We start from the raw sequence: 115,446 nt of genomic DNA, 5'->3' as shown, positions 1-115,446 counted from the left end.
TGGTCTTCACTTTTTCCAGTTAATTGAAAATAGATAAAAAAAAAAAAAAAAGCACCACAGGGCACATACTGAATACAAAGATGGATAATGTGATAGCTCCTTTAAAGTGAAACCAAAACAATTGGAGCCCCTCCTACTGAGTAATTGCAGTAAAAGCTATACAACCAGAGGATAAATTACTGGAATTGTGTTTGGAGTTCCTCAGAGCTCCATACTGGGCACATTTTTTTTTTCCTTAATGCAATTTCTGATGTTTGTTATTGGAAGGCAGCCATCCAACCTCTGTTGTACAGCTACACTCTACTTCACACTGACCCTATGATCCACTTCATAACAACTTCTTTTGAAAGTGCACCGAGGATGTAATATATGGGAGGGCAAAAACCTATTATCAGCTAAACCAGAGTAAATCTGAGGTCTGAACTTGGCCCTGCATACAACTTTTCATTCACAGTCATGGATCTCAGGACCCTGTGGTTGAATTTATTTTCACATTTTAACAACACTGTCTATCAAGTGTGCACTATATACTATGAACCTGTGTAACAGGTCAAAATATAACCCCCATCCAGACTATGCCCTGGATCACAGTGGCCAGGGCCCCAGGTTTAATTTGACCTGGGCCTAAATATCCCCAGGCCAGAATATACTGCAATTACATCAGGAGTAATGATGCTTTATTTAAGAAAGTTTTGTGTCCTTTAGTTTTTATTCAAAATTAAACTTTCACAAATATTAATACATAATGATCATTTGTGATTAGACAATAGAGTGATTCCTCTTTTGACATATCTGTAAATTTATACAGAAAGAAAAAAATAATCAGAAGAAAAAAAAAAGTATAACTGAAAAAAGTAAGCCATAGACCAATTTTTACAACAAAAACCACAATGAGGCATACAGCAGAACCAGATTAAACAAAAAGATGTGAGTTAAGGGGAGATACGATATAACATTTATACCCATGGGTAAAAAAGGGACCTGTTAAACCGGCATGACTTAACTGTGGTTTTTGTACGTCATCTCCCCACTGCTGACACAGAAATAAAAGCCAAAACTCCCCAGAAAAACTAATGATTCAGCCACGCTGATAACTGTGATTGGAAATGAACAGCAGTGCTTGTACTTTTTACAGCTGTACAAATGAGACTCCCACCATGAGACCAGAGTCAAACATCAAGTCATGTTAGAAACCCCCCAGATCTGCAACAGGTCACTGATATCTTTGATCTCAGTGAATAGAAATATTCTTATTACTTTCTCATTGCTCCCGAGAACAGGCTGAAATATTTGCATCTATGGGGAATGGTTTCAAATAAATCAGCACTATCCTATGTAAACAAACTTAACTTACAAGTTATGAAAATTACTTTTTCAACAATGTGATGTTTTAATGACCTGCCAAGAAAGTGAATATGTGATATATCTTTGAGCAAACTCTGGTACAGTGCATCAAATAACAATATTTACGTACAATATTGGACATGGTCCCTTTACAAATAAATAAATAAATATAAAACAATGTCTGAAAGTTGTAAATGAATGCAGACCAATGGGCTAGCAAACCTCAAACTAAAATGATGCAAACGAGACAGATTAATATAATTGATAATGTCTGTAAAAGACTAAAAAGAATCCTCGGTCACTTCACGAGTTGTGATTTTCTTCCATACAATGAGCGGGGTTACTACTCCGATCCAACTGGTGCCGTACTCTTTTCATTCCTTTCCGACTCTTTTTAGCAGAGCTAGTCCGCGGACTGAAGTGACCCGCCGCGGTGTTGGACGTGTTTGTATCACGACTGACTCCGCCCATCTACAATAATGTCGGCGTACGCCAGAGATAGTTATAAGTGTGTGCCTACAGCCTGTGGTGTGTGCTAAAACTATAGTACGTCACAGGACATCGGGGAAGAGCCAATGAGAATGCCGTTTTGGACAGGGGCAGAGCTAATTGACAGAAGAAGCAGCCAATTAATCAAGGGTTCGCCATAGCATTCTAACCAATCAGAGAGTATATGCCAAAAAAACACCTCCCCTTGTTCAGCACCCAAAGTCGAAGGATAGCTCTGGCCTTTGAATTGAAGAAAGTGCTAGATTTGTCACCGTTGTATAATATAACCATTTCTCAGTGTCCATATTTGTTTTGGAACGGTCGGAATTGTCTTTATTGAATGTGAGAGACAGAACTGGCGTCAAACATGCGTAAAAATCAACGCTTTCCAAGCAGGGAACCGCCGAGAAAGGAATTATCGCCGTTCTTCTGAGGCCAATTGCGATTATTTTTGTCAAATAAGGAAACATAACACAGCTAGCAGGCTAACGTTAGCCCCGTAGATAGCTAGGTTGCCGACATATCTTCACTCGAAAGCAGAATCCAGCAGATAATCAAGATTGGATCTACATTCGCAGCGGCAGGAAAACGTAAGTAGCATGCTAACGTCATTAGCTTTAGTTTGACAAGCTGGGAAAATGCGCTGGCTCCAACCACAGCTAACTGTTAACGTTAGCTCACATCAACACGGTAGCAATGAAGGCCTTTGCGAAGAGACACCAGTGTTGAGAGGAAAGGAGTTAAGCATGTGCTCACTGGATTGGTATTCAACATAGAAACGCATTTCCAAAAAGAGTCATGCAAAATTAATTGTGTTGTGCAATTACGTTAGCGTTCAAACAAACCGGAGACGGGATAACACCAGAGCCTTCGTGTGAAGTGCCAGAGTAACAAGGCAACCGTTTTTGTTAGGTAAGGCAATAGTTGTGAAGCACATTTGAATTACACTAATGTTAACAGTGTAACGACACGTTGGCCTCCAGTGCTTAGGCTGGAGCTAATCCAACAATGTATGGGCTACACAAGCTCTAACTAGCTAATGACAGCTTAGCAGACTCAATGAAATGGGTGTTAATGGTTCGCTTTATAATGCTGGTTTGCAGATAGAGGTATGATATGTTAAACATGAACTCGTCATCACACTGTTGATTCAATAAATACTTGAGTGTACTGTCCAGTAGTGGTCAAGTGTCAAATAATGCATAAGAATTACAATTACTTCACTGTTCAACACAAGAGTTTACGTGATCTAAATGCTTATAACTTTGGGTTGGCTATTGAAGTATTTCATTGTCTGAATTTCCAAACTTTGTTTTCAATCTATGGTTTGAAGAAGTGAGGAACAAGACTTCAATATCAGGCAGGCATACCTTCATGGATTGTAATACTCTTTTAAATCACTTATACTAATTCATGGTGACGTAGTGTTATGTGCAGAGGCATAAACGGTGCAATAGTCCTTCATCAGCAGTGACAAGTTCAACTAGTAAAACTGTTTTTAATAGTTTAAATATTAATATTACAGAGGATTTTCTTTATCATACAAATATAACTATTACTTTTAACATATTTTATTTGTTGAGATTTGTCAAATGTAGCATTAACTGGACAGCTAATTTATGGCTACTTGGGAGAGTACTCCAGTGAATTTTGAATGTGAGTTTATCTTGCTTGTGCTGGTTTGTATTATGTTGGTGTGTTTTATCATTATCATTATCATTCTTATAATCTAAATGTTTTTTCCTGTTTTGCTCCGAATCTTTATTCAGGTAATTTGTGAGTATTTTAGTGTGACTTTTGGACCTCAAAAAAAAAAAGTTACTATCTTGGTAGAGACTAATGGTGATCTTAAAAACATGCCACAGTTAGTGCTCAATACATTTAATCAGAAATGGATACAGCACCAGTTGACAAAAGTGCTGTATGAGTTAAGCGCAAAGTCATTACACGGCAAAACATTAACACTTTCACAACTTTTTAACCTGCAAACAAGGTAGTACAGTACAGTATTGGCTTAAATACTGATAAAGGTTTCTGATGTACTCTTTTTACTTGTCATAGTGACTTCCCACTTGGTTTTTGAAGGGGGGTTTTATATCTCATCACTGTCAGGTGTCATCAACCTTACTTTTGGACAGTATGGTGAGAGGCAATAAGACAAAGCTAACCTATCAGTGAAGTCTGTCAGAGTCTTAATGATACCTTAGAATGTAAAACCCGTAAGTTTACCTGGCTGCAAACGTTGAACTCTGCTTTTAAATTGAACATGGTAACATGGGCGGAGTTTCTTTGGCTTTTGGAGCCACCCTCAGGTGGACTCTTGGGGAACTGCACATTTTTTGCACTTCTGCTCTGGTTTCATCTTTCGACATCAGTCATCTGCTTATTTCTGAACCATCGACAGTTAGGGTGGGACTCAAAGAGTATCGTACTGTTGAGATACCTGGTATAATCGTTTATGAAGTATCAGTTACACAGTACATTAAAATGCACTTACAAGTGAAGTACAGGATTGATGTCTTAAGTGCAAAGATACGAAGTCATAAAGTAATGATGGAGTCACTAAAATTAGAATGGTCTGCTGTGAAACATCTGTTTTTAAATGTGCTGTGGAGGGGAGATCTGCTTTGATTGGACTGCAGCGCCATCGTTTGGCCTGGAGTCACACTGTTGTGAGGACGTGACTTTTAGCAAGGCATGCGTTTGTTTTAGAAATGAATGGAGATGTGATGCCAGTCATCCACCAAGCAGAGCTAACGTAACCTCACTCTTCATTTTACTGACAGACTCTCCAGTTTGAACAGACCACTGCAGAATAACTGATGACTGTGGGTTGGAATGAACATTATTACAAACAGTTTAGCCCCTGTGTTAGCCTTTAGCTCAGGCTGTTTTCACTCTCCTGTTTATCTTTCTTCTGCTCCTCTGTCCTTTTTCTGCCTGACAGTTAGACTCTGGTGTCCATAACTAAAAATATATAATCACAGAAATAGTTTTCAACAGAGAAAAACACAGATGTCTCTTTTTCCTATTAAGCTTTGTCAGCTGTAGCATTTCAAAATAACCTATCTTGGTGCTGATAATCTCATTTTGAAGTGTGGATTATGATTACACATATCTAGAAGGGAGACTTTTTCAAGATCACTGAGAAACTCCTCTTAGTCCCTTTACTTCAACTAAAATATTGCACATATTGGTTTGTTCTGACTCTTAACATGGCTTTGTTGTTATCTTCAGATATCAAAGTTGTAAATAAAACCAAACAGGTCTACAGAAGTGCACGTTATTGCCCATAAATCGAAGAAATATCATAGAAATATCTGTGATGGCAACATTCAGATATTTTCACATTACAATCTAGGAGAGTATGAGTTACTGTTAGTGTTTTCTGTAGAGCAATTAGTGGAATAATTCCAACCTATCCTTGCACAGTTTTTTTATAATGATTTTTAAAAACTGCTGAACTTCCTGGAGGATTTCATATTCCCAGTTTAACTTTGTCTTCTCCAGCCTGTCAGGTATGTTTCTGTCTCTCTTTAATGATTACCAGACGCATAAAATTTGAGCGTGAAGCTTTAGTTTTGAGAGCCAGGTGTTTGAGCGCACCATTTGTCTTTATTACCCTGAGTTAGGGATTCTTTTACGATCTAAGATAATCAGGGCAAATGTGGACGACTTTATTGCAGAGATTTGTCATCCAAGTCCTGGTTTATTAAAACCTCATCAATTTTGCACTGTGAGGAGTTGAAATCTAGCTTGTCAGCAGCTCTTCTCACCGTCTCCAGCGTATCAGATGGCGATAAAGTGCACAGGTGACCAGCATATGACATCACTTGGTGTTAAGATTGTGCAGTGCCGGCCAAATAACGGGAGGAGTTGAGCAGCTGATAATCTCATCTGAGTCAGCAGTCGCTGTGTAAGGTCTGAGGAGGAGATGAAACGCAGTGTCAGTGAGAGATTGACACAATCAGCAAGTTTTTGATGGATCTTAAAGCTCTTGGCAGTGCTCTTATGGTCCAGTTGACATCATACTGTGCTTTGGAAAAAATGAATACCTCTACAGGAGCTGCAGGGATCCTCCTTAGTAGTCTAAATTTGTTGAAGTAAATGGATTTGACTGTAACTTTCTCATTTCCTTTAAAATACTTTACTTCAGGCGAAAAGCTTGTATCACAGGAGTCAAGGAAACCATTTCAGCTCTGCAGTTTTTTCTTATGGAGATTTTCTAGATAAGAAATTTCTGGAAAGTCCAAGAACTTTCTTTTAAAGGTATAAATCTGAAATAAATGTGTTAATATTTAGGCTCATCAGTCAAACATATAACACACACACCTCATCTATAAAAGCTCTGATCTGCAAATCCATGGTTCTTTATAATCAGGAAACAACCCACAACAACCATCTAAAAACAAGCAGTATGGCTAAATCAGAATGTTTGCACCCTGAGGGTGAGTTTGCCTTAATAAGGGAAGAAATATTTCATGACTATTGAGCTGTATTTCCATTCCTAGAGGGTGTGGATGTAGATGAGGGAAGGTAGCCAGCAGAGACCAAGGTTGAAGTTCAGGGCACAAGTGCAACGTGTTGACTGGATTTATAATTTATAGCAGTTAAAAAAAAACCTTGCAGAAATGTAAAAAATGTCAATTTGTAGTTTTAATACTGTCACTGATTGCCTGAATCTATTCGAGACTGATTCTCAAGGTCCCAAAGTGATATCTGATGTTTAGGGATGTTTCATTTGATACCAGTTTCTGCCATGATACCATGTATCTGCTACATGCAGAAAAGCAATAGTAAGTGATGAGACTGTAAAAAAAAAAAGATGGACGTCATCTCTCGCAGCTTGATGTGAGGTCACCACAGAAACTGCTTCCCCTGGTGGCTGGCAGCAGTATAGGTCAAAAAACTTTGTCTCCCCTGTGATTCCAGATGAGCTGTGGTCAAAGTTTAAAAATCAAATACACCTCATAGAAAAATGTCTCACATCGGTATGTTTTGGTAATACGGAAAAATTATTGGGCTGCGTTGTGTTCAAGTGCTCTTTTTTTCTGAAAATTTTCTTTTGTCATTAGTCATTAGAGGTTGAAAACGGTCTTTTATGTCACGTTAAGGCATGATTGAACGCTGCCTTTTTTGTGTAGTTGTTTTGGGAATAGTAAAATACATGGGGAGGGAGAGCCAAGAAGAGTTTAGACTTTCAAAAGAAAAAAAAAGACATTTTCCACCACTCAGATTCTCCCACTGTCCATTCTATATTCAGTCTGTGGGGAATATGTAAATATGGGAATTAGAGCTGAAACGATTCCTTGAATGATTCGAGGTACTCGATTACAAAAATTACTCGAGTAATTTTCTGCCTTGAGGAATCAAAGCATCAAAGATCAAAGAGTGGTATTTCTAATAGAGCTGAGGCCATATTAAGAGTTTTCAGACCCCTCAAGCTACCTCATATACAAAATAGCAACTAGCAACAAATGTAGCTTCTTTTCTGGAGTTTGGAGACTAATGGGTCATTCTACGAAACGGGTGCCATTTGGGTCCGCAACATTTGATGAGATGTACAAGGCACAAAAAACGTGTCAAAGTGTGTTTACAAATTTTGGAGCTACCAAAGCAAGTGCTCTTATTGACATGCTGTATCAGAAAATTCTATTTCTTAAAGAAAAAATACCATTTGAAAAACAACTGCTTTTTAAGTAAACAAAAATGTATTTTATCCAATTGCTCGATTAATCCATGGGATTTTCAGTAGAATACTCGAATACTAAAATATACGATAGCTGCAGCCCTAATGGGAATATGCTTGTTTACATCTGGATGGTAGAGTATAGTACCACCATGGCAATAGCCATTAACCAGAACTTAAAATCCTGGTTTGTTGTGAGTATCAGAACTACTTGGACAAACATTTGACGAGAATTTGGGGCCCACAAAAACAATAATGTAAAACTTATTTAACTGGCTTTTGCTGGCTAGCAAGGGTTTTGCTGACTGCACATGCACTTCCCTTGTAAATAGGTTAGAAAAAGCTGTTCAGTTTGGTAGTGACCTTTAAGTCCATAATTGCTAAGTCTGCTTGGTATTTGCTTTTAATCAAAGAAAGTTGGAGGAAAGTATCAAAATAATGAAAAAGAATAATATCAAAGTCCAATTAAAGTTCATTTATGTCTTTGATGTGTTACAAAGTCTCGCTCCCTTCTCTATTTTGATTGGCTGGTGAGGAAGAAGGGTCATTGATAAGCATGCTGGTGTTTCAAAAGTTGGACTATTTTCAAAGGCATGTGATCTATCACAAATGATATTTTATTTATTTATTATCTTTTTTAATTGTGCATGAAGCTGATTGTAAAACACTGAGTCTTTGCTTGTTTTCACCAGCACAGGCCCTGAATAAAAGCTCTAATTACCTCTGCTTCAATGGAGTGTTGGTTCTTGGCCTTCACCTTCTGTACTTTGATGCTTTTGTTAGTAAAGTTTACAGGGATTGACTAATCCCATCAATTGGCAAGTTTTGAAAACGCCCTCACACCTGTCATATGTCACTTTTTATCCATGGGCTTTATGTTTTGTTGTTTTGCTGTCATCTCAGAGCGATACAACAGATGGAAATCTTTTTGCCTGTCAAAGGAGAAAAATGCACCAGAGCTAGTTGTACTGGAGTCCATTGATCCAGGAGTTATACGGCCCATCTTGGGAGCTCTGTGTAGGAGATTAGTACACAAAAGGGAGATGAAGAAATGGGAGGGCCAATAAAGTGTGTCAGAGTGCTTCATGTTGGATCAGTGCACCTTTGTTCTGCGCGTTATAAAAGAAACATAAAAGGAAAGCAAGGTCAGAGTCGGAGTTTGGTAAATGCTTGAGTGCTCAGGAGTTGGGATAAAAGACAGATAGAAAACAAACAAATTTTAGATAAATAAAAGAGGTGTGGCTTCACAAGTCAGTACTCTACACCCAGGGATCAATTACACAACATGGCAAGAGTCCCAGCTCAGAGCAGAGCTGCTTCAAAGTCCAATTTTTAAAGACTGAATATGTCATTACTGCTCTACAGAAGACTGTCTGACTCTAAAGGCTTCCCTGACTCTGAGTCCTCATGTGCTATCCCACAATCCTCTTTGCTGAGTTTAGGTTAGTGTTACATTCAGTTGGTTTTCAAATACAGGGAAGTATCAGATGATCCTGTTACAATTCTCTGTCTTTTTTTTTTCATCAAGGTCAGTCTGTCACACGGTCTGTCACAGGCATGTGATGAATTGGAAAAGCCACAGTTACGAGAACATAATGTCAATGATGCTGGCGTACTTTTGGATGAATGTCCAGGCTGGTACCAAGAACTCTTTAACTGATGTTGGTCACTGTATTGGCCATTCATTGCTAATCAGATTGGAACATTTCTGAGTGATCAGTCATTCATTTATTCATTCATTTTCCAAACTCTGAGTGATCAAGTTGATGAAAACAACCAATTAGTTTGGTTAGTGGAGATGTATTAATGCAGGTTCTGCAAACACCTCCAAGTTTTTCTCTATTGAAATCGTGGCATCACCGATTTTGGTGCTCTAATTTTATAGAGAAACCTGACTTTTGGTGGATGTTTTTGCATTCCCATGAGAAAAAAACAGTAGTAGCTCTAGTCTGTTAGTGTTTTGGTATTTGGAGAAAATCATTTCAACGCATCACTTCTGCTTGTTTACTACAAGCTTGATGTGAAAGTGCTGTGTAGACTCGCTAATTCAAACCACAGGAAACACTTACTGGCTTGTGACATAAGTCATCAACTCTACTATTCCCTGACCTTTAAGCCGAAAGAAGGCATCATTTGTTCAACATTGGAAACACATAACACTGCAAAAGCGGAAATTCAGGAAGGGACTGTTTGTAGCAGCAAGTTAGCGGGAGGTCAGTTCGATGAGTCATTCTCGACTCTGTCAGCAAATAAATTAAGAATAATAAGGGGGATTGAGGAGAGCTGTTGGAGCAAATGAGACAAAAGTCTCTGTATTTTACAGTTTTACACCTACCAACCTGGATTCACATAGAGTCAGTCTAAAGTGGAGAAGCCTTAGCTTGTAGATAGGTGGCAAAGAGAAATCCAGTTTTAAGGAGACGCAGTTGATGTCTAGATCATAAAAGACCTCTAGTAGGTTATACTATATATATGTTGATATTTTGCCTTAGCCTTAAAGTGATACTCCGGAATGGAACAAGTTGGGTCCTATCACAAGGTTTAGGGCAGAAATTACCCCTACAGCAGTGTTTTTGTGCAGCAAAAGCCCAGGGCGCACACACCAAACACCCCCATCCTGCTCCTCTGCCGGTTTCCTCTGCACTCAGACGGGGCCAATTTTTACTTGACCAAAAACACAAATAAACGGAGTCCCACCGAAAAAATCTGATATCGGTCTGCATTCACGCTTTATTTAGAGAATTTTCAGCATGTCACTTTCACACAAAAACACCGCTAAATAAGGCTCTAGTTCTCATCGTGTCTCTTCGTCCTGGCAGACTACCTGCATTTGTTTATATCTGGCACGCGCCTCATAGCCAGCTGTGGCCCTGCAGCGGAGGTAGCGCCATTTTACGACACGATAATGATTTTGATGTCCTGTATCCGCGGATGTTTCCTCTGTATTCCTTTCAGTCACCATCTGTAGCAGCTCTTCTTCTGTGTACTCCGGTTCATACAGGTATCCTTTTGGTTCCAAAGTGAATGGAACTTCATTGTCGCTGTCATAGTCACTCATTTTGAATTTCCTATGCTGCCTCACACTCCTTAAAGTACAAACAAAAAAATTACGATACTTGAGGCTACAACCGGCGCCCAAAGCATAGCATGTTTACATTCCCTACAGCTGAAAGGAGGAGGGGGGACGGAGCGCACTAGCGCTGCGCGGTAGGATAAGTGACCAGTTAGTTAAGTCCGGATAAATGTTTATATTTCCCAAGACTTAATGCACTTAAAAATATTTCATGTAGCGTACTCTTAAACTGTGGTATTAATTTTTGATTATAGTTCTTGTAGGCAGAGAAAATAGCCTTTGAATTTGGTACGGTATTTCCCTGTTAGCGCCTATTTCCTCGTCACCATCGATTACAGTTTGTGTCTTACTGAGGAAGAGGAGACACCTTTCTACTGTCTCTAATGTCCTTAGTGGTCACTTAGAGCTCATACAACCCCACTTCAAAAAAACTGAACTATCCCTTTAATGGAAACAGTCATTCACAAAAGCAGCGCCAAGCCGATCTGTAGAGCTGAACAAAAATTGTGTTTGAACAGAGAGGGTTGAAAAGTGTCTGATGACTTGTTAAAATGTCTTAAATGAGCAGAACAAAATACTGTCATTAAATCAAATAACATCTCAATCCGCTCTTTCCACCCTCATCTCTCCAAGCATGAACCAACAGGCCGAGTCTCAGGATATTTCAACATATTTATTGATAGCGATAGCGCTTGAAGCGGTGCATTAACCTTGCTTCCAGGACAGCATTAACTGTTGTGTGTGAGTGTGCCTCCTCTCAGAGCAGCACTCAGGCTCTCTGCAGCATTATGTAATCCCCGACCTTCCACTTCCCTCTTCCTAGCCAGTGGTTTTTGGCAGACATGTGCGTCTTCGCATGAGGGGGTGTTGGTTTCGACCTGTGGTCACAGCACGGGGGACAGCAGTTTTGACGGGGTTAAGTGGTTTAGAGTTCCCAGTTTCTGCCTGATATGTTGATTTTTTTCCGTACGTGTGTCTATGTGTGTGTGTTTGTGTGTGAGTGAGTGTTTTCTCAGATGTTTTCTTGTAACGTCAGCCAGAGAAATCTCGTAGTATCTGCATGTGTTCTTGCAGCTTGCATGTCTCCTTTCAGGGTCTGGCTGCTGCGACTGCTTTAATGGATGGATGATGCAACTCCCCTTTCCTCTCTACTAGGCGGGGTGTGTGTGCCTGTGTGTGTGTGTGTGTTTTAGAGTGAGAGAGAGGGAGACATAGAGAGGGGGATGTCGCTGAATGAAGCTCAGCCTGGATGTTTGCCCTACAGGCTGGGTGGTTGCTAGGCAATGGCAGTGTGTTTGTTTTATTTTTAGAGAGAATCACTGCTGGTGAACATAGCTGATTTCTCTTTCTCTCTCACACACACGTATGTGAACATGCTTTCTTACAATACATGAGCAAACATGCTAATTTTAAGTGGCAGGAGCTGCTTGTAAAAGCTCGGTCGAAGGAATGCTGTACGCATGATCACGCAGCTGAGAAGTCAAAGAAATGTGAATGGTGTGGCCCACTGCCCCACCCTGGACATGAAATCTAAACCGGCCTGGCATATTTATAGAGCTCCTTTTTCTCCAACATAGACTGTGACACTGCACGCACTCGCGCACACACACACACACACACACACACACACACACACGTTCCTCTGAACCCAGCTGTAGTCACTCCTTGCTTGGACCAGCCTTTTTTGGGCACATGCCTGTCATGCCGTGTGTGCGCTCATGTGGGAGGTAATGCACAGCGAGGAATCAATATGTTGTGAAAGAAAGTAGATAGTCAAGGCACAACCAATTTCCATTGATCTATGTTAAATCTTAGCGCTACGACACCTGAGCAACACATTCTGTGACTCTGTGCTGCGGCAGATGCTGACATGAGGAAAAATAAACTGCTGGTTAAAAGTGTCAGAGATACAACATAAGACATTACACAGTCAGTGTAGAAACCAAAAGGTCATGCGATAACAAAAATATGAACACGATAACTCGGGATGTTTCTGGTGACTTACTTCTCTGTTAATAATCAGAAATTTTAATTGGATTTAAATCCAATTCAGCACTTTTACAACCACACACTTTCCCAAATCATGCTGGTTTTATAATATTGCCTCTAAAGCTTTTTATTTCTATATTAAACACAATAATTCTCCATGGTAACAAATCTGAAGTACATTGAATGCCACTTGAACCAGTGATATATTTTTTTAAGTTTCATACTCTCAAATTAAAATGCGATCTTCCGTGGTTTAGCTTATGTTGGGTTTTGTCAAATAATACAGTTTACCACCAGTGTGATATGAAAACTGAGATTATGATGTCAAGTAAAAGTGATAAAGAAAGATACCACAGGGTGATACAGTAAAGGATAGGAATGATACATGTGAAAACTAAAGGATACAGGATATGATGGATTAAAAATGATAGGACTGAGAAAAAAAGAAATGACAGGAAAGAAAAAGTGTAGGGAACACTACAATACAGTAACATACAACTCAAACTGATACGATAGGATACAGAATATTATACAGAAGGACATAATAACTTTTGGCTTTGGGACTTTTGGCTTGACAATATCAAAATCTGGATTTTAATCAAAACATTTTTTTTTTCAAATTCATATTCTGCATTTCAGTGTGTTTATGAACTGGATTGAAAAAAGTTAACACTTTTCTCCAGCAGAGGGCAAAAAGTTTCTCTCTGACTCCCATGATGTGCATTTTATGGAAAAATATGGCTCCTGATATCGACATTATTATCATCATTTCACTTTTTACATGGCCTGGTGTTATAAAAGTGACCTGAAATCGCAAAAAATATAAATATTGAAGAATCGCAATTTAAATCGAATTGGCCCCCCTAAAAATCATAATAGAATCGAACTGCGAGAATAGCAGGTCGTCCCAGCCCTAGTAGTTTCAATAAGATGGGATTTAATACAGCACAACCTATGTGGCATAGTACCATACAATATCATGACACAAGACAACACAATATGACAGGAGAATACACGAAAGGATGCAATACTATACAACCTAATACGAAAAAAAAGCAGATACAATACCATGCAGTGTCAGCACGTTGTCCTCACCTCCTTCCTCTCAGCTCGTGGGGAACATCAGGCCTAGCACCGGTTAGCATCGACATACTATGGGCTACCAACAGATGATCTCATGTGTAAACAATGCGACCATGGTTACTCGCAGGATCTCTTGACAAACACAGGAACAAAATAATACATATTCATACGATAGCTCTGTTTAACTCACAGCAGGTCTTTGCAGGGTTATGTGAAGTACAGATTGGCTAAAGACTTTGAGGAAGTGATGAAAAGACAGGCATTAAGAAAAAAAAATGTTTTTTTAGAATGTGACTCTTTCCTGTGAACAACACAGTATTACATATCGTGAGCCTTATATCGTATTTTGAATCGTATCATGAGTTGACTATTTAATTACAACCCTAGTTAGGACATTAAGGTGTCACAGATATGGTCTTGGTCTAGAGTCAACAACTGCCCTCACACTCCCATTCCCATATATCAACACCTGTTGAATTGACTTTGTTTATGTTCTCTGGTAGTCTTTTTTATAGCCCTGATTGAGCGTTAAGCACAGCATCTTGTATTTAATGACAAAGCTTGTGAAAATGATGGAAACAACTGCGGCACAGAACGACAACAGCCCCACTTGACAAGCCTCTAAAACCGCAGCTTAAGCAGGTCTTTATTAACCAGGAGAGGTCGGTTAATGCTACAGGAGGGACACAACGGAGGGACTTCTCTTCTGTCGTCTTCTCTGCAGGCTGTGTGTGGTGACCTGCTGAAACAGGTTAACAAGGGTTAGTTTGAGGGAAGATTGTCGGCTAATCGTGCTGAAAAGTTCAAGCCCCGGGCTACAGACGGCTGTGATCTCTCAGAATGACAAAGGAAACATAAATGCATAAATTGGTCATCAAACACATGTGCATCCATTGATATACTGAGTCGTCCCACTCAAATAAAGTGGTTGTGTGGGAAACACTGCAGTTTACTAATAGTATTAGTTAGCTTGTGTGCAGAGTGAAAGAGGCTCTGTGTGCTCAAACAAGCTTTAGGGCTGCAGTGTAATCCTCCCTTCTGGTTTCTCCTCGGCTATCTTTGTCCTGTTGTTGGGATCTCTGGCTCTTGACATCCACTAAGTAATTAAAAGCAGTCTGAATCCACAGTATGAAGCAGCCTACTAAACCAGTGACACCAAAAAGTGGTGGTTAAATCAGGGTTTTAAGTACAAAGCATGCTATTTAAAAAAAATAATATGTGTCTCATAGATCTGATGGTTGTCAGTGCAAGTTTAGTCAGACTGATAACACATCAGGTTCATGTCAGTTGTGAGATTACCCTCTGTCTTCTTGTTTATGATAGTTTTGTTTTGATACCTCTATCTTCTCTCTCCTCCTCTGTCCTCCAGCTGTAGGCAGCAATGGGTGCATTCCTGGACAAGCCCAAGACAGAGAAGCATAGTGCCCATGGAGATGGAAACGGACTTCGCTATGGCCTCAGCTCCATGCAGGGCTGGCGGGTGGAGATGGAGGATGCCCACACAGCTGTGGTGGGTCTCCCCCATGGACTCACCGACTGGTCCTTCTTTGCTGTCTACGATGGCCACGCAGGCTCCCGGGTGGCCAACTACTGCTCAGGCCACTTGCTGGAGCACATCTTGTCAGGAGGAGCTGATTTCAGTTCAGGATCCAGCTCGGTGGAGGGCGTGAAGGACGGCATCCGCTCGGGCTTCCTGAACATTGATGAGTACATGCGCAGCTTCGCTGACCTGCGGCAGGGCTTAGACCGCAGCGGATCGACAGCTGTGTGCGTGTTGCTCAGCCCGAGCCACCTCTACTTCATTAACTGCGGCGACTCGCGGGCCGTGCTGAGCCGAGATGGAAAGGTGGGCTTCTCCACCCAGGACCACAAACCCTGCAACCCCCGTGAAAAAGAGCGCATCCAGAACGCTGGCGGCTCGGTCATGATCCAGAGGGTAAATGGTTCCCTTGCTGTGTCCCGGGCCCTGGGGGACTATGACTACAAATGTGTGGATGGTAAGGGCCCCACGGAGCAGCTGGTGAGCCCAGAGCCAGAGGTGTGTGTGTTGGAGCGGGCGGCCGAAGGAGATGAGTTTGTGGTGCTGGCGTGTGATGGAATCTGGGACGTCATGTCCAACGATGAGCTGTGTGAGTTTGTCCGCTCACGACTCCAGGTGTGTGATGACCTGGAGAAGGTGTGTAACTCGGTGGTCGACACCTGTCTGCATAAGGTACGTCCTTTTCCATACATGAAGTGCAGATACAGTGAAAGTGAATACATAGTGCCTACAAGTCTGCATGTCTTGGTTTTATACTTTGAACATTACCAGGTCAGTTTGGCTCATTCATAGTTCTTTTACTTTTTTCCCCCACTTTTCAACTACGAGACCAGGGAAGATACAGATCACTCTGTTGGTACAGGCTTATTACTCTACATAAATCAAACGATTGCTCATCAAAGATCAAGTTTAGTTACTTAAATTCATAATTTTACGATTTCATGAGCTTTTTTTAAAAATTTCAGATTGATAATATAACAATTTTGTAGGAGTACAGTACAATATCAATTAATACCAAGTGAAACAACATGGTATAAGAACATATGATACCGCAATGTTAACAACATGAAATTAAAAAAGATACAACATGCAAAAGGATAACTTACAATATAATACAATATGATTCTATGCAAGAATACAAATCAATAGGAAATAATACAATATAATCGAAAACTATGACAATACTTTACACAAGAATTTATAAAACAACACGTTACAGTCATCTTACTATGAGAAATAATATGAGCCGATATGATACCATCGAATACGCTACATGACGATATAAAACAATAAGAAACAATATAATACATTACAATAAGTTATGCACCAAAATGAAAATTCTTGGCTGAAACTGAAAGCTGAAAATGAGGAAACCAAGGACAAAACCGGAACAGAAAGAAATTATGCCAATTATTGGATATAACTGTGTAGCCTACTAACTTCGCTCAAGTCAAGGCATTTCACCTGCATAAAGTGATATTATTGCTTCAAAGAATAATTCTGACTCCACAGAGCGAGTAGATGTGATATTTGCTGTTACTCACTGTCCGCTGTATGGAGTGTGCTCATCTGTGTGGGCGTGCTCTCATGTTAGTGTGTTCGCATTGAGGAGGAACTCTGCCTGGAACTCTGTTTCGCTCCATTCATTCAGACGAGTTAGCGTTTTTTAAACACTAAATTCAACCTGTTAGCAGCATAAAAACGTATGGTTGCTCGGTGATCAGTTTTTAGAAACGATGCGATACAACAGAGGCAACGTCTATCAACTTTTGACTGTCACAGAGCAACCGGGGTTTAGGAGTTAATAGCGACCATGCTAACTGGCAACTCTCAGCCGACAGAATCAGTGATTAACGGCAGAGAGTCACCAGTTTACAGGGTCACACTTAACACTGAAACACCAGCGACGTAGTTTTCTGGTTCTTTTATTGTGAACCGGGTCTCAGACTCAGCAGTCTGTGTGCTTTTTTGGTGGTATGTCACAGTCTGGTAAGTGTCCACGGATAATGCAGTCATGAGCATCAAGTGACAGTTGTGTGTTTAAAATTGCTCTCTGGGTACACGCCAGATTTCTCCGCCAAAACCATCTGTCCATTTGCTGATCTCTTCTGTCCACTAACTGCTATTTGACAAACCTGGGAGCTGTTTACCATCCGTATAAGTGATGATATTTAGTTCAAAATTTGTTTTTCTGGTGGTTAACTCCTCCACGTCAGTTGACAAACCATCATATTCTGCAGTAGGGCTGCAGCTATCGAATATTTTAGTATTCAAGTATTGTACTGAAAATCCCATCGATTAATCGATTAATCGAGTAATCGGATAAAATACATTTTTGTTTAGTTAAAGAGCAGTTATTTTTCAAATGAAAAATTTTCTCTTTTTGAAATAGAATTTTCTGATACAGCATGTCAATAAGAGCACTTGCTTTGGTAGCTCCAAAATTTGTAAACACGCTTTGACACATTTTTTGTGCCTTGTACATCTCATCAAATGTTGCGGACCCAAATGGCACCCGTTTCGTAAAATGACCCATTAGTCTCCAAACTCCAGAAAAGAAGCTAGATTTGTTGCTAGTTGCTATTTTGTATAAGAGGTAGCTTGAGGGGTCTGAAAACTCTCTTAATATGGCCTCAGCTCTATTTGAAATACCACTCTTTGATCTTTTTAAAAATTAAACGATTCCGCGAGGCGGAGAAAATTACTCGAGTATATTTTGTAATGGAGTACCTCGAATCATTCGAGGAATCGTTTCAGCTCTACTCTGCAGTGCTTCTGCACACAAGTTTCACACACATCCGGCGTTGTTGATGAACAAATAATCCCTCTATAGAACTGATCTGTATGAAAGGTATGCCCCTTACCTGGTTCAGAGAGCCTGCATTATTTCTCATGTGCGCAGTACTTGCTTTGCTAATCGCTATTTGTGGGTCTTTTTTAGACATTTTTTGGATGGTGGTCAGATAATTTACAAGACAACAAAATAGGACAAGAAGTCAGGTTTGGATACATCAAGTTAAGATACATTACAATGCTAGATAGAGAAGTAGATTGTGATTCAGTACTAGATAAGAATATTATGATTATGATGAGATATGTAATTGAGAGACAACATTACGAGGTGATACAGGGAAATTTAGTATCATAAGATGCAGTGAAGTAAGATCACTTGATACAATAGGATGAGACAAGGAACAGTAGGGTAGAGTATGAGAGGGTAAGATAAAAGATGAATCAATACAGGATGAAGACTTTCATATATTTCAACACAAGACCTCAGTAAAGTGAAGTAACATTAGGACAGCTACAGAGGTATGAAGTAATCCGCCATGTTTACAAAATAATACTCAACATCTGGTTAGAGAGATGGTGTAAATCAGATATTGAGTAATGCATAATTATTTTCAGCTTCCTGTCCCATGTCCCACGCTGGCCCTCTCAGCTATTGATTCAACAAAAAGCAAGAATCACACTTTGCCTCAGGTGAACCCTCCCACAAGTCCTCGTCTTGGACTTTTGCCTTCCCTGTACCGCCTGTTTTGTGTCTGGCGTTCTCCATGAACCAGCCAGTGCACGGCAGTGTAGTTATTTTTACCGTAGTGGATGGGTTATCTCAAGTAACAGCCACACGCTGTCATAAATCTCCTCTGCTGTCACTGCCTTTTGTCATGTCTGTAACAGCGCATTACGGGCTTCCTCGCTGTGTGGAAAAGTGTGAAATATGGTTTCAGTCAAATCCACTCTTGATAATAACAGAAAAAGAGTGTGAATGCAGCATCACACTTTGTGGTGAGGGGTGTGTCTGGTTTATCTTGAGAAAGACGAAAAAAGTGATATTGTTGAACAATTTGGAGTTTTTAATGGTTTTGCTTTAGCTGTAACTTGGCTTATTAGAATTATCTTGTAGGTTTAGAGTCAGTGTTCCCTGTCTCTTCAGGTTTTTCATGTTGAAAAGCTGGTTGGCTTCCTATATACGTACTAAAGCTTTGAATTTATTATAAACAAGGATCTGTGACCTAAAGAGCAAGGCAGCGATGTTAAAGGTTGTTCTGTCACTCCTCAGTCATCAAGATGTTTACCGTTGATCAACAATAAACCCTCCATGTCCTATCAGAAGAAGAGCCTTCATTTTTGTTCAACATCAAGAGCCGTCATCCTTCATCACTTTACACAACTCTTTGTTGTAGAATGATAAACAACTGAACCTTGAACCTGTTTGTTCTCTTTCTGTGTGCGTCTGTCCTTGTTCCTGCAGGGGAGCAGGGATAATATGAGCGTGGTGTTGGTTTGTTTACCTGGAGCTCCCAAGATCTCAGAGGAGGCCGTGAAGAAAGAAGAGGAGTTGGATAAATACCTGGAGACCCGTGTTGAGGGTCAGCACACGCAGCACGCATACACACATTCAAACGTTAAACACTGACGGTATTCAAAAGGAGTCAGGCAGTCTGACCTTTACCGAGAGTTACAAAGATTGAATCCCACGTTTTTCATTTTTCACAACATGTATGAGTTAAACTATCCCTGACGGATGTATGGCGTTATTTTCTTCCATATGTCATTTCATGCCTGTGTGGAAAGTGTCTGAAAAGGGTGAAGTGAAACAGTTATCTGCATACTGAGCTCAGTTTCTGTGTACACAACCAGGACAAACTAAACATTCTTTAGGTTGAACAAATATTTAAAAATCAGTCTGCTCCACTCTGCTGCAGATGGTAAACAGTACAGTATCTGATTTATTCCTCAGCATAGGAAGCTGGTGGTTTAACACCAAAGCCTCGGTGTGTAATGCATAATGACCTTTGCCTCGTGTTTAAAAGAAGCTGTCACAAAGCTGCCGTCCTCTTTGCGTCTGTATGCAGAGCTACTGGGAAACTGTGGGGAGGCAGGAGTCCCTGACCTGGTGTCTGTCCTGAGGAGCATCGCCACAGAGAACATCCCCAACCTTCCACCAGGAGGAGGCCTGGCTAGCAAGTAAATACACAACTGGGAATGAAAGTTTGCAACATATAACATGCTTTAGATAGTTATTAGACATAATTTCACTTTTCTTTAGCTTAAAGGTAGGGTCTGCAGGACTTTTTGTTACTTGTAAGCGTCACAACATTTGAACTGGACTCCTCCCCCTTGGCTTAGTGCCAGCAGCAGCACACACCCTCTGCCTCTGAGCCTGATCGCATGAACTCACTCACTTGCCCAGCAACCGCCTGCAGCATCACGTTTCTAGGTGGGAGAGGCTTGAAAGCTTTGCATCTGACTTGGCATGTTACCGCAAGCTAATCACGGGTATTTGACACATATCTGGTCAGCAGAAAGCTAACTCGCGTTGCTCTTTGTATTGTGCCGCTCTCCAAGTTCCCTTTGTTTAGGAAAAAACTTTATCTGTATGGCTTTTTGTTTCGCTTTGGTTGTGTTTTTCTTTCTCCGTGCTACATCCACGACTGTAGCCGCTCAGGATAACTTCTTCCTCTCGCTAATCAACACGCAAAGTCACTTTTGCACTGTGTGGGCTGTGGTTGACTGAGGTAGCCATGCCTACTCTCTGCCCAGAAACCTCCCACTACAACCAGCCAACCAACATACAGGCAGAGGACGGGGTTGAGGCAGACACACACACTGACACACATGTATAAAGGCCCAGAAGTGATGATTGTGCTGGATTATTTCTGTGAATGTTGACTTTGTTTTTTTTTGTAAAACTCTGCAGACTCTACCTTTAAAAACTCAATAATGTCGAGATTAAGTTGATTATTGTCGATTCACAACACAGAACCTTAAAATCAAGTTGAACACAACAAAAAAAACAAGAGTGAACTTTTAGAGTTTACTAACCTAAAATATCTCAAACACACATGCTTCCTTGGCTCAAAGGTTATTCAGGCGAACACCCCACCTTTTTTCTGCTAAGCATATTTTCTATTTTAATGCCTCATAGATTATTGGACAAGAATATAATTGCTTAATCATTGATAAACAAATGTGCAGCAAACACTCCTCAAAACACTTCCAGGCTCACATCTACAGAGTCTCTTTTATGCATATAAAAGCGGATACTCAGCAATCGACCGGGCCGCTTTCTCAGCTCCATTAAAAAAAAGTGAATCAATATACATTTGCAGAGAATGAACTGTTTGTTATAAGCATGGAGTCGTCTTCTTCCCTGAACAGCTGCTGTGTGTGTGTGTGTGTGTGTGTTTTTGTGCCTTTGCAGAAGGAGCGTGATCGAGGCGATGTACAACAAGCTGAACCCTCACAGAGAAGAGGAAGGGGTGAGTTGATTCATCTGTGAACTCCTCACTTTCTCCAGCCTTTCACCTTCCCCCTCCTCCCCTCGACATGACCACACACACACACACACACACACAAAAGAGCAGACAGGGACCCTCTTTGATGTATGTATGTGTAAGGATGAGTATGGGAGAGACTTGAGGTAATTTAGTCGTGAGAGCAGGTGGAGGAGAGTTGACACATTCATCGTTGAAAAGCATCAAAGCTCAGAGAGATCAGCTTCAACTGTGAGTTTATCATTCAAACACAGTTTACAGCAAGACCTCAGGGAGAAATGATGACCCAACTACCTTAGATCACTTATATTGAAGGCTGTGCAAGTCATGTGTTAAACAATCACAGATTAAGGAGGAGTTTCTAAGTGATCTTGAAAAAGTCTCCTTTCAAGATATATGCCGGATCGTAATCCATACTTTAAAATGAGATTATCAGCGCAAATACAGTTTATTCCTTAATGCTACTTCTTGGCTTCCTGATCGGGTCAAAAATGGATTGATTAACGGCACATTAAAGTCTCCATGACAACGCCACCCTGGCTGACAAAGTTTAGTAGAGAGAAGAGTGATCTGTGTTTTTCTCTGCTGAAAACGATTTCTGTGACTAATTTTGTAGTGATAGTGGACACAGGAGCCTAACTGTCGGACAGAAAAAGAACAGAAGAACTAAACAGAAGAGTGATACAGCCCGAGCTAAAGCCTAAAACACTGCATGTGCTACAACCCACATGCAGCAGTTACTCTGCAGTGGTCTGTTCAAACTTGAGAGTCTATCAGTAAAATGAAGAGTGAGGTTACGTTAGCTCTGCTGGTAGATTCACTAAGATAACACGTTACGGACATGTCTTACAGCACCATGCTGTCAGTAGCGCTGCATAGAGCCAGCTGCTAAACTACGGTACAAACTGACAAAGTTTGCTTGTTGTCACGTTTTTCTACCTAACAGTTGATAAATATTTTACCCCGTTGCGTTGTATCCAGTAAAAAGTTGATTTGAACAAAAGTTTGTTCCAAAACACGCCTTGTTTAAAGTCCCATCTTCACAACAGTATGCGTAAGACTCTGGACCAAAAAGTGGCGCTGCAGTTCATTTAAACAGATCCTCCCCACAGTACATTAAAGTGTTGATCTCATGTCACTAATTGTGCAACCACCCACAGCAGTATAATTTGGCTTCAAAATTTATTTATCCATCAGCCTGAGGAAAATCATTAAGAAGTGTAAATCTCCCCTGGTTCTCTTTGTCTCTCAGCCGTCATAAGGAGAGCTACACACAGTTTCCAGAGAAACTTAGATCTGCTTCAGCATGTAGAGGTGTTAAACTGTTTGACCACTGTAAGAGGTCAGGTCAGGTGGATGTGGGGTGAGATGGTGGTGTGTGTTTCATGTTTGAGGTCATATGATGAGGGTATTTGACAGATTGATGTAAGCGTCAGTGCACTGACATGCAGCCTCTTTTTTGTGTGGGTGCTGACTGACCCCTCCTCCTTCCTGTTACACCACACAGCGAATATCACAAAGGGTTGTTGGTCACAGGGTCAGAGGAAGCGTTTGCATGGGCCTGTCCAACTGGTGAAGAAAGTCTCTGACATCACGCGAGTGTGTGCTAGATATTTGTATCACAATAATAAGAGTGCCGTGTGGATGTTTGTTAGACGTATGAGTGTTTGACTTTGGAGCGTGCCTGTAGAGTCTGACCCCTGGCGTGTCACCTCAGGCCTGTGCGGGGGGAGAGGAGGAGGAGAGTGAGGAGGGAGGTGGCAGCACGGCAGCTCATCTGCTGGAGGCTCTGCGGCAGTTCCGCCTGCACCACCGGGGGCAGTACCGCACGGTGCTGGAGGAGTCCCTGGCCGCCTTCCACCTGCACGGAGAGGAGAGCACTGCCGAGGGAGCCGGGGAGGGCAGGAGGATCTGCATCGATGATGACGACGACGATGACAACGACCAGGAGCAGCCCGCCACCCCTCCCTCTCCCCCCTCGCCCCCGCCCTCACCTGCCAATGCAGAGCCGGAAAGCAGCCAAGATGCGCCTGCCCCTGAGTTCGATACCTCCTCTAAATGAGCACCCAGCTCCAGTCGGCTGTGCTATGACCTCTCCTCCTTTTCCCTTCATCACAGAACTTGAATGGAAAACCTCTTCTGGCTCTATGACAAGTCTGCTTTTCCCCATTCATAAATATTTCACTGATGCAGTGGAAATAAAAACAGCTCCTCTGTCTATTCAAGTTCTGTGTTGGAGTTTAAATATTCCTTCTACCTGAAAAAGTCTTTGTCCTTCTCTTCTCTGTCTGTGGTCCCTTCCTGCTCAACACCTTGGCTTGGACTCCCACACTTGCCAGCCACTTTACGCCCTAATCTCACAGACTGATGTTTACAACTGAAGATAATAACAAGTTAATAATTATAACATGAAGAAGTGGCTGGTGAAGCAGAAATGAACCTTGCACTCCATGGCCTACATTTACCAGTATTGGCTTCTGGCTGATCCCCCCCACCCCCTCCTGTTCCCTCCCTGCTCCCCAACACCTGCTTTACAGCAAAATGAACTGTCCAAGAAAAAGGAGAGACGACCATCTGAACTGCAGCAGTGATCAACACACGGCTCTGAGTTCAGGCTCATCCTGTCGACAGACTCAGAAAGCAATCTTTTGCGTTAATGTCTGTGTGTGTGTCTGTGTGTGTGTGTGTGAGTTTGACTGACCAAGAAAGACACAAATCATCACTACTGAAACGTGTGGTCTTGGAAAAGGGTGATGCTTCAGATTGTTAGTCTTGTAACAGATTTGACAAATGTCTAAATAGTCTGGGGAGGGGGGGTTTGACTGGACAGTTGTACCATGGTGTCTGTGGTTTAGCAGGTGAATGTGTGTAGTCTGAGCAGCTTCTCCTTAAAATCATTCCATCACATGAACATCACTTCACACCACCGCGTAAATACGCTGCCTCATAGTTGTGCACAACAAGGTGGAGGTTTGTGTCTGGTTGTAGTTTTCTGGGTGGATTTCCATGTATAAAAGACAAAACATAATCATTGCTAGATGATATCAAGACTTCAGGTTCACAACTGTTATGCAGGCTGTAAACATTTTGCAGGCAGCAAAATAAATGGATGACTAATGAAGGGACCAGATTGATAAACCAAATGACAGTCTTCACACTTGAACATTTTCTCATGTTCATCCAAAAAAACATTACTATATAGAGCATAACTCACTTTATTGTTGCTTATAGAAGAAAGGTTGGCTTCATGCTGGTTAAGAAGTGCCTGAAGAGAATATTTTTCCTGTTTAGCAAGAGACACGTGTAAAAGGTGAAGAAGTACGGATTATTCTGGACACTTGTGTTCCTCATAGCCAGAGACCCATCTGGGATTGTTCCCTTGATGACACATCACTGTGTTAGGGCCTGTGTACACTGAAGGCACGTTTTGTTCTTGGAGAACTTAAATTTTCAGACTCATCCCATTGATTTCTGTTTTAGGTTAGAAGAGTTGTCTCATGGCCCTGTGAGCAGTGAGTGTTCAGTCTCTCTTTAAATTGCTCTGTACTGTGTGCTTAAATTACTTTTCATGGATCTCTGCTGTTGTTGATATCAGAAGTCCCTCCCCTCCCTTTCTTTATTCTGATTGGTATGTGACGGAGATGACACATTAGCAAACACTGTCTTCAAGTGTGAGTAGCATTTTTAAGGCTCTGAGTGCTGAAAATGCTGTTCTGCGCTGTTTTTATATTGAAGTGCAAAAAACTGCTTTGAGTGGACACAGGCCCTTAAATCTGCAAACGTGATTTACTGGTTCATTTTAGGGGTCACAAATGTCCCTTTCAAAATATCAGTTCAAATTGTAGCTGAGTTGTTAAATGTTGAAGGATAGCATGGAGGAATTTGTTCCTTTGTTTGAGAGCAGATCAAGGAAAGTTACCGTCATCATGTACCCAGCCCAGAACCCATTGACTCTGGTAATGCATGCACTGCACTTATCTTTTCATTAAAGGCACTTAGATATCAGAGAGGAGGTGTATGCTAAACACTGTGTGTATGTATGGATGTGCGTTTGTGTATGTATGAGCTGTATTTGTATGCGATCATGTGGGTCAAATCAGGCCCATGCAGTTACAAATGATAAATGAACTAAATAAAAATTGATTTAAGGTATGATACGATTCTTTGTGTCCAGTGTGTGAGCACCTCTGTCTGATTTCACTCTGCAGCTGTGTTTTTATCAAACGTTATGTTTCCTCATGAGTTTCAGTAGCTGCTGTAGCTCAAAGTAACGCATCGCACTAGATTCCGAGCAATTCCCTGAAACTTTGAGTTGCTTAAGTGTCTGTATTTGTAACTTTTAGGGAAAATTCAAGCTGAAAATAGACCCTCACCCTACTTGCCTTCCTCCTCCTCATCCTCTCAGCTTCTAGTCCGAGCATGTCTGATGTCTTAATCTCATCTGCAAAAAGAAAAAGATGACGAGTTGCCTCCTTTGAAACAACTCCAGCCCAGTGGTTTGACACCCCCAGATGAAGTGCTTTTAGACTCTAGGGGCTTCTTTCTCCTGTTTCCCACCCTGTTTTTCAGTCTGACACTTGGCCTCGTGATTCTCTGCAAGGTGAGTCATCAGAGGTCTGAGTTTCGGTTGTGTTAACGAGCAGGCTCATTGAAAGGGATCTTATTGTCTTATTTCATTAAGCATTCATTTCTGGGTTGATAGAAGAGGCCAGAGTTGTTGAAATGTTGACTTCTTTTGTTAAATGTCTTATAGATTCAACCTTTCCTCAGCTTTTTGATGCTTCTACATCTTTGACTAACGCACACCTCTCTCCATCTCTTTTCCCCTTTCCCCTCACGCAGAGTGCCGGTGAGCTGGAAGACCCCTGGTAGCCGTGGCCGCGCTCTTTCCCCCGTCTCCTCCTCGTGATTGGTTCGTCCGCCCCAAAGGAGGAGTGTTTCTCCATTGCGCCATGTCTTTCTCCACTAAAAGAGGACATGTGGTGTGTGTTGGAGTGCGTGAGTGTGCGTATGTTGGTTGTGCATGTGTGTGTGTGTGTGCGCGTGTGTATGGGTGTGCGTGTGTGTTTGCAGCAGTGGGACAAAGACGACAATGATGAAGACTACACACACACACGCACACACACTCACACACACTGCTTTAAACCTGGAGGAAAACAAAAATCACTTTTCAGAAATGACAAGATTTTATGAACTGAAGCGTTGTGATGGTAGGGATGATTTTTACCATTGAGGTGTTTTATTTTCTTTTCTTGAATGTTGACAGTAAACACCTGACTTCACATTGACATGAGGACCTATAATGTGCGTGCGTGTGTTTATGTAGGCGTGTATGTGTGTGTGTGAGAGAGAGGGAGTTTATGTGTGTGTGACAGTGTTTCAAGGAGGGCCAAGAGAAGACAGACGGTGGATAAAGACTTTGTATGTAACTCTTCTTCTCCTGGACTTTTTTTTGTGCTCCTGGGTCTGATAAATGCCTAACACCTTTGCTTCTCCCCTCTTAAAAAAGAAACACACTCTCTCTAACACACACAGAAACACACACAGAAAAATAACATTAACACCCCCCTTCCACCCTCCCCACTTCCACCTGTGCACGTATGTGATGTGCCACCTTCGCAGGGCACTGCATGAGGACTTTGGTTCTACATGTACAGCTACGTGGTTTTCTAGTCAACCCTGGGTGGACAGCCATTGGTTGGGACAGACTGAACCCGAAGGACCTCTGCACTCTGATTGGCTCCTGCTGTGTGAGAAGTGGAAATGATTTGGATTTTTTTTTTTTTTTTTGGTTATTGTTAGTATGATGACGATGATAATCATGATGGGGAAACGGGAGGTTATCCAGTTCACTGAAGAGCAGAGTGCAAGTTGGACTCATGGAGGCAGGTGATGGGTAGGGGGGGCTGTTGTATCACTAGTTGGACTTCCTTTAAAAGGAGGAGGAGAACTAGGGCAGGAGGATGGAGGTGTCAGAGAGACTCCTCCAACCCCCATACCATCATGGTTGGAAGTACACATGACGGAGGACTGTCCTGACAGAGGAAAGATTTTTTTTTTTTTTAATGTTGTCCATGAGGTTACTAGCTGCTCGCTGTGTAGAGTGAGTGAACTCCCTGTTTTAACCCTGTTCCTGGTTCTCAGACTGCATTGGTAATGTTTGTATTGCTGTTGTTTGATTGCACTCACATTTGATTACAGAAAGCGTCTATATATGAAATAAAATACCTGCCAAGGATCCTGTGGTGGCTGTGTATTTTAATGAGAAGTCTTGTCATTTTTGCTGTTAGTTTACTCCTTGTATAAAATGTTCTCTGTTAACTGCTGCTGTAAGGGGCCTGAAACACTAATAAAAATGACCAACTAGGTATGTAAAATAATATATCCTGTCAAAAGCTGACGGAGACATAGCTTAAAAGTGAAATTTCCAGAAAAGTGAAAAAAAGATGTACCCAAATCTTGCTATAACAACAAAAAGGAGGCTTTAATTACATACACTTTTAGTTAATTGGTAATTTAAAAAGTGATTCCAGCAATTTTTAATTCTTCAAAAAATAAGTTTAACTCAACATTAAGGTGTTTTATTTTTGGCTGCCTGTCATCAAACGGTGACAAACCAGATAATTATTTATCTTATCATACAATTCATACAAACTTAAAAATTTAATCATGGAAAAGTATTGAACTATGTTTTTTTTTTTTTTTTTTTTGTGGGGGGGTTTTTTGTGGGGGGGGTGCCTGACTAATACTTTTGAAGACATCTGGAGTATTTTTGATGGATAGCAAAATAAAGAAGCTGTTAAAATCTCAATGTAAAAACTGAAATAATTGATAAAGTGATCTACAAATGGTCATTTCAACATCTTTTTTATTTGGATATCAATAATGCCTTCTGTCAAAACGTCGTTTTTTAAGGGTACTTGTCTTTTTAAATGACTGATGTCATTTAGTTGTGAATATCATAAATGTTCATTTTCACCAGGAAAGTCTTATCTACAGGTATCTTTAATCAATAAACAGCATAGCAAATAAACGTGACAATCACTTTTTCGTTGAAAAAATATCATTTCAGATATTTGAAGACTGTGGTAAGGTAGATACGTGTTTTAACATTGCACAAACCAAATAATGAACAGCTCTAGATCTAGAGCTGTTCATTATTTGGTTCTGAATATCCAAAATTGAGAAAAAAAAGGTGGGGGAGAACTGGATTAAAGATCTTAATGTGGCAGTATTTCACAAAATTGGTGTGATACTCTTTTATTAAAAACGCGTTTGTCCTCGTAACTTTTTATAATTATTTAGGAGTTATTTTAAGGTATCCCCCCCCCCCCACCCCTTTTACATGGTTTCGCCCATATGACGTCGGTCGTCAGGCGGGAAAATTCGAGTACTCATGATGTGGAGAGAAAAATCCACCAATATTATAAGGTGTTTTAAACAGAAACGGACACGGTTTTTTTAGACATTATCAGAAACAATCTCATTTCAATAATATTTAACAGAAACAACCAAATTATTGTCCACTCATGGCGCTTTTACCAGCTGTTGGTGGTGATAAGTGAAATCCCAAGAGCTACCTCAGCAGTGGTATCTTTAACTCTAACAGTTAGGAAGAAGAAGAAGGGGATGAAGAAGAAGAAGAAAGAGGAAGACGATTAAATTCATTCTGGACATTTGTTTTGCAGCTGAAGGTGGAGACACCTGGAGGACATCTTAACAGGTGATGTACCCGCATAAAGCTTTCAAATGCAGTACCTATCAGGTGGCTTATTTTACCTGAGTTTTGTGTTTGAGGGTGATTTCTATGTAAGCTGTAAGTAGCTACACCTGCTAAAAATCTGCTAAATTTTTGTTGAGCTGATAGGTAGGTGTCAGATGATTTACAAATTTGAAATGCTTTGCTAATGGTTAAACACAACTACACCAACGAAAAACACAAAGGCAAACACCACAACATGACTGAAGTACAACAAACAGCCACAACAGAAGCTAAGAGGTCGACTTTAGCAGTTTTCTAATGGACGGTTATCCTAAGGGACACAGAAAAGTTGGGAGAGTAAGTATAACATTTTCTTTTGTAGCTTAAGCTATGATAAATATGTGTTTTATGTGTTAAATATGCATTTTCATTGGTGTGGTTGTGTTGTTTCTTTTTTAAAGTGTTTTTGGTTAGCAAATCATCTGACACCAGCCACCGTAAAAATGTCCTTGTGTTGTGAATCCTGTTGACATGCAGGTGAATGAACTCCCACAACACTTCTGCGATTCTGGTCCAGATTAAGCTGCTTATCAGTTCCTGATTCCAATTCCATGATTTTCAGAGACTTAAAAAAGGTTTTAGAGAGCTTCACAAATTTATCAGACCAAGTGTAAGGTGTTTTCCTCTGTGAAAATTCTCAGCCCAGACCTGACCTATCAATCATGCTCTTCAAGGATTAGATTTCAAGCATCTCTCAAATTTATGAACAGATTGTCATGGATTTTGTTTGTCGGGGCACGTGCCAAAGACGTGTGTATTATATTTTTGCGTTAATCCAGTTCTCCACTTCCAAATATTTTCAGAAAACTGTGTGGGAACAAAAATGAACAGTTTCTTTTATTCGTTGTTTTTTTTTCTTGACATGTTTGGTGCTTTTGTAAAACGAAAACTTTCAAAGATCGAGGATAAATTACATTATTTGCCGTATTCACATACACCTTTGCACCGACAAACACACAAGCACACATAAACACACACACACACACACACACACACACATACATATGTCCCCTGTCTAATCTGTCACTCTGTCATAATTTGATCATAATCCCTAATCATAATCACATCGTATCTTGAAAGGTGTTCTCAATCTGGAGTGGGATTATGGGATTGCAGAGCATAAGTGTGGATGAGCAATCAAAATATATTACAGTATTTATAACGTGTGCTTGTGTGTGTGTGCTTGTGTGTGTGTATGTGGGGGGTGTTTAATTTGGTGATGGTGGGGTACGGAGTGTGTCCTCAGACTGATTCACCCCCTGATTCCATGTTAAGCCTCATTTGATAAAACATAAACTCTGACCTGTGAGACATGTTTGTGCGCCCACCTAAGTCCATCTGTAGTCTTTGTCACTTTAATTTTTTTTTTTGTATAACTACACTATAAAACAAGATTAATCCAAGAGGCAGGTTCAGTTTTTCATGGTCCTTAGAGGATGGATAACAACAAAGTACAGTTTCGAAGAGGAGCTCTCACGTCTGTTCTCTTTAGCTCGATTTACATAAACATACATACGACCACGCACCTTCTCCTCTCCAGCCTGCCTCCTTCCTCCTCCCTCCTTATTCGCTTTGATTTAAATTGATTGGATCTCCTTTAGAAACTTGGTCCGTGCCTCCGTCACCTTTCACCTGGAGCTGTTTGAAAAGCTGCTTCAGTAAACCCATTCACAGAGCAGCAAACGCAGTGACACTGAACCTGCCCTGTGGAACAATCTTTGTGTATTATTTGCACTCGTGTAAGGATTGGGTTTGTTGGTTGTTGAGCTCTCTGAAGCTGACCTGGCTGACCTCTTCATGAAAAAGCAACAGATGAATGGCTGTCAGTGAAAAAAAAGCTAGCGATGTTTCTTTTCTTCTTCTTGTCTTTTTTTCACTTCCTCCCTTGCTTTCACTCGAGATTTTCTTCCTCCACCCACTCTCGTCCTTTCACTTCGAAGGACTTCTACGCTCATGACGACGACCTTTGGATGAGAGAAACGGCTTTCTTCCAAAGGGATTTGATTAAAAACCAAAGTAGAGGTCAAAGAAGCGTGATTCCTGTTCAAAGTGTTGTGAAATACACCGAGCACTACCCCATCCCCTGAAGTGAGTGTGTGTGTGTGTGCGCGTGTGTCTCCCTGTGTGTGTCCTGGCAGCATATGATTTTGAGTGGAGTAATTTAGCAGATGAGCGTGTGGCCATTGTTAGAGGGATAATCTGGCTCTGGCTGCTCAGATAGGTTAACATGCAGCAGATTAGACCAGATTACCCCAAACCACACCAGACAGGACCAGGGCTACTGCCTCCTCCCTCTCCACTGCCCCCCCCCTTTCCTCCTTCTCTTCTTTCCTCTGTCTTTTTCCTTTCCTCCACCTTTCACTCACTCTGACCTCATCATCATCTTCATCTTCCTCTCACTCTGTCATGTTCTTTAATTCTTAAATCTTGTTCCCCTCCCCCGTTACTCACCTCCTTTATCTAAACAACCGCAATATTTTGCAACCACTGGACTACAGCCTCTGTACATCCGCTGCAGGCTCAAACCACGCCATAGCATTTATATATACTTAAATATATGAATGACTTTAAGTCTCTGTTTTGTTTTATTCTGATATTCATTTTTTTGTTTTTATTTCAGAAACAGTTTTGCCTTGACTCACGAGTTGAAATCGTTCTGTGACAGAGCTCGTAACTCAAATTACCTGTGTGTCAAATCACTTTTCCTGATTTAAATTAATTGGAATGACATCAATCTGTTCTGGAGCCCAAAAAAAAAACGCCACAATTTTTTTGTTATGTGTTTTTAAATAAGAAAAATATACAAATGAAGACAGAACAATACAAAAGGATGTAGCACAATAAACTGGTTTAATAAACTACACTGCTCAAAACAATAAAGGGAACACTTAACACAGTGTAACTCTAAGTCAATCACACTTCTGTGAAATCAGCAGCATTTAAGAAAACAAAAGTAAGAAAGTGTATAGAAATTGCAAAAAGGTCCATAAGAAATTAGATGACGACATCCCGTCCACCACTCTCCAGCCCAGCCAGTCTCCACCTCCACAGGGTCCAGGACTGAGCCTTCCCAGCTGTCTGTTCAGTCTCTGTCTTCTGGATCCTGTCTGCTCACAGCAGGTGAAGCTCCTCCAATGTGGGGCTGGCGTCCAATGCTAACCCAGCCGCTCCGTGAACAGCACAATCCTGCTGGGTTAGCACGGCTAGCTCGTTCATCCCCCGGAGCTAGATCCCACATTACCAACAACGATGGATGTAAGGACAGGTCCACGTCGTCACCTCCCAGCTCACATCCAAGAACCAGCACGTCGTCCTCATCTCCTCCTCCTCAGCTCGAGGGAAATCATCAAGCCCTACACTAGCTAGCATTGACATGCTACAGGCTGCTAACAGCTCAGTTCACATGTAAACAATGCAGCCATGGTTACATGTAGGATCTCCAGACAAACACAGGTGAAAAGTAGTAAAAAATATCGCCGAAGCCACAAAAAGTCTGGTGTTGGTGACCGGCAATGAACCATACAAAGTAATGATCCACTCCAAATACAAAGATTACGAAAAAGAGACTAAAAGAATTACAAGAAACGGACAAAGAGGAGAGAGCTGCTGCAACAGGCAGCTACTTGGGCGGCGCCAAGTTAACAGTTGTAGTCTGCATTTTCAAAGAAATTATGTCAGCTGAGAAGGAATAAAGCTTGAAAATACAAATGAAACTAAAGGCAGGTTATTCAAGGCCAAATTGCTGAAAAAAAAGAATTTATTTCATCATTATCAAAAGTGAGGACATGGGCCTGAGATTGTGTGATTTGCTGTAATATTGTATTTAATTTCTCTTTTTAAAACTAATAGTGACGTTACTTTATAGCTGGTGTATTTACCTCTCACAATCTTTATTGTATCTTATTGTAACTGGAGTCTTTATGTTTTTATTTTATTTTGTTCTTTTTTATTTTATTTTGTTCTTTTTTATTTTTTGTATTTTTCTACTGACTCTAAGTAAAGTAATTCTATTCTATTTTATAACTTTATCGGCTGAATGTTTACTGCACTACACTTACGCATTTAGACTGTCAGCAATTTTCTGCCAGCACTCCTTCCGTGCTTTAGCAGCGGCAACAGTGTTGCTTTTAACGTTAATTACATGTTTCACCTCGTCATACTTCCTCATGATCACCTCCTGCTCCTCCTGTGTGAAGTATGCGGCCCTCTTCTCTCCGGCCTGCTCTGACGCTCCAAACTGCTCCATGTTCGCGATTGGTCAGATGCAGCGGGCTCCGCCTTATATGCGTGCACGCCCTCATTGCCTAGCTGGATCCACTTATGAGGTTGATAACCAGCGTTGTAAAACCGTGTAGCAAGACCGCCGGCTACCGCGCTCAGTTCAGCGAGATAGCACCAAGGCTATCTCGCTGAACTGAACTTGCTTTGTAGAACAGGGCCCAGGGGACAGTCGCAAGGAGGAAAATAAATATTCACGGATATTTTTGGAGTCAAAGCTTGAATACCAATAAAATTTAATACCTCATAAAACCACAATTAAGACTTTGTAATACTTTTTAAGGGCCTTAATTTCCCAAAATTGATTTATCAACTTTTAATACTTTTTAAGACTTTTTTAATACTGAGCAACAAGTGCACCATGTGAAAGGCAAGACTTTAATGAATCTGTCAATGTGGTTTTTGTACATGTGGACCCAGAAATAAGAGCAGGGCGGCGATTTCAAAAAGGGCCTCCAAATTGTTCTGACCAGAAATGTTTGATCCAAGTCTCAATGGAGTTTGCATGGGAGCAAAAACAGGGTTTGTCTGACATTTGGCTGCACACTGGCCAAAGGATACAATCTTTTGCTTAGATATCCCTTTTGTAAGAAGCAGGAGAATTCAGGGAAAATTTGAACGCCTTTTCTGTTCCATTTGAGTCAAGTTTGTGAATTTTATGGCAGGTTGATCATCAGGTTTCAGCAGTCTCATCAGCTGCGGGTGCTCGCTAGCTGAAGATATTCCGCCCTCTGGGAGCAGAGGATACAGTGAAAAAAACGTAGAAGTTGGCGTTGCTTAAACAGTAAGTTCTCAAAAAAAGTTAAAGATATTAAAGAGTTATTTCAGATATGTGAAGCTGAAAAATCAGTGAACATTTTAAAGCAAAAATGAAGTCTGTAAGTGGAAGTAAGCTGAAATTATAGTTTCTTAAAGTTGAAGGAGAATTACAGGGAGAACTGGGGTTCTGTTTTTTTTAATTTGTTTTTTTTCAAATCTCATGATGCCTTTGATCATAGGCCACTATGACATCATCAATGGAATCCCATCATCTTTGTGACCCTTCATCTTCACAGGGACTAGGTGTTCAGCTACACACTCTTCTTTGGATTTATTTTATTCTCGACTCGACTGTGAGACAACATGAGATTCCTTAGCCGTATTTTAAGCTTTTTAACTGTTGTTGACCCAAATCAGCCCACTTCTTCTGGGCCTGACCCAGACAATGTTTCACCATCCAATAATAATGATAATAGTAACACAGATCAACCAGAGGACCTCCTAGAGTGTCCTTTTAACTGTCCTTTTAACTGTAGTGCAGTGAAAAGTTCAGAGCAGCCAACCCTAGAAATAGAAATAGACAACAATGACCAGGCACAGTCTGACAACGACCATAACGAACTGCCCAGACGTGATACACCAAGGTTGTCTTTGAGCCCTAGATCAATGAGACGCTGCAACCGTATCTCAAGTTTTTTACATGTTGCTGACCCAAATCAGCCCACTTCTTCTGGGCCTGACCCAGACAATGTTTCACCATCCAATAATAATGATAATAGTAACACAGATCAACCAGAGGACCTCCTAGAGTGTCCTTTTAACTGTAGTGCAGTGAAAAGTTTAGAGCAGCCAACCCCAGAAATAGATATAGACAACAATGACCAGGCACAGTCTGACAACGACCATAACGAACTGCCCAGACGTGACACACGAGGGTTTTTTAGGAACCTTAGCTTCTCATTATCAGCTATCTGTAGATTCTGTATCAGAACAGTCAAAACAACAGTTTTAAGAATTTCAACTCTTCTTCAGCTTGTAAAGAATTTGCTGATTACGTTATATAGGAAAATAGGTGAATTACCACTTGAAGTGATATGTATGATTTTTGCTACCATTGCTTTTGTTATTTTGACTAGCACTACGCCGCCTTTGTGATGAGTTTACTGGGGATGCTCCTAAACACAGCTGCAAATTCACAAAAAATACTTGACATGACTGGACAAAGGCAACGTTTATTTATATTTATATGAACAAAAATGTGTTCCGTAGTGTTGTAGCTGTGCAGTGTGTATGAACGGGTTTACTCCGAGTGCTTCGGTTTCCCCTATATGATTTAAGAAAAAAGTCTTTTTCAACACTTCTTCATCCATTAAAAAATGTTTTAAATCATGATAAGTGACTTTTATGATTCTGGTTTCATTTAGATTCTGACTTGCTCTTAGTCAGTTCTGATGTTGTGTTTTTCTCCTTTTTTGAACTCTTCAGTTATTTGTGTTATTACTTAATCTGCCTTATATCTTTCATATGATTGTCTTTGAAGCAGTGAGTTGTCTTTTTAACAGCAGGACGACATTTTAGCTGTGCATGCCATGTCCTTACCAAGTTTATCATAGTTTGGGATTTGTCATTACAGTTTAGTTTTAATTCGTTTTAGAGCGGGCATTTTTTTGTTTGTTTATACTTTTTATTTTGCATTTTTAAGAGTGTACACAGGATAAACCTAAATTATGTCGATCTAAATAGCCTTGGCATTACAACTGAAGAGTACAATTATACTTTCCCATAAAACACAAATATAGGGGTGCATACACAAACGAGAGTTCATCAAACATGAAAGATTTTTGTACAAGTTATACACCAGTTCAACCTCATAATTAAGGTAATTCCTCTGCAAAAAAAAACCAAAAACACCTAGATCGACAAGCAAACAAACAAAACACTGGACAAAGAGAAAAAAAAGAAAAGAAAATAAGAAAATAAATAATTAAATACATAAGTAGATAAATATGATGTTCCCAAGAGTAAGTTTTGGGGGCCTAAGGAGAGGTCATATTAAAATATCTTTCCCATTTCCTCTTTAACTGTAGACCAATGTTCTTCCTGAATCGGACATGAGTATAGTATATGAGTATAGTATAGTATAGTATAGTATAGTATAGTATATGAGTATAGTTGAGTGTGGTTGGCCTTAATTTCTCCACAGTTGCGCCAGCATCCTGGTGTGACATTATTGTTGAATTTTGATTGAATAATAGGAGTTATAAAATATCTGATCTGAAGTTTCCAGGAGAATTCTCTCCAAAATTGAGAGTTTGTTGTTTTCCATGTGTTAAAATGTATGGTTCCATGTGTAACCAGGGTTCTCTGAGTGAAGAGGCTTCCCCTCCACCCAGAGATATATGTTATATATATCTCTATTGGAGTGAATGAACCCTTGGGTCAGGTGACGTGGATAATTTCTTTAAGACAAACCACCTGTGGCCTTGGCTCACAGCCTACTTAAACCCCTGTCAGCCACTCCCCCAGTGATATTAATCTGATGTAACGAATCCCTGAGCGGCCTTGAGGTGGAGGGGAGGCCTCTTCACTCAGAGAACCCTGGTTACACATGTAACCATACGTTCTCTATCATTACTAGGCTTCCCCTCCACCCAGAGATATATTTAATATATGTCTCTATTGGAGATCTGTAAGACACACCGCAATGGGATAGAGCAGTAAAGGCCCATGCCGAGACACGTGAGCTTCGAATGAGACGTCATCGCCACCAAAGTGCTCAACAATAACAGTGTGTGCCAACAAACTATATACACCATAAACACTATATACACACCCCTGGCTCGCCAGCTCCGCAAGACACAGGATGCTGCTGCCTAAAGCCCTGGTGGCAGACGCTACCAAAGGCTAGTTGGCCCTGCAAGTCGCAAGGGCCCAACTCGAGGGGTGAAAAGGCCACTCAACCAGCCTATCCAACGCTGATTGACAGGGAAAGAATCTGCCATTACTGTCGGGCTGCCCCAAGCACTCGCTCACAGAACGATGTGCCTGCAGCCACGTTAAACTGGTGGAATCTAGCAAATGTAGACGGCGCAGACCAGGTGGCTGCTGCACAAATCTCACTAAGAGATGCATCACGCCATGATGCCCAGGACGTTGCCATACCCTGAGTGGAGTGTGCCCGCACACCGGCCGGAAAAAAGGGACCCCCACCCCCATATACGCCTGCTGAATAGTCTCAACAATCCAGTGGGAAAGGCGAGTCTTTGACAGAGGCTGCCCTAGGAGATCTGTCCTAAAACAGACAAACAACTGATCTGTCTGCCTTTGGACCCTTGTACGCTGCACATATACCCTGATTGCCCTGACTGGGCATACAAGTGACTGCCTACGCTCTCCATCCTCTGACGGTACAGAGTAAAGAGACCGTACAACCATGTCCAAATTTGGCTGAGAAGCGGAAGGGACTTTTGGAAGGAATGCTGGGTATGGTCGTAAGGACACCCCTGCCCCTTCGGGCAAGAATCTACACAGATTCTCATGCACAGAGAGAGCATGAAGCTCACCCACCCTCTTGGCTGTGGCCAGCGCCAAAAGAAGAGCAGACTTAAAAGACAGACACTTTAAGTCCACTGCCTCCAAAGGTTCAAATGGAGGTGCTTCAAGCGCCTGCAGGACCAGCTCCAGGTCCCAGGGCAGGAGTGATGGCCGTGACCTTATGCCAGCACGCCTCCTAGCACCCTTAAGAAACTGGGATACGAGCTTGTCTTTTTCTACTGGCAACTGGTACTGCCCCACCTGCGCTGCCTTAATTGCTGCAACCATACCCCTCAGAGTGGAGGGCGACTTTCCACCATCCAACAATCCTTGAAGGAATTGAAGGATAGCTGGAGCAGAGGCAGTTAGGGGTTCAATATGGTGCTCCTTGCACCAGTTCAAAAAGACCCGCCATCGATGTGCATAAAGCGCCCTTGTTGAAGGTGCACGAGCTTCTTGCATTGTAGAAATCACAGACAGAGACAGCCCCATAGCTAGGAGCTCCGATCCCTCAGGGGCCATGCCCATAAGCGGAGGCCCTGAGGAAAGGGATGAATCAGAGTTCCCTGTGCCTGAGACAGCAGATCCCGACATACTGGGAGCTCCCACGGAGTCCCGTCCAGCAATGGTGGGATTTCTGAGAACCAGGTCATGCGTGGCCATTTTGGAGCCACCAGGATCAGCCTCATTTCCCCCATTTGTACCCTCTGCAGGTGGGATGGAAGGAGGACAAATGGTGGAAACACATACAGCAGAGTCTGTGGCCACGGGTGAGCCAGAGCATCTGCTCCAAGGGGAGGATTGTCTCCCCCTAGGGAAAAGAAGAGAGCACAGTGGGTTGATTCCTCTGACGCAAACAGATTGACCTCTGCATGTCTGTAACGGAGCCAGATTTCGTAGACCACCTTCGGGTGTAGTCTCCAACCCCCTGGGTCTGGACCCCCCCGGGACAGCTGATCTGCTGCATGATTTTCCACCCCTGGCACATGGACTGCCCTCAGGGACAGAAACCTGGGGTGTGCCCAAAGCCACAAACAGTGTACCAGCCTGCAAAGGCGGGGAGAAACCAACCCGCCTTGCCTGTTGATATATGCGGTCAGTGCACTAGAAACCTCCTTAGCACAGCGCCGGGCCTCCTGTGCTTGCTGCAAGAGAGTAGTGGCACCAGGGCCGAACATAGCTGTCGGCACAACAGGCAACTTCAGGAGGGCCCCTTTGTCCTCTGACTGGAGCTTTGACTTTGACAAATACAGCTGACGCCTGGTTACCCAGAGCGAAGACATGCCCTTCCCAGTGACCACTGCCTGTTCCTTCATCAGTGCTGTCAGCATAGACGACACTAGCTGTATCTCTGAAACAAGGCAGGCATCTGCCCCAGAACTCAGCTGATGAACTAACTTCCGCTGGTACAGAGCCAATATAGATGCTGTATTTGCCAGCTGTGTCTGAACTGCCATTGCCCTATGCAGTTTAGCTAGTGAAGCATCCAGCATCTTGCAGTCACCTGATGGACTAGCTGGCCCCAGAACTGGACGGAAACAGGAGAGCAGACACAGTCTGGTCCAACTGAGGCAAGACACCACAGCACACCTTTCCCTTGTCCTGCATGGCCGACATTCGTCGTGCAGTAGCTGAAAAGACCAGCTTAGCGGTGGGAGTCTGAAATGCCTTCTGCATCAGGTCCTCCATATCAGGAAGGAGAGGCATCCCAAATGGCATCTCAACCTCTGTGAATCCCTCTTCATCGTCAAAACATCAAGGGGGAGGGATTTGACCTGACACCGATCCAAGCCCCAGAGCCTGAGAAGCTCTCTGAATCAGTGCCCTTAACTGCTGGGGCTTGCTCTCCTTGGTCCGTACGTCTTCGTCAGCCATACACTGGATCTCACCATCATCTGATATCCCTAACACATCGACTTCATCATCACAATCATCCTCCTCAAGACCCTCGGCTCCGCTCCTTTCACCAGGTCTGAGAGGAGATTTGGGGTAGAAATCTACACAGGAGCTACCTCCAAGTTCCTCTAACCTAGGGCATTTGGTCTGCTGGAGAACAGGAGGTGGTGTAATCCCACCTCCACGCTCAAAAACACAGAGCCAAGCCTCCAAGGATCGTTTTGGCAGAATTGAGCAGTCCATACATGATAATGGATTATCAACAGCCATTGCAGCATGTTCCTCTCCCAGACATCACACACACACATCATGACCATCCTCTATGGGCAGCTGAATTCCACACACTACACAGCCATGATCCAAAGGTGCCATGACCTTAAATGTTTTTTTTTAAATATATATATTTACATTCTTTATTATTATGAATATATATCTATGCGAGAGAGAGAGAGAAACAGGGAGAGAGTCACACACGCTCTAGAGCAGTGGTCCCCAAACTACGGCCCGCGGGCCGGATACGGCCCGCCTCCGCACTTTGCCCGGCCCCCGAGCAATGCCAGAGGCGCGTTATGACTTTTTTTTCAGTCTGGCCACCTGATCGAGACTTAGACATGCATAGAACGTGACTTTCTATTCCACCCTTCTGCAGTTTGCTGAAACCCCACCCTTAAAAAAAACAGCTGAACACACCCCTGTCTAGAAAACGAAACAATGGCGAAAAGATTAGATAAGAGAAAAATTGATTCAGAATGCAGGGTATTTAACCTGCAGTGGACAAACAATTATTTTTTTGTTCAATGCAAAGAAAAGGCTGTTTGTCTCATCTGTCAAGAGACGGTGGCTGTATTCAAAGAATACAATCTGCGCTGACACTATGAATCCCGTCACAAACACAAGTATGATAGCTTGCAAGGCCAAATGCGAGCAGACAAACGGTCAAAACTAGAAAGTGGACTGTTAGCTCAGCAGAATACATTTGTACGCCAAGCTCAGCTGAACCAGTCATCTGTTAGAGCCAGCTTTCGGGTTGCTCAGCTGATAGCAAGCAGTGGTAAACCTTTCACTGATGGAGAATTTGTCAAGACATGCTTGAATGCTGTCGCGGAGGAGGTGTTTCCCGAGAAGAAAGATGTCTTTAATGCCATGAGTCTGTCAGCGACTACAATCACAAGACGCATTGAAGACATCGGGGGTAATGTATATGCCTAGCTGCAGCAGAAGACAAAAGAATTTGACTTTTTCTCATTAGCAATGGATGAGAGCACTGACGTGCAGGACACAGCGCAGCTGCTCATTTTTATTCGTGGAGTTAGCGCAAACTTTGAAATGTGCGAGGAGCTGGCAGCCCTCCAAAGTCTCAAAGGGACTACGACGGGGGCGGATATTTTCGGCAAAGTATGCCAAACCATGGAAGATTTGAACCTGGACTGGTCAAAGCTTGTTAGCATCACGACTGACGGAGCTCCTAGTATGGTTGGCGCGTCTCGGGGTCTAATTGGACTCGTGAACCGGGAGATGGAAGAACGGGATCTTACCGCCCCGTTACAAGTCCACTGCCTGATTCACCAGCAAGCACTGTGCTGCAAAGTGTTGAAGTGGGATTCCGTCATGAAGATTGTGGTGTCATGCATAAACTTCATCAGAGCAAAGGGACTTAAACACAGGCAGTTCCAACAGTTCATGTCTGAACTGGAGTCTGCGTACGGCGATGTGCTGTACTACACAGAGGTCCGATGGTTGAGCTGGGGCAGAGTTTTGAGGCGTTCTTACGAGCTGCTACCCGAAATTAATGCATTTCTTCATTTAAAAGACAAAACGGTCCCAGAGCTGATCGACCCAGAATGGAAATGGCACCTAGCATTTTTAACAGACGTGACAGAAATGGTGAACAGCCTTAACTTGCAGCTACAAGGCCAGGGGAAACTAATTTGCGACATGTATTCCCACATAATAGCATTTGAGGTGAAACTAGCGCTGCTTTTGGAACAAGTGAAAGAGAACAACTTCGTCCATCTTCCTGCCACCCAAAACCTCTCAGCAGAGAACCCAGCGGTCCCGTTCCCAGCTGAGAAGTGCGTGGAAGCACTGCAAATGCTGAAGGCAGAGTTCGGTGTGCGATTCCGTGAACTACATGGTAGTGCAAAGATATCCATCTTTTCCAGAACCCCTTTGTTCCCGACATCTATGAAGCTCAGCCTTCTTATCAGTTTGTGTTGGTCGAGTTACAGAACTGTGATGCTCTGAAAGACGCATTCAAGCCCAACAGTCTCATTGACTTCTATGCTGCCCTCCCAAACGAAACGTACCCTAACATTAAAAAACACGCAACGAAGATGTCCACACTTTTTGGCAGCACATATATCTGCGAGCAAACCTTTTCCCGCATGAAACACCTGAAAACTCCAATGAGATCAAGGTTGACAGATGAACATCTCAATCAGTGTTTGAGACTGGCTGTGACTAAAATGGAGCCTGACATTGACCTGCTCACCAGCCAGATGCAGGCCCACAGTTCACACTGATGAACATAGATAGGCTTACTTTTGAACGAGCTTGAAAACCTGAAAATAGTCATTTGGTTATTATTTTTTCACAAAAAGTGCTATATATTTCATCAAAATTGTTATCATTTATTTTCTGTTTTTTTTTTCTCTCTGTCAAGATCCCAGAACGAGTTATTTATAATTGATTATGTGTGGCTTTCTGTTAAACAATAAATATTTATGTTAGGACACCTCTGCGATTGTCACTTTTTTTTACGAACTGACCCTGGCCCCCCATCAGTGAAGAAAAAGGTTGTTTGGCCCTGACGGGAAAAAGTTTGGGGACCCCTGCTCTAGAGTTTTAACGCCCAGATCTCGCGAGACCCCCGCACAGGATTACCATGCCGAAGTGCTCACAGAGCCGGCGCTTCCAAACAAAGAGATAAACTTTAAACCGCAAGCCCTTTCTCACGTAATGGACAGAGAAGAGAGCCCTGTGTCATCCACGTGTGAGGTTTCCACACGGAGACCACACGTTTCACACTGGTTTATCATTTACACACAAAAAGCCTACGCTGTCCACAAACTCACGGAGCCTTCTCCCACTGCCCAATCGGGACGGGGAGAAAGTTGTGTGTTATCTGGCACAGAAGCCCCTTTACAGAGACCCTGCGCCAACACAGAGAGTGCGACAACCAGGAAGTTCAAAAGATTAAACCACACAGCCACCACGAGAGACAATCACTCTCTCCAACCTTCTTAGGTAAGCGGCACAGACTGTGTGTATGAACGGTTTTGATCAGCTCAAAGAACTCAGCAATACACGCCACGCTGCTCCAAGTGGAATCAGAAAAATCACTGGGGGGGTGGCTGACAGGGGTTTAAGTAGGCTGTCAGCCATGACCACTGGTGGTTTGTCTGAAAGAAATTATCCACATCACCTGACCCAAGGGTTCAGTCACTCCAGCAGAGATATATATTACATATATCTCTGGGTGGAGGGGAAGCCTAGTAACAATTGAGAACTCATGTTCTCCCAGTCTTCTTCTGTTATATTTATGTTTAGTTCATTTTCCCAGTTGATCAGAGCTTTTGGTTTACCCCCCTCAACCTCTCCTTCAATAAATTTATAAATTCTTCCTAGTATGTTCTTAGAGTTAGTTTTATTGTATGTATTGGCAATGTATATAACCAAGGGGTGAATATCATTTATTGTTTTATGGTTACCCATTAAATTCATAAGGTAACTTCTTACTTAAAGATATTTAGAAAACTGAGAATTTGGGATATTAAATCTTTTTACAAGGTTCTCAAAGGTATCCACCCCCTTGTCTGTAATCAACTGCAGGTATCTAGTCAAACCTTTTTCAGCCCACAATCTAAAGATATCATCTATCATACTCGGTTTAAAGTCTGTGTCACTTGCTATCTCACGTAAATACACCAAATCTTTTTTAAGTGCTTTTGTTTGTGTCGCTTTTATCCAAGCCCTTAAAGTGCTATTTATACATGTGTTATCAATTTTATCTGCAGCTGCATTTGTTAAATTACTAAATAAGAGTTTGTTCAACGTATTAGTCATTTGTGCAGTTTCCAAACTTTTCCATTTGGTTTTACAGTCATTGTTCATCCATACTAGAATATTTTTTTTATTTAGGCTAACATATAATAGTTTTGTAAGTTTGGTAGTGCTAGTCCTCCAGATAATTTGCTTCTTTTGAGTATTATAAGTTTAATCTGGGCTTTTTTCCCTCCCCAAATAAAGTCCTTGAATTTTTTATCCCAGTTATTGAAAGTATTTTGAGGTATACATATTGGTAAATTTTGGAAAAAGAACATACATCTGGGTAAAATGTTTTTTTTTTTTTAAATTGCTTCAATTCTTCCTGTGACAGAAAGTGGAATCATCAACCATCTTCTGAAGTCCTCTTTTACACATTTTTCCAAACTTCCATAGTTCTTTTCAAATAACTTGTTTGCATCTTTTGTGATAAAAATTCCTAAGTGTTTTATTTTATTTTCTTCCCATTTAAATATATGTTTCTGCTTAATATCATGTATTATTGGCTGCCCAATTACCATTGCCTCCAATTTACTAGTGTTTAGTTGTTAGAAGCAGGAGAATTCAGGGAAAATTTGAACGCCTTTTCTGTTTCATCTGAGTCAAGTTTGTGAATTTTATGGCAGGTTGATCATCAGGTTTCAGCAGTCTCATCAGCTGCTGGTGCACGCTAGCTGAAGATATTCCGCACTCTGGGAGCAGAGGATACAGTGAGTTAAACAGTAAGTTCTCAAAAACAGTTAAAGATATTAAAGAGTTATTTCAGATATGTGAAGCTAAAAAATTAGTGAACATTTTAAAGCAAAAATGAAGTCTGTAAGTGGAAGTAAGCTGAAGTTATAGTTTCTTAAAGTTGAAGGAGAATTACAGGGAGAACTGGGGTTCTGTTTTTTTTTAATTTGTTTTTTTTCAAATCTCATGATAGGCCACTGTGACATCATCGATGGAATCCTATCATCTTTGTGACCCTTCATCTTCACAGGGACTAGGTGTTCAGCTACACACTCTTCTTTGGATTTATTTTATTCTCGACTCGACTGTGAGACAACATGAGATTCCTTAGCCGTATTTTAAGCTTTTTAACTGTTGTTGACCCAAATCAGCCCACTTCTTCTGGGCCTGACCCAGACAATGTTTCACCATCCAATAATAATGATAATAGTAACACAGATCAACCAGAGGACCTCCTAGAGTGTCCTTTTAACTGTAGTGCAGTGAAAAGTTTAGAGCAGCCAACCCCAGAAATAGAAATAGACAACAATGACCAGGCACAGTCTGACAATGACCATAACAAACTGCCCAGACGTGACACACGAGGGTTTTTTAGGAACCTTAGCTTCTCATTATCAGCTATCTGTAGATTCTGTATCAGAACAGTCAAAACTACAGTTTTAAGAATTTCAACTCTTCTTCAGCTTGTAAAGAATTTGCTGATTACGTTATATAGGAAAATAGGTGAATTACCACTTGAAGTGATATGTATGACTGCTGCTATCGTTGCTTTTGTCATTTTGACTAGCACTACGCCGCCTTTGTGACGTGTTTACTGGGGTTGCTCCTAAACACAGCTGCAAATTCACAAAAAATACTTGACATGACTGGACAAAGGCAACGTTTATCATACGAACAGGAATGCGTTCCGTAGTGTTGTAGCTGTGCAGTGTGTATGAACGGGTTTACTCCGAGTGCTTCGGTTTCCCCTATATGATTTAAGAAAAAAGTCTTTTTCAACACTTCTTCATCCATTAAAAAATGTTTTAAATCATGATAAGTGACTTTTATGAGTCTGGTTTCATTTAGATTCTGACTTGCTCTTAGTCAGTTCTGATGTTGTGTTTTTCCCCTTTTTTAAACTCTTCAGTTATTTGTGTTATTACTTAATCTGCCTTATATCTTTCATATGATTGTCTTTGAAGCAGTGAGTTGTCTTTTTAACAGCAGGACGACGTTTTAGCTGTGCATGCCATGTCCTTACCAAGGTTATAATAGTTTTGGATTTGTCATTACAGTTTAGTTTTAATTAGTTTTAGAGCAGGCATTTTAGTTTTTATTTAGTTTTGATTTTTGCAACAAGGCTTAGTTTTAGTTTAGTTTCAGTTTTTCACATCTTATTAACCAGGTGCAGGATTCAAAAAGGTCAGAGTAAATATTTTTTTTACTGTATTTTATTTTTATTTATTTATTTTGTTTATTTTCAAGTCCAACACAGTGCTCACTGCTCAGTCAATGCTGATACTGATACTGATCTGTTGGCTGCTGCCTTCAACACAAAACAATAATATAAACTTAATAATAAAATATATATATAAATTACATAGAAATTATGTAAACCTAAATTACATAAAATTAATATAATCTAAAACAATATAAAACAATATGATATGAGCTTAAATATTTAGAAACTTGGACTCTAACAAGAAAGACAGTCTGAAATACAATTAAAGTCAGACTCACATGCAATTAAACTATTACTGATGCTCTAATTCATTGCTCCTCTATGTTTTGTCGCAGCACAGAGCACAGCCAGTCAGTGCAGTAAACAAGCACGTCCCAGTACGTCGCTATGATGGTGCCGTACGGCGCTGACAACTGCGGAACACTGACGTAAAATTGGTTGGGAAAATGTGTCGGATTAATTTAAATCCTAAAGGCTATTAATATTGTCAGAAACTAAAACTAAGGGCATTTTCTCTATCATTTTAGTTAGTTTCAGTTAGTTTTGTGAACACAAGATACAGTTTTAGTTTACTTATCGTTTTTGTTTTCTTTTTTAGTTTTTATTAGTTAGAGTTAACCGCAATGTATTTTAAATTTTAGTTTTCCTTTTTAGTTTCATTTTAGTTTTTATTAGTTAGAGTTAATCGCAATGTATTTTAAATTTTAGTTTTCGTTTTTAGTTTCATTTTAGTTAACTATTATAACCTTGGTCCTTACATTAGGATGATGTTGTGTTCCACAGCTAAACGTAGACGAGACTCCAGCTGTTTGTATTTTTGTCCACTGGTGTTTGTTTGTTGGGCTGCTGCTGTGTGTGCTTTGCTCAAGCTGTTAATTAGAACATGAGTGGTGCAACGTTTACAAAGCACAGGGTAATGATGCATAACCACCTTCACATCTGGCCTAGAAAACAGATTATTAGTCAAATTATCAGATTATTCTGTTTATTCATGTGTCAGGTGTTTGTGCTTTAATATCAGCGCTAATCGTCCATCTGTCACATGTGGACGCTGATTTGTGAGCATCTGTGTGTGTGTTTGTGTGTCACAAACCTGGTTCTGTGTTTACACGTGTGAAGCCTGTCTAACAAACAAACCGTCTCCCTTCCAGATGTTTCAGCCCTCACACAGCTCCATTCACGCCTCTCCAATAAGAGCAACAGGATTAACTTCGAGGTGTTGTGTTACAGACCAATCAGGAGGCAGGATTAGATGCTCAGGTTCAGTTACTTGAGTACCTGTGCCGCTCGGCTTTCTGTGACAGAGGTCAACCTGTGGTCAAACTGTGACCACACACACCAAAGACACACTCACTGAGGAATACCACATCCATCTGCAGACAGCTTTCCTTAGCACTAGATTCATCGATACACCAATTACTTTTCTCAGATGTAAATGTAGATCATATTTTAAAGGGTTTTATACAATTTCTTAAAAAGAAAACATGACAAATTAAGTCAGAAAATTAGGATGCACGAGATTTCCAAGCCCTGATACCAATCACAACACCCAGGCTCTCATATTGGCACAAATATAAGAGTGACTTCAGGTTTCTCTCAATCCAAAAAAGCAAATTTGAAGACAGAAAATGGGCCAAAATTGGTGCATTATGTTTGAGTAATGTTTTGATAATCACAGTTATTACTCTCACCCAAATACTTCACGGACCAGCTTTACCATTCTCAATTATCCATCAGCCGCTGCGTTAGCACGTACAAAAGCAACATGTATCCCCTCTCTCCTCATCCCCATTTTCATCCCTCTCAATCTGCCACAGTTTACCCCCCTCCTCCTCCTCCTCCTTCCTGTTTTTTGGTCACCATTGTCCCCCAGACTCTCCTGGAGCTCAGTGAGAGCACAAAAGCACAACAAAGACCCAGGAAGTGATTAGTGACTTAACGAGGAGGAGGCTTTGCGGGGAGTTAGGGGGGCTGCACGGCCTCCTCCATGAGACGGGGTGAGAGGGTTAAAGTTTCAGGGCTTAAGAGGTCAGTGTTAAGTTGTTGAGGTCAGTGGAGGGGTTAATTAGGAGACGGTCTTTTGTTTACAGGGGATAAGGAGACGCTGAGGCCATTCACTTGGTCTCCTCACTGTGTTCCTCCAGCCACCCTGGAAGTGTCATCCACCCGCTTTCAGCACACACCGCTTTCCCTCCACCTCCCTGCTAATTGTGCTGCACCTGAAAGGAAGATGTAGCTGAATTCACTTAATTGTCGCCATCATGACACACTCGCCCACTTACCACCATAACACACACAACACACACACCTCGAGGTTGTCTTCCCTGAGTGTGTGGTGTGTCCTTGTTGCTTCAACTGGAAGAATGTCTTTTCAACTTGGAAGAGCTCTGACCATGACTGTCGCTCAGAGACTGATGTGTGTGTGTGTTTGTCTATTGTCCTGCTTTCAAAACACACACACACACACAGATGTGTAGTGTTCTTTTCTGGACACTGAAGCATCTCAAGAAGAGCACATTGAGGCCCCGTTTACATGACAGGGTTTCGCCCGAAAACGCAAAACATGCGGTGAAAAATACCTGTTCACACGGAAACGCTGAGGGACTGAAAACGACGAGGTCTAAATGTTTACTATAATATAAACAACAGCTTTACAGTAGAAACATACCCCTCCACAAACCAGAAGCACGACACAGTTGTCCGCCATTGTTGCTCTTATTGATGTCCGGTTTGGGCATGGTAATTTAAGTTATCACAACAAAAGCGTAAAGCGCCAAGCGGAGTGTGATGTCAGCGTTTCCACTGAAAATTTGGCTCAGTTTCATTCACCTTCATTTTTGTGTTAATTTTATGTTTAAATGTTAACATTACTCGACATTTCATTCAATGAAAAACGCAGGGATCAACACGTTAAGAATGAAATGTCCGCCTCATCAGGGATGAAAAACTGGCACACATCTCTTCACAGCACCGCGCTGGACATCTGTCTGTTTAGGTAATTGGCATTAACCCCTTTTTAAGCTGGGTGACCCCCTTTTTCACGCCCAACACATCTGCACTGAAGCTCAGTGGCAGGCCAGTTTTTGTGTACAACAAAGGATGCAAACTGTTGGTATAAAGGTGCATTTCACTCTTCTTTGTCCAACATAAAGGTATAAGGTAGACATGTAGAGTTAATCTTCATATTTCATACACGATGAGTGCCACACTCCAAAGCATATGGCCAGCTCTAATGTGTTAATGCTGATTGAATACACAGCTCTATTAGACTAATGTTAGCAGGCTGTATCGGCCGGATGCTAATCCAAGCTAACAGAATGGAGCCGGAGCGCAGCTTATCTCTGAACTTACGGATATTAGAGAATAGAAAAGTGATTAGAAAGTGATTAGAGTGCAGGGAGACCACTTAGGGAAACATACGCTTTCAGGTCTGGGTGAGATTTCCAATCACCCTGAGCACATTACTGCTATTAACAATGAGAGAGGCTTACTGTCAGGGCATCAGAGGTTATGAGATTCAGCTGATCAGAGGCAAAAAATGTCTGCTTGGTTCAGCTTCAGAAAAGTTTGTCTTCTCATTTTCCTTTGAATGATGCACTGTGGCCCCAACCTGTCTGTGTTCTCCTTCTGGGGTATCTCATGGTTGACGTGTTTTACTTTTATTACTTTTTCGTACTGAGGTTAAAAAATCAGTTCTTAAAGGTAAATATTAAACACAGGGGGAAGAGTCTGTAGACACCAAAAATGTCATATAAACAGGTTGGCAACAAGAAAAGCCCAGTTTATTGTCACCAAGTATAGCTCATCTGAATCAGGTTCAGAGCTCATGGAACAAAGTGATCTCAAAAACCGGTATCCTCTCCAAAGGGGCTTTCTGTGTCCAGAAATCCCGTTTGATTGACAGCGCTGTCATGACAACCCCGCATCAGCTGAAGGCTGTCCAATCAGGAGTCGGACTCCATGTCCCTCCCCGACTCCCAGGTGAGCTCAAAGAGTCAGACCTCGGCAGATTGCTGTCAGTTTGTGTCAGAGCGACTCTTCCTCTCGCTGCCATCACCTCTACATCGAGATGGTGTTCAGGTCACCGCTCGACTTTTTCTCTGCTTCCCGGATCCTCCTGCCCCACTTCACAGATGGACCCCCTCTCCTTGCCCGGTCTGGATCTCCGGGAGACCCTCCCTCCGCGTGTCCTCCTCTTGCTCTCCCGGGATTGTGTTTCTCCGCTGCACAGATCGCCAGCGTCTGCGAGACCCTGGAGGAGACCGGAGACATCGAGCGGCTGGCCCGCTTCCTCTGGTCACTCCCGGTGACCGCAGACGGTCGCGACTCCATCTCTGAGCACGAGTCCGTGCAGCGGGCTCGCGCCGTGGTGGCCTACCACACCGGGAGTTTCCGTGAGCTTTATCACATCTTGGAGACGCACCGCTTTACGCGCGCCTCGCACGGTAAACTGCAGGCGATGTGGCTCGAAGCTCATTACCGGGAGGCGGAGAAACTCCGGGGGCGGCCGCTCGGTCCCGTTGACAAATACCGCGTGAGGAAGAAGTTCCCTTTGCCGAGGACCATTTGGGACGGAGAGCAGAAGACGCACTGCTTCAAGGAGCGCACGCGGGGGCTGCTGAGAGAGTGGTACCTGCAGGATCCGTATCCCAACCCCGGGAAGAAGCGCGAGTTGGCGCATGCGACCGGACTCACACCAACTCAAGTTGGGAACTGGTTCAAAAACCGGAGGCAGAGAGACAGAGCGGCAGCAGCCAAAAACAGGTTTGTGTCTCATACTCCAAACAAGTTCACCGCTGAGTTTGGCAGCGCGAGGTGACCTAATTCTTCCGTTATATCAAAATCAAGGAAGCTCTTCTTTCTATGAAATGTGTCCGTGTCATATTCGATGACTTACTTTTGGGGCGGTTTTCTCTCCACATGCAGCCAAAGCTGTGCGTAAAAGGGCCATTCATGCGTAAAAGCGCACGACCTCTCAACTTGTAGGTTTTTGTTTTCATTGTGACGTCTGTGTCTTCCCCTCACTCTCCCTCACTTTAATTTACTTCGGGGTCAGAGTGTGGGTCAACGATCCTTTAGGAGAAGGCAGAACGCGCCTGAATAGGTTCAAATTGCTCACCCAGCATCGACAGAAGATGTCAGGGATGTCTGTAATTTTTTTAATGTATGATTCCTGTATGCGTTTATTTTAACATAAACACCACAGTGAAGGTCTTTTTTAATCAAAAGCTCTTATTTTCACACCTTATTCAAATGATGGTAAAACTTTTAACCTTTATCATCCTTCTTTCCTCAGGCTGCAGCACCATCGGATGTGTCCAGGCAGAGGAGAGTTCAGCCCAGATGAAAGCGGGGAGCGAGTAGATGGAGAAACTCTTCTCTCAGTGACAGACAGCGACTCTGACTTGGATGTGTGAGACTTTAATTCTATGGCATGGATTGTCTGCAGCCTGAGATGGCCTGTAAAGGATTTCACAGGAGACAGAGGGATGTTGTTCTCCGTCAAAGGGTTAGCAGTCAGGGTTTGAAAGCACAAAATGATGCATAAGAACTGCTTCATCATGGCTTTTACCCAAACCAACCAAACAATCATTGTTGGGTTAGACAAGGTTTTATTTTCTCCCTCCTCCCTGAAGTTAAACTTTTTATCCTTACATGCTTACAATTTAATGATGAAAAGCTGCAGATTGAGACCAACATATTTTTGCTTTTTTTACCTCATGACTGGATGTTGAGGCTTCACATCTGATGACCCAGCTTAGACCATCATTAACCTCATTAATGAGACATCAAGCCGAGGACCCCTTTTGGACTTTAACCTGTGGACCCCTACGTGAAAGGACCTTTACAGACTGAAACCTTTCAGCCTCTCAGTGAGATAATCATTCGTATTTCCCTCTAATTATGTGTTATTAGTTTTTGGATGGAAGTAGTCATTTTTGAGGTGGGACAGTACGCCTGGGTGTCACTGCTGTAGACAATCAACACCACCAGCACTGAAGTCTACCTCCCTGTTACTCAGTCTGTTGAACATTTTTACATCCCTTCTTTTAATCCTATTATTTAAAGTCCACAGAGTTCTCTGTATAAACTGTGATTTTGTACTTTGTTGAATTTCATGAAAAATGTTTTGATATTTTGTAAAAATAAAACTATTTAACTTATTATTTTTGTTGTGCCCATCTTTCTTCAATGACCTCAATATTTTATTCTGTTTTAACCAAATGAATCAGCAAAATACAAGGAGATTCGAAATGTATCAAAAGTATTTGTTCAAAGCATAATTTGAAATAATAAAAGTAAACAGGGTAGAAATTATTAATTATTGGCAACTTAAAGTGATTGAGCTGCTATAATGTCAAATTGTTGAACTTGTTCTAACAATACCTCAGAGTATTTCATACATTTTCTCAAGTGCAAATTCTTCCAAAGTGGATTAAATATTTGTAGCTTTTATAAATCATTATGCGTGATCTCATGAGAACTGCATAAAAATGGATTATAGCAGCCCTTCTGAGCCTCTGTACTTTTTGATTTAGGTTAGTAAAATAGATGCAACCTATAATGATAACATACTGTTTAAGTGAAAAAAAAGAATACATTTTCTCATTCGACAGAAGACAGTCACACATTACACCATGGTAAATAAAACTGAACTTAGTTATCTCCATGTTAACTGGATCGTTAAAGTGATGCCATTATTTATGTTTCAGTTATTTAAACCATAACTATTATTATTATTTGGGCCAGCTCTCAGACTTCCTTTAACACTAAACTATAAAAGTCCATAAGATGAACAAATACCTCTTTTTCTCTGTCACCAGTAGTGGTGACCACAGGGAGACAGTTCAATCTTTAAAACATATTATTTTGGAGGCTGAGTGGCACCATCTAGCGGTCAAAGTAAACACTGCAGACCCTTGTTTTCTCAGATTACACTTAAAAATTATTTGATCGGGACGATGCAGTTAAACATAGTTTCATAACAAGGTTTAAATCTGATGTGCTGCACAGAGAGTTCATAAAAAATGTTAGTTTCCAACTCTTGTCCCTAGTTGGACCTTTGAACTATCAAACTATTTAGTTCTTAACCTTGAAGGCTACTTAAAAGACATCTCTTCTGATTGTGTTTATAAAGATATCCTATAAAGCTTCTCCAGACCCCAGTGTTTTGCTGGAGTAAAAGAAGTGCAGTTTAGTTTGAAATAAAGCACAACTATTTTTTCACAACTAACAGCTCTAACATGAATACACATGTAATACAAATCGGAAAATATAATTTACACTGACGAAAGCCACTGCCTGTGATTTCTTTTATTGAATCAAACTTGTTTTGATTTGTACTCACTACTACTATACTACTACTACTCCTACCACTACAACTAATAATAATCACAATAATAATAATATTAAAATAAATTGCACTCCTACCCTTGGTAAATAACTTAAATCTTGAAATCACTTCGCTGTTTTTTTTCTGAGAATAATTTAAACGCAAATCTTCACCGCCTCAGAAATCCACTTGCTTAGAACTAAAACTCCGATATCCGAGGAGTGCTTGAACATCGCGTTCCATGACATCACATCCGCGTAGCGTCGACAGAGCGCCGACACGCCATGCTGGCCAGCAGGTGGCGCAGCTTCCCAACAGGTAGACATTGAATCATCATGCTTCTTAATAAAGCCTGCATATATTTCCCTTTTTATTCAATTTAAGCAAAAGTTTATAAGAATAAAAAAAATATACAGAAATTAAATCTTGCTGATCTGCTGATAAGACCCTAGATTTGTTTTGGCATTTCCACTGAGTTCCAAACCTTTTGTGTGTGTTTGTCTGAGCTTCTTTTATAAATATAAGCTGACAGAGTCGGAAATTAAACTAACTGACAGTTATTTAAGGAGGCTCAATTTAAACCTGTATTAAGGTGTCTTCATGTAAAAACACTGGCTACATTCTGCTTGGTTGATTAATTTAGCTCTTAAACCTTAAACCAAACATTAAACTTGTAAAGGTAAAATAAAAGAGCAGGGCTAAAATACAATGGTAGTTAAAAAAAGGAGAATGAATGCAGAGTGAATGTACATTTTAAGCTTAATTTAAAGTAGTGTTCAGTGATTGTACCTGGAAGTGTACAAAGACATAATGCCAGATGATTGATCGTTTATTTATTTTTTACCAAAACTAAAAGTTAGCTAGAGTTAACTAACTGTTAATAAACATATGAATGTACTCAGTGACACAATGCACAGATTTAATGAAACATAAATGTCTCTTTATTACTGAAGCACCATCATTACAGTGAAGTTCATCAGTGTGACTGTGATAAATGTGTGTATGGAAGTTGTATGAATTCATTAAGAAGCACACACAGTCAGTCTATAAACAGGTGTAGACTCTAAAGTTTTAATAGTAACACGAGGACAGGCCTATATGTATAAGAGAGAGTGACCTACAGTTATAGGTCATACAAAATGTTTTAACAGGTGTCAGAAATAAACACTCCAAAAAAAGCAGCACTCTTCCGTTATATTAAGCTATTACTCAAGGAACGTGTGTGTGTGTGTGTGTGTGTGGCGGCTGTCTGTGACCATGCATAAGGACTGGATGATTGACTGGCTCCATTGGCTGTCTGGCCATGACACACGCGCGCGCACCCACGCACACACTCCGTGCCTGCGGGTGAATTCCATCCCCCTCTTCTTCTCACGCGCACAGAAAAGCACCTCTTCCATTTGCACGCGCACGCGCACGCTCACATACACACACACACACACACACACACACACACACACACACACACACACACACACACACACACACACACACACACACACACTCTCTCTCTCTCTCTCTCTCTCTCATCCGGCACTCGAGCCCGGCAGCGCGGGTGACGCGTTTTGCGCATTTCCTGCAGCTCGCGCTCACTCACAGATTGAGGAGAGAGGGGACGGGAAACGGGGGGCGCGCGCAAGGACCGAAAAGAGAAAAAAACGAACGGGAGCGGAGCACCGTGATGTATTTGGAAAGCTCGTGAGCCCGAGAAACACTGCATAGGGGGAGCAAAAAGGCATTGCTCACCGAGAGGACGCGCAAATATCGCGTTACCGTGAGGTCGAAGCAAGGAGATTAATCCCGGAGAAGAGCGAGCAAGGGGCTGGAAACGGAGCACCAATCCCGGATGGCTAGGCGCGGCTGCTCGCGCTCTCTCCCACCCTGACCCGGGAGGGACACACAAGGACCGTGGGGAGGCTCCGGGGCTTCCCACAAACCCCGTCGGAGCCTTTTAGCCCGCTTTCCCCTCACCTCACAGCCGTTTGATCCCGGCCCGTTTCCGCCAAAAAGGGAATCTGGTCTGGCGCACGAGACTGAGACCGTAAACAAACAGGCAGACGCTCGGGTGGGAGAGCGTCCAGCCAGCCAGCCAGCGTCCTCTGAAGGGTGTGAGTCTGCGTTTTTCAATCCATTAAGGATCCATCAGCTCTATTGATAACGTGTGTGTGTGTAGAGTGTGTGTGTAGTGTGTTTGTTCAGATATGGCTGTACAAGAATGATAGTCCAAGGAGCCAGCTGCATTATGGGATGTAGCAGGACTGTGTAGTGACCCCGCTTATTGGAAGGAAACGCTCTGTGTACAGGGGCAGGAACAGGCAGACAAGCCTAAACACACACACTTACACTCATCCTTGCACGCACACACACACACACCAGGACTCTGCAGCCATGCCTGTGTTCAGCGGCCTGTTGAAGGTGCGAGTGTGTGAGGCGGTGGATCTGAAGCCCACCCCTTGGGCTCTGCGTCATGCTGTGGGGAAGAGTGGATCTTTCCTGCTGGACCCCTACTTAGCCCTGAATCTGGACCAGACCCGGCTTGGCCAGACCGCCACTCGGACCAAGACCAACAGCCCTGCCTGGCACCAGGAGTTCTGCACTGAGGTTCGCGAAGGAAGGAGTCTGGAGCTTTCTGTGTTCCATGATGCACCCATCGGATACGATGACTTTGTAGCCAACTGCACCATCCAGCTGGAGGACCTGCTGCAGAATGGGACCAGACACTATGAAGACTGGGTATGTGTTTCCTCTGAGACCCTTACAGAGTGTGTGTAACACCCACAGAGGCCCTGAGCTCCTGAACAGGGCAGGTTTGCATGTAGATGAATTTGCAACATGTGCTTGTGCATGTGAGATCCAGTTTGATAAGAGCTCCCAGGCGCTTCAGCAAACAGGCCCCTCTTTCTGAAACATACAGTCTCTGCTTCAGCCCTCCTGTTTCTTTTCTTTATGATGTGCATGCTGTACTTGTGGTTCCTTTCAGGAGCTGGGCAGAAAATGCACAGTGTACATTGGAAGTGGCCCATGTTATGTTCTCCTCCAGCTTCCCAAAGCCACAGTATACTTTCATTTTGCTGAGTGTTCAACCCAAATTCTTTTTCAACATATATATCCACAAGCAGGACGTGTTTCAGCAGCACTTCCCGGCATGACCAAGCGCACCTCTGGGCAGCTCAGTGGCGTCCTCTTGTTTCTCTTCTGAGTCAGAAGCCAGACTCATAAGTCAGTCGGCTGATATTATCTGCACACGAGACTGTCACAGATATCCAAGATTCCCTGTGCTTCCTCTCCTCTTCTATTACCTGATCAGCTCATCCTTCAGCTGATAACTGATCACATCTGCATAAATGCTCTCTGATATCCAAACTTCATCTTACAGATCTTACAGGAAAGAAAAGAATGCTTAAGGTGATCTGTAAAAGGTGTTATCGTGCAATTTATTAAATAGAGTGTGCTCTGATTCCATAATTTATAATCCTCTCAGTGCTTTCTGCAGCACATGTAGCAGAGCATGACAGCCGGGCTCTGCTCATGAATTTGTCGACAGCGCACAGCGATGATAAAGATTCTTCTCTGAGTTTATCAGTTCAATGAGGATGCTTCTGACTGATCAAAGCGTTTCATGATACACACTACAACAAAAAGAGAAAAACATCTATGCATATTTTATCCTCGTCACAGGGAGGATTCATTCTCTAGATTGGTCTCCCTCTTTCAAGAACCGTCTCACTCCACCTGTGATCTGAGCTGTTCTCTTCTAGTGTCTGAACCGATGGGTAGAGGAGCAGAACGTCCTTATCCTCTCGGTCCTGCCACCATGGGTTTAAGTCGCACACATCTGCTGTGTGAATGTCTTAGCGCTTCTATTGCATGATCTGAATTTTGCTGACATCTGATACGCTTATGTTTCAAATGCATCCCGTAAGATAACGATAAAAGTGCATCGTTAGCTTACGGAAGCTCTCATCTTCCACCAAAAACCCTAAAGGCTGGTTATCAATAAATTCATTGATTTTTTTTGTGAAGCTCCTTGACCTTTGGGCGGCTGCTTCCATATTTGGTAGCTTTCGTAGGCTGCTGACAGGTTTACGTCTGACATTTTTGTTCTGTCTCTTCCTGGAACTCTTTGTTCTGTTCAGGGTGATGGTTCTTTAGATGCAGGATTTAGTTTGAAGCATTAAAAAGAGTGCGGCTTTGCTCCTCCTTGAATCACGTGCAAAACTTCAGAACACGTCACTCTATCGGGCCTAAATTTTCACTGCTGATATCAATATTATCAGGGTGTCCACTGGGTCTTAAAAAGTATTAAAAGTTGATAAATCAGTTGTGGGGAAATTAAAGCCCTTAAAAAGTATTAAAAAGTCTTAACCCTAATGTTATGAGGTATTAGATTTTATTGGTGTTCAAGCTTTGACTCCAAAGACAGACAGTTCCAAATTAGGGATGCAAGATATTGGATTTTTGCCGATATCCGATATGCCGATATATCGAAACCCCTTTTGGCCGATACCGATAATCACAAGTTTGTTTGTTTTTTTCACTGTAAAGAAAGATAAGTCTATCCTGTACTGGAATTTATATGTTACTCTTGTTGTAACGGTCTTATTTGTTTAAGAAACACACATAAAACAAGACAAAAAACATTTGATTTTACCATAAATAAGACGTGTATTATTTTTTCAAACGCAAGACATTCAGTATTGAAATACAGAAAATAATTTCTTTAGATCACATGAACTTTAAATGTACAATGCATTTTTAAACATAACCAAGTTGCATTTGATTATTTTAGAGCTGCTGTAACAACCTGGTGACAGACACAGAGCTCTGCAGTGAAAATAAATGAAGTGCTACATTTTATTTAAGGAGCTTATTTTTCAGATGGAAAATAATAATAATCCTAACTGAATAGCACCTTGTCAGCTGTGCATATCGGCAGAAATTTTCATATCTGCCGATACCGATAAACAGGTTTTTAAGCTTTTATCAGCCGATACCGATATTGTGCCGATAATATCGTGCATCCCTATTCCAAATATCTGCCATGGAAAAAGTCCATCTGGTTGGAAAATGTTTTCAGGGTCTGAACCTTCAAAAATAACCACACCTGGTGATTGGACGATCATTCTGCTCGTCAAACTCATCACAGTCCAGCGTGAGGATCTTGAAAAAGCTTTAGCATCTCGAAATATTTCACTCTAGATGATAAGAGTTTTCAAGCCTCCCTAGAAAATTTCTCAGACTTTTGAGGACCTGAGATCTTGGATTCTTACGATTTGGAGAAAGCTTCCCCTGATCTCGGTTGTTTTGGAACAAATTTCCTTTGTTAAAATCACCTTTTTACTGGATACAACGCGATGAGATAAGGTATTTATCAATACAGTTATGTAGCGCTGTTGTTTGAGAAGTGACAACAAGCAAAGTTGTAATTTTGTGAGGCGTGGGCTAAATGTAGTGCTAGCAGCCCAACATATCCGTAGGCTAATGTGACGACAAACTCTGTTTGTAGAGTAGTTTAGTAGACGTCAGTATGTAACGCTGATAGAAAGCAAATCACACCATCTTAAGCACATGTCCTAAATTTTGACAATGATGAAATAAAATTCTTGTTTGTTTTTTTTTTCTGCAAGTTGGCCTTAAATAACCACTGTTACTTTTTGTGAGAATGTTAATGTCAGTTAACCTGCCTTTAGTTTCATTTATTCTTTCAAGCTTTATTCCTTCTCAGTTTACCTAATTTATGTTAAAATGCAAACTACAACTGTCGAAGATCAGTTGCTAACAACAGCTTAAAGTCATGATAAGGTCTTAAGACTTTTTGAAAGATTTTTTAAAAAGTCTTAAAAAGGTATTGAATTTATCCTCAGGATATTAGCATATACCCTGATTATGCAAATGATTTACTTTGAGCATCCCTAACCTCTGTGTGTATCTCTGGTCAGCTCTCGGTCAGCTCTCGGTCAGCATCGTAGTCCCTGACTCTCACTAATGTGGTCATCCCTCACTTCTTTACAGCTATTTCAAAGCTCATTCAGGGGATTTCTCATATTACAGTCCTGCAGCTTTCCTCTCGATCAGTTACACAAGATCTGTTGGGACTTGCATTAGATCTGACTTGGGCATCTCAGGTCCGGTCTGTAATCATCCTTCCTCAATTCCTGACATACCTCCTGCCTCTTTGGACTGGAAGAGAAATATTAAGTGCCCTGTTCTTTTCTCCCCTCAGTGGAATCACGGCTCGGATAATGTAAAAGCTGTCCCAGTGTTTCCAACAGGCTTTCCTTTCGCTGTGAGCCAACTGTAACCAGCAGTCAGATCAACTGACGTCCCCCTCCACATTTGTTTTGGTGCCTTATCAGATAATTAGATTTGTGTTGTGGCTGTGATGTGAGACTGTAACATGCAGATCCGTATGTACAGAGGATAAAGAGCTGTTTGTTTCAGGTCCATCTCCAGTTTGACATGTGATGTTTTTCCACTTTGACTCTGTTTTTGCCTGGTCTTGCTTTACGTTGAGTAAAGGTCTGATGGAAGTGATTGGAGCTCAGGCATTCAGGGGCTGAGAACATGCGAGCTGCATGTAAGTAGGTTAACTTCCCTGCTGATCATTATCTTGGGATTCTTTTGAATAATTACAGTCATAATTTCTCTTTCTATCCCAGCATAAACCATGATGATAAAGCTAAACAGAGAATGTTTAGCTGCATTCTTTCAGTGTACTTATGAAAAAGAAGGGCATTCATATTAGTAAATCTTTTTCGCATGATGAAAAAGGCTTGCACTGATATGTGAATCTTTCTGATCTATAGGATGAGCAAAGCCATCAGAAAGAAGATAAATCACTTCCATGAGCTTAATTTTAACGCCTAACGCTTGAGGCAAACAAAATCTGTGTCCGTCTGCCTCCAATCTTTTGCCTTTTGACAGCTTGCTCTTCCATCCCTCAGCTCACACCGGCTGTGAAACAGGACCACGAGACAGCTGGAGACACAGACCGAGGCCTTTCGCACTTCCCACCCCAATGATGATCCTCCCCTCATTCATGTTGGGCTGTAAAACCTCAAACCTGTTGACTCCTGGCCTTGCTCAAGCTGGAGTCAAGCTAAATTTGATCTGGTTTTGACCCGGTTTGCTTTATTTTGAAAGTCACCAGATGTTGTGATGTGGTTTCAGTGCACCACGTCCTGTCCCGCTTGACCTGCTCTGTGCAAATTGATGCATGGTTGCTCCACCATTTGGTAGGAATGGAAGTGTTGTGTATTTGATGTGATGAAGCTGAGAGCAGTTGTAATGCAACAAATTGAAACCTTTCAGATCTGATGCCCTGACCGAGCAGAGACAGTGTACTTTGGTTGTTAAACTGCTGCTGCGTGCTCCAGAAACATGAGGTCACTTGGGAACCAAACAGGTTACCAGGTGCAAAAACAGCAGAATGGTACAGATTGGTTATTTTGGTACCTTTGCCCATGTTTGAGAGTGGAAACTCAACTAAACGGTACAGTTTCATACTGAACTGAACTGCTTAGCAATGCAGATCTAGATGACTTGTTTAACACATATCATACAGATGTCCCGATAGCTGCCTCAATGAGGGCTTTCACACCAGCACAGTTCTGGAACCAGTTCCACTCTCGTTTCTCAAAAATATGATGCTCTCCAGTGAACAAGCCTGCGTTTATATTAGTTTAAGCGGAACAAAAGTGGAAGGGTGTTTTTCAGGCGGAAGCTAACGGCCTTTTCAGCACCTTTTTTTTAAAAATACAACTGAATAAAAGGGACAGCAGATATTTGCTGTAGGACAAATACGTTCTTTGCCTCCTTGTTACAAAATGTAAACAAAAGCCACATCAATAAAACAAAGATGACAGAATAAATAAAATTCTTTGAACATAAAGAAAAACTTAAATGTATAAAAGGATTTCATTGGAAATGTTCAGTTTTGCTCCTGGTTGGGGTTGATGACACAATACTGGGTATGCCCAACTTGCCATCAAATATTTCACCTCCACACTCAGCCACTGAATGCTAGGGCTGGTAGATACATTATTGTATCTAAATATATATATGAAAACTTCAGATCCCACAATAATTGATTCAGTTGTACAGATTTTCATCACTTGCTCTGCATGTACAGCTCAGGCAGTCGCCTGGTTATTGGTGACTTTATGTCAATGTTAAAGTCTGACAGTGCGTTTGAATCAAGAAAACTACACTTTCCACATCCCTTTGTATTACAGTGTTTTTACTTTTCAGAAAAAAAACTGTTTTTCCTGAACTTATATTCATACTGTATCGAATCAAACCAAGATATCTGGCATTGATATAAGATATGAAATTTTGTCCGGATTGTTTGATCCTACTGCACGCTTCTTGACTTCCTGCTCATTTTGTGAACACAGAACATGACACACCCACCGATGATGTCGGGTTATGAGCTAGAACCAACTTTTCAGGTTCTGAAACAGTTTTCTTCTTTTTCTGGTCTAAACATGCTGACTGGTTTGTAATTTGGTTTGGGAACCAGAACCAGCACAGAGCAGTGTTGGTGTCAAAGCCCTCAGTGAGTGCTGACACGTAAGGAAAGAAGGGCAAAGTCTAGGGATGATCCTGGTATCATCCCAATCCAACCGGTCAAAGCTTGATCACATATTGGTGGGAAGGGTCTGATCCATGGTGCAGATCCAGGCACTCTCTTTTTTTTTTTTATTTGTAATGTTACCTTTGGTACTCTTTCTTTGTTTTTTTGCTGCATAACCAGTCTACAGGGTACAAACGTTTACAACTAAAAGGTTATTTCTGTACATTTTGAAGCATTTTTTGACCATACTGCTGGTAAACATTTAAATATCTTAGAGTTTAAATAAATATTAACTTCTGTAATTCAATTTACTCATATTTTGCCTTTTACTCAAAACATTACCAGTCTGATCCCACAGTAGGGCATGCAGATTATTGTTTAACACTGGTATCAAATTGGTATGGGTATCCGTGGATACCCAAAGCCCAGGTATCCATATTGGGGCCAGAAAAGTTAGAGTGGTGCATCATTAGGTAAGACATAGCCCATGAATAAAGGATGGAATTGGGACGAAGAACCAACATTTTACAGCATCTAAACTGAGATTAGGATTGAGCCAGTGCTGGTTTTATCCAGGAAAAGACTTCCCTGACTTCAAATCAGGAAACAGACGAACTCTGATGGTAAATTAAGCCCATCACCCACAGATATGAAATGGAAGTGACAAGCAGGGGGATTTGTAGGGAGTCAGTTTGAGGCGTTATTGTTGTATCACATTAAAAGTTAACTTTAAAAGCGCAGTGGATCAAAACAGTTGGAGTATGTACTCTGCATAACAAGTTCAGTTTGGCACCTGCATGCTCTGTAATAGTTTTGTCAGAATCTGATGCCAATGTTGGCGCTCACATCTCTCTACTATCCAAAAGCCTCCTCATTGGGACAGAACATGAAGCTGAAAAAGAAATAGAGGCTTCGTTTTCATGAGCTGAGTGTTCTCACCTCTAATAATGCGTGATTATCAAACCGAAGGGTGTCAAACCATCCTATAGGTTCTCTAGTAGGGCTTTAATTATTGATATATAGTTATGTAATTTTATCAGTATACATTGGAACACAAACAAGCTGACACACACTCTCTCTCACACACACACACACTCACAGCTTGTCCCTCAGCCGTCCACAGTAAGGTCAGAGCATATGGATCACTGCTGATCGACCTCATCCCATCGATCAGCCAGCCGGCTCGTCAATACATCTGCCTCACAGCGACACGCTCCCTCCCTCCTGCCCCTCCGTCCTTCTCCCTTCATTCATCCATTACTCACCACGCCCCTCTCCCCCTTTTTCTCCCACATCCTCCCTTCTCCTACTCTGCATTCCACTCCCCCTCCCCTCCTCTGTTCATTTACCCATCATCTTCCTCTTCCTGTCGAGCTCGTGTACTTTACACTCCTCTTCATGTGCTTCCTCCTGATGCTGTGATGATCATTCACTCCTCAGTGATGGAGGGAGGATGTGAAACAGGGGTGAATAAAGTAAAGTAGATGATTGGTTGTTTAGTTTTGTATTCAGAGCTACGCCTGAGTCTGTAGTTTCAACAGTCTGTGTTCTGTATTATAAAAGAAGGAGATGTTTGAGAAGTGAAGTGTCGCTGAGGCCTCGTGCTCAGCTTTGTCATCACCACTTTCTCCTCCCTTCTGCCAGCTCACTCATTTCATCTCATCTCTTAATCCTCTCTCATCTCAGCGCTGTTATTCCCATCCCCTCTGCTCTCTGTTCCCTTTGGTCTCCCACCACCTCCCCGCGGTACGTCTCCTGTGGACCCGGCGGGCGCCATGGGCCAGGTTGCTGCTCTGTGCTGCTGGTGAAATATTAACCAGGCTTTGATGCTTATTAATTGTCCTACCCAGTAATTGAGATGCTCTGCAGAGCCCCATCCCCATGGTGACAATGACAGCCCGTCCCCTTGGTGACAGCCTCTCACCCACAGAAACATCAGAGAGAGATGGATGGAGGGAGGGAGGGGTCCACATTAAAAAACTTTGAAAAGTTTCATACAGGGATCCAAAGGTAGATTCTTCCAGGGTTTATGGTTTTTAAATCAAGATTAGGATTGAATCTACTGGATTATATGCAAGGAAATGTAGTTTCTGTTTCTCGTCTATGATTCAAAAACTGGCCCGCGTTCTTTTGCATCAGAAACAATCGAGCTAACCTTCAAAGAAAACCCACAATAAACAGGTGTAGTGAAAGTTATTTCCATCTCTGAAAGAGCCTACATTTATTTATTTTAGGTATGCACGATATTATCGGCACAATATCTGTATCGGCTGATAAAAGCTTAAAAACACGTTTATCGGTATCGGCAGATATGAAAATTTCTGCCGATATGCACAGCCGATAAGGTGCTATTCAGTTAGGATTATTATTATTATCCATCTGAAAAATGAGCTCCTTAAATAAAATGTAGCACTTCATTTATTTGCACTGCAGAGCTCTGTGTCTGTCACCAGGTTGTTACAGTAGCTCTAAAATAATCAAATGCAACTTGGTTATGTTTAAAAATGCATTGTACATTTAAAGTTCATGTGATCTAAAGAAATTATTTTTCTGTATTTCAATACTGAATGTCTTGAGTTTGAAAAATAATACATTTCTTATTTATGGTAAAATCAAATGTTTTTTGTCTTGTTTTATGTGTGTTTCTTAAACAAATAAGACCGTCACAATAAGAGTAACATATAAATTCCAGTACAGGATAGACTTAGCTTTCTTTACAGTGAAAAAAACAAACAAGTGATTATCAGTATCAGTATCAGTATCGGCCAAAAGGGGTTTCGATGTGTCGGCATATCGGATATCGGCAAAAATCCAATATCGTGCATCCATAATTTTTTTTTTTTTTTTCTTTTTCAATTTTTTACTGAGTTTTCAGCACAGTTGGTCTCAATAATTGGCATGTGCAACGTAATCAAATTTAAAAAGGGGGGTTTGAGGACATCTAATTGCTTTCTGGGTGGATGGTCATCCCGTCTAACTATTCTGTTGTCAAGATTAAACCTCAAATCCTTAGGTTGACATATTAATAACACCACCACTTAAGAACACAGACCGGACCCGGTCCGGACGTGATCACACTGTGTTGTGCTGCTATAGCGTCATGCTATTATTTAACAGATGCAGGTATTGTCATCAGGCTTACACACCGCCTACCACGATGGGGCACGGTTGGCTGTGGAAACGCAAACAGGACCAGGCTCAAACCATACTGATCTCAACCGGACTGCTTTGTGGAAACAGGACTCAAAGTCAATCAGTGAGCAGGGTGGATGGTTAGGAAAGTGAGGGTAGGTGGCTTGAATAAAGTGGCTTGAAGAGCCTGGTTGAGCCTGGTTGCAAGCTCTGTAAAGCCAGTGGAGGATTTTTTTTTATAAAGGTCTTTAACACTCAGTGGTTTTCTCTGTGCGTCTCAAACTGAGGTCTCAAACTGAGGTCTCAAACTATTTACTGTGAAACTGAGACTCATCAAAAACAGATGGATTGGTGCTACCCAAGACGGTATCATGAACCAAGATATAACAGTTTTTATATTTTGGACATGTCCTTTGGGAAGAGTTTCCTATTTTGATCTGAAGTTTTCCCTCACACAGGCTTTATTTTTGTTTGCTGCTTGATTTTGATTTCAGGTTTCAGCACGTTTAATTCAGAAGCCCACATCACGATTATTCAAAAGTGAAGTGTCAGCCATGGTGAGATGATTTAAAAACAGTCCCCGGTAAGAATCAGCGGCAGTCTAGACTGGAGCTACTTTCAGAACAAACATTCAAACCACAAACCTGAAAACTGTGTACACAGTTTGGAGCAGCATTTACCCTCCATGTAAGCTAGAATATCAATTCAAACCCTGCTGTTACTCACTGTACATGCTGGAATAATGAAGGCATGGTGCAGGTTAGCTGTTGTGTAAAGTTTTTTAAGGAAAATTTCTATTCCTTTAAATAGAGGTGAGCCACATCCTACTGTAAACAAAACTGTGTCTGTACATTCCTGTGGTGACTATAGTGTGTGAGTTGCTGAGAAATGCAAAAAGCTGTTGCAACAGGGTATAAACATTACTTTGCACTTTTGCAACAATATGAGATGTTGTAATCGTTCTTACACCAAAGCAGGAATGTGGCAAATTTTCAAACTGATCTACGTATCCACTTCTGTAATACTGAACGAGTAAAAAAAACATGACAAGATGGCACTGAAGCTTGTATTGGTTAAGTTTTCATGTGCAGCCACCTTGAAATATTTTCAATACAATAAAGCAGGTTAACCAGATCATCTCTATCCTGCAAACCAAATTCTCTCTGACAAAACAACGCCCTCTCCACCATCTGTCACAATATAATGAGTTTTTACTGGAGGCATCAGGAGCACATAAAAGACACACTTCACATCAGCCTACAGCAAGCATCCCTCATCTCATCTTTGTAAATGCAGATGTAGGACGTGAAAGGACACCAAAATGCATGGACAGACAGACTGTCAGATTCTGTGTATTAAAGAATGATAGTGGTGACGTGGGCAGAGCAGCAGGTGAGGTGCAGAAAAGAGCTCTGTGTACATGTAAACGTATAAGGCAGGAGGCTGTGAGCTGTGAGGCTTCTGGAGTCTGAGACGAGATGACCACACAGTGTGACGCTTCCTAACAGGGACACGGACCACGTCAGATGTCATCCGTGCACCGTTTGACACTTGACATGCACACACAAACACACACACAACAGGCAGTTGCTCATGCGAGCAGCTGCCAGGATTCAAGGCTGAAGGATATCAAGGCTAGAATTTAAATATATTCTCTAAAAAAGGTGTTTAAACTTTTTTATTAATGCTTAAAGAATATATTTGTATGCACATTTTAAACTTACTCTATTTAAATTTATCGTACATCATTCCTTATGAACTTAAAATGTATAAATGTATTTTTTTACTTTTACACTGAAATTCACTCTGCCAAAATTAAAGATGAGAGCAAAAGACCAAAGTCTGACTTTCATGACCATCGTGACTTTTGGTATTCCTCTATAAACCTCCCATCTTTGTCAAGTTAAAAATGATATAGAAAGAACATTTTCATGACTCTTTTGAATTGAATCCATAAACTTGTTGCCTTCTTAGCTGTGATGCTATAGAGCTAGCTAACCAGCGTTAAAGTGTCTCCCAACTTTTAGATTTCTGCAATATCTATCTATCTATCTATCTATCTATCTATCTATCTATCTATCTATCTATCTATCTATCTATCTATCTATCTATCTATCTATCTATCTATCTATCTATCATTGAATTGTAATAATGAAATTATAAACAGTCACATACACACACTCTGTCCTTTCAGACGCCATTCCCTCCACATCCTAAGTTTAATGACATCACAGGCTCCACCCCTTGTTGACCGGCCGGTTAAGTAGGACAGACTAGATTTAAGATCTGCTGTTGCCACCCTGATAATTCTCAGTCATGCACACACACACACACACACACACACACACACACACACGCACACGCACGCACGCACGCATGCACGCACATACACACACGCATGTACAAAGCACACAGTCATAAGCACGTTGCTCTACTTATTGATGCTGAATCAGTTCTCTCTTTAGTGTGTGTGTCTGAGTGTGAGGGTCTTAAATGTGTGTGGATATTTCAGGCTTCAGGGACAGCAGGTGAAACATCCTGCCCTGTTGTGCTTCTCACCTGAGGAGTGTGTCTAGTTCGGTAGATCTATAATAATATTTGAACAACTTAAGGTGCAGCACACAGAGATGGAAACATCTGTTTGTTGTCCTGTCCTTTGTTCTATATTTGATCAAAATTTGGCTCATTTTACAGATGTTGTTTCAGACAAAGATACCTCTGATGTCTGATTTTTTCATTTTCTTCTTTTCTTTTTAATGTCTGCACTCGGCAATGCATTTTGCCCAGTTCACTTAGCGGTGAATCTTTCTCTTGATAAACTAATCCAACTAATTGCATCATGGGGCTGTGAGACAGGCATTTAGTGGCAAGCTTGGGGGTTAACAAGCGTTAATGACAGAGAGCTGAAAGTAAATTAACAGTTGCTGGAACCATCAAATTAAATGTAAAAGCACATCCTTTCATTTTAAAAACATATCAGCAGGAATACAGTGCTCCTGTGACAGGTCAGTGAAACTTTTATTATGATACCCTTCTGTAATTTGTGCTTGTTTACATCCTGGTAGTAGAGCATTTCAACATTTTAACATTAGCTTTTACCAGGAGCCATCCATTTGGTCAGGTAAACATGCCAATCCAGAGTCTCTCGTGTCAGTTTCTGTATCTGTAAAATGCCAGACTTAAAGCTAACTAAGAAGTTTTTTGATTTCTCAAAAACATATGATCTCATCTGCACGTAAAGGAAAATGTAAGAAGTACAAATACGGTCTGTACAGGGCTTCCTTCTTCTGCTGGAGTCTCTATGAAGTGGGTTTTCATTTAGAGAGATCCAACTGCTCTGACTGTCCGGTCTTCAGAGGCAGCTCATCAGGCCGTCTGCCAGTCCATCTGGATATCACACACTCGTCTAAACTGTTTGTGAGCTTGAAGATGACTGAGCAGAGCAGAGAGGATGGTTTTAATCGGGGATGTCCGTTCCTCCAAATCTAATTTTCCTCTTTGACATGTGGACCTGTCCCTCGTTGAATAGGTTAGGGACGGGCTTTGTTGAATCTCCCAGTCCTCCCTTTTCATCTCCCCCACCGCCCGGCTCAGCTCCTCTTACATTATTAGCCGTCTGTGATGTTACATTAAAGATGCATGACTCTCATGCTGTCTCACTCAGCATGGGCCTCCTGTGTGCATGTGTGAGTGTGTTCAGGCCGACACGCTTGAGCTGCTGACTGTTAGAAAGAGGGACAAACACACACACGCTGACACACAGGCATGGCATTGTGTGAACGCGGCCTAGCTCTCTTGAAGCCGAAATTTGTTATTTGACAGATGGATGTGGGAGGCTGTCACTGAGACTAAACGCTCCTGAGAGAGACACACAGAGCTGTCTGGTTGGACGGAGATAGCAAGCTAGATGGACGGCGAGTGGGAGGGGGTTAGCTCCACAGTATTGATATAATGCAAGCTTTGAGTGCCCTGTCTGCTTGGTTGAGTGCCTCTCTGTGGCGCTGCATATGGTCTGTGTATGTGTGGTGTTTTTATTCCATGAGTGGCGTGTGTATTTGGAGCCTGTTTGTATGAACACAGGAGGAGAGTTAAGCTTGTATGTGTGTTTAATGCTAACCCCTCTCTGAAGTCCTCTTTAAAACCTCCAGACAGTTACAGAACTTCCACACACACACACACACATCGACGCTTGGTTTCCTGCTTGTGTGTGTGTGTTAGAAAGAGAGAGAAGGGGGTTTGTGAAGTTATCCGTCTCCTTGGCTGTATTGGTATCTTAATTGGACTAACAAGATTAATGAGGCGAACTAGATTCCCTGGCTCTCTCGCTCTCCTCCCACCTTTAGCCGTCAGGGCAGGGAGCCTCAGTGTAGTCGGTACACAGCAGGTTAAATCTAAGTCACATGACTATCCGTTTAACAGAGGCAGAGTTATGGATTAACCCCAATGTCAAAGCAAATGTGATTATCTCAGCTGAAAAAAATGATAAAACTATAGCATTAGTAAAGAAATCTACTGCTCAGATGTTCGATAAATAGCTTAAGCCAGTGATTCCCAACCTTTGTCCTTGATAATCCCTCCCCCCACAGTTATTTCATTAAAACCTTTACCACTGATAAGTATCGCTTTTACATTCATCTTTACATCTTTTGATTCTGTCTTTAATATCAGAATAACAGACTTCCTACAGGTTTCATCCTTTAAATAAGACATAATGTATAGTGATCAGGTGATAGTGTGAAACAGAGTAGTGTGAAACACAGAGGTGCAAGGTGCACAAAAATTTGGGCTCAGTTTGTTTCTTTTTCAGCGCAGTTAGGAGGAAATTACTCCTCTGAAGCCACCAGAATGAATCCACATCCATCCCTTCATCCTCACCATGAGAGATTCTGTTACAGTATTTCTCAAGCTACAAAAAAGCAGCACTGCACCCATAGTTATGCCTGTTGCTAGGATACATGGTTACACTGTATCAGGATGGTAACCATAGTGATGTCCGCATGGATGAAATCAGTGTCAGAAATTAAAATCACCCATATGTTCAGATTGAGTTTGGATCTTTTTGATATCTTCTGATCTTTTGGATCTTCTGATATTTTAACATCCAGGTGATTTCAGAGGGGATGTGAGGAGCAGAGAGCGAAGGGCTGTGGTTGGTAGTCAGACTGGTGACTGCTAGTTCATGTGACTACTTTCCATCAAAGGCAGGCTCCAGTTAGGACTTGGTTATTTAAGTTTCAGAACCAGAGAAAACTACAGCGACAGTAGATCATCAAACTGTTGATAGAATAACTTCTTTGTCGTAATAGAAGAGAGCTGAGGTTAAACGCAAGCTTTTCTCAGTTCAAGTAGCATCACATGTATACAACAACTCTGGGCTGAGAGCAAAGTACCCAGCATAAGGAACTATTTGATGGATCATTAAATAGTTCCTGATTAGGGATGGGTACCTTTCACATTTGAAACGATACAGTACAGATGCCCGATACCTGGCAACCGGTACCAGTACTCAACGGTACCACTTTTTGGTACCTTTTTGTGTTTATGTGGTAAGAAATATTAATTTGTTAAATGATAAAATATTATTTTTTTTACAATTTAACATATTTATTCTTCAATATATAACCTTGCAATGCTGTGTTCATGTCCAGCATGGAAAATCGCCTACTCTTCCACTCCCTCACAGTCACAAAGATGCATTTAGGTACCTAAACATGGTACCTTTTGGTTTTACGTGAATCAGTACCCGGTACTTTTGACAGAATTCGATCAGTACCTATAAAAGTACCTAATTTGGTACCCATCCTTATTCCTGATGACTATTCCATTAATCATTGAACAGTTCCTGGTGACTATTTATTCAATTGTTGAAAAGTTCCTGTTGGCTATTAGATTGATGGATAAATAGTTCCCAATGACTAATCGATAATTGATGACTAGTTCCTCATGAGTATTCCATTGGTTATTAAATAGTTCCTTGTGACTATTTAATGAACTGATGAATAGTTCCTGGTGATTATATGATTATTTGATGAATAGTTCCTGGTGACTAATCATTCAATTGACGATTGTTCCTGTCGACTTTTTGATTAATTGTCTAATTTTTCCTGTTGACTTTTTGATCAAATCGTTGAATAGTTCCTGCTGACTGTTTAGTTAAATTGAGAAAGAGTTCCTGATGACTTTGTATAGAAACATTGAATAGTTCCTGGTGACTTTTGAGTAGCACAAATGCTTGAAATGCCCTTTCCTTGCTGGTTTTAGTTTAATCATTAATAGTTCACAAAAATTATTAACAGATTATTTTAACCAAACTGCTTTTTCAGTAATTTTTTTTAAGATCTGTGTTTTATCTAATGACTGTCTAAAAAATGAAGCAGATGTTGAAACAAAATTAAATTTTAAGCTATATGTACAGGAGTTTCATCTTTGGAAAGCCATATCTGTGTGTAGAACTGTCCTCTTATTGAGTTAAGCAGGAAAATCCAGCATGAAGGCAGCTCAGAGCTGAAGTGTCGAGTGGCTGTAACGTGAGAACAGCTACAGTTTTGGCCGTGGTGCCACCTCAGGAGCTAAGCATTCAATCAATACCGCTGCTCTCTGTTTGCTCCACTCTGTTTGAAATCACTCCGAGTCCATCTTTCTGCTGAAATCCTCGCTGAGATGCGTTGTTATGCAAGAGGCTGCGTTTGGGGATTAGCACATCATTTTCAAGGGTAAGCATCAAGCATCTACTGGCATTTATAGGTCACAGATCCCACACTGCCGTAGTATGTGCAACAAAAGGATGGTATACAGCACGCGTGGTCGTCTGAATACACAGTTACACTGCTTAAGGAATAATAACAAGCTGAGATGGAGGAACATTTACAAGGAATTTAAGAGCATATTAATGTCAGTATTTCCTGACCCATGAATGAGGAAAGTCAGTGCAGTGGAGGCAGTGATGGAGGGTGGAGCAGAGAGACACAGCAGGCAGGAAGACCATGAGTGATTTTAGCTGAAGCAAACCTCCCTGGATGTTTGTGGAGAAGTGTGGATGCGTTAATAAGTTTTTAAAAGCTTAGCTGCTTTAAAACAATCAGAAATTTACTTTGCATGTTTCAGTTTTGCTTCTTTGTTTACTTTACTCTGTCTTAAACCTTTTCTTTACATAAGAACAACAGATATTTAATGAGAAAAGGAGCGTTTGTGTGTGGTTCGGGCTGCCTTACAATTATGGTGAACACAAACACAACAGTGCAACTCCAGCACCTTAATTAAAACAAACAAACAAACTAAAGAGCTAAAGCTATAACAGCACCCTTGCTCGCCATGCTGGTGATTTTTGATTAGTGTTTGGAGCATAAAGTTTCATTATTAGGGATGGGGAAAAAATTGGTATTTCAAATTATAGGATTTTTTGTGCAACCATTTTAAATCCTGATTTTTTTTTAGTTAAAAAAATCTGCCTTAGTTTTTCAATGTAAATCGTTAATTTTAGTCATTTTTTGTAAGCTGGATTTGGAAAAAGTTGAGATGTCAGATCCCCTGAATAAATCGTGAAAACTGACTCACTTGGGATGTCATTTTTTTGAAAAATTTGGCTCCTGATACAGTCTGTCAACAATATCATCATGGCCTTGTTTTTAAAAAAAGCAAACTAAAAATCGGAAATTTAGAAGAATCCCAATTTAAATCAAACCAAAGAATCTAATTGGGAGAAAATGATTTTGTTCATTATGCTTATGTTTTTAAACCTGAACCAGAGCTTGTTTTCCTTAAAAAATAACTTTATTTTATTTTCCTAAACACAAAGATGATTCTTCATCTCAGTTGATTAATCAGCTGATTATTTGAGAAGTATTAAACATTATTACATCATAAAATTATTGTCAGATAATCAAAATAAAAACCGTCTGACAGACTAATTTTTCAAGTGCTCTCAAAACAAATAGAATTGTATTTATTTTATCAGGAAAATAAATGTATATGATATTAAGCAAATAAAATAAGAAATTATTTTATTTTCTAATAATTGTTTTCAATAACCAACATTTAACAGTAATAGATAATTCTAAGAACAATACAGAAAACCACTATTGCAGCAGATCTGAGTAATTTTATTATTCTGTGCAGATTTTCAGGTGTTAGGATTCACATCCTGTCACAGCTGAAGACTGAGGTTTAATGTGATTCTCGTCCTCTCATTCCTGTCGTTCTTTGTTCTTATTCTGCTGTCTCACCACGCTAACAGTCTCTAACTGTTGTTTCCTTTTTGTCTCTGTGCCATCTTTGTGTCTCCTGTGCAGCAATGCATGGACGCGTACTGCATGTGTGTGTTGGATGCTGCTTGTGTGTGTGTGTGTGTGAGTCTGTCTGTTGCATAAGAGGATCTTCTCTGTCCCAGAGCTTAACTAAGGATTTAAACCTCTCTTCCTCACTCTCTCCTGCACTCTCTCTGTCTCTCTCTTTAATCTCTGTTCCCGCACATATACTGAAGGGAGTGATGTCATTATTTGTTGAATCGGTCTGAGCGTGTGCAGATCGTATGTTTGCTCGTCTCGTTATAACTCTGCAGGAACATTTCTCTTTCTTTTCTGTGAGTGTGAGCGTTCAGAACTAATGAGCTCCTATTTAAATGGCACCTGCTCACACAGATGAAGGACTTCTAAAAGCTTCTGATGGCTGATAAATATCTTTTTTTACATTCTGCTAAATGAGCTGAATAAGCTGGAGGGGCACTTAGAGAGTGCAGGCGCCTATCAAGGCCTCTGGTGCAGCTATATTTAGCTGGAAATGTACACTTGTTATCATCATGTGTGTCTGGACGTATTTGTGAGATGAAACTTATCACAAAAAGTATAAATAAATTATGTATGTTGGATTATTTTTCTTTGTTATAACAATGCTTCTTAACAATAATCCATTGTAAAGGTTATGTCTTTTTTGAATGGAGCCACATTTGAAAGCAACATGTAGGTTTCGCCCGTCATAAATAACAGCTCACTGTGCTGCTAATATTGACTCCTCTTTGACTTTGTGATGCCTCAACTAAAGTAATAGGGCTGGGTTTTGGCAAAAAACTCATGATTCAAACAAATAGAAATACATAATTATAACATACTTAGAGTTTTCATTGACGTTTTATTCATATTTATTTCCATGCCCATGTAAACGTGTGTTGTATGTCACCTCACATTTTTGAACAATAAAACAACCCCAACATTAGACTTTAAAGTTGAAGGAGCTGGCTTCAAGCTGCTGCTGCTTGCTTTGGCTTATGGCTCGAGTACAGCCTCCATCCATACAGTGCTAATAACACACAGCGCCCCCCACTGGCCAGGAGGTGAATCGATTCCGGGGCAATGTTGAACCAATGAACCAACAACATTGACTTATCTTTTTTTTTTTTGTGGGGAAAACATTTTTATTTCCAATAAAATAAAATACAAGACAAAAGAAATGTCTATCCTGATACAAAATCAGTGATGATGACTTTTACAGTTTTTCTTTTTAACCCACATCCTCCCCCCCAGGTAAAAAAAAAAAAAAAAAGAAAGAAAAAAGAAAACAATATTTTTACCCACCCCTTTACAGTAGATGTGTGAAAAAATATTGATACTTTTGTTAAATATTGATATTGTTCAATATTTTTGTTAAAATAAAAACTCATATTTTAGGTGACTTGTAAGTACAATAAATCTTCCATACCTCCACTGCGGTAGATGGCGCTGGAGAGCTACTCTACTGTATGTTGCCCATAAATTGTATCATAAATATAATCTCTAAGTTTATTCAGAAGATTTTATTCCCAAACTTGATGATGTGGGTTTTAATGCCATAATTAGTGTTTTCTCTCTATTCTTGGGTCAGTTAGTTTAAAATCATTTTAAGTTTAATTTTTACAGTGTAGTAGACTGATAAAATGATAATCATAGTCATGTTTTGGCAATATTAGATTTTTTATGAGTAACATTGGTTACACTAAGCGACATTTTTCAGTTTCAACAAGTCACCATGTTTTGCACCCAAATTTTTTTTTGCAACATTAGTTTAATGTCACAATAGTTTTAGAGACAAACTTGAAACACTTTATGTTTTTAAATTAGGTGTTTGTATGAAACACTGCATCTGACTTTAATTATTTTGAACACAATGAAATAAAAAAGGTGTTTTCAATCATATAGTTAACTGTGTAGAATATGGCAATATTTTAGGATATCGTTACAATATTGTATCGTGACCCAAGTATCGTGATGTTCTTGCCAATACTCACCCCTACTTAACAGTTTCCATTGATACTCAGAATCTCTTTGGCACCAATCTCTGAATCCATCAGCTAAATCTTGATTATTTGTTCCCTGAGAGTAAAGGCTTACTCACTTTTTGGGGCTGCTGTTGATGCCAGGCTCTAAAGGACTTCCAGACAAAAGTTTCTTATCTGCATGTTGCCATTGTTGACAATCCAACTGGCAACTTGAGAAGTGAGATGGAGTCTGAGTCAAGGAGCAGGAGCTGGTTGTAAGCTGCTCCTGCAGGAACGTATCTGTTTAGACATCAGTTGAGGCCAAATCCATGCTCCATGGCCTTCTTGCTTCAAGGATGTTGTAGATTGTGAATTTGCCTTTTTTCCTTTCTACAATGTGATCATACCTCGCTGCATTGATCTTTTTGTAAAGCTCTGAAAGATTGGGTTAGAAATAGCTCACCTGTCCTGCCCGTCAGAGTCAGATGAGACTTGAAGGCATAAACCTTCAACCTTCCGCAAGCGTCATGAATCTCAGGCTAGGAGTTTTTCTGTGGTCCTGCCTTCAAACACCAAAACAAAGAGCTTAGAATCATAACCTTGCAGCTAAAAGAGACCAATCCATTTAGTTAGAGCTGATGCATATCTTATGTATCTCTTGGTGCAATCCCTTCCTCCTGCAGTGGCTCTGCCTCACTTTCACCTCTATTCTCCAACAGCTACTCGTATTTTTGGCTTCTCTTTACACCACCTGTGAGTAAAGCGAAAAATATCAATTCCTCTTGTTGTGCGAATGCTTACACAGAGAGGAGTGGGCTCGCTGCTGATCTAAAAATAAGAGGTTTGGATGAATCTTCACTGGCTTTACTTTGTCCAACATGCGGGGCTGCAGATTTCGTTGGCTGCAAACTCTTCACAGCTCAGGAACATTTTGTCAGGGATGCTGGTTTGAGCGCTTTGTGTGCCAGGACAATCTTACATGGGAGTACTTCTTTTTCTGTAGTATGTTTTTGTTTCTCTGCTTTTATAATGTTCACTTTGATCACTCACAGACAGTTAATGTTTCACCTTGTTAATCTCTGTATGAAAATGAATCTCTCCTGTGCACCTGTGCACACTGGGGGGGTCATTGTAATCACCATTAGAGCAGGAAACAAGCTGGTCTTTTAGTCATGATTGCTTTTCAACCAGAAGGTCCAGGTACTTTTAGTTCCTGGTGAAACATTTCCAGAGCTACATGCCACCTGTGGCGCATTGTCTGTATTTCTGCCATGAAGTGAAGATCCAGGTAGATAATCAAATTTTACATACACAGCAAAAAATTAAGAAGTGATTGAATTACATTGTCACACCAGTAGAGGGCAGTTAAACAAAGACAGACTTGTTTTGTTTAGCACCACAAATAACCTGTTAGCATGGAGGATATTCAGCCGGTGCTGGTTTTGATTCTGCTTTGTTTTGTTAATTAACACTTGAAAGAAAACAAAGCGCTGGTGAAAAAGTGGTCTCTGGTTGAAGCTGCTTCAAAAAGCAAACTAGCAGACTGCTCTGCTATCTAGACAGCATAAAGACGGCTGAGACTAACTGTTGTTTTGGCTCCAATAATGACGTTGTTGAAGGACAAATTTTTAGCTGGGTGTATCCTTCGCATACATCTTTAGATCATCATTAAATATACTCACCAGTTGAGGATATTTGTAGAGAGTAGGAATTTTCACAACAATGACAATGACATGGCTCGGATCTTATCAAGGTTTTGGTTCGGTTTGGTGTACATTGTTGTTTTTTGATCACCCCAGTACCATATATCCTAATAACCGACCCTTAAAGGGGACATATCATGCTAATCCGTGATTTAATACTTACATATAAAATAATAAAGTTGAAAACAAGACCTTTCACCCCCTGAATTTTCAAAAAATGAGATATTGTATTTTTTCTGATATCCTAGAACGAGGTTTGATGCCTCTGAAAATAGGTCATTGACATTTGGCTTCGAGATTTCGACCTTTATGACGACACGAGGATCCTTTCTTTTTATTGGAGTAATCTGATAAAGCAGCTCCTCCTCTGTGAAGTCAGTTAGTCACACAACCGCCACCGAGGGATACACCCACCAAGAGCTGAGTATAAATAAAGCTCCCTACTAGCTCTGGCTAACTTGACTGAGTGCTAACATAGTGACGAACTGACGGTAGAGGCGATCTTTAGACTACACTTTCAGCATGATGGATAAAACAGACAGAGAAAAGTGAAGGAGCAGGATGGAGCCCTGTTATAGAAATAGTTTATTGGTGAAGTCTGCCCATATTTCCACGTATAAACTATACATGTTACAGTACCGGTTTGACTCACCACACTGAAGCGTCCTGAGATGATCTGTGTCAAGGTGGATTTTCTTCCTCCTGCAGAACCGTCCGGGTCTGACTCGGGGTCCAATACAAAAGGACGTATCCTACACTCTGCCATTTTATTAGTGCTATCAATTAGTGCTGCACGATTTGGGGAAAAGGTGCGATTTGCGATTAGGTGGAAAAAATTGCGATTGCGATTGTGCTTGCGATTTAATAAAAAAGGTTGTGTCATGATGAGTCTACAGATTTGCTTGGTTATCATGGAGAAAAATCTGAATTGCATGTGCTGACATTGCGATTGCGATTGCGATATCCTCTTTTGCGATTACGTAATTGCATGTGCTGACATTGCGATTGCGATTGCGATAATCGTGCAGCCTACTATCAATGCCTTACGGTGAAGTTTTGGCAAACAGCAAACTCGCTCGGTCTGCTCTATTCAATGTGGTGATTTTGTAAATACTGCCATGCTGCAAAAACCGCCCCCTGGTTCTACCCCCTCCGCCCCTCTGATAGAACTGACCAATCAGAGCACAAAGGGCTGTGACACTGCGAGGTTACTGGAGGTCATTCTGGAAACGGAGCGTTTCAACGAGATCTTCAGAATGGCCTAAAATGAGGATATTGAGAACGCTATTGTGGGGCAATAAAAGAACTAAATGACTTGTTCTGAGGGCAGAAATGCTTTACAGGCATCCTAGTCTGGCATAGTGAAAAGGAGAAACAAGCATAATATGTCCACTTTAACATTGTTTTTTTTCAATCAATCTGTCATAGTCATGTAAAACCTAAAAGAATGAGGCAGTTTGTCATTTTAATCATCATCAAAGCTGGTGCCATCTCCACAGTAAGGGAGGTCTCTATCGGCTGGACCAGAAGTCACTAAAGGTTGCGAAATGACACCATTGACCAATTTGCATAAAAAGCCATTTTCATGGAATTGCCATGGATGCTGTAGGAGAGAGGAATAGTGTGGGAGAGACAGAAAGCAGGTTGAAAAACACCATAAAAATGTTAGCATTTTTACATAAACATGCATGTGTTGTCCCAGATGCTAACGCACCAAAAACACGTCAAAACCAGCGAGACTTTCTTCCTACTAATAGATTAAACCTTTTGTTTGAGAGCAAGATCTGCGAAAAGCCAGTCAGCCTCCTCCTTCTTCTTCACCTCAGTAAAATAAGTTGAGCCCATTCAGCAGCATCACCTCCCTGAGAGACGTGTCATATCATGGAGAAGCAGCTGGCTTCACCTGCCTGATCTGTCCATTGAGATCAGCCCACAGAGGCAGATGGAGGACTATGAGTGGGTCTCTGAACCCAAACCTCTGTTAAAACAGGAAATCACTAATCAGAGTTTTATTTACAGATGGAGTGGTGTAGCTCGTGGTCTGCAGCGGCTAAGAATAGGGATTATATGGTGATAAGGACAGTGATTGTTGAAGCTGATGATGGTGTAGCTGTTAGGGAGGAGGGTTTTGGTAACGAACATAATGACCTCTTATTTGTCTGCTGATGCGTATGTTGGTGCTGCCTCTCTGCTCTCTCAGTTCAGCTGTGTTATTTCTCACTTACTGACTCTCTGTCTCTGACTTTGCAGATTGACTTGGAGCCGGAGGGGAAGGTGTACGTGGTCATTGATCTGTCTGGATCCTCCACTGAAGGTAAAACTACCACAATGTACTATTTCACTGGTTAAAGCAAGACAGCACTCATTAGATGGTCAGAGGATGTCAGAGGAAGGGCTCCTCCTCTCTTTGCCCATCTTTGTTTACAGTCTAACTGAGGATTTGAGAGCGGGGTTTGAAGTGAGAGCCAGCATCTACCTACACCTGTGATAGTTTTCACCTGTGAAGTTCAGCATGAGCTTCAGGATGAGGAAGAAATGCTCTGACCGTAGCATGGTAGTAGCTGGTCTGAGTATTTAAGAAACTGCTGATCCAATTAATGTGTATTACGTCATCAGTGTCATTATATTTGTATGGAAGCCAATGTCAACTTCAGTCTGTAATTGTATCCTGAGCCATGACCCAAACCGAGTCCGCTACCACTCAGAGCACCAAGAATTGTACCTTTTTTGTCCCAGACTCACTCCTTCTCAGGGTCCAATTCATCCAGAGTGCAGCCAAAAAAAATTCAAGAGCGTGATAAACATTTTTTCTAGGTTGTACTGGTGCTATTCTGGCAGCCGGGGGAAAAAACATTACTTTTTTTTGGCAAGCACATCATCTTTCTGTGTTCTCCTGTTACCAAACTTACACTCATAGAAAGATCATATCGTGATCTAAACAAGGGATAGACCGATTATCGGCCGGGCCGATTATCCAGGCCGATATTTGGCATTTTGGGGCATATCGTCATCGGCCTTTTTTTCAATCCTACGCCCGATATGAAACCCATTCAAAACTGTGTTGCTCTGGCTCTGATGCTTCTCTGCACAGGATTTCTTCCTGTCTACACTATGGAAGCCCTAGATGGTCATACCAAACAGAAAATTTATTTAGCTGCATTACACGCCTGTAAAATAGAACAGAATAGAATAGAATAGAAAATACTTTATTTATCCCCGAGGGGAAATTCAGGACTCACAGCAGCAATCAAGAAAACAAAAGTAAGAAAGAGTATAGAAAGTGCAAAAAGGTCCACAAGAAAATAGATGATGACAGCCCGTCCACCACTCGTCCACCACTCTCCAGCCCAGCCAGTCTCCACCTCCACAGGGTCCAGGACTGAGCCTCCCCAGCAGTCTGTTCAGTCTCTGTCTCCTGGATCCTGTCTGCTCACAGCAGGCGAAGCTCCTCCAACGTGGTGCCGGCGTCCAATGTCAGCTCCGTCAGCCACGTCCGTGAACAGCACAATGCCACTCTGCCCTCTGGCAGCCCCTCTGCTGCTGGGCTAGCACGGTTAGCTTGTCCATCCCACCTGAGATAGATCCCATGTTCCCAACAACGATGGATGGAAGGACAGGTCCACGTCATCACCTCCCAGCTCACATCCGAGAACCAGCATGTCGTACTCACCTCGAGGGAAATCATCAAGCCCTACACTAGTTAGCATTGACATGCTACAGGCTGCTAACAGCTAATTTCACATGTAAACAATGCAGTCATGGTTACATGTAGGATCTCCAGACAAACACAGGAGAAAAAGTAGTAAAAATATCACTGAAGCCACAAAAAGTTTGGTGTCCATGACCAACAAATGAACCATACAAAGTAATGATCCACTCCAAATACAAAGATGACAAAAAAAGAGACGAAAAAAATACAAGAAACGGACAAAGAAGAGAGAGCTGCTGCAACAGGCAGCTACTTGGGCAGAGCCTAGCAACAGAGAGTAGGGAGCACAAACTCAATTCTGTCCAGTTTTATTGCAGTTACATTGAAATTTTGGAAAAATTTATTCACTGTAGTATTTCATTTAGCTTTATAAAAAATGCTGCTGAGCCTGGGAGCTGGTTAATAAACATATGCTTGAAGGCATTTGATTGCAGTTAAGTGTTAAAGTTTCTATTGTTCAAAATTTTTTCCGCCAATATTTTCACTTTGACTTCAAATTAATATTAGCTTCAAATATCAGTTATCGGCCTCCTTGCCTACTAATAATCAGTATCGGCCCCCCATAAAATCCATATCAGTCTATCTCTAGTCTGAACCAATAAGAGACAGAGCTAAGGCAGGTCTGGGAGTGACCTGAGCATTTTTGACCTCCAGATGTGGAAATTTGCTTTGATCGCTTTAAAGTGTGACGTTGCCTTTTATCTCATCAGCTCAGGTTTGAAGGTTTGTAAAAGTGGTACAATGTTTATATTTTTAAATCACACACAGAGGCAAACTGCAAACACACAAACAGGTTTTGAATATTATTTATTTAAGAGAAAAAGCCTTAAAGTCAAACTTTGAATCACCACGTGTCCAATCACAGCAAAGGAGTGAGGAAAGGCAGCAGAGCTCTGGATGGAAAAGGTTTATCGTGAGGATTTAAGAAAACAAAGCTTCCTGTTTTCCTAGAAAGGTACCACAAAGAAAACAAAGAGCTTTCTCTTTCATTTTCTTTTTATTTGTTTACTTTAACACACCTGGATACACCCAGAATATCTCTTATCAATTAGTACAGCCACACACACACACACACAGCTGCCGTCTGATAAGAGTGATTTTCACCTGCACCTGTGTTTCTTCTCACCTGCTTATAAATAGACCAGGCTGTCTGGCTTCTGGTGAAAGTGGAAATGAATATACATTATTCGTGTGTGTGGGAGGGTGTGTGTGTGTGTGTGAGGGTGGAAGTAGAAGTAGAGCCCCAGCAGTATATCACAATAGGGGATATTTCCTGGATGTAAAGACGGTTAAAGAGCAGCAGAGACTAAAGAGAGAAGGAGGAGATTCTTAAAATAGTAGGTGAGATTGAGCCATGGATTACACACACACACACACACACACACACACACACACACACACACACACACACACACACACACACACACACACACACACACACACACACATGCAGACTCAGGCGTCCACGTCCTGCCCTCCTCACCGATGATTGGACACTCCACTGTGACCTCACGACCCTCTCCCCGCCCACTCCTGAACTTCCTCCCTGGGTTCAGCTGGCTCGAGTGCTCGTTGCGTTAATATATGCTGATAAAAACAAATGGTGTGTGTGTGTGTGTTTGTGTGTGTGTGCTGATGTTTGTGTGTGTGCTGATAGGAGGGATGGAGAGATGGAGGGTGAGAACCAGAGGAAGAGGTGGTATTTTTAGCAGATTTATTTTTTTTCCCCTGGTGCAATCTGTTCTCTGCAGCTTTGGAGGCTGAGAGGACTCGTACTTTTCCTGTTTCCTCTCCTCTTTGCTCCTCATAGTATCAGGAGGAGAACAACCATAATCTGACCTAATCTGGCCATCTGCAGACCCCCTCTGTGTTTCTGCTTTCTCCTCCATCCTCTGCTTTGTCTCCAGTTAATCATTCCTGGAACTTAAGATGATGATTGAGCCCTTTCAATGAGCAGAATCACGTTTTTTTTTTCAGATGAAAAAACAGCTGTGACAGTGTGTTCAGTCACTTATCGATTGATTTCTTTTTACTGATAAAATATAACTGTCCAGGATATAAACCTCTCTACTCACCCGCCTCCTCTGTTTAAATCCAGAGAGTGAAAGTTTTCTAAACCCAGACAAAGGAGCTGTTTTTGTTCAAAGGGAAGTGAATGTATGAAGCTGTTCTTCAGAAACATCATTTTATTTTTTCTGATTTTTAGTGTTGGGTTGTTTTCTCTAAAAACAGAAACTGTGCAAAAGCTTGAGTTTGTTTATTCATTGAAAACAAAATGCAACAATTTTGTAAGTAACAGATAAGCTGAATTGCAGAAGTAACGTGTTGCATCACTTTTCACGGGGAAAAAAGTAATGTAGGTACCAGAGGCAGAGACTGGCTTTCAGTTTTGGGCAAGCCAAACAAATTTTGGTTGAGCGTTAAATGAAAAAAGTTCGTTAACCACTCTTTGAGTTACTGTAAATGACTGACTGATACAGAACTGTCACTATTTTTGGTTTTAAAGCAGATATTTTTTTCTTTAATCTTTGATTACACAAGACAAAAATCTACAGTTTTTCCTGAAATCATTCTCTAGTCCCACTCAAGTTACATTAGGTTAACTGGGATGACACTTTTTATTCAAGTTTTGAACATTTGTTCTGACATGAGGTGAAAAGTTCATTTTTGAACTCTGATTACCTGTTCATAACGTCAGTTACAGTTTCTCTACTCACTTACACGCCGGCTACCAAGGAAGGTACGGTTGGCTGTGGAAACAAACAGGATCAGGTTCTACCGATCCAACTTTACCAAACTGTACTGATCTGTACTGGACCATTTAGAGGCAACGGGCTATAGGGTGCAATCAGTACCCACAACTCTTAAAGCTGGTCGTAAATACCAGTGTGTTCCAGGAGCATCTGTGTGCTCTGGGCGCAAGTTTAAAGCTCGTTCAAACTTAACTTTTTTTTTTTTTTTTTTACGTTTTTCGGGGGGCTTTATGCGTTTAATTGTAGAGGATGGGACAGTAGATCGAGCAGGAAACAGGGTGAGAGTGGGGAATAACTTGCAGGAAACAGACCACAGGCCGGATTCAAACCCATGCCACCCGCTCTAAGGTGAACTTTATGGGTTGCAAACATAGATTGTAAAAAAAAATGGACGTCCACTTGCTCAGCTCAAAGTGAGGTCTCCTCAAAAACTGCTCCTCCTGGTGGCTGGCTGAAGTATAGGTTAAAAAACCATCTTTCCAGCCATTCCAGATGGGCTGAGGTCAAACTTTAAAAAATTATTACACCTCGTAGAAATGTTTCTCACCTCCGATTGTTGTGGTGATTTGAAGATATTATTTGGCTGTCTTGAATTCAAGTCCTCTTTTTTCTGAAAAGTTTTGTTTTTATTAGTTATACGAGGTTAAAAACGCGGCTTTATGTAACATTTAATGATTATTGACAGATGCTGTTCTCGTGTATTTTTTTCGGGGACTGTCTAATATGTCAGGAGGTAGAGTCAAGAAGTGATTTGACTCTCAAAAGCAAAAAAAAAATATTGTATTTGTCACCCAGCTCCACTCAGATTCTCCCAGAATCCCTCATCGTCTCTACTGCGCAGACTCTGGCTGCAAACTGCTACAATGGCTGCGCCTGCAACGGGGGTTTTTTGGCTTCAAAACCGTACAATGATAAATGGCGAAGCCATGCTGTCCACTCTATGTACAGTCAATGGTTTCGACCTAAACCTGTAGGCCATCTGCACCCTAAACTTGATTTTTTGAAAAAGTGACAACCCTAGAGGCTGAATGTTTCTCAACTCCCTTTGATTGTTTGTTTTTTTTTCTGGCAGGCTAAAAAGATGCCAAACTCAGCTCGTTGAACAAAGACAGAGCATCGGTAAAAAAGTAAAAAAAACAAACTTGAAGTCACAAAATTTCACAGTGTTCCTTTAAAATCTACATTAAAAAAAGAAGATAAAAAAAGTAAAGAGAAGTTTTGGGTGGGCCTGTCGAAAAGTGGGTGGGCCTGGGACCGTTGGGTCCACCCATAACACCGGCCCTGCTGAGTACTTGGAACAGATTTCTGTTCAGTCCTTACTCACACCAGACCTGTGTCCATTCTGTCTCTTTTCCAAGTTGACACAGGCTGAAACTGGTGATAACTTTTTATCGACTAATTTATAGATTATATTTTCAATTTGTGGATTTATCACTTTTATTCTGGGTAATATTTTGGATCAGTGTTTTAGCACTCACACGCAAAGGGGTTCAGGTGTTTGGGGTTCGCCGTTGTGCTGCCATGGATCAAGAGTTTGACTTCACTTTGTTTGCACTTAAACGTATTTCGACAAGTTGTTTTGGATAGAATGTTCCCAATCTTTGGAAGCCCTGACTGTTTTTTTCAAGCATCCAATTGGCTCTATATTTTATTATACCAATAACAAAACAATAATCTAAAGAATTTTTGTAGTGGATGTAATTGGTTATATTGTAGCTGTGTGTTTGAGGATGAAGAGTTCCTGCACCTCTAACTCCAATGATGATCCTCTCCTGGTTCATGTTAGGCTGTAAAACCTCAAACTGACTCCTGGCCTGGCTCTGCTCATACTTGTTTGTTTTTGTACTAAAGTTAACCACAATCTGGTTAACTTATTTTGAAAAACAATCAGATGGTTTAACTTGGTTTTAGTCCCAGACTTCCTGCTGCTCTGTGTGAATTAATACTCTGCTGCTCCAGCATTCAGCAGGAATAGAAGTCTTGAAAGTCAGATTTGAAGGACTCAAACCTGCCAGATCTGAGATGCTTCTGCTTTAATAAAAAGGAAAAGTGCTTTGTTAAAAAACCCAGCTCAAATCAAATGTTAACGCTCCACATTGATCCGTCCCAAACATGAGGACAGATGGGCAGCGAGAGCCTCAGCATCACCAGGGTTATCAAGTGGGCACCTTTCTTTTCTGCTGTTTCATCAAGTTGAGCCCACGACACCTCGAGGAATCTCAGCTAGCTCTCACCTCCCACCATACCCACACACCAAAATACCAAAATAGAGAAGAAAGGAGGAATAAGAGACGGGAAAGTGCACAGAGATGTTAAAGAAAGAAGGAAAGAGGCAGGGACGTGTAAGGCTGGATGCTGTCACCTGCTTTTTGGTGCTAGTGAAGGACAAAGGAAGAAGAGGGAAGAAGTAAAGAAGAAGATTGATTTTATTTTAAAAAGTTGCACATGGAATATTTTCTCATCAGAGTTTTGTAAACAATCCATTTTCCAGTCCTTCTCATTAATTCAGAAGCTGATGGATAACCGCCATGCTTGTAGTTTGTTTGTGTGACCATCTGTAGTCCAGCTCTCTGACATGTTGGTGTCCAAGCTGAATCTACCGTCTGCCCACACGTGTGTGTGTGTTCGTTGGACTCCTCTCTATCAGTATGTCCTTCAACATGACCAACATCCTTCTTTACCAGTGAGTGTGTGATGTATGCATGTGTGTGAGTGTGTGTGTGTGTGTGTGTGTGCATGTCCTGGACAGATGGATGATGTATTATGTAAAACAAAGTGATCCCAATGATGGTCCGTTAAGCTGACTACCCCCTGTCTCACCACACCATCACAGACACGGAAAGACACACTTTTTCTCCCATATACCTCTACACACGCACACACACATACTCGCACACACACGGTCATATTCCCTAGGCTGTCTGTAATCGAACTCTGGAGAGGCTCAGCGGTAACCACATGTACAGTGCACCCCAGAGAGAGCAATGAAGGGAGAGTGAAAGAGAAGCAAACTAGGACAGGAGCGCAGAGAACAGTGTGTGTGTGTGTGTGTGTGTGTATGTGTGTGTGTGTGTGTGTGTGTGTGTGTGTGTGTGTGTGTGTGTGTGTGTGTGTGTGTGTGTGTGTGTGTGTGTGTGTGTGTGTGTGTGGGCGGCGAGTGGAGGTGGTTCTCTTGTCTTAAGGTTACCCTCAGAAAGCGTTTGTGTTTCCGGGGAGATGCGGGAGAGGAACGGGAGCGACTGCTTGCTATGATGTTGCTGGCTGAGGAGGAGGAGTATTTTAATATGCTGTCCTTCGTTTAAGTGCCCACACACGGAAGTATAAATAGCGCGCACATGTACGTATGCGCAGGCCTCTGGTAGGTGTGGGGCGTTTGCAAGGAAGAGAAAAGGAGGAGAGGGGGGGGAAGGAAGATGAGAGGCCGTTGAATGATTAAACGTCTTGAGCAACGTGATGCAGATGATCCTTATTTGTACAAACCATCTCAGGAAGTGCAAACGTGTGTGAGGAACATTTGAAGCACTTCTATGTGTGAAGACTCATCGAAAAGTGACTCAGAGACACACAAAAATGTCTCCTTTCCCACACTTCACTTCTTGAGGTTTTATTTATTTATTTTTTGGAATATAAGCTGCTTTTTATTAGTTCAGAATGCCGACTGAAGGAAGGCATGGGCGATATGGATGTGGGGAAGAGTTATAACCAGTAGATAGAAACAAAAAGGTGAGAGAAAAGAAAATACAAAGGTATAATGTATAACATGTATAAATAAGTAAGAATGTATGGGGTATGGCCTAATACTGAAAGCTAAATCAAAGACTGATCTATCATGATGATCCATAAGGTCACTGATTTAACTTTTAATCCTAAAGTTGGATTGGTGGATCCCTTTTTTTTGGCAACTTACAACAAGCATTTACATCAGAAGCTAATCCACAGTTTCAAAAGGATGGGTATCAAAAACAGGTTCCTGTCAAGACTCAACAAGAAATGATTTAATCCATTGACATCATTTATGCTAAATGATTCCCTTATCGATTCTTTACCTTACACGGGAGCTACCAGACCTTAAACTGACTATGTAACAGTTTAACAAGAAAACTCTGATTCAAGATTTTATGCTGGAAGTTTTACTGAAAAACTGAACACAAAGAAATTTAAATTACTTGTTGAAAAGAGATTCATATTTAACACATTCAATATGTCATACAGAATAGAAAAAAACACTAGCTTGATGCTAATGTATGTATACTGCTAGTGGTTAGCATACATCAATATAACTTTGGTTTTACAACAGAATTTCAACTTTTATCAGAAAAAATATTTTACAGTTACTCTTTGTAAACAATGCTGACAACTCTATATTGACAGGCACAATAAAAGAGAGGAGACCTACAGGCTCAATGTCCTTAACAACTCAAACTATTGTTTTAACCACTTCAAGACACTAGATGGCCTATTTCAGTCAACATAACAAAACAGCACATCAATAGCTGGGTTTCCATTACACTTTTTTGCAAAATAAAAGCGATATTTCAGAAGTTTCGATAAAGAACAATTTCGCCTTGCGGGTGTTTCCATTACGACCAGAATTGGGCACAACCTGAGTAAAGTAAAACATAATGTCCGTCCAGACGCTGCACTGCTGATGATGCCGATTCTTGAACATTAGTGTTTTTATTCACTGCTCAAACTGTCGGCAGTGATCACGCTAACTCAAAACAGGCACGAACAAAACACTGAATGAAACTCATCATCTCCAGCTCACATACTCTCACTCACACACACACACACACACACACATCTCCGCCCCTTCCTCCTGCTGCTCTCTGACTCTGACCGGCTCACAGCCGTCCTGATTTCTTCGCAAGTGTCGGTCAAAAACACAAACAACCCTGACCCTGCATTGAACATATAAATAAGAGCAGAGCTGATAAAATATGAACGCTGGAGTCTGTTTGTGTGGCAGTGGACACGTACGAGGAGGTGAGGGAGGAGCGTTGTTCTGACAACGCGCAGAAAAGGTGTTTCTATTGCACTTTTGCGACAAAGTTCAGTATCGAAATGTCTGAAAAACCACCCCATGAGTGCGTAAAAACTTTTTATTGAAATTAAAGAGGTTTTTTGAAACTGTGGTGTTTCAATAACTATTTCTTTATTGCGATATTTAGGTTTTGTGCAATTCAAGGTGTAATGGAAACCCAGCTAGTGATACATGAGGTGTGTTTTTTTTTTTTTTTTTTATTATGTTCAGAAAAATCCAGATCCAGTGGTCAATTTTATATTATTTTACTCATAAACTCGATTAAATGTTGTCGACACAGAAACCTGTAAAGCTACTTTTTGTACAGAGACAATTCATTGGAGGAATTGATGAGGGAATTGATAAAGAATTGGAGTGTAAGCAGAATTGATAAAAGTATTTGTATAAATAAAATCTTATCATTACTCATCCCTAGAGCTTCATGTGTTTTTGTGTTTAGGGGATGTCTGTGTGAAATGCATTGGTTGAAAGATGGAGAAGAGAGAGGTTGTTGTCAAACGTAGTGTTAGGAAAATGACTTTAAAGAAGTCATTAGTTTTAGTTATTGTTTTTTTTCCCCAAAAGTAATTAAATTAGCAATTGAATCACTCCTTCATGAATGTAGTTAGTTATCAGGGAAAGTAATCATTGTGTTGCTTTTTTGAAAAATCTTCAAATATGTTAAAGGTTTCAGATTTCTCGGTGGCTTTTGCTCTGGGACATAACGTACACAACTTCTGTGTTTTCACCTTATACACCTAAGACGCTGAGGTAGTTCCTGTACTTCTATCCTGAAACAGTAGTTTTAACTCAACAGACCACTCCGGCCTCACCATTGTTGCCTCCAGTTCTCATGTGGCTGTTTGCAGCGTGTTGAGGTTTTAACAACAACCTGCCCATCCACCTGAAGTCTGGCTCTGATTGGCTGACCATGAAATTATACTCTACCATCAACCAATCATCATCACTTGTGTCATCATGACTAAAAAACACATTTTATCTGTAACTCCTGTCCTGTGCCTGGCTGAGTAAACCAGGGTTGGATGGCAACTGTTAGATATCAGTGTATAACAACGCTCCACGGCGATCACTGATGGCCACAGAGAACTATCCAATGGTTATTCCAACGAGGGCTTTTGTGGCGACAACACGCCCTGTTTCCATCAACCCAGGCTCTGGTTGGCACAACAAATCTGATTATTGTTTATTGATGTTTTTCTTTGTACTCTTCAGCTTCAGGAACCAATGACAATGAAGAACGGGTGTTCCGAGAGCGGATCGGTCCCCGCCGGCGACAGGGCGCCGTCAGAAGACGTGTCCATCAAGTCAATGGACACAAGTTCATGGCCACCTACCTGAGACAGCCCACCTACTGCTCGCACTGCAGAGACTTCATCTGGTAGGAGAAAGACTCAGACACTCATACATGAACTGATATTAGAGCAACGTGTTGTAATCGCTGACTCCTCTGTCCTGTGATCTGATAGGGGTGTGCTCGGGAAGCAGGGATACCAGTGTCAGGGTGAGTACTTTTCACTGTCGGCTTCCAATTTCTCCACTTACTCTGCACATCATGTTTTATTAAAGAACGCAGGAGGGATTACATGCTGCTGAATGACAGCTGTGATTTGGTCTGGAGCCACCGTCAGGCACAGCCAAAGATAAACTACAAGACTCCAACACCCACTAAAATAGAGCTGCATCCAACAATAACCAGCGATACTGAATAAAGCAGCTCTGTTTCTGTCACTCTGAATTACAAATGGAGCGATGATTTCTTAACATAAACTCACACTAATAAGGAAATAACTCATGTTTCATAGCTTGCTCTTAGACTGATAGTGAATGGTTCTGCTGAATTCATTGTACACTCAGTGCAGATACAGGACGTTCCTGACTCTGGGTGTGTTAGAGAGTAGGAGTTTTATTTCACTCTGCCAAAAAAAAATTAGACATATATGAGAAAATAGATTCCTGGTATACGTCTTTGTAACGTGAGTGTTGTCTTTCTGCAGTTACCAGCGATGACTGCATCAAAAGATTAGATAGCTGCTGCCGTGATAACTTCCCAGAGTTCTAAAATCCCATCTGTGACGCCCTGTTGTGTAATGTTTTGGCCGCTGATAAGTCTTTAAATGCATTCATCTGTTACCCCAACTGGACTTCTTGGATTCTTTTATTTCTCATGTGTACCTTAAATGACACGAGCCCACAAGTGCAGACCCCTTCACTGTTTAATATCATAAGTTCTGCACGAAATCAGATTGAGACAGTTTTTTATACAGTTACTGAACGCACTAAAGCCCCACCCTGAATACTGTGCACCTGAATGCATCATCTGTAGATGCAGACAGAGGCCTGTGGCTGCTGGCTCAAGTTGTGTTTGGATCAGTGGCGGCTGCTGGTCGGTCAAGGAAGGGAAGCTTATTTTTACCCAGCCTACATCATAAATTTGTTTATTTATTTAAATGTAAATTCTACCCTCCGTTCCAGCTTGTTAGCAGCTGGAGCTGCTACCTGAGACTACGACAGGCTGTAAGTGTGAGTGACAGGAGGAGAAGCTCCGCAGCTGTAACTGTAGCTGCTTATTGGTGAAAAGAGAGAGAATCTTTAAACACAACACTCGTCGTATTTAAGAAAGGTAAACTTGCTGGGGATCGATAAAACCTTCAGATCAGTCCAGAAAAGCTGGCTGTAAAACTGAGAAGATGCTCCGGTAGAGGGTTATACTTCAAGATTGCTGACTGGCTCATTTCACTGTAAATCGAAAAGGGATTCAGCCTCAGACAGATCATCCAATCATCATGCAGAAGCCCAGCGTCCAGGCCAGCCCACTGCCTCATAGACCCCCAGAGATGCTGAGCGTCCGAGGGTGGGACAAAGCCCAGCGTTTATCCAATGACCGTCCAGTTTCCACAGTGGAACAACCCACTCTACGCTTCCCCGCTGAAGTCAGAAGACGCTGAGCGTCCGACTGTGTTAAAGCGCTGAGAGTCTGCGGGGATGAATGAGAAGGAGGTCGAGCCAGTTACCTGTGATAGGAGCTGATTCTGAACAAAAGATGAAGGAATTGTAGTGCATATTACGTCAATGAAATGTACACACAGCAGAACATATCACCACTTTTTGGAGACATTTTAGGGGAAGCTGAGCTTCCTTTGCAGTCTTAGGGCAGTCGCCACTGGTTTGGATACAGTTGATTAAATAGAGATGAGTTCAGGTTCTGCAGATTGTAAAGCACTGACTGTGCAATATTCCAAGATCTTTATGATGTTAGAAAGTTATTCATTAAATTGATTTGTTCACTTTTAGTCTTTGATTTAAAAGTTTCTATTATTTAAGTCTGATGTCTTCACTCTCATTTCTGATTTAACCTTGGTTACATCACTGTATCATGCCAAGTACACGACCCTTTCTTGATCTCTTGAACGTGTTTTGTTAAAAAAGTTTTGGGACATTATTATATTGATGTTTAATGTGGGTCAGTCCCATTTGGCTGACAGCAGACCCCTTTAATAAGGTCGCAGCGGCTCGGGTATTAAATCAGTGTATCAAATCGATGCGTCGCTGCCTGCAGCATCAGAGCGTCAGGGATAAAGTCACATTTATTCCTCCTCGTCTGTCAGGAACGTGGTACAAATGTTGCATTTCTTCATCTGGAATCAAACTGTTTACTCTAAATATATGAATTCATAATGTGTGTATTGCTGCTGTTCCTCCAGTGTGTACGTGTGTGGTCCACAAGCGCTGCCATGAGCTCATCATCACCAAGTGTGCCGGGATGAAGAAGCAGGAGGACACACCTGAGGAGGTGAGCTCACTCCTAAAAGATGCTGCTTATGATGTTACACTTCCTGAATGGACACAACAGGTGGACTCTGTGCCAACACCCAGATACATGCATTATGCCCCTCATAATGCCACACTGACCTTTTTGTAACACAGAGGTGTATGTGTGTGTTGTGTGTGTCTCCCTCTGTAGGTGGGTTCACAGCGGTTCAGTGTTAACATGCCCCATAAGTTCAGTATTCACAACTACAAGGTCCCGACCTTCTGCGACCACTGCGGCTCCCTGCTGTGGGGGCTCATGAGGCAGGGCCTGCAGTGCAAAGGTGAGTTCACGGGCAGTGGGAAATCACAGATGTGGATTTAGAGGATCTTTTTTTTTCCTTTTTGTAGCTGAAACAACATGTTCCTGAATTTTAAATCGAAGTGTGAACAAAAAAAGCTTCAGTAAATGTCAATTAATTTCATAAAAAGCCTTTTCCTCAGGCTCAGTAAATTGGTAAATGACATTTTCAAGTCAGACACTAAAAGAAGAATCAGGAACGAGTTCAAAAGAAGTTTTCAAAAAGGCCAAACAAGAAGTGATGATTCCTGTGATTTTTTCAAACAACTTGATTATTGTAATTTCAGATTAAAATATCACACAATTAGTGCAACCTTTGAACATTTAAACTTTTAAAACTATAAAACGGTTGTGTAAGCCAGTCTGTCATCATCATCATCTGTGGTTTGTTTGTTGTTTTTTAAGTCAAGCTTTTTTTTCCTCTAACCAAGCGATAGAAAATAATAAATAAATAATTGTGCTACCCTTTGGCTTTTGCATTTCATTATCTTGTGTCATTACGTAGAAAAATTTAAGCAATTTTCACCATTTAAATTTCAAACTATTCAACATGTTCAGGATGAGTTTGCTTGTATTTTTCACATTTCTACCCCACTTTTAGAGATATTTAACAGTTTTTACAGTTTTTTTCCCCGATTAAAACTGATATATATGTATGCATATATTTCCCATTTCACAAAGGGCCACAGAAAGATGAAGAAAACCTTTAGAATGACATTTCCTGAACTCTGGAAACAAACATTAGAAATCTTGTCTGGGACTCACCTAAACCTCCTTCTCGTGCTGTTTTTCTTCCACAGTTTGTAAGATGAATGTGCACAGGCGATGTGAGACCAATGTAGCTCCAAACTGTGGCGTGGACGCCCGAGGTATCGCTAAGGTCCTGTCCGACCTGGGAGTCACGCCTGACAAGATCTCCAACACTGCACAGCGGAGGAGGAAGGTAACGAACAAATCTCAGTGAGGCGCTGTGTATCAGGGTGTACTGATTCATTGAGGACTAAATTTCATTACTGAAGCATTTGAGCTTTTGAATCTGTATCTCTCCGATATCCTGACCTCCATCAGCTCTGTGCATTAACTGCTTCATCCAAATGATAAAGTTACACTTCTAGCAAAAACCAACTCCCCATGTTATGGCTTTAAGGGACTGTGAGGACTGTCTGTTTGAAGTGGATTGCAGCGACACCTTTGGCTGGAGTCATCTGCACACTGTCGTGAAGATGTGACTCTTCAAAAAGCAGATTAGATCTTTTTTTCCAAAAACTAATTTTCTTTGGTCAAAACAACTTTGAAATGTGACAACAAGCAAACTTTGTCAGTTTGTACTGTAATTGAGTAGCCAGATATATTAGGCGCTACTGGCAGCCGAGTGCTCTGTCACATGTCTAATGTGTAATCTAAATTAATCCTTGATGTCCTGCCAGTCATCTACCAAGCACAGCTAACGTAACCTCACTCTTCATTTTATTGATAGACTCTCAAGTTTGAACAGACCACTGCAGAATAACTGCTGACTGTGGGTTGGAATGAACATTAGCACAAACAGTTTAGCCCCTGTGTTAGCCTTTAGCTCAGGCTGTATCACTCTCCTGTTAAGCTTTCTTTTGCTCCTCTGTCCTTTAGCTCATGTTTTAGCCTTTAGCTTGTGTTTTAGCTGGGGCTATATCACTTTCCCGTTTATCTTTCTTCTGCTCTTCTGTCCTTTTACTGTCTGACAGTCAGGCTACAGTGTCGGCTACAAAATAAATCACAGCAGAGAAAACACAGATTTCTCTTCTCCCTGCTAAACTTCATCAGCCGGCGTGATGTTGTCATAAGCCACGTATACATGGACCCAAATATTCCGCTTGCATTTGGTTTATTTGCTCAAACAGAAAGAGTTTAACCTTTGTTTACACCTCATCGTGAAAGAAAAGTGCCAATCCGAATGGAAATTTAATCGGTTTCACAGGGGGGGAATATTCCTTTCCCCCAACTAATTGAGGTATTACGTATCCACTCAAATGGAAAGTTGTCAGGATGTGTTCTTTCAGCGCATGCTCAGATATGACCTAAGACGCAACTAGAGACGCTCCTCAATTTTAAAAATGGCGGAGAGCAGTCAGCACTGGAAGAAAGTTTGCTTTTGATCCAAACTTCGATGTACTGAACATAATTTCAAGACTGGACGGACGAAAAACTTGCAATGCTGAGTATTGCAATACCGTGATAAAAAAAACTGTCGTCCTCCGTCTTTGATAAATCATGCGATGTTTACGTTTTTCTGCGCATGCCCTATTGACTATTCTGTTTGATTACGTAGACACACGTAGACCAGAGATTCCATGTTTACCATTGTTTTTGGAAAAGTCATTCAGAAAGACGTAAAACTCCTCATGTAACTGTGGCTATAGAGACTTAGACGAGCTGTAAATCAATCCGGTCCTGGATCGGGAAGCTAAGAAGTAGCATTTAGTAATAACCTATATTGGTGCTGATAATCTCATTTTGATTTGTGGATTATGATCAGGCATATCTCACAGTCCCTTTAAACAAATTATTGAAGTGCGTGTGCAGGTGTGGTATACTCATTAGTAGGTGCGCTCATGAAGCAGGTGGATAAATTACTCCCTCATTACTCCCTTTCTCTCATCTCTCTCTGTTTCTCCTGGTTTTCTACTCTCTCCTCTTTGAATAAAGGTGTAACAGCCCAAAATATAACTTAGAAAAAAATGTGAAAGTGAAACTTCCAGAAACTGTCATGTCATCTCTCTCTGTGTCTCTCCAGCTGACTCCCGGGCAGGACGTTCCTCAGTCTCCTCCTGAGCTCACTCAGACCGAGGAGAACAGCTTCAGCCAGCCAGCTGTCCCCACCTCCCCCTCACAGCAGGGTAACACTGAAAACACACACACACACCCTATCAGAAACACAGATCTGACACAAACAGACACATTTTGATTCCCTGTTAGGTGCATTCTTAGCAGCGTTTTAACAGTAAGAGGCCCTCTTTCTGTTCAGGATGAACATTGTTTCTCCTTTTCAAAGCGGACTTGTGAAAGTCTTTTTGTCTTTGTATATGTAAGGCTAAACTCATCCTATCTCCCACCGCCTACCACCATTTGGTCGTCACAGTTAGTCATCGTCCTCTCACACTTTGCAAGCTGAGAAACAAAAGTTAACTTTCTGTGTGTGTGGAAGAAATCCCGTTTGTCTTAATTGTGCAAAACGCTGATGACGGAAACAGCAGTCACTGCTGCTTTTTAATCACCCTGACTGCGGATACGTTCGACTGAGTCATCCCGCATTTAACTGAGGATGTGCTCATCATTTTTAAAGTTTATGTGAAAGTTATTAAATGAGCAACGTTTCTAAAAATCATCTTTTTTTCACATAACGAGCTGATGGTAAAAAGGACACTCAGCCTGTTTTTACTGAGAGTCTGATGTGCTTTCCGATGACGCCCACAGACTTGGCAGAGTTAGACCGCCTGCAGCACGCGCTGTCACTCGACCAGCAGGGACCACAGCACTCCTCCTCTTCCTCCTCTTCCTCCTCCTCCACAACCTCCTCTTCCTCTTCATCCTCTTCCTCGGCGGGCAGGGAGAATGGGCAGATCCAGAGGAGGAGCCTCAAAGACTTCAACTTCATCAAAGTTCTCGGGAAAGGCAGCTTTGGAAAGGTGGGACGATGTTTGTGATGTTATGGTCTTAATGGAACCGCTCCACATACTGGTTTCTTATTTTCTGTGACCATCAGGTAATCAGGTGATGTCTGATCTTTCTTCTGCTCTTCCTCGTCCACCAGGTGATGCTGGCGGAGCTAAAGGGCACAGAGGATGTTTACGCCGTCAAAGTTTTAAAGAAGGACGTGATCCTGCAGGATGACGACGTGGACTGCACCATGACGGAGAAACGCATCCTGGCCCTCGCCCGCCGACACCCCTACCTCACCCAACTGTACTGCTGCTTCCAGACACGGGTACGACTGACTGCCTGCACACACACACACACACATTGATGAGATAGATCCTCCCTGGGCTGTCTCCATCTTATATCCTGCTCTCTGTCTGTGCTCCTTCAGGATCGTTTGTTTTTTGTCATGGAGTACGTGAATGGAGGAGACCTGATGTTCCAGATTCAGCGGTCGAGGAAGTTCGATGAGCCGCGCTCTCGTTTTTACGCCGCTGAAGTCACCTCGGCCCTCATGTTCCTGCACCGTAACGGCGTCATTTACAGGTGAGCGACACCTCCCCGTTTTTACATTGTCCAATCACAGCTGACCATCCAGACAAGTCGATGCTGTAACAAAGTAATCAGGAGCTCCTGGGGAATCTAACGAATGGATATCTGCCTGAGAACATACCAGAAGGTGTTTGACAACATGTTTCACACTTGAGTTGCATTGTGCTGAGATTCTCAACTTTTTTTTTTTTTTTACGTTGCATGCTAACTTCTCCCAGTGAGACCAACTGTTGTGGAAACCAGATGGTACTGACTCCCTCCCTCCCTCTGTGTCTTTGTCCCTCAGGGATCTGAAGCTGGATAACATCCTGTTGGACGCAGAGGGACACTGTAAGCTGGCCGACTTTGGGATGTGCAAAGAGGGCATCATGAACGGGGTGACCACCACCACGTTCTGCGGCACGCCCGACTACATCGCCCCTGAGGTGAGCGGGGTAAAAATTCTGCTTCATGGGGCGCTGGTCATGTGCTCCGTGTACAGAGGATGTAACCCTCAAACATACAGAATAGGTTTGAGTCTAACCTGTGGCCCCTTTCCTGTATTTTACTCTACATCAGGGGTCCCCAAACTTTTTCCCGTCAGGGCCGAACAACTTTTCCCTTCTCTGATGGGGGTCCAGGGTCAGTTTGTAAAAAGATGTATGACGATCGCAGAGGTGTCCAAACGTAAAAAAATTATTGTTTCCCAGAAAGCCACACAAAACCAAATATTAAAAACCCTTTCTGGGATCTTGACAGGAAAAAAATCTGAAAATAAATAACAACACTATTAATGCAAAATATAACACTATTTATGAAATAAATAATAACTAAATAACCCTTTTCAGGTTTTTCCCAGAAAAAAAGACCATGAAATGTTCACTTTCTTGTAGACGCTACTGCTTGCAGCTCTCTCTCATTAACTTCACTGTGAAAACCAGAAAACAAGCAGGCTAAGAAACCAAACTAAGTGGTACAACACCTACCAGCACAATACATTTCACTACCGGTATGGTTGTAAAACATTTTTTTTTTTTTACCACTGCTCTACACTCTCTGCATCCATCAGCCTTTCCTCTCTAAATACAAAACATCATATCTTTAGAAAAGTCCAGGTGTACATAGTTACACTTCTTGTTTTCAGGACTGAATAGTTTTAATAATATTTTGTGTCATTTAACACAAGAGCGCAAGAAACTACTAATTTATCCCCTATTAGAGCCGACACAGTAGAAATGTGGGATGCTTTTTTTTTGATATATGATTATATTTTTCAAATTTTTTAATTAACTTTTTCCACAAAAATGTATGTATATATATTTTTTAACATGTTACACTAATTAGAACAATAGTAAACAACAAAAAGAAAAAAAGAGAAAAAAAAACAACTAAATAACTTACAAAAGTTAAGTAATGTACAAGACAGCAGCATAACAACAGTGTATTTTTTTCCTTGTACAGTTCTTATAAAATACTACAATTGCTTGAGACAGGGCTTCTCAGTCTTTCAAGAGGTGAACCAATAAATCATGACAAACCAGTCTTTTTTTTAACAAAAAATGAAGCAATATAAGCACTTACTAAATATAAATAAAAGCATGTAAAGATGCTTTTGAGGCAAGACGGTATCCATGACTTTCTCTTTGTCTAGAAATAATCAAAAAAATCCCCCAAACCAGCCCCAAAGACAGTAACAGGAGTACCATTAGCTTCAGGTTTCATACATACACTGTCTCTGGGATATTGGGATCAAATTTGTTAAACAGAACTGGTTTTATATAGGTCCATATCAGCCACTTGTATTGAATTAATTTAAAATGTGTGTATAGATTGTGCTTTAAGGCTGACCCTACATCAATCATCGACAGAGATCGTACTGTTTAAGTCCTCACCTCACCAGCCTTTACTTTCTGAGGAAACTTGGGAGCCATTGCACCTCTGTTGATTTAACATCAGGTTCAATCTGTGAATTTACAGTCTGAGGGATTTTATACTTTTAATTTTGTGACTAAACTCTGATTTGATCCAAAAACCAGGTTGGTTTCAGTTTGAAAACACATAATAGTTCCTCTGTCCACTCATATCGATTTTTATTATCCCTTATTTCTGACTCCTAAAGCTGAAGTAGTCGGGCTTATTTCTAATGTGATCAAATATTACTTTTTTATTCACTTAAATGTCTAAAAGTCACTGAATATGTTTTCCATTCTACTTTATTAATTTCATTAAAAACATTGAGCCTAATGTGTATAAACTCTTTCCCCCTCTGAATCATTCAGCACAGGTGACATTTGGTGCGTCTGTCCTTCATCTTTGAATGATGTCATGTTTTTGGATCCAGATCCTGCAGGAGCTGGAGTACGGAGCCTCTGTGGACTGGTGGGCCCTCGGGGTGCTGATGTATGAGATGATGGCCGGTCAGCCTCCGTTTGAAGCCGATAACGAAGATGACTTGTTCGAGTCCATCCTCCACGACGATGTGCTCTACCCCGTGTGGCTCAGCAAGGAGGCTGTCTCCATCCTCAGAGCGGTGCGTGTCGTCTCTCCACACCGTCAGCTGGTTAGATCACAGGAAGCTAGAGGCTGTGAAGAAAAGGGAGACAAACTTTTACAGATTATACTCACGTGGATTTTGGAAACTGGAGAAATCACAACCCATTCCCACACAATAAGATACAACACAGTCAGCGCTCACTGAAAAATCAGAAATAATTTGTCTTTTTTTCACATTTAGTTGTAGAAATACTAACAGGCTTCAACATAGAGTATAGCTAAGTTTAACAATTTAATATCAGAGGGAGTCATATCAGAATGGAAAATATATCTACTCTTAACGTTTGGCTCAGATCTGTTAAAGATTCTTAAAATAATGTTTCTAACAGGAATTAGTTTAAGTGCCCTGGACTCCTGGTTTCAAACCATTTAATTGGTCGCTCTGTCCTGTTGCATGTCATTATGTAATAAACAAGAGGCACGAACTGTGGCTCAGATTTAAGGCTGGATTTTAATGTTTTTGTTAAACTGATGTCAGAACAGCTTTCTTTAAAAGCTGATGCTACGAGGTTTTAAAGCCCAAACTGAACATTTGTAGTGTTCTTGTATTCACTGTTTTCTCACTATCATTCATGTTTCTAACCTCAGGCCTGCACGCAAACAGCTCAAGTGCTCTTATCACAGAGGTGTTATGATTTGCTGTGATACAGAGAGGAATGAAAAAGTCTGTCAGAGAGGTCAGAGTAACAACATGATCATAAAACCACAAAGTGCTCTTCTAAAACCCAACACACAACAGAGCTAAAGAGACACAGCTTTTCAGCCGCAGAAAGTGAAACCAGCAGCTCTGTGCTGACCCGTTTCATCGCTTCGCCACTCTTTGTTTGTACCATCCACACGGGCGCTAATGCTTCTGAGCTATTATTAGCGCACCGATGCTCTCGTTCTGCTTCTGTCCTCATCGTTTTTATGGATCAAACCACAGCTAAGTGTCTCAAAAGGGGCAGCGTTTGAAATTTGGTGTGTGTGTGTGTGTGTGTGTGTGTGTGTGTGTGTGTGTGTGTGTGTGTAGTTCATGACAAAGAACCCAGCGAAGCGTCTGGGCTGCGTAGTGAGCCAGGGCTGCGAGGAGGCCATCAAAACGCACGCCTTCTTCAGAGAGATCGACTGGGTGCTGCTGGAGCAGAGGAAAGTCAAACCACCCTTCAAACCTAGGATTGTAAGACACACACACACACGCACAACATATACATTTTCGTTCAAACAGTTCTGTTCATGTGCTTTTCTTTACTTCTTTTGTCTTTCACTGAGATTTAGGGAGTCTGAATCCATAAAAACAGTCAAAGGAAAAAAAAAAAAAACACACGTGACATTGTGGCGCTGTGAATAGAATCCACTCACTTTTTGATCGTCACGTCAAAAACATCCAGAACAGTTTAAAATTATAAAAGATTAAACTACAACAACAGCCTTCGAGACTTTTGTTTATTTAATTAATCAGTTTATGTGAAGAAAGGTCTCCTTGTGGCAGATCAGCTCAGAAACCATTAAACTTGGTCATTGTCTCACTGCCCCCTACTGGTGTGTCAGTGTATTGCAATTACTTTATTTTGTCCCCATGTCACTGGCCTTATTTGCATGATCCACCCGGGTCTTTGGTCTTTGGTGGAAGTGGCGTCAAATAATGTGCCACAGGAACCATGTAGTGGAGAACAGGGATGGCTGTCACACTTTTTACCCTAGTGTGAATTTCTCATCATCAAAACAGCTTTTAATAATTATTCCTACATTAAATTAAAGCTTAAAGTTTTGGCTTGAAATGTGTGTCCATCTCTTTTTTCCTTTTCATTGTAATGAAGAGATAATTAACTATCAAAGACACTCTGACACATTGTGACAACTGACCCCGCTCTCCCCTAGTTCCTGGGAGTATTTTACCAGGAACTAAAAGTTTTCTGGACCTTCTGGTTACAAAGCACCTTTATTTTGGGGAGCAATGTAACAATAAACACGAAAAACTATTAAAAAAAAAGTCTCAATCACATTTTGAAATTTCACTAAATTAAAAATTTAAAAAAATCATTTTATTGATTTTATTTAATTTATTTAAAGGGACGGTACATATTAATGAACATTCCAGCACAGTATCCATGTAAATATCTTAGAGTAGTAGTAGATACAAAATACAGATAGAAACATCCTGATAGATGTGCAAAAAAAAATCCAAGAGAGCAAATTTTCACAATAGAGAGGTCCAAATAGATTCAAAAGATGTTGTGGATTATAAAAGAAAACACAGTTCATGAGAAAAATGAATATCTATCCTGCGAATTATCTTCTTACGGCAGTAATTTTTCTGAAAACAAGGCAAGGCAATGAGTCTCAGTGGTCAGAAGGTGTCGCTCTAGTGTCACTCTAAAAAAACTCATATGGAAGTTTGACTGCTGCCTCTGACACTTCCTCCTCCTTTGTGTGTGTGTGTGTGTGTGTGTGTGTGTGTGCCTCTGCAGAAGACCAAGCGAGACGTGAATAACTTCGACCAGGACTTCACCAAGGAGGACCCGGTGTTGACGCCCACAGACGAGGCCATCATCCGACAGATCAACCAGGAGGAGTTCAAAGACTTCTCCTACTGCGCCCCTGAGGAGACGCAGACCTAACACACACACACACAGTAAAACATACATATACACACAAACATTCAGAAAGACACACACCTATCCAACCACACTAAACCTGGCACATGTACGCACACATATCTGAAACACACACACACAAACACAGTCACTCCTTTACTTTGAAGCTATTGGTTGTTGTTACTTTTTGAATCTTCTTTACTTGCATTGTGTTGTTCTTGTTGCCTGGGTTTATTATTATTATTATTATTATTATTATGGATATGACTATGAATAAGAATACACACACCTGCACATGCTCTCTTTCAAACACAGAACTTCACGTCTATGTGCACACTTTAAATGCTGATTTCCACACACACACACATGTACACACACTTCAGTCTACTTACATACAAGCTTACTGCACATGCTCAGACAACCAAATACACACACATGCATTGCTTCTCTCCCCGGCACACACACATGGACTGTACGGTGTGTGTCGGGTGCAGAGGCCTGTATATAGCCTGTGTTGCGTGGCCGTGTCGTGTTGCTGTTGTCAGCTAGTAAAGGAGAGTCGTGGCGCATGGACAAGCACCCTACCTGTGTTATTACTGTCCTTATCGTGGACCAGTTAGGGCCAAATACCCTTTGTGCAATACCCTGACTATCGATATATTTTACAGTTTTTTGTTCATGTGTAATTTTTGTCTTTATTTTTTTTCTCCTCAAAATGTGTTTTAAGATTGAAATCTTTGCCCTCATCTTCCAGCACACTCCAAGTCCTCCTGTCTTGTGCCCATTGATTGTATATAAAGATGGACGACGCACCTGTCGTACAAAAGTGAAGTCTAAGTACCTCAACCTCATGGCCATTCTATCTACAAATTAGAGTCCTTAAGTTTCAAAACTTGAAATCTCATAAAATCTCCTGGAGCCCAACACAATTTTAGAGTAAAAAAAAAATTACAGACGACAAGGTGAGCCTTGTTCACACCTGTGTCAACGCTGTTGCTTACGCGTTATCGACGTATTCCTGTTTTAATGCAGAAGCCTGATCCAATGCGCTTGCCTCTAAAATGTAAGTGTGCACTTTGGCATATAATGCTCAGATTTGTAATAAATCAGGGATAAGCCAGAAGAAAGTGCAGCAGGATCAGAAACAGGTGATCAGTCTAACGTAGAAATCACACTGCCTACAACAACTATAGCAGATATTGCTGAGTGATAAGTAGGACTGAATGGGAGTGGATACAGAAGCAGAAACCAGGCGGTAGTCCATCCATCCATCCATCTCCTACAGCTTATTGTGTTCAGGGTCGCGGGTGGCTGGAGCCTGTCCCAGCTGTCTCTGGGCGAAAGGCGGAGTTCACCCTGGACGGGTCGCTAGTCAATCACAGGGCCGACACACAGAGACTGACAAGCTTCCACGTCTGCACTCACACCAACTGAAGCACCAGTTAACCTGATGAGCATGTTTTTGTGGGAGGAAGCTGGACCCACCCATGTAAACTCCACACTCCCACTTTGCCCACCAACAGGGCTTCGAACCAGTGACCATCTTGCTGTGAGACAACAGCGCTAACCACTGCACCACCATGCCAGGTCCTAAGCTAAATGTTGCTAGCTGTCAGTATGATTAACAAGTGGCTCCTTCTTTTGGTCATCGAGCTAACGTCACACTTTGCCTTTTCTATCACGGGAACGGTTGCATTCGCTGTTTTTCCTTCCCTGTCCTTTCAGTCAGCTAGCTTCCTGATTGGCTATTGTTCTGGTCTGAATCCCTGATGAGGATATCTGATTGTAAATATGATATTTATGATTTTAAATTGGTGCTTTTAAAAAATTAAAAAATTAGAACAGTAAAAAATGTATTTGAACATAAATCAACTTGTTAAAAAAACACGTCTGAAAAGAGTCATTGAAGGTGTGGTTTAGTTTTTAAAAGGTGAGCCATGTCCCATCTGTTAACATAGATGAGCTGGAGTCAATAACCCCCTTTTGGCTTCACTTTCTGGGTAGCTGTCACGTCGTCCATCTTTTTGTACAGTTGTGCATAAAGTGAATGTGGCGCTCATGTGTTACAGGCTAATGAACTAATTATGTGAGGTGGAGAAGTGTTACAGGCGACCTGTGCTGCAGTTTCTACCATCTGCTGGTTTCAGTGTCTGCCGGCGTGAATGTACATTTTTCGTACGTGTGATGTGAATGCGTGGTTTTGTTTTTCGGTCCCCCTTCCTCTGTCTGTGTGTGACTTTTTCTCTTCGGCATTTCAGTTGCTACAGTTACCATCAGTGTTTTGAGCCCCCCCCACCCTCCCTTCTCCTTTTCCTCCAAAGCACCAATTCCCCTTTTCCTCCTTCTCCTCCTCTTCCTCCTCCAGCAGCTGCCTCGCTCAGCCAAAACAATTTTTTTTTTCAAGAATGGCTTCTCTTTCTTATGGCTCTCTTTTCTTTTTTTAATTATAAATATGATTATTATTGTAAAGTGTATCTGGAGGAAACATTTGTGTATAAAACTATAACTATACTATCATAGATCTGTTACAGCCGGGGGACGTGAAAAAGAAAATGTGGAAAACCAGCAGCTGAATTACCTCTCATTTCAAACACACACACACACACAGAGCAGCACATACACACTCCTCCTCCTCCTCCTCTCTTCTCTTCTTCTTCTCTCTCTTTGACACACTCATACATGCACACACAGAGGAGGACTGTTGTCGAGTGTACTGTACAGAGATCCCTGTGAAGGCGAGCTGGTTGCTGTGTGTGCAGTAGAGTCGGTGTGTAGTGAAGCTTTGTGCACCCAGGGGTAGGGCTGTTCCTGGTCACACTATCTTACTCTGTGCCAAAATGTAGTGCAACAGCCGGGCTAGTCCTGTCTGCTCTGATTCCAATAAAACACTGAGCTGTCTACATCACGCCCTCTTTCTTTCTTCTGCATCACCTCTTTTTTTTTGCACATGAGGAAGGGAGGGGAGGGTTAATGCTCTTCCTTGCAGGCTGACCTATCATCACTTTGGAGGCCTTTAGGTGATGCATGCAGAGGAGATGGGAGGAGACACTCAGTGGAGTCATGTCTTCTGTTCTGCAGAGGATCACTCGCCTGGTGACATTTCAGCGCCGCTGATTGCCTCCCTGATTAATTAGACGACCTGTGATGCTGCAAATTGTAGCAAGGAGGCTCCCCACCGTGCTGTGAGCGCCTGCTGTCTCTCTTTACCGATGCCAGCTTCACTATGACAGCGGATAGAGACGCCTGTGGGACACGATGACAGCTGACAAGGAGAAGAGAAGGTAAAGCTGCGAGGCTTTAATCACAGAATGTCTGAATGGCTGGAGTTACATGTGGTGAGGCCATTCTGGGCATCCAGACCACAATGCTTTCCTCTCTTTGCCTGCTAGTTGTGCAACCCTCACCAAGAAGGTAAATAAGTGGGTCAGCCTCTTCTGCCACAGATGAACATTTTGACCTTTTTTTCTTAGGAGGAAAGCTCATGAAATCAGATTAAGACCTTCAACTGAATAAGAAAATGCTGGTAATCACAAACAGCAAAAAATCAGATAAATCTGTTTTTAGCTGCAGGTTTTGTGATCTAAAGAATGCATATTGCATGGTAAAATCTAGAGAAAGGTATAAAAAAATTCTCAAACCAGCAGACTGGTCTTTTTGGAAATGGCCGCTTCTCCTTGTATGCGCAACCCACTTCCAAGCTTGCACAAAAAACTGAAAAATCACATCACAATTTGAAAATCTGGCACTCTTCATGAGCTGATCAATTTGAAAACTTTATTTTTCTTAGATTGTTTGGATGTGGATGATTCCCATGGACTACAACGCCCTGCTTTAACATTCATGCTTCTGGACTTTTTACACTTTATGTTTTCCTGCAGATTAAAACTGACTGTGAAACTGAAGCAAGACTGTGGTTGAAACTGCACACATTAAAATCCTAACATTTTGGTCTCAATTCTGGTATTTTACATTTAATTACACTCGTCCTATTGCATGATTTAAATGATTGAAGATTCTCAAACTTCTGATTTGTGTTCGCCAGAATACCTGTCAAAATAACAAAATTATGAATAAATATGAAAAGGTTTGAGTACTTTTTCCAATAAAATTTTAACTAGTGGGACCAATTTTCTCTATAGCAGGCAACAGCCGACGGCTGAAACTTCAATTTGAATTTTACATCATGAAGCCTGAGGAAAACTTTACATCAAGCTTTAATAATATTTTTAATCTAAAAATAAATAAATAAATAAATAAGAAACACACAAAAAAACCCACTTTTTAAATATGACATGCAAGTTCAAAACTAATCCCCAGAAGCTTGAAGTGAAGTCAGTTTGTGAAGGAAACTTGTCTCATGCACTCTTGAATATTTCAGGAGCTCTGGTGTGGAAGTTTAAAATCTTATCTGAGATTTAAACTTCAAATCTTTATTTTTTCTTTATTTCTTGTTCTCTGTTTTAGTTTCTGCCATTGGTACACTCACTGCTGTATTTTTGTGAATGGTTGCAATAAATCTTACTTTGAATCAGCGCTCAAAGGAAGCAGGAGTCGTACACTCTGACAGCAGTTTTTCCTTTCATTGAATAAGTTCAACCATGCAGCTCAGCGGGGTCATTTTTGAAGCTTTCCATGCTCTTTGTAAAAGTGAAAGTAGCTTTTTTGAATGTTTCCTAACTCACCAGCGTCATCACAGTGTCTCGTACTTCCTTACATGTTGAGAAATCTCTACATCCTCTCACCTGAAGTCATAAAGTCACTGAGCGGTCAGACTGAAACGGGCCCCTGCACAGTTACAGATGTTTGTGAGACTTTTTCCCACGCAGCATTGATGGTGGGTTTCAGGACGTGAAAAGGGAAAAAGGGAGATATGAATCCACACAGAGAACAACCTGTGCAGACGAATGTGTTCAAAAAGTGTAATGAATTTAATCAAGTTGGAAAGTTACCTGAAAGTTGGCGGGAGTTAGCGTTTTCTGTCCTGACCTCTGACCCCTGCAGGGCCATCAGCCGTGAAGCAGCCAGGAGGAGACGGCGTGTGGAGTCAGACGTGTTCAGTGACTTATCTCGCCTCCTGCCGCTCCAACCGACCGTCAGAGCTCACCTGGACAAACCGTCCGTCATCCGGCTGACGCTCAGCTACATACGCATGCACGCGCTGCTCAAAGGTACAACAGCAGACACACATACACAAGACTAGCATGTTCAAATGATGTGTTAAAAACCAAGCACGTGATAGTTTTATTCATTTGGTGATGAACACTGAAGCAATGAAACAACTGTTTGGGGCCTCCGAAAGTGCTCCTGGATCCTCCACAGCCTGGTAAAGTAAAATACATTTGTTGTCTGCATCCGGAGAACGAAATGAGACAGACTTCGACGTGCTGAAGTCACACACTCGGTCTCCTAAAGCAGCCTTCGCAGGTTTCAGCCTCTGAAAGGTGACGCAGTGTCTGTGTTACATTATTCTGAAGCTTCGTCTGTCGCAGGGTCCCGTCAGCTGGAAGGAGAGCAGCGGTTTGTTGTGGTTAATTACAAGACCCATAGAGCTGAGTGTTAGACAGAGGAAGTCTTTGATAGCATGAGAAATGACACCTGGAACACACACACACTCTCACACACACACACACACACACACACACACACACACACACACACACACACACACACACACACACGAGTCTTTAGTGGAGTTAGTAATGAAGAACACAACATGGTCTTTTCAGTTCCCCTAGAATTTTGAAGTAGGCTAATGAAAATTGAAATTAGAGATTATTTTCTTTCATACTGTCACACTTACACACACAACAGTTGAAACTTAAACCACCGTCAACGTCAACGTGAGAGATACGTTTATTAAAAAAAGGAGATTCACAGACAATAGGTAAAAATGTGACAAATATTTGAGTTGAAAATCGAGCAATGCTACATGTTTAAAGTAAAAAATCAAGTTGTAATGTTATGAAATCAAAATACAAAAGTGGTATAGTACCAAGATCACATAAAAATATAAACAAAATCATGACATAGCAATTTTTTAAATTAAAATTTTTGATGTTGTAATATTAAAAAATCCAAATGAAAAAGAGTCATTATATTATATTTAAATAAAGAAGTTGTAATGTTACAATATGAAAATACATGAAGTTGTTGTGTTATGATATTTAAATAAAAAAAGAGTCTTAATGGTATGATGGTAAAAAAAAAAAAAGAAGTTGTACCATTGCGATAGTAAATTAAGAAACTAGTTTTGATTTGATATTTTAAAAGGTATCAATCGTACTATATTAAAATTAAAAAAAAATTCATGATATTCAAATGAATAGTCTTTTTATAACTATATGAAAGTTGAATTGCAGTCTTAATATTTGTTTGGATGACGAAATGTCCAGTTATATGATAAATGTGTAATGTGTGAGATTAAAGTGGAAATGGTTAGTTTTAATAGTTTTTTTTATCCTAATGTATGCCAGTAAAGCTAGAATAAAATGTGAATTTTATGAGATCAAAGTCAAAATCAAGTCACCATGTTACAAAAATAAAGTTGAAATAAACTGAATTGTTACAAGTGTAAAGTAAAATAAATTCTTATTATAAGAGGTTAAAGTTTATATGATGTCTTAATGTATGAGATTTAAGTACGATTAACGTTTAGCTTTTTGAATTAAGATCCAAATAAAGTAAAAAAAAAAAAAAGTTAAAGTCAATAAAATAAAGATGTCATTCTGTAATGAAGAAGTCTAAATCAGTGCCTGTATCTCTTTTATTATGATTGAAAAGTGAAAGGAATGATTTAGGATTTTGTTCACTCTGTGAAATAACTTCCTGATTTCCTCTCTGTCTAAGGGAACCCTGGGATTAAAGCAGAGGGAGGTAAAGCGGTAAAATGTGGACAGTCAAACGGCTCAGCTGAGTGTCAGGAGTCTGACAGAGCGTGTGACGAAGAGGAGAAAGGAGCAGAGGAAGATGCGGAGCCATCAGAGGAGACCAACATGTACCTGAGGACCTTGGAGGGGTTTCTGATGGTTCTGTCCTCACAGGGAGACATGATCTTCCTGTCCCACAACGTTAGCAAATACATGGGATTAACACAGGTACACACACACACATACACACACACACACGCACACACACACGCACACACACACACACACACACACACACACACACACACACACACACACACACACACACACACACACACACACACATATACACACATACACACAGGTACGTGTGACAAGAGTCATGAAGCATGTGCAGGATTCAAGCTTTCATTGTGAAAACGTTTTTCTCTCTGACAGACTGAGCTGATGGGACACAACATTTTCGAGTTTACTCACCCCTGTGACCACGAAGAAATCAAAAATAACCTACGCCTAGCAACAGGTGTGTATGTGTGAGAGTGTGTGTGTTAGCTGAAACAGCCTGTATTAGTGTGCTGTTGTTTGCACGTTTGTCACTGGTTTGTCTGTGCTGCTCATCAACGTGTGTGTTTTCAGGGGAGGTTTGGTGCGGTGGAAAGAGGGACTTTGTCATGAGGATTAAAAGCGCTCTGACACACAGAGGAAGAAGCACCAACCTTAAGTCAGCTACGTGGAAGGTTAGTGAGAAACATCAAATAAAGAAACCAAAGTTCACAATTCTTTTTTTTTTTTTTTTGACTCTCCTTCCTCAACATCCTGACTCTTCGCTCTTGCTGGTGTTGCAGGTTCTTCACTGTCAGGGCCGAGCGAAGGCGTGCATCACCTCGTCCTCCTGCCTGCTGCTGACCTGCCAGCCTCTGCCGCTCTCACACAGACTCCTCAGCACACACACCTTCACCAGCCAGCACAGAATGGACATGAAGTTCACGTACTGTGACCAGAGGTGATTTAAAGCACGCTCGACAACACACTGACTCAAAGACGAGATAAACCATGTGTGCTGGATGTGGCTTTAAAGCTCCAGTAAGGAGTTTTTAGCTGGTTATGAAACAAACTGAAACTAACAGTGGTTCCCCCTTTTAACCTAAAAAACACACAAGGCCATCAGAAATGAGACTATTTTTATGCTGTGCACAGATTTGAGGATGATCATTTTGTGCACAGGGGGCGCCAAAAAGAGACACAGCTAGAAAGAACTCATTTCCTTTTTAAATATGCCATATGTGTTACAACTCAACGAGAATCATATGGCTTTTTTTAGAAGAAAATGAACATACCTGAAAGATCCTGATGATTTTTTGGTTGTCATGTCGTCATCCTTAAGAGTCACTTGTTTGACTCCTTTAAATAAAACGCAGCTGTCCATCATCACGTGTGCAACTACCATCAATACGGCTTCATCTACGCTCTCTATGGAGAAGATTCAACTTCCGGGTCATGATGATCGGAGCAATGAAATAATAAAATCAAAATCAGCCCGTGGCCTGTAATTCAACTTTCCTCAATTTGATCTATGTAAACAAACGGAATATTAAAAGAAGAACAGATTTTCATTTATTTTTTTTCATATCAAACAGGAAAAAATGGGAAACAGACCGTTTTTCAATGTTTTGTTTTTTGATTCATAACTGAATATTAGTTAAACAAACGATACACGGATTATAATGCTAACCTATATTTAAACATGTTCACGAGACTTGCTAAAATGCTGTCGTCTCATAAGGAAGGGAGGGCCTCAAACATCAAGGTCTCCCCATAGCGGGCCAATCAGAGGGAAGGGGGTTTGTAGAGAAAGGGGTCTTAAAGAGACAGCAGCTAAAAGGTGTTCCAGACAGAGGATGAAATAAGGGTTTTCTGATGATAGGGATTTTTTTGAGCTGACTCTTGATGCAGACAGCAGCTTCTGCAGAATATGACAGAGTGAAAGTTAAAGGGTTAAATAAGGTGAATTAACACTGTCAAAGCATCTTTAAAGAACTCGTAGGGTAAAGAGCAGGCTGTAACAGGTTAATTTAGCGTGACAAAGACGACAGAGAAAGTCATTCATAACTATGACTCCTGCTTTCTTCCTGTTTCTTATTCCTCTTTTTCAATTTGAGACACGTGTGAGGTTGTAGAAACTGCTGAGTGAGTAAAACTGGTCTTGGCACAGCGCTCACACTGTCATCAGCATGTTTCGTTCCAAAAAACAAACTCTCTCAGTTTAATTTGAGCTTGGTTGGTGTTAACAGATCAGATTATAAGCAGTGTTTTAATCCAGACTGTTTTGTCTGTGTTATCTCAGAGTGACCAATCTGCTGGGTTACCGTGCAGAGGAGCTGCTGGGCCGCTCCATCTATGACCTCTGTCACACTATGGACATCAACTGTCTGACCAAAAACCACATCAACTGTGAGTTTAACACACACACACACACATTACACATCTGTAACCATAAGGCCTCACCTTCCTGTGTCTCTGCAGTGTGTATTAAGAGTCAGTCGGTCAGCGGGCAGTACAGGATGCTGGTGAGAGGTGGAGGTTTCGTCTGGGTCGAGACTCACAGCGCCGTCATCCCAAGCTCCAGACCCTCTCGGTCCAGGCCGGGTACCAGCCCCCCACTCTGCATCCTCTGTGTAACATACGTCCTCAGGTATGTGCAGGATCAATTTGAAACTACTTGCATACAATGTTAAACACTAAACTAGTGCATCACAGAATCTGAATATGTAAGATGACACGTCCATTAATGTTTAACCTCGAGATGAATCAGGGCCTGTGTCCATCAACAGCAGCTCCTAAGACCTTGTCAAAGCTAGCGCTAAACTGCATTGTTTTGTGTAGGAAAAAAGCGCTAATAGCATGAAAAATGCTGTAAGTGGACACATGCCCTCGTAATCACATTCAGCCAAACTGCCTGGTCAAATTTCAGAAAAAAACAACAACAAAAAAAGGGCAGACATCACACCAGCTGTTCCCTTTCAGCCCTGTTTCCACCAAGCAGTTCGGTTCGATTCCTTTTAGTACGACACACATTTTACACAAACTACCAACCTGTGTTGTACCACTTTTTGGTACTATTCTGTTGAGGTGCCTGACATACCCATCCCCTCCACCCCAGCGGGTGGAGCTAGAAGCACTGCAGTCCATTGATTGGTTGAAAGAATCATCGCTTCCTGTGCAGCAGTGGTAGTAAAGAAAAACACATAACCCTGCCATGTTTAGATCTCCAGTCCACTTTGTGAAGATAGCTTTGCTTTTGTTTGGAAAATGGCGTCTTGAAACAGCGATTTTCTTCTTCGTTGGATCTATTAGCGGGGTACACTGTGTTGCACTATGCCATCATGCTAATGCGTGGCTGATGCAGCTATCGGCATCTGGCTGACACAACGCCTATGAAGAAGGGCACTGTTGGCTGTAAAAAACGCAAACAGGATCAGGCTTAACCGATTCCACCTGTACCAAACTGTGCTGATCCAAACTGGACCACTTTGTGGGATTGGGGCATAACAGTCTGATGCTGAACAATAGCCAGTTATCTTTACTGTAACCCAACTAAACCTAAAGTACAGCTGTGTTTTTTAGTAACTGATTCATTGTTTGTTGTGTCTCTACAACCCACCAGGAAACAATACAGTCCCACTGACTGGGATATCAATCGATGACTTTTCTAGTGGCTTTACCAGGTTACTTTGTTAAATGGGAAACAAGAATTTGATCTAAAGTGTCAGAAAATGTATAAATGTTTTAATCCTGTGTGCATGTGTGTCTCTCAGCGGGGTGGAGGAGCCGTCCCTGCAGCTGTCTCTGGACCAGACTGTGCCCACATATCAGTGCTGAAGCTGGAGTCTATAAAACCAACAACCCTCTCTACCTCTGTCACTTTTTAATCACATTTCAATTGAATAATCAGATTTCTCATGATAAAAAAAAACTGCTGTGTGTTTCTAAATACATTAAAATCACCTGAAACCAAACCTCAGAGGAGTGTTGTTGATGTTTTGCAGGTTACAGGATCTGACTCAGTCTGATAACTAAAGCTGTACTTTAAGATCATATCTTCGTTGTATTGTTCTGAATATTGGTTGCAGTATCTCCACACCTCTCCTGAAATAACACTGGAAGCTCTGAAAGTGTAGACTGTGGTTGCAGACGGTTGACGGGGCGGAGTGAGAGTTGAAATTTGTTGATAGAAGCAGGCGGTTGACTTTGGGTTGACCTCTCTTAACACAACTTTGGTTCCTGTAGGGTTTCCTTCTGAGCCACCTGACACGTGGGGTGACATCTGTCAGTCAGACACACACACACACACACACACACACACACACACACACACACACACACACACACACACACACACACACACACACACACACACACACACACTTACTTCATATATGGAGAGTAATGCCTTGTGCTGATGAGGAGATGTGAACAGACGCAAGTCAAAGCCACAGCTTCCTGAATACAGACACTCTGAAAGAAAATTCTCGTGGGAACTTTTTCAACTTTTTACCTCTTGGCCTCTTGACTCAGACACACATACACACACATACACACACTCACAAACAACAAACGATTTCAAGTTTCACTTCCACTTGTTCTACTTGAAGAGTTGAACAATGAACCTGATAAAAAGACAACGGCCAGTCATGCAGCAAGGTTCTCAAACAAACTATAGCTAAATTTACAAAATTTAATCACGCACTACACCACTTTCAAACACTGGATTATTTTTGCTAACACCAATATCCATTTAATTGTGATATTCAGGTGTAAAACAACTTTAATAAATAGAATTAAAGTTTAAATTCATCTCTCTGAAATTAATTATTTTATTAATTTAACAAATATTTCTTAAATTCTATTTTCTTGAGCTCGGTTTTATTCAAAATTTTTTACTTGAATGTTCCTGTCTCAATTTTTATGGTAGATCAATTTAAAAAAACAGTCACTGGTGTTGACCCAAAGCCACCACTAGAGGGGGCTGAAGTGTCATAGAAGCGCAGTATGTTAGGACAGCTTGTGCTGTCAGGTTGCAAATTATTTATTTGATGTTATCATTTATTTGTTTGTATTTGAAACATTTTGAAGTTCATTTTTTCCAATGTAGTCTGTGTATCTTAAACTAAATATTTTATTGACCGCCTATAACTCTTATATTTAGCCAGCTTCATTATTCTTAACCTAAAAAAATAATAAATAAATAAATAAAATAAAATAAAACAATGATAATATTAATAATAATAATGATAATTCACAGTACAGAAAAAGCATTAAAATTATTATAGTTTACATTTTAACAGATACGGAAAACAACAGCTATTTTCCCTCATGTTAATGTCATGTTGCAGTTTGCCGGGCATAAAGTGTTTTATCAAGATAAAAATAATCCAATCATTCAGATGTAGAAATGTAACTGTTAACATATATTCAGGTTAAATTATCCTCCTTCTAAAGGTTTCATGGACATCAGACATGAAATGAAAAGTCTAAAAACAGGATTATAGAAGATTTATAAACTGCTTGTTATCTGTGTGACATGCTATCATGATGTCAGAAGTTTGTCCCAAAGCTTGTTGCTGTATCCCATCACTGACCGGGATGAAGGGCGCTTCATTCAGCAGTGGGCGTGACCTCAGACAAGTGGGAGTGGGGAAGGACCAGTTTGTGAAATCCTCATCATTGCATTACTGCAGTCAGATTACAACATGTAGGAAACAGGACTGTAGCTCCATCTAGTGTTGAAATGCTGTCGGTGAAAATAACTGCATTATCTGAAGACAGACGTATTCCATCAGAGGTCTCTCAGTTCAATTTGCCAACAATATCCGATGTACTTTCTAGAAAAAGCAGTCTCTACTGCTGTGCCTGGATTGCAGGACAGGCTCTTGTTTCACTTTTCATGTGTTTGAGATCACCTGTGTCGTTCAGATTTACAATATCACCCATTTGTTTCTGATGTTATTGCTATAACAATTGCCTGTTTTGGCTCAGTGTGAATGTGGTTTCCGATGTCTCTGGAGCCAGACTCGCATGGGTTTTCAGCTTTTTTTCCTACGTGGGCTTCATTCCTCTTGGCTGGAGGCTGCCGCTGGGTTTTTACCAATCAGAATCAAATATCCAACATGATTATAAAGTTAAGTTAAGCAGATTAAAGGTACAGTGAAGAAGCTGTACATTTGTGCGTGAATTCCTGTAGTCAGAGCGGATTTTTGCTACTTGTGATAAATAGAAGTTTGCTTTGGTTTATTATTGAAAACCTTTTACTGTCAATCTCCTCATGGAAAAGAAAAGTTCTGGCCTTCTATAATTTTTTTCTGTCTTACTCAAAGGTTATTTATAGTCATTGTAGCATGTGACCCCTTACTGTTTGACTCTATCAATGAAACACAGTTAACTTTGAGCTCCAGGCAGAGGAAACAGCCGCCATGTTTGCCCAAAAAGACACAAAAACCTCTTCTGGACACCTTCATAAATTGTTTTTCAGATTTGTGCTGAAGCAACAATCTCTGTTATGCTCTGCCACTGCTGGTTTTCAAGGTGACCCTGGCAGCTGTTGTGAGATTGGGTGTCCCTGAGTGTCCTTTCAGAAACCTGCTCCAGTAAGAGCAACTCTGAGGCTCAAAGTGCAGGGATAAGAGCAGGAGGAGGTGCTGGTGGAGCCAAGGTTTTAATTTACAAGCATGA

At 41.3% G+C, this 115,446-nt stretch overlaps 4 protein-coding genes across 6 annotated transcripts; all 4 read left to right on the top strand.

The window, feature by feature from the left end:
* Window positions 1-2,016: 2,016 nt before the first annotated feature.
* On the top strand, window positions 2,017-27,727 carry ppm1bb (protein phosphatase, Mg2+/Mn2+ dependent, 1Bb). Of its 2 annotated transcripts, none has more exons than XM_074662898.1 (6): window positions 2,017-2,423; window positions 15,037-15,879; window positions 19,463-19,580; window positions 20,067-20,178; window positions 21,416-21,473; window positions 23,206-26,324. In XM_074662898.1, exons 2-6 carry the CDS (start codon window positions 15,049-15,051, stop codon window positions 23,548-23,550), a joined length of 1,464 nt encoding a protein of 487 aa, XP_074518999.1. In that variant the 5' UTR covers window positions 2,017-2,423; window positions 15,037-15,048; the 3' UTR covers window positions 23,551-26,324. The 2 variants fall into 2 exon arrangements, with proteins under 2 accessions (XP_074518999.1, XP_074519000.1); XM_074662899.1 differs by lacking the exon at window positions 23,206-26,324 and adding an exon at window positions 26,331-27,727 and having other exon boundaries at window positions 2,019-2,423.
* A 1,121-nt stretch (window positions 27,728-28,848) lies between these two features.
* Window positions 28,849-52,006, top strand: six3b (SIX homeobox 3b). Of its 2 annotated transcripts, none has more exons than XR_012597544.1 (2): window positions 28,849-29,211; window positions 51,234-51,309. XR_012597544.1 is itself a non-coding variant. In XM_074664029.1 (2 exons), the coding sequence occupies exons 1-2, from the start codon at window positions 50,007-50,009 to the stop codon at window positions 51,352-51,354; spliced, it is 816 nt and encodes a 271-aa protein (XP_074520130.1). In that variant the 5' UTR covers window positions 49,973-50,006; the 3' UTR covers window positions 51,355-52,006. The 2 variants fall into 2 exon arrangements, 1 of the variants encoding a protein (XP_074520130.1); XM_074664029.1 differs by lacking the exon at window positions 28,849-29,211 and adding an exon at window positions 49,973-50,701 and having other exon boundaries at window positions 51,234-52,006.
* A 2,838-nt stretch (window positions 52,007-54,844) lies between these two features.
* prkcea (protein kinase C, epsilon a) lies at window positions 54,845-104,751 on the top strand. Its single transcript, XM_074664027.1, has 15 exons — window positions 54,845-56,003; window positions 79,156-79,219; window positions 89,624-89,789; window positions 89,878-89,912; window positions 92,113-92,201; window positions 92,373-92,502; window positions 93,320-93,462; window positions 95,290-95,392; window positions 95,970-96,181; window positions 96,307-96,480; window positions 96,583-96,737; window positions 97,030-97,168; window positions 99,064-99,252; window positions 100,288-100,434; window positions 101,726-104,751. Exons 1-15 carry the CDS (start codon window positions 55,659-55,661, stop codon window positions 101,873-101,875), a joined length of 2,241 nt encoding a protein of 746 aa, XP_074520128.1. The 5' UTR covers window positions 54,845-55,658; the 3' UTR covers window positions 101,876-104,751.
* Window positions 104,752-104,863: 112 nt separating this feature from the next.
* epas1a (endothelial PAS domain protein 1a) lies at window positions 104,864-112,670 on the top strand. Its single transcript, XM_074664028.1, has 9 exons — window positions 104,864-105,132; window positions 106,853-107,019; window positions 108,698-108,945; window positions 109,156-109,240; window positions 109,354-109,454; window positions 109,563-109,720; window positions 111,062-111,168; window positions 111,241-111,409; window positions 112,533-112,670. Exons 1-9 carry the CDS (start codon window positions 105,107-105,109, stop codon window positions 112,594-112,596), a joined length of 1,125 nt encoding a protein of 374 aa, XP_074520129.1. The 5' UTR covers window positions 104,864-105,106; the 3' UTR covers window positions 112,597-112,670.
* The last annotated feature ends 2,776 nt before the right edge of the window (window positions 112,671-115,446 follow it).

Source organism: Halichoeres trimaculatus, unplaced genomic scaffold, assembly GCF_033239565.1.
Source record: "Halichoeres trimaculatus isolate MK-OKI-2021-1 unplaced genomic scaffold, fHalTri1.1 fHalTri1_scaffold_23, whole genome shotgun sequence".
Lineage (NCBI taxonomy): Eukaryota > Metazoa > Chordata > Actinopteri > Labriformes > Labridae > Halichoeres > Halichoeres trimaculatus.
Note: the sequence above shows the minus strand (reverse complement) of the source record. Positions and strands in the feature narration are given on the sequence as shown.

Bases quoted from the DNA above. Each gene is read 5' to 3' on its own strand.
- ppm1bb (XM_074662898.1), top strand. From the start codon at position 15,049: ATGGGTGCATTCCTGGACAAGCCCAAGACAGAGAAGCATAGTGCCCAT. The intron at 19,581-20,066 runs GTCAGCACACGC...GTCTGTATGCAG, and splicing joins CCTGGAGACCCGTGTTGAGG to AGCTACTGGGAAACTGTGGG. The intron at 21,474-23,205 runs GTGAGTTGATTC...GTGTCACCTCAG, and splicing joins CTCACAGAGAAGAGGAAGGG to GCCTGTGCGGGGGGAGAGGA.
- six3b (XM_074664029.1), top strand. From the start codon at position 50,007: ATGGTGTTCAGGTCACCGCTCGACTTTTTCTCTGCTTCCCGGATCCTC. The intron at 50,702-51,233 runs GTTTGTGTCTCA...TTCTTTCCTCAG, and splicing joins GCGGCAGCAGCCAAAAACAG to GCTGCAGCACCATCGGATGT.
- prkcea (XM_074664027.1), top strand. From the start codon at position 55,659: ATGCCTGTGTTCAGCGGCCTGTTGAAGGTGCGAGTGTGTGAGGCGGTG. The intron at 89,790-89,877 runs GTAGGAGAAAGA...GTGATCTGATAG, and splicing joins CACTGCAGAGACTTCATCTG to GGGTGTGCTCGGGAAGCAGG. The intron at 96,182-96,306 runs GTGGGACGATGT...CTCGTCCACCAG, and splicing joins GGAAAGGCAGCTTTGGAAAG to GTGATGCTGGCGGAGCTAAA.
- epas1a (XM_074664028.1), top strand. From the start codon at position 105,107: ATGACAGCTGACAAGGAGAAGAGAAG. The intron at 105,133-106,852 runs GTAAAGCTGCGA...TGACCCCTGCAG, and splicing joins GCTGACAAGGAGAAGAGAAG to GGCCATCAGCCGTGAAGCAG. The intron at 109,241-109,353 runs GTGTGTATGTGT...GTGTGTTTTCAG, and splicing joins TAACCTACGCCTAGCAACAG to GGGAGGTTTGGTGCGGTGGA.